Source organism: Myotis yumanensis, unplaced genomic scaffold (assembly GCF_028538775.1).
Source record: "Myotis yumanensis isolate MYYU_CA2020_CCGP unplaced genomic scaffold, mMyoYum1.0.hap1 SCAF_2, whole genome shotgun sequence".
Taxonomy (NCBI): Eukaryota; Metazoa; Chordata; class Mammalia; order Chiroptera; family Vespertilionidae; genus Myotis; species Myotis yumanensis.
The window spans coordinates 159263454-159371489 of NW_027223753.1; the positions used below are offsets into that span (position 1 = coordinate 159263454).

At 41.5% G+C, this 108036-nt stretch overlaps 4 protein-coding genes and 1 non-coding gene across 9 annotated transcripts in view; 3 read left to right on the forward strand and 2 right to left on the reverse strand.

Annotated features, from left to right (window-relative positions):
• CSTA (cystatin A) overlaps nucleotides 1-15670 on the forward strand; it is a 16064-nt gene extending 394 nt beyond the window's left edge. The window contains exons 2-3 of the mRNA XM_070403575.1: nucleotides 11747-11848; nucleotides 15430-15670. Of these exons, the coding sequence (XP_070259676.1) occupies nucleotides 11747-11848; nucleotides 15430-15558 (231 nt within the window). The 3' untranslated portion in view covers nucleotides 15559-15670. The remainder of the gene's footprint in view (nucleotides 1-11746; nucleotides 11849-15429) is intronic.
• LOC139004492 (U6 spliceosomal RNA) lies at nucleotides 1582-1688 on the forward strand. Its single transcript, XR_011470374.1, has one exon. It is a non-coding gene; the product is annotated as a U6 spliceosomal RNA (small nuclear RNA).
• A 17818-nt stretch (nucleotides 15671-33488) lies between the features above and the next one.
• MIX23 (mitochondrial matrix import factor 23) lies at nucleotides 33489-58323 on the reverse strand. 3 transcript variants are annotated; one of them, XM_070403577.1, is made up of 6 exons: nucleotides 58270-58307; nucleotides 54409-54458; nucleotides 45265-45390; nucleotides 39273-39419; nucleotides 34533-34592; nucleotides 33489-33791 (listed from the first exon to the last, which is right to left on the reverse strand). In XM_070403577.1, the coding sequence occupies exons 3-6, from the start codon at nucleotides 45373-45375 to the stop codon at nucleotides 33741-33743; spliced, it is 369 nt and encodes a 122-aa protein (XP_070259678.1). In that variant the 5' UTR covers nucleotides 45376-45390; nucleotides 54409-54458; nucleotides 58270-58307; the 3' UTR covers nucleotides 33489-33740. The 3 variants fall into 3 exon arrangements, with proteins under 3 accessions (XP_070259678.1, XP_070259677.1, XP_070259679.1); XM_070403576.1 differs by lacking the exon at nucleotides 54409-54458 and having other exon boundaries at nucleotides 58270-58323; XM_070403578.1 differs by lacking the exon at nucleotides 54409-54458 and having other exon boundaries at nucleotides 58245-58281.
• A 1000-nt stretch (nucleotides 58324-59323) lies between these two features.
• FAM162A (family with sequence similarity 162 member A) lies at nucleotides 59324-96301 on the forward strand. Of its 2 annotated transcripts, none has more exons than XM_070406313.1 (5): nucleotides 59324-59444; nucleotides 86658-86780; nucleotides 88529-88637; nucleotides 93270-93378; nucleotides 94613-94804. In XM_070406313.1, exons 1-5 carry the CDS (start codon nucleotides 59411-59413, stop codon nucleotides 94655-94657), a joined length of 420 nt encoding a protein of 139 aa, XP_070262414.1. In that variant the 5' UTR covers nucleotides 59324-59410; the 3' UTR covers nucleotides 94658-94804. The 2 variants fall into 2 exon arrangements, with proteins under 2 accessions (XP_070262414.1, XP_070262413.1); XM_070406312.1 differs by lacking the exon at nucleotides 94613-94804 and adding an exon at nucleotides 96034-96301 and having other exon boundaries at nucleotides 59328-59444.
• Nucleotides 96302-97953: 1652 nt separating this feature from the next.
• Nucleotides 97954-100727, reverse strand: WDR5B (WD repeat domain 5B). 2 transcript variants are annotated; one of them, XM_070406310.1, is made up of 2 exons: nucleotides 100326-100727; nucleotides 97954-100234 (listed from the first exon to the last, which is right to left on the reverse strand). In XM_070406310.1, the coding sequence occupies exons 1-2, from the start codon at nucleotides 100326-100328 to the stop codon at nucleotides 99179-99181; spliced, it is 1059 nt and encodes a 352-aa protein (XP_070262411.1). In that variant the 5' UTR covers nucleotides 100329-100727; the 3' UTR covers nucleotides 97954-99178. The 2 variants fall into 2 exon arrangements, with proteins under 2 accessions (XP_070262411.1, XP_070262412.1); XM_070406311.1 differs by having other exon boundaries at nucleotides 97954-100727.
• Between the last annotated feature and the right edge of the window lie 7309 nt (nucleotides 100728-108036).

Below are 108036 nucleotides of genomic sequence, written 5' to 3' on the forward strand. Positions count from 1 at the left end.
TAGATGATCTCTAAAGCTTTTACAATGTATGATTCTAGGATTTCTAACTGATGAAACTTTTTTAATCTCACCAAGTGGAGTCAACGTGTAATTAAAGTCTGAGGTTATTAACAATTTGATAAACTAGACTTCAAACTCACTGCAGAGAAATATTTTTAAATGGTTGAATGGAGAACAACATTGTAAAGGCAATCCACTTACAAATTTCCTACAAACTTGGCCAAGTAGACAATGTCTTAGTCTTTTAGTATTTAGAAGATGGAAAACTAGTAGAAAAGAGAAGTGGAATAGTCTATGGCGATTCTGAAATTGATCATGGTGAAAACAGAACTCTAAATGCTTTTTAGCAAGTTGATATGTTTTTTTCTAAGTGTTTGATTAGCTATCCCCCATATAATAAAAGTGATTATATTGCATATTTTATGAAAAGGAAAATATATAAATTACTATTTTAGGATTGTATCATTTTCTATTTTCTTGTATCATTCTTTCTTTCTTTGCCTCTTTGATGCTTCATTCTATGACACTGTCGGGCCAACAAGATCAGCTTCTTGTGTAAGTGGAAGAGATGGGGTCCCCTATGTTAGAGCCCTGAAAAGCTCTCTAAGAGATCCAATGCCTGGAATTCTACCATTCATTGTTTGGAGCTCAATATTTCTCTTCGAAGAGTCCTTTTGAAAAATACATGCCTTGGAGCTTTCTTTTTCTTGGAGATGATAATATTAAGTCATTGATACTTTCACTTGAATCCCTGTATAGGATCAGTATTCTCAAACTTGAATGAGCACATGAATCACCTTGGGGGCTTGTTAAAATGCAGATTCTGGCTCAAGTAATTCTGGGATGAGCCTGATAGTCTGCATTTACAACCAGCTCCCAGGTGAGGCCCATGCTGCCCAGGCTTCACTGGCCTGCAGGACCAGAGATCCACAGTATCCTAAGAGAACTATGAGAGATGGGCTTTCTAAACTCAAAGTGCTGCCAATAGCTTCTCAATTTCATTTGTGAGATGAAGGTAACATCTCTTGCCCTGCTGATCTCAGAGCTGGAAGGACTAAATGAGATAACTTGCATAAAAATTACTTGAAAACAAGAAATAAATAGCATAGGTGAGGCGTCACAGTTTCTTACTTCAAATTTTTGCCTGAAATCAGCCCTGACCCTTGAAAATCCCTATGAGACTCTTCAAAAATTAGAACTGTAAGGGGTTGGGGGATAACAGAGATTTAAAATATAGAGGATGCATTTTTAATGATTTTTAAAATTTTATTTATTTTTAATTTTTAAATATATTTTTCTTGATTTTAGAGAGGAAAGGAGAGGGAGAGAGAGATAGAAACATTAATGCTGACAGGAAATCATTGATTGGCTGCTTCCTGCACGCCCCACACTGGGGACTGAGCCCACAGCCTGGGCATGTGCCCTAACAGGGAATCAAACCATGACCTCCTGGTTCATAGGTCTATGCCGAACCACTAGGCAATTTTAACGATTTTTAAAAGCCTGTCTTGGTTAGCAGCATTTTTTTTTTTTTTAAAGAAGAAGCTATCAGAAGGCTTTATGGTTAATAACACCCATCTGGTGCTCGCTTCAGCAGCACATATACTAAAATTGGAACGATACAGAGATGATTAGCATGGCCCCTGCACAAGGATGACACCCAAAGTCATGAAGCGTTCCATATTTTTTTTTAAGAAAAAAAAAATAACACCCATCTGTGAGCCAGGTCTTAAATGATAAATTTAATTTGAAAGTGTGTTTCTTGCTGCACATCTCAGGCTCCAATCTTGTCAGAGAGTAGAATGAGAGAGAGATATTTACAGTAGCTACATCACCCCAGAAAGGTACTTTGCAGTTTTTTTGTTTTGTTTTGCTGCTGTTTTTTAATATATTTTTATTGATTTCAAAGAGAGAGAGAGAGAGACATCAATGATGAGACAGAATCACTGGTGAGCTGCCTCCTGCACGCCCCCCCACTGGGGACCGAGCCCGCAACCCAGGCATGTGCCCTAGACCAGAATTGAACCCAGGACCCTTCAGTCCCCAGGCCGACGCTTTATCCACTGAGCCAAACCAGCCAGGGTAGTACTTTGCGTTTTAAAAGCTTTTTCCTCCATTCAACTTCTCATTTGATCTTTAAAACCTCTGGGGCAGGAAGAAAAGGCATCGTGTCCATTTTTCAGAAGAGAAAACTGAGATTCAAAAATGTTAATAACCACCTTGTGAAGAAGCTAGCCTACCTCCAGATATTTGACTGCCTGCCTTTTCTATCCTACAGTGGCAGAAACACGGAGAAGTACACGGGGTGAGGGAGATGCCCTGGGGAGATAGCATGTGGCAAATTTGCTTCTCTGTGCAAGCAGCAGGCCTCAGATTTAAATCAATATGAGATATGGATATCAATGACTCTTTTCTTTAATATCTCTCCTGTGTCAGTGCTGTATTTTAGATTATAGAAGGTACAGAAGGACTGTAAGACATAGCTCCTGCCCTCAAGGAGTTTCCAGTCCATTTAGGGAAATCAAGATATCTGGAACATATAAAACAATCTCCAGTTAAGTACTTTTTTTTTTTTTTTTTTTTTTTTTTTTTTTTTATAATTTTTATTTCTTAAAGTATTACAAAGAGTATTACATATGTCTCCTTTTTCCCCCCCATGACATTCCCCCAGCCCCTACCCCCCGCCCCCCCCCCGCCCCGTGTCTTGTGTCCATTGGTTAATCTTATATGCATGCATATAAGTCCTTCAGTTGGTCTCTTAATCCCCCCCCCCCAACCCTCCCCAGGCTCCCCATTGTAGTTTAACATTCTGTTCAATGTTGCTCTGCTTCTGTATCTACACCTGTTCATCAGTCCATACTGGTCCCCTTTATTTGTCCCAACCTCACTGGAGTAGTCTCAACCTCACCAGGGCCGTCTGAGCCTCACCAGGGCCATTTCAACCTCACCGGGGTCGTCCCTACCTCACGGGGGCCGTTTCAACCTCACCGGGGTCGTCCCTACCACGCCGGGGCCGTTTCGACCTGACGAGTCGTCCCTACCTCACGGGGGCCGTGTCAACCTGACCGGGGTTGTCCCTACCACGCCGGGGCCGTTTCGACCTGACTGGGGTCGTCCCTACCTCACGGGGGCTGTTTCAACCTCACCGGGGCCGTCCCTACCTCACGGGGGCCGTTTCAACCTGACCGGGGTTGTCCCTACCACGCCGGGGCCGTTTCGACCTGACTGGGGTCGTCCCTACCTCACGGGGGCCGATTCAACCTCACCGGGGTTGTCCCTACCACACCGGGGCTGTTTCAACCTGACCGGAGTTGTCCCTACCACACCGGGGCCGTTTCGACCTGACTGGGGTCGTCCCTACCTCACGGGGGCCGTTTCAACCTGACCGGGGTTGTCCCTACCACGCCGGGGCCGTTTCGACCTCACCGGGGTCGTCCCTACCTCACGGGGGCCGTTTCAACCTGACCGGGGTTGTCCCTACCACGCCGGGGCCGTTTCGACCTGACTGGGGTCGTCCCTACCTCACGGGGGCTGTTTCAACCTCACCGGGGTCGTCCCTACCTCACGGGGGCCGTTTCAACCTGACCGGGGTTGTCCCTACCACGCCGGGGCCGTTTCGACCTGACTGGGGTCGTCCCTACCTCACGGGGGCCGTTTCAACCTGACCGGGGTTGTCCCTACCACGCCGGGGCCGTTTCGACCTGACTGGGGTCGTCCCTACCTCACGGGGGCTGTTTCAACCTCACCGGGGTCGTCCCTACCACACCGGGGCCGTTTCGACCTGACTGGGGTCGTCCCTACCTCACGGGGGCCGTTTCAACCTGACCGGGGTTGTCCCTACCACGCCGGGGCCGTTTCGACCTCACCGGGGTCGTCCCTACCTCACGGGGGCCGTTTCAACCTGACCGGGGTTGTCCCTACCACGCCGGGGCCGTTTCGACCTGACTGGGGTCGTCCCTACCTCACGGGGGCTGTTTCAACCTCACCGGGGTCGTCCCTAACTCACGGGGGCCATTTCAACCTGACCGGGGTTGTCCCTACCACGCCGGGGCCGTTTCAACCTGACTGGGGTCGTCCCTACCTCACGGGGGCTGTTTCAACCTCACCGGGGTCGTCCCTACCACACCGGGGCCGTTTCGACCTGACTGGGGTCGTCCCTACCACACCGGGGCTGTTTCAACCTTACCGGGGTCGTCCCTACCACACCGGGGCCGTTTCGACCTGACTGGGGTCGTCCCTACCTCACGGGGGCTGTTTCAACCTCACCGGGGTCGTCCCTACCACACCGGGGCCGTTTCGACCTGACTGGGGTCGTCCCTACCTCACGGGGGCTGTTTCAACCTCACCGGGGTCGTCCCTACCTCACGGGGGCCGTTTCAACCTGACCGGGGTTGTCCCTACCACGCCGGGGCCGTTTCGACCTGACTGGGGTCGTCCCTACCTCACGGGGGCCGTTTCAACCTGACCGGGGTTGTCCCTACCACGCCGGGGCCGTTTCGACCTGACTGGGGTCGTCCCTACCTCACGGGGGCTGTTTCAACCTCACCGGGGTCGTCCCTACCACACCGGGGCCGTTTCGACCTGACTGGGGTCGTCCCTACCTCACGGGGGCTGTTTCAACCTCACTGGGGTCGTCCCTACCACACCGGGGCCGTTTCGACCTGACTGGGGTCGTCCCTACCTCACGGGGGCCGTTACAACCTGACCGGGGTTGTCCCTACCACGCCGGGGCCGTTTCGACCTGACTGGGGTCGTCCCTACCTCATGGGGGCCGTTTCAACCTCACCGGGGTTGTCCCTACCACACCGGGGCTGTTTCAACCTGACCGGAGTTGTCCCTACCACACCGGGGCCGTTTCGACCTGACTGGGGTCGTCCCTACCTCACGGGGGCCGTTTCAACCTCACCGGGGTTGTCCCTACCACACCGGGGCCGTTTCAACCTGACTGGGGTCGTCCCAACCTCACGGGGGCTGTTTCAACCTCACCGGGGTCGTCCCTACCACACCGGGGCCGTTTCGACCTGACTGGGGTCGTCCCTACCTCACGGGGGCCGTTTCAACCTCACCGGGGTTGTCCCTACCACACCAGGGCTGTTTCGACCTGACTGGGGTCGTCCCTACCTCACGGGGGCTGTTTCAACCTCGCCGGGGTTGTCCCTACCACACCGGGGCCGTTTCGACCTGACCGGGGTCGTCCCTACCACACCGGGACCGTTTCAACCTCACCGGGGCCATCCCAGCCTTACCGGGGAAACAGGATGTTTGGCCCTCTGTCCCCTGCCGGCGGCTCCCCACTAGACAAAATCTCCAGGCATTCCTGGTGGTTGCACATCCAGCGCTCCTGCCCTCCACCAAGTGCACAGACTGCCTGTCTGCTGTCCCGCAGTGCCCCACCAGAGACTGGGACCAGTGGGCATGTCTGTGCGCTTGCTGGTACAGCAGTTCCACAGTGCCGGCCGAGTCAGGCCCAGCCCTGGCCGGCCCCGGACCCGACTCTGCCCCCCGATTGCGTCCCTCCCAGATGCAAGGAGCTGAAATCTGCAGCCTGCTGGGATGGGCTCTGTACTTGGTGCTTCAGCACATCCTACTCAGTCTCTATGCGCTTCTTTCTATGCGAGGAGTTGAAATCTGCAGTTTGTTGGGTTGGGCTCTGTACTTGGTGTCACATCCTACTCAGTCTCAATGTTCTTTCTCTCCTTCCAGTTGTAGAGCTTCCACTGGGCCAACTTTCCCATGGTTCTGTATGATAGGTGTTTGTCTGATATTTGGTAGTTTCGATGTTGTTGTGTGAGGTAGCACGCACAGGTCTCTTCCTTATGCCGCCATCCTGGTTCTCCTGGGTCTGCTTCTTGAGTGTGTCTCTCATGGCTGCGAGCAGTTGAAGTCTGCAATTTGTTGGGATAGGCTGCAAAAGCGCAGGTGGGTCTTTTTGTGCACCTGGCACAGCTTGGATGGGGATGTAAATTGATTAAGGCTGAGACTCAGGGAGTCGCCATGGCGGAGCAAATAGCACTGGCTGAGTCTCCGCGGCCCCTTGACTCTCTGCCAGGGCTTTGTGTCCCCCAGTGCCGGCGAGCAGCTGTGCAACAGAGTCTCCCTCGCTTTCTGATGGCTGCAAGGCCGTGCTGCCTCTCCCCGTAGGGTCTGGTGCTTCATGATCCCGCCTGAACCAGCTCAGTGGATTTGAAAGTTTGCAGAAGAAAAGGCGCTTCTACTTGTGGGTCTGGCACAGCCCAGATGGGAATGTAAATTGCGTAGGGCGGGGTCACAGGGAGTCGCCGGGGCGGAGACTCAGCGGCCCCTTGCCTATCCAGGACTCCAGGACTTTGTGTCCCCCAGTGCCGGCGAGCAGCCGAGCGCCAGAGCCTCCCTCGCTTCCTGACCGCTGGAAGGCCGTGCCGTCTCTCGCCTTGGGGCCTGGGGCCTCAGAGACCCGCCCGAACCAGCTCAGTGGATTTGAGAGTTTGTAAAAGCACAGTCATTCCCTCTTGTGCCTCTGGCACAGCCCTGAGGGTAGGGCGGGGTCACAGGGAGTCGCCAGCGTGGAGGAAATAGCGATGGCGGCGTCTCCGCGCCCCTTGCCTCCCCGGGACACCAGGACTTCTTGTCCCTCGGTGCCGGTGCCGGCGAGCAGCCGCGTATCAGAGCTTCCCTTGCTCTCCGACCACTGCAAGGCCGTGGCCGCCTCTCCCTGTGGGATCTGGGGCCTCAGAGACCCGCCCCGAGCAAGCCCAGAGGATTCGAGGGTTCGTAAAAAACCGAGAATCCATTTGCAGCCCGCGTGGCGTGTGACTGCGTACCTCTGGTTTTGGTGCCTCCGTAGCTCCCACTCAGTCTCACTGCGCTTCTTTCTTTTCCTCCAGTTGTAGATCTCCCACTGGGCCAACTTCCCCATGGTTCTGAGTGGCGGTTGTTTACTTCATAGTTGATAGTTTCAATGATGCTGTGAGAGAGCAGCACACACAGGTCCGCTCCCTACGCCGCCATCTTGGTTCTCCCAAGTACTTTTTTATAATCATAGGATTTGGACCAGGAACAGCATTAGAGATTGCTTGTCAAACCTCCTTACTTTCAGGTGCATAATTACTGTGTGGTAGTTCAGCTTCTCAGGTGTTAAACTCCCAATTACCCTTTATCTTCCCTCTCTCACAGGAGAGAGCCTTAGGGAACAATTTCTGATTAAGTGTTGGAAGATAGAGGAACAGTCCATTCGGAAGCACTTTATAGTTTAGGAAGCTCTTTCACACCAATTATATCATTTGTTCCCCCACAAACAACCCCAAGAGGCAGATATTACCAAAGCCACTTTTAAGTGAGTAAATACAATTAACACCTTCAAGATTATAGAATTTAGTTAGGTCCCCTGGCAGAGCCTGGCAAATCACATACCTAGTATGATTTGAGGGAGTCCCAGTCATTTACCTTATTGATTTGTTCCTTTGAAAAATCACTCGTTAAAATGCAGGTGTTTTGGGGGGAGCTGTTTATCAGCTTTCCCTGTTCTTATCAGAGAGCCTCTTAGTGGAATGCCAACTGAAAGAAGAACCCCATTTGTGCGGGTGGGGAAGGAAGGGGGAAGGTCATCTCATAGAGAGGGGAAAGCATCAAAAAATAAATGAGCCCTAGCCAGTTTGGCTCAGTGGATAGAGCGTCAGCCTGCGGACCAAAGGGTCTCAGGTTCAACTCCAGTCAAGACCACATACTTTGGTTGCAGTCTCCTTTTTGGCCCAGGCCCTGGTCCGGGCTCATTCAGGAGGCAACCAACCTATGTGTTTCTCTCACATCGATGTTTCTCTCTGTCTTTCCCTCTCTCTTACACTCTCCCTAAAAGTCAATGAAAAAATATCTTCAGGTGAGGATTAACAAAAAACAAAATTTAAATAAAAATAAAAAATAAATGATAACTGCCTATTCAAGGAATTTGATGTCAAAATGAAAGAGGGGTGTTAGATGAGGTCAGAAAAAGATCAAACAAAGAGGTTTGGGTTCAGAAGATGAGCATTTCTGAAGGGAGAAGAAAAGAGTTTCCTCATTCTGAAGATAGCAGAGACTGGATGGTAAGTGCAGAATCATTACCAAAGAGTTTTAAGGGTGCTTGGGACCAGAGTACACCTGAAAGGAACCTCCTCTTCCAAGATTCTCTATATCATTTGAGCATCTTGGCTACACTCTTCTTCTATCCTCTTTCCTATTTTGGGAGACAAGTTGTCACAAAATAACAAACCTAGTCTCTTCATTCAGAAAACATTGATTATGTACACAGTACTGTGTGAATTGCTATAGGGAGAGAAGGATTTTAGAGGATATAAAAATAGTCCCGCCCTCAGGGAAATTTATAAAATAGATTGGAGATAAGAGATACACACAAGGAAATAAAGAGTATATATATATATACCTCACCTATGAAAAGCCATAATACAGGGTGGGGCAAAAGTAGGTTTAGAGCTGCGAGTAGGCGAAAGAGTTTATTCTTGTATTATGATTTATGTACTATTATGTTTTTCACACAAACAACTGTACACCTACTTTTGCCTCACCCTGTATATGTAATTAAGGACCAAATGAATGACCTTTCTAGCAACAGCTTCTGCACCATTATCTTATCTTATTAAAACCATTGGGTAAAAAATCTGAAACTGTTTATGGGCAGGAAAAAAATGTTATTTCAATAATTATTTTTAGAAATAAGAGCTATTGTTACACAAGCATGGAAACATACACATAAACCACCCACACCAACGCACACACACATACCTAAGTCAAACCTGATTACTGAATACCATTCCTGGAATATACACTGATCGTGATTTTCATTTGCCAGGACTCCACACAAACACCCCATCTGCATACCATATGGACACACCCCAGGGCTTAGCATGTCATGGCACTCACTCACACACAAATGTGTGTTCTACTCTGACCATAGCCTCCTCATCAATCACCTCTCCCACTGCCCCACACCCAGAGAACATGCCGTTCAACCACCTACTTCAGAACACACATAGGCCCACCAGATCACTCACCCAGGCTGGACCTATGTGGGTGGTTCCATCCTCTCCTCCACCCCGATTTCCATGACCCGGTGAGCCAGTGGCATTCCAATCCTCAATTAGAGACCATGCCCACTGCCACCACTTCCTCCTCAGCTTCTACTCTGGGTCCAGGAAACTTTGCTCAAGGAAGATGCAAAACCACAAAAAACTCACCCATTATAAATCTATGAATTCATGCCAACAAACGACCACTACAGAACCTTGGGGCTGCCAGAACATCCTCTTTGTCATATCCTGTTGGCCCTTTTCTAGAAACCCCACAGAGATGGAGCTGGACCTTATGTCTCCTCAGTTCCTCAACCCCTCCCATCACCTTGGCCCCTCCAGCCAGTGTCTTGGTTCCTCCCTTAGAAGGTCGCAGTCATCCTGTGTAAGAACACCCCAATTTACTTATCCACTGCTGATCTCATTCCTCCCTCCAATCTCAGACTCTGTCCTCCTTTCTTCAGCCCTCCTCTCTTATGTCAGGTGCCATCACTTCTTGTACACCAGGTGCCTTGCCCCAAAATTCCCCCTTCCCTCAAAACATAGACAACAAATGCCCACGAGTCACCTCTCACCAGCCCTACCGTACTTTCACACTGCTACCCAAACGCCCCTTCCTTACTCTCTAAAACTTCCCAAAATATGGCCTATTCATGCTGCTACCATTACCGTTCAATCCACTCTTTCCTAAACTATGCATAATTCAAATGATTCTGCAGACTGGTTATAGATAAGATAAACTCCTGGGTGTTGGGTGCAGCGTGGCTGGAATCCTCAGATGCCAGAGAACTAACAAGGTGCCAAGGTTCATGCTCTGCAGCAATAAGAAATGCTGAACAGCCCTGGGGTAGATGTGTTTTACCAGGTGCTCCTCCCTGGCAGCATCCTTCCCCTAGCTGGGGCCCAAGCAGTACACCTACACTGTTTCTTCCAGCGCCTCAGCCACCACCAGGCGTGGCGGGCTGAGAAGGTGAACACCAGCTGTGTTCAGCTCAAGGTCTGTCAGTTTTTCACCAGGCTCCTGACCACCACTTCTGTTACCGGGAAACCCCCATGTGGGCTGGGGCTACCTGTAGCTGTGTCCAATAATGAAGGCAGGGTTGAATCATATAAGGCTTTTATTGAGGAGGCCAGCCAACCAAGGAGACAGGAAGCTTACAAGCATCCAAAACCTGTCTTACAGCAAGGTGCAGGGGACAGGATTATAAAGGGAAAGGAGCTAGGGTGAGGCTGGGAACGGATGCTGCTACATGCAGAATTCAGCTATTGTTCTTGGTCGCCAGACGATGAGATGATGGGGACGGCCTGACCATGCTTAATGGTTCTGCTTGCTTGCTGGGTACATTGGACATTGTCCGCAGCTGAGTCACCTCCTCAATCACTTTGCCCAGGATCAAAGGGAGTATGCAGGTGCACTGGCCTAAGAAATGAAACTTAGAAAAACTTAACCCGCTGTTCCCATATAAGAAACTTAACTCTCTGTTCACATAAGTATCTGTCTGAGGGGCAGTTAGATTCCTCTCTCACTGTCCTCCATCCTACAAGGCAAGCTACTTCCTGTCCTCCACCCCAGCCTCTGCCAGAACTCTACTGTTAGCAGACACTGAGTCAGAGAGACCATGGTGGACGCTAGTAGATGAGGCCCAACTGAGAGCAGGAATGAAGGACCTACACTGGAAACTTGAATTCGGTAAAAGGATTCGGTATAGGATTTGAGACTTTCTTGCTCCGTTCTCAGGCTTGGTTCAAGAATTCTTGCATCTAAGCTTATATTCCTCTATGGTAGGCAGAATGGTGGCCATCCACATTTCTGAATCTTATAAACATGTTACCTTACATGGCAAAGGGACTTGCAGGTGTGATTAAATTAAGGATCTTGAGATGCTATGTTTGCAATTTTGAGTCAGGATTTTTTTTAATGAAGTCGTAATTACTGCTCTCCCTTTTTTATTAATCAAAGGCTTATATAACTATTACAGCTTTGCCCGTCAAAACATTACTGTATTGCCTTACCATCGTATCTCCACATTGAGTTGATGTACATGCAGCCTAAAGCAACAAAATTTGACCTTTTTATTAGCCCATATAATCTTATTAAAGACTAGGGACCCGGTGCATAAAATTCTCACATACTCGGAGCCCTCAGGGGATGTCCTACTGACGACTTAGGCCCACTCCCTGCTCCCCTTGGAGCTAGCTCTGCCCCAGCCCCCTCTGATCACCAGCTCTGCCCCTGCCCAGGCCTAAAGCCTCTGGCCAAGGCTTTAGGCCTGGGCATGGGCCCCCTCGGCTCTGATCACAGGCTCGGCCCTGCCCAGGAGCCCCCTGGCTCAGGCCCTTCCTAGGCTGCTCAGGGCCCACACGGGGTCTACCTTGGAGTGACCTGGGTGCCCAATGATGTTCCCAGGACCCAGGCCGCTGGTCGCCTACTAATGCAAATTAACCACCCTCTTAGTTGGGTTAACTTGCATACTCGCTCCTGATTGGATGGTGGGTGTGGCTTGTGTGTGGTGGAGTGATGAAGTGATGGTTAATTTGCATGTTTCTCTTTTATTAGTGTAGATAGGTGTTTTCCTTTCTTGCAAATATGAAAATAGCTCATAGATCTCATTGTCATCATTTAGGAAATTGAGGTCCTAGATGTGTAAATCACATAAATGGAGCCCAACATAGTTTTGATAATGTGTTTCTTCTTTTCTTTTCTTAAGGTTAAGCCACAGCTTGAAGAACAAACAAATGAGACTTATGAAGAATTTGAAGCCATAGAATACAAAACCCAAGTGGTTGCTGGAATAAATTACTACATCAAGGTTAGAGTTTAACATCCACTTTGGCACTAAAAGATATTGTATTTCTCACTTTATGTGAAGTTTCCTGTCACCTCTAATGTATAACCTGTTCCTTCTCCTTGTCCCTAAATCAAGATGCCCACCTAGCATACTTCCTAAGTAGTAAACTCTCAAATTTAAAAGATGACGGTATATTTATACCTTTTTGTTCTTGTTGTTGTTAATTTAGAAAGCCTTCTTATATTGATTCTTAACTTAATTTCCCGAAGTCGTGTAGAAAAATATCTCATAAAAGTTCAGGTCCTGTTTAGCTTGTGGTGATGGCTGCTTCATATGTGAAGAGGGAGACTGGAGGCCTGGTGGGGCCAGATGCTCTGCTAAAGCTTGCTCCACCTCAAAGCATTGTGATTCTGTGTGTCCTCAATTAAGTGGGACTAAAGAATGCCTTGAATCATTAGCTGGGGAAATAATTTAAAGCATTTTTGCCCTGTTTGCATTTTGATTATTATAATTTAAATAATCTTCACAACTCAAATAAATAGACTAATTTAAATAATTTTTGCAACTTAAATGAATAGATTGAACTTGTGGCACTGACAGTTTAGTTTAAAGCAGTAGAACATTAAAATATATATATATTTTTTTAAAATTTATTTCAGAGAGGAAGGAAGAGGGAGAGGGAGATAGAAACATCAATGATAAGAGAGAAACATTGATCACTGCCTCCTGCACACCCCACACTGGGAATCAAGCCCACAACCTGGACATGTGCCCTGACCGGGAATCGAACTGTGACCTCCTGGTCACTCAACCACTGAGCCATGCCAGCTGGGCCATTAAAATAATTTTTTTATTAATTATATCTATATCATAAAGTAAATGATTTATTGATCTGGTTCTAACTGAAGAAAAAACTTGTGTAGTTACTGAAAGGGAACCAGTCCAACAAGTCAACCATAGATATTTGTGAGCCATTTTTGTCCTTTTGTATTGAGGAGATGGTAATTCTGATTTAATAAATAATGACAGCCCTAGCTGGTTTGGCTCAGTGGATAGAGCGTCAGCCTGCTGACTGAAGGGTCCCAGGTTAGATTCTGGTCAAGGGCACATGCCCAGGTTGTGGGCTCTATCCCCAGTGTGGTGTGTGCAGGAGGCAGCCAATCAATTTCTCTCTCATCATTGATGTTTCTATCTCTCTCTCCCTTTCCCTTCCTCTCTGAAATTAATAAAAATATATTTAAAAATAGAAAAATAATAACAGACATTCAAATGTATTTACTTAACCTTTACTAAATTATTTGACCAGGGCACAGTCTGGCTTATTTCTCTTTAACAAACAACTACTTAAAATATAAAATTTTAAAAAATATTTTTAGCAATGGAAATAGCATAAGTGGTGTTAACCAGCTCAGCATGAGAAAATCACAGAACTGGGTCATATAACTGGATTAGCCCAGTTCTACCAAATTTGAGCTCCTGAAATATGCCAGGCCCGGGGGTTGAGCACATGAATGAGAGACTGCTTTCTTCATAGCTGGAAAAGAATGCTTTCCAATGAAAAGATGATTTTATTCAATAAGAAACATTTCCTCCAAATTGGGATCATTAATACTTTTTAATTAATCTAAGTGCATAACTTTCACATATTAATTAGCTCATGTATTTCTTTAAAAACTCATCAGAAAACTATCATGAAATTTTCCTCCCTTAAGATCACCTGTCCCCGACCCCAACCCGCCCAAAAAAAAAACGAGAAAAAGAAAAAAGATCACCTGCCCAGTCTTAACCACAGTTTCTTCTCTTCCCTTCCCTTTTCTTTTCCTACCCTCTTTTCCCTCCCAACTCCTTCCTTCTGCTATCAAATTTCTCCTATTGGATTATAGCCACTGACCCCAATTCCCTCAGACTTCCTGTCAGTCTAGCTGTGAATCCCTTTGCTCTGAGCCACTCTCTTGATTTAAGGTCTTGCTGGTGATGTGACCTTCTCTGTTCTTCCTCAAGTACCCATCCAGAGGCAGGTGGTTTATACTTATTATTATTTTTATTTTATTTTATATTTTTTAATTTCTTTATTGATTAAGGTATTACATATGTGTCCTTATCCCCCCATACTTATTATTATTTTGCAGAGACTCAGCTACCAAGTTCAATAGGGCCAGTGATATCTGATATTCTTGTATGAATGCCCGTTATTGGGGATTGTAAAATTTTATCATTCAGTAAGATGTTTGAAGTAGAGTTTTAATTTAATCACATTTTCTAAATGTTACAATAATTGTTATATTTTATTAAATTCATTTTCTGTAAAAAAAAAAAAAAAAAAAAGGTGGGTGGTAAGAAGAAATTATTGTGATCTTTGGTCCTGGGTTTGAACTTTTGCTTAACTTGTCCTACTAATCAAAACCTGTGTGATTGCAGCTGCTCATCTTCTCTGAGCCTTCATTCCCTTATCTGCACAAAGCAGATAATAACCTACCTTTGCAGGGTTTTGTGTGGAATAAATGAACCAAAAATTTACTGAGCATGTAGAATGTACCAGGCACTGTTCTAAGAGCTAGGCTTGTATTATCTCATCTAATCCTCTCAACAAATATATTGGATAAGTATGATTATTTTTCTTGTGTTACTGATGAGACAATTGAACCCTGGGAAAGTGAAGTAACTAATAATAACTATAAAAGCAGAACCCAGCCCTAGCCAGTTTGGCTCAGTGGATAGTGCATCAACCTGCAGACTGAAGGGTCCCAGGTTCAATTCCAGTCAAGGGCACATGCCTGGGTTGCACACTTGATTTTCAGTAGGGGGTGTACAGGAGGCAGCCGATCAATGATTCTCTCTTACCTTTGATGTTTCTATTTCTCTCTTCTTCTCCCTTCCTCTCTGAAATCAATTAAAAAAGCATAACCCAGGGAGTCTGATGTTTAACTATTGGCTCTAATAGTATATGCGTAGGACAATTCTGCATTTCTTCTCCCTTCTTTATATATATATATATATATATATATATATATATATATATATATATATATTATTGATTTTTTACAGAGTGGAAGGGAGAGAGATAGAGAGTTAAAAACATCGATGAGAGAGAAACATCGATCAGCTGCCTCCTGCACATCTCCCACTGGGGATGTGCCCGCAACCAAGGTACATGCCCTTAACCGGAATCAAACCTGGGACCTTTCAGTCCGCAGGCCGACGCTCTATCCACTGAGCCAAATCGGTTTCGGCTCTTCTCCCTTCTTAAATCATGTGGCAAATAAAGTGTCTCAGTTTGGGAGTCAGAATCACCAAAAAGGCTGTCACTTGTTTTTTTGCTCTGCGCATCTTTGAAAATGAAATGCAACTTATCTGTGCCCAGATTATAGTCAAATATAAAATAAAACACTCCTTAGGGCCTGTGCCTCTTGCCATGCCTTTAACCTGCCCGTTCTCTCATAGAATGAGGTGACAGGCTTATGAACACCAGGGGTCTAAGAAGGCGTGTCTAAGAATGCTGTTCCAGAAAAGTCATTGCAGCAAGGTCTTCAGAGGTCTATAGATTCTCCCTTGTCATAGATCCATGCAAATAAACCTCCTTTCCCCCCTTTTTTATCTTTCAGGTGCGGGTAGGTCATGATAGTTATATTCACATAAAAATATTCAAACCTCTTCCTCAACAACAGCAGTCTTTGAAACTCACTGGTTACCAGACAGACAAAAGCAAGGACGATGAGCTGAAAGGCTTTTAGTGGAACGTTCAAAAAGCGACTGGATTCCTTCCATTAATGATGGAATTGCTAATAAATGCAACTATCAATAAAGAAACCTTCATTTTTAAATAAATTAATCCTTTCAACTATCTGTCTATTGCATTAAATAGTCATTACCTTTTCTTTCTCAAAATCAATGTTATTGCGTTAGAGCAGAAATTCCATACAAATTGATGTCAATTGGAAATCTTGTAAAAATTAGTCAGGCCTACGCAACTGGCTAAAGGATAATACTACCCCCACCATGAGCCATCACTGCCCTCTGGTTGCTGAGGATCTGACAAACCATCTCCACTCTCACATTTCAAATTTAAATCAGGTATTTTACAAAACATTTATATTTTGAAGCAATCTCAAACTTAGACAAGTTACAAAAACACTTTTTTCCTGGACATTTGAGAGTAAGTTACCTATAATGATGCCCCATCACCAAAACTACTTTATTTTGCATTTCCTACAAACTAATGTAGTCTCCTGAATAACTGAAATACAACCACCAAAATCAGGAAATTAACACTGATCCATTTACTTGCATCTTATCACCAGATAACATTCAAATTTCCCTAGTCATCCCCAAAGTGCCTTTTATTGCAAAACTAGAGGCCTGATGCATGAAATTCATGCAAGGGGCTTGGCCCTCTAAGCCCTGGCTTCGTCCAGAAGGTCATCTGAAAGGTTGTCTGGACGGTAGTTCTGCTGTTCGGCTGTCTGGTCTCATTAGCATATTATGCTTTTATTATTATAGAAGATCTAGTTCAAAGCCATGTGTTTCATTTAATTGCCATTTTCTCTTTTTTAACACCTTTATTGAGATACAATTTGCATACCATACAATTTGCCAATTCAATGATTTGGGTATATTCAAAATATGTACAACAATCATCACAGCCAATTTTAGGACATTCTCATCACCTCAAAAAGAAACTTCATACCCTTTAGCTCTCATCTCCCATCCTCTTCCATGCCCACAGCCTAAGTAGCCACTCATTTACTTTCTGCCTCTATAGATTTGCCTGTTTTAGACATTTCATATATATGGAATCATACAATATGTGATCTTTTGTAACTGGCTTCTTTCATTTAGCAGCATGTTTTCAAAACCCATATTGTAGCATGTGCCAATATGTTATTCTATTTCATGGACAAATAATATTCCATTTTGTGGGTATTCTACATTTTTATTATATATTGATCAGTTGGTGCATATTTGAGTTGCCTTCACCTTTTGACTATTATGGACAAGGCTGCTATATATATATTTATGTACAGGTTTTTGTGTACACATAAGTTTCCAGCTTTCTTAGTTCCTATGGTAACTCTATGTTCAATTGTTCAAGGGATTTATAGACTGTTTTCCAAAGCAGCTGCACCATTTTACATTCCCGCCAGCAGTGTATAAGGGTTTGGATTTCCTCACATCCATATCAACATTTGTTATTACCTGACTTTTATTGTTCTTGACACTATTAAAGATTTCCCATTCCCCCCCGCCCCCACCCTTTGCCCACCTCCACCCAGTCCCTGCCAACCCTCCCCCGTCCTTCACCACACTGTTGTTTGGGCTATGTATATATGTTCTCTGGCTACTCTCGTCACCTTCTTTTACATTACCTGACTTTTTTTTAGTCTAGTCATTCTAGTGGGTGTGGAGTGTTATTTAATTGTGGTTTTAATTTGCATTTCCCTAATAAGATATGATGTCAAGTATCTTGGCATGAGCTTATTATATATTTGCATATCTTCCTTTGAGAAATGTCTCTTAAGAGCCTTTGCCCATATTTTATTGGGCTATTTGTCTTTTTATTATTGAGTTGAGAGTTCTTTGCATATTTTAGGTACAAGTCCCTTAACAGATTTTTAATTTACAAATATTTTCTCATATTTTGTGATTGTCTTTCACTTCTTTTTTTTTTTTTAATATATTTTATTGATTTTTTACAGAGAGGAAGGGAGAGAGATAGAGAGTCAGAAACATCGATGAGAGAGAAACATCGACCAGCTGCCTCCTGCACATCTCCTGCTGGGGATGTGCCCACAACCAAGGTACATGCCCTTGACCGGAATCGAACCTGCGACCTTTCAATCCGCAGGCCGATGCTCTATCCACTGAGCCAAACCGGTTTTGGCTGTCTTTCACTTCTTAATAGTATCCTTTGAAAAACAAATATTTTTAATTTTAATGAAATCCAAATTATATATTTCCTCTTTTGTTGCTCATGCTTTTGGTATCAGGTCTAAGGATCCTCTGCCAAATCCAAGCTCATGATGGCTTATGCCTATATTTGCTACTATTAGTTGTGTAGTTTTAGCTTACATATATATGGAATATAGGTCTTTGGTCCTTTTTAAATTAATTTTTAAGTCAAGGTTTTTTTTTTTGTTTTTTGCTTTTGCCTATGGATGTCTAATTGCTGCAGCACAATTTGTGAAAAGGCTATCCTTCCTCCTTGAATAACTTATGTTCCATTATCAAAAATCTACTGGGCCTATTCGTGTGGATCTATTTCTCATTCCCTGTTCTGATCATTGATTTATGTATTTATCCTCCACCAGTACCACACAGTCTTGATTACTGTAGCTATATAGTAAGTCTCAGCTTGTAGAATGACTTCTCCCACTTTTTTTCAGAATTATTTTAGCTATTGCATGCCCTTTGCCTTTCCATGCAAATTTAGAATAAGCTTATCTATATTTACAAATAAATTGCTAGAATTTTTATAAGAATTTAAGTTGATCTTATAGATCAAGTTGGAGAAAATCTATATTGTTACTAGGTTAAGTTTTTCAATCCATGTACACAATATGTCTCTCATTTATTTAGGTTTTCTTTTATTCCTTTCACCAATATTTTGTAGTTGTTGGCATAGAAATCCTACACACATTTTGTTCATCTTTTTCAATAGTTAGAGGTAAGGATACAACATCATTCTTTTGCATGTGGCTATATAGTTGTTCCAGCACCATTTGCTGAAAAGACTTCTTTCCTACATTGAATGGTGTTGGCTCCCTTGTCAAAACCAGTTTATTACAGGCACATGAATTCATGTCTGGACTCTCAATGCTGTTCCATTAATCTACATATCTATCCTTATGCCAGTTACATTGGGACTGAATTGTGTATGAAGGAGAGGGGAAGTAGAAGTGGAAGAGAGGGGATAGAGAAAGGAGGGGTAAAGGGGAGGGAAAAGAAAAGAGGAAACTGTTTTAAAGATGCCCTAAAAACATCTCCCACCCAGCTGGCATGGATCAGTTGTTGAGCTTTGATCTATGAATCAGAAGGTCATGGATAAACCATAACATCATGGTTCAATTCCCCATCAAGGCACAGGCCTAGGTTGTGGGCTCTATCCCCAGTGTGGGGCATGCAGGAGGCAGCCTATCAATGATTTTCTCTCTCTCCCTCTCCCTTCCTCTCTGAAATCAAAAAAATATTGTAAAAAATAATAATCTACACTAATAAAAGACAAAGATGCTAATTGACCATACCTTCACTATGCACAAGCCACGCTCACCAGCCAATCAGAGCAACTATATGCAAATTAACCCAACCAAGATAGCAGCCGGCAGCCATGGAGCTGTAGCAAGCAGGAGGCTTGGTTGCCCCGTCGATGAAGAAAGCCAAGCTTCCCGCCTGCTCTGGCCAGCTGTGGCCTCCGCAACAGGCAACACAGTTTCAATTATAGAAGCTAAATAAATCCCAGATACCTGCTTCCAGCCAGCCTCCACTGGGATTTTGGGTGGCTGGGGGCTGTGGCCAGCCTGTAAACAGCCATTAGCCCCTCACCCAGGTTGGCCAGGCACCCCAGCGGGGACCCTCACCCTGAAGGGGCTGTGGCCAGCTTGTAAACAGCCATCAGCCCCTCACCCAGGTTGGCCAGGCACCCCAGCAGGGACCCCCATACTGAAGGGGCTGTGGCCAATCTGCAAACAGCTATCAGCCCCTCACCCAGGAAGGTCAGGCACCCCAGTGGGCACCCCCACCCTGAAGGGACTGTGGCCAGTTGCAAACAGCCATCAGCCACTCACCCAGGATGGCCACACCCTCATGGGGTGAGGGTCCCTGCTGGAGGGCTTGGCCAGCCTGCAAACAGCCATCAGCCGCTCACCCAGACTGGCCAGGGACCCCAGCAGGACCCTCCACCCTGAAGGGGCTGTGACCAGCCTGCAAACAGCCATCAGCCACTCACCCAGGCGGGCCAGGCACCTCAGCAGGACCCCCCGCCTCCCTGATCTGGCACCCTTCAGGGCAAACCAACCAGCCCCCACCCATGTACCAGGCCTCTATCCTATATAATAAAAGGGTAATATGCAAATTGACCCTAACAGCTGAAAGACTGGGAATCACTGGTCACTATGACACACAATGATCACTAGGGGGCAGATGCTCAATGCAGGAGCTGCCCCCTGGTGGTCAGTGTGCTCCCACAAGGGGAGCTCTGCTCAGCCACAAGCCTGGCTGACGGCTTCCACTACAGTGGTGGTGGTGGGAGCCTCTCCCGCCTCCTCAGCAGTGCTAAGGATATCCGACTGCAGCTTAGGCCTGCTCCCCACTTGCAAGTGGACATCCCCCAAGGGCTCCCAGGCTGCCAGAGGGATGTCTGACTGCCAGCTTAGGCCCAATCCCCCGGAGAGTGGGCCTAAGCCAGCAGGTGGTCATTCCCCGAGGAGTCCCAGACTGAGAGAGGGCACAGGCCGGGCTGAGGGACCCTCCTGAATGCACAAATTTTTGTGCACCGGGCCTCTAGTTAATCTAACAAGGAACATACAGAACCTATGCAAAGACAATGACAGCACCTCACTCTCAGAAATAAAAGGCTTGAATAAATGGATAAACATATATTGTTGCTGGTTAGGTAGAGTTCATATTAAAGCAAACACAATAATAAGTAACAATAAATAGGAAAGAAGATTTAATAATGTGTTCAGTGATTCTCAATCTTGCCTACATATTAGAATTACTTAATTAAAATTTTTTTAAAAAATCCAGGTTGAGGTCCCACTGCAGACAGATTAAATGAGAATCTCTGGGAAAGAGTTCAGGTGATCCTAGTGTCAGCTGGCTTGAGTACTACTGTTATTTAAAGGAAAAAAGAAAGCTTAATGGAAATATTTGCCCTTGTAATGAAATTGAAAATACATTTCAAAGTTAAAAGTTTAGTATAAAATATTCCACTGAGAGTAGGTAAAAACAGAATAGATAATGAGAACAGAAAAAAAAAAGAAAAGAAAAAGGGAAAAGGTCAGAAAATGTAACCCGAATCTGTTCAAGCCAGGTTAAAATAAAAACAGCACAAAAATAATTTTTTTATTTCCTAAATTCTGTTGAAAATTTACACTTTGAGGGAAACAATCATTTGGATCTATGTTTAACATATATCATGATAAATTACAAATTTTTTAAAAAGTGAAAAACTAAAATAGTTTAAAAACCATTTTAACCTAGGAGATGGCTTTTTAAAAGGGAGTGGCTTGTTTTAAAGAATAAGGTAATATTATTTGGACAATTACTAGACTTATTCTCCAAGAATTGTTGGGATTCCCAGAGTAAGAAAGAGAAAATAGGCCTACAACTGGATAAACTATTAATGAAAAAAGTGTTCAAAAATTAGTTGGCCATTTAGGGCTTATCCAAATAAAGGAGCAACTTTCTCCCCAAAAGACCTAACTTTCCTTAACTGTACCATTGCAACTAAAGAAAAAATTACATTGCTAAAACATTTTTACCATCAAATTTGAAGTTGAATCTGGGATTGAGAATTTTTACTCTGTTGCATAAATTATTTGGTCTAACCCAGAGGGAGAGAGAATGTGTTCTTGCCTCGCAAGTGAGGAACTAAACCCGGAATTCTCATCCACAGAGTCTGTGCTTAAATGACTGGAATTGGGCCAAATGAAAACTCAGAGGGCATAATTCTTCCCAGGGTTATAGGCAACTCCTGGGAAACGGGTTTCTTCACTTACGTAAGGAGTGAATCAATCATTTCTGCCTGTGTTCTTACTTAGGAAAAGGCCAGAGACTCTTCTGAGGCTTCCTTGGTTGGAACCTGAAGTTCAGACACAGTGAAGGTGCCTAGGAAGATAACCAAGCACATCCCTGGTGCTCTAAACACTATGATAAAGTGTTCTTAAGAGGCTCCTTTGGTTCAAGAGGACTTAATTTATTTTGTGTAATGCATGGATTGATCATCAAGATGCACCTGCTTGGGAATCTAGGAAATGACAGTCAGGCCTCATAGAGAAGAGGGACCTGTGCAGAACTGGGTCTCATAGCCAGAACCAGAACCCAAGGCCACTCTAGGAACCTGAGGAACTGTGCTGGTGGGTTTTCACCCCGGGCTCCATTATCAGTGTGTCTCAGCTATTCCCCAAACAGCTGTCTGCATCTCTGTCTCTGTCCACTTTCCCGCCAGCTCCAACTGGCATTGTCTCTTCTATTCTGCATGACTTTTCTCTGCCTTGTCGGGTGCATCCTCACAACTCCTGCTTTCTCAAAACATTGGGCTGTCATAGCCTCTATTGTACCTCATCACCACTTTCCTGCAAGCCTCACCTCTCACTGCTAACTACATCATTCTCTCCGTATTGCCCAGTTCAAAGCCTGGAAGATTTTTTTTCTTTATTGATTAAGGTATTACATATGTGTCCTTATTCCCCCACTGCTCCCCCTACCCCCCTCTGCTCGTGCCCTCACCCCCCTAGTGTCTGTGTCCATTGGTTATGCTTATATGCATGCATATAAGTCCTTTGGTTGATCTTTCCCCCTTACCCCCACCCTCTCCTGCCTTCCCTCTGAGGTTTGAGGATCTGATTGATGCTTCTCTGTTTCTGGATCTGTTTTTGTTCATCAGTTTATGTTGTTCATTGTATTCCACAAATGAGTGAGATCATGTGATATTTATCTTTCTCTGATTGACTTATTTCACTTAGCATAGTGCTCTCCAGTTCCATCCATGCTGTTGCAAATGGTAGGAGTTCCTTCCTTTTTACAGCAGTGTAGTATTCCATTGTGTAGATGTACCACAGTTTTTTAATCCACTCATCTGCTGATGGCACTTAGGCTGTTTCCAAATCTTAGCTATTGTAAATTGTGCTGCTATGAACATAGGGGTGCATATATCCTTTCTGATTGGTGTTTCTAGTTTCTTGGGATATGTTCCTAGAAGTGGGATCACTGGGTCAAATGGGAGTTCCATGTTTAGTTTTTTCAGAAAACTCTATACTGTTCCCCACAGTGGCTGCACCAGTCTGCATTCCCAACAGCAGTGCATGAGGATCCCTTTTTCTCTGCATCCTCACCAGCACTTGTCATTTGTTGATTTGTTAATGATAGCCATTCTGACAGGTATGAGATGGTACCTCATTGTCATTTTGATTTGCATCTCTCGGATAATTAGTGACTTTGAGCATGTTTTCATATGTCTCTCAGCCTTCTGTATGTCCTCTTTCAAAAAGTATCTATTTAGGTCCGTTGCCCATTTTTTGATTGGATTGTTTATCTTCCTTTTGTTAAGTTGCATGAGTTCCCTGTAAATGTTGGAGATTAAACCCTTATTGGAGATAACATTGAAAGCCTGGAAGATTTTTATTGCCTAGAGAACCTTTTTGCTCAGGACATGTCACAGGACACTGGCCAACTTAATCTTTGGCTGTCTTGGGCCAACTGCCCAACCCTGACCAATCAGCATAGTGTGAAATGGGCTTTCAGTGGCTGCTCTTTCAGTAGCAGCTGTGGGCCAAAGTTTGTCCTAAAAGAGGGCTCTGGGGTGGCAGGTATCTGATCCATGTGACAAGTATATGGATGGTTTGATGGATGGATGGACAGATAGTCAGGAATACTTTGTCCTCAGAAAAGTAAGGCATGATTGATCAGTGGGAGAGAGAGAGTCAATGTGGGTTGAACAATTGAGCAAAAAGAGAACTGCATTTGTATGTTAACATGTTTCACTGAGATCTGACCTCAGTCCTTAGGAACCAAGTAATGGACAGGTCCTGGATGAGCTGGCTATTAATGACAAGTCTTCCTTTTTAGGGAAATGATATGGCTTTCCTCCAAAATTCCTGCACATACTTCTGGCTGTTCCTTCATAGAAGTTCTGATCTTCTCTAGCCTTTCCCTATTAGAATCTTCCAAGGTTCATTTCCCATCCTATATAATAAAAGGGTAATATGAAAACTGACCCTAACAGCAGAAAGACTGAGAATGACTGGTCACTATGACACACACTGACCACCAGGGGGCAGACGCTCAATGCAGGAGCTGCCCCCTGGTGGTCAGTGCGCTCTCACAGGGGGAGCTCTGCTCAGCCACAAGCCAGGCTGATGGCTGCCAGTACAGCGGTGGTGGTGGGAGCCTCTCCTGCCTCCTCAGCAGCACTAAGGATGTCCGACTGCAGCTTAGGCCTGTTCCCCACTGGCAAGTGGACATCCCCCGAGGGCTCCTGGGCTGCCAGAGGGATGTCTGACTGCCAGCTTAGGCCTAATCCCCAGGGAGCAGGCCTAAACCAGCAGGTGGTCATCCCCCGAAGGGTCCCAGACTGCAAGAGGGCACAGGACAGGCTGACGGACCCCCCAGAGTGCACACATTTTTGTGCACCAGGCCTCTAGTCTATATATATAAATGGCTAATATGCTAAGTGTCCTTCCCAGTGTCCAACCTGTCGCTATGATGTGCACTGACCACCAACGGGCAGACGCTCAACGCAGGAGCTGCCGTGATGCACACTGGCCATTTACAGAGAAACGGCACCGCAGACCTGGCACCGACAAAGCAACACTCAACTCTCCCCAAGTGAAACACAGGCTGTGCCACCACCCTGGAGTGACAGCCCACCAAATTGCAGCCAATGCTGCCATGGCGCAAAATGCAGCCCACAGCCCAGCCCAGTCCAGCCTGCATACAGTGGCTGTGGGCACCGGGTAATGACGTCACATTTTTATTGACATTCTGAATACAAAAATGTCGACAGACTATGTCTGAAGACCAACTATTGGCACACCGTACCTCTGAAGCCAGAAGAAAGCAATGTCATTGACAGAATATGTCTGAAGAACAGTCATCAACAAGTGTGCCACGTCCAGCACGGGCAGGTTCGACGAGCCTGAGGAGGGGCAGTGAAGGATTAAAGAAGACAGACAAGAAAATACAGCTGGGGCTCGGTGGGATGCTGCTTCTCTGATGGAGAGACAGCACCACGGCCTGCAAACCAAGTCTTTATTTTATAGACAGAGCACACAAAGCAAAACAATAGTAGTGGTCAACATGATTACACTGTCCTTGTGAGTTTCACCTTGTTTTGGCAGCACTTGCTGCACCTCCCACAGCCCATTAGCTACCCAGGAAGGAGCAAGGGAGGACTATAAGGTCAAGCTTAATTATGCTAAGAGGCTCTGCCCTCCAAGCTGGGACTTGTTTGTGGCCCTGCCACAGGTCAGTCCGAGGCTTAACTCTCTAGCCACTCCCTACAAACAAGTACTACCAATACCGGTAGGAGCTGCCTTCATAGCGAAAATGAGGTAAATGAGGATGCAATTACCAAACGCAGTTGTGATGGAATGACTGTTACATGTCAATTTTGCCTATCCCTAAATTTCTCTAATGAAAAACCATCTAATGGAAAATTTGCTCAATGTTGTAGTAAAGGCAAAGTTTGTCCAAATGATATAAGTTTTCCAGAATATCTGGCATATTTTTAAAAATTAATGATAAATGAAGATTCTGACGGTAAAAGTTTCATGGAAAATATTCATTGCTATATCATGTTGTTATTGTTTTTTATTAATCAATTTATATATTATTTTCATGTACATTTTACTAATTTTCTTTCATCTCTGACACTTCTATTATAGAGAAAGGGCAAATAGCAATATTAAAATATTTCTTCTAATTAATTTTCCTTTCAATGTGCACTAATTCGTGCACTGGGCCACTAGTCTCATATAAAGTACTTAGAATGGTGCCTAATTTGTAGTAAGCACTGAGAAAACAAGTTATTAGTAACAGTATACTCTTCATTCATTGAATAAATATTTGAACAGCGCATCACCTATGGGGCTGTATTTAATAGAATTTTAAATATAGAGACTTAACCAAATAGGTCAACCACTCCTATTACATCCCTGAATGAACAGATAAAAACCCCTGCCCTTACTTAATAACAAGTTTGGTGACACAGTCTGGGGCTGGAAAGGCAACCCACAATGCTTTTTAGGATTCAGTCTCCCGGGCTCCGAAACAGCAAGATGTCTCCAAACAGATGGATTGTGAGGTCCAACAGCCTCCTGGTCCCTCTTCTTCTCCCTCCTCCCCTGTCCCCTCCTGCCTAAGCCCTGCCCCACCCCACCAGAATTTTCCTTTCTTTCCCTGTCTCATGGGCTGCATCCTCATATCTCCTGCTTCCTAATGGAGGGTACCCAGAAAGGCACTAATATTTGAAAGTGATATTTTAAATTAAAGTATGCCTAGCCTGCTAGCCCTGGCTGCAAATCAGCATTTAGGGACATCCCACTAACTCATGTGGAAAACAGTGATTCTAGAACAGCAATCCTCAACCTTTTTCAGAAAGGGCGCATCAGAAAATGCTGGAGCTTTAAAAACTCAGAGTGCAGAGCCCCACCCCCAGTTCTTCCCAGCAGGTCTGGAGGGGCCCCATTTCTGCACATTACCAAATGTTGCTGTTATAGACAGGGGCAGGGCTGCATTTTCTGTTTTGTCCTCTGGTTAAAGAAGTTTTGCATGTGAACAAGATGTCAGGAGGACCAGCCACCTTTCCAAGATCCTCTGGCACTTTAGAAGCACACGTTTACAAACAACAAACATGTTCATTCGAAATCCTGACATTCTTCATTTACCCTGTGCATGCCGAAACAGCTCCTCTTGAGCACCTCAACTTAGCAACCAAGGTTGACTCATTTCAGGAATTTGGAAATCTAGAATTTTATAGCAGGCGGTGACTTCAGAGAACTGGCCAGGCCCAAACCTCACCAAAAAAATAAAACAGCCCGGCTGGCATGGCTCAGTGGTTGAGCATCGACCTATGAACCAGGAGGTTGGTTGGATTTCCAGCCAGGGCACGTGCCCCGGTTGCAGGCACAATTCCCAGTAGGGGGCGTGCAGGAGGCAGCCAATCAATGGTTTGCTCTCATCATTGATGTTTCTATTTCTCTCTCCCTCTCCCTTCCTCTATGACAGTGGTTCTCAACCTCCTGGCCCTTTAAATACAGTTCCTCATGTTGTGACCCCAACCATAAAATTATTTTTGTTGCTACTTCATAACTGTAATTTTGCTGCTGTTATGAATCGTAATGTAAATATCTGATATTCAGGATGGTCTTAGGCGACCCCTGTAAAAGGGTCGTTTGACCACCAAAGGGGTCGCGACCCAAAGGTTGAGAACCGCTGGACTCTATGAAATCAATAAAAACATTTTTAAATAAATAAATTCTAAAAAGATCCAGGCTCTTTTTCTGTTCAGCATCCTTAATGTGTTATCTTTGAGTTTGTCACCCCACAGGCAAGTAGTCCCCACCCTTGTCAGTTCTAGCCACCCTAACCATAACCCAGGTAGAGAGGAGGAGGAAAGGACAATGCGTTTATCAGGAAAGTAAGTTTCTCAGAAATGCTCCAGCAGTCTTCTGCTCGTCTCTCATGAGCCAAAACTGCCTCACTGCTATCTGGAGCTGCAAAGGAAGCTGGGCACACTGCCACTCTAGACAAAATCAGGATTCTCTTTGGTCAGGAAGGGGAAAATGGATATAAAAGAACTAGCAGTATTTCAGGCTTATCCAGGCCAGGCACTGAGAATCACAGCGCCAGACCTCAAAAGTTGGCAGGGGAGAGGGAAAGCAGCCACGGAGAAGCAAGGTGAGGATTATGAAAGAGGTGTTGCTATTGGGAGCATTTAAAAGGGACACCTGCCCTAACCGGTTTGGCTCAGTGGATAGAGCGTCAGCCTGCGGACTCAAGGGTCCCAGGTTCGATTCCAGTCAAGGGCATATACCTTGGTTGCAGGCACATCCCAGTAGGGAGTGTGCAGGAGGCAGCTGATGGATGCTTCTCTCTCATCGATGTTTATAACTCTCTATCCCTCTCCCTTCCTCTCTGTAAAAAATCAATAAAATGTATTTTAAAAAAATAAAAATAAATAAAAGGGACACCTAATCCGTATTTGAGAGGTCAGGAAAGGCTTGCTGACAGAAGTGATAGTTGAGACATGAAGTAGGACAGGGAAGAGAGAGCATGTGCAGAAAAGTTCAGAGGGGAGAATGGGTCTTTTCTGGGAACAGAGAGTGATGCCCTATTGGTGTGGAGCAGAGTGTAGGCAGAGAGCTGTGAAGTTGGGGGTAAGCAGGGACCACAGCAACAAGGACTTTGCAAGCCATTTAAAGAAATTGATGCTAATCTTTAAGACAGTGAGAAGCCACTGAGGAATTTTAATTAGGAGACAGATTTTGCTTATTCGTTTTAAAAAATGAAATGGGAAAAGAAGAGCATCATCCCGGCCTCTACCCACAAGATGCTCATAGCACAGATCAATCGAAGATGGCGGCATAGGTAAACACCGGAGATTGCCGCCGTAAACAACCACTTCAAAAATACAACTAAAAGTCGGAACGGACATCAACCAGAACCACAGGAAGGCTGGCTGAGGAGAGACTCTTCAACTAGAAGCAAAAACAACAGCATTCCGACGCTCAGAGGAGGCGCAGTGTGGAAAATTTAAAGGTACGGTGGTGCGGTGGTGAGGTGGTGCGCACGCAAAGCGGGCTGGCGGCTGAGGGCGCGGTTGTCGTTTTCAATCAGGAGTGAGTCTCAGACTCTGGGCTACAGATCCCGGCGAGTCTCTAGGGACCCAGACTCAAACGGGAGAAGCGGGACTGTCTGGCTACGGCCCCTCCGAGGTTTGCAGCGGTTGTGGGGACAGAGAGGCAGAGCCCCTGGGGACGGACTGAGAGCGGCCATAGCGGCTCCCTCCCCCCGCCCTGTTGAGCCCGCCCCGCCCAGGCCCTGCGCACAGCCATTTGCCAATTGCCTCAGGCAAAGGCTGGATTAGCGCCTCCCCAGAAGACAGACGTTTTCCACTCAGCTGATTCCTACACCCAGTCGGCCTGGTGGTCAAATCCCTCTAGTGTTAACTACAACAATTAAGGCTTGGCTAGAACAAGACTGCACACAGAGACCACAAGGGGGTGCACCAAGAAAGCATAAAAGATGCGGACACACAAAAACATGACAGAAATGGAGGATATGGAGCTAAGAATCGCAATTTTGAGGGCTTGCCATAAATTTGTGCAGAGCCTCACGAAAACTAATGAGACCCTCGATGCTACGATAAAGAAATTAGAAAGTAAGCATACACGGACTGAAATAAAGAATATTATACCCAATAGCAGACCAGAGGAGCTCAAGAATCAAACCAAAGATTCGACAAAAAACACCCAATTGGAAAAGCAAAATGAAAAAAGAATCCGAAAGTGTGAAGATAGTGTAAGGAGCCTCTGGGACAGCTTTAAGCGGACTAATATCAGAATTATTGGAGTGCCAGAAGATGAGAGACAGCAAGATATTGAAAACCTATTTCAAGAAATAATGGCAGAAAACTTCCCCCACCTGGAGAAAGAAATGGACTTACAGGTTCAAGAAGCGCAGAGAACCCCAAACAAAAGGAATCCAAAGAGGACCACACCAAGACACATCATCATTAAAATGCCAAGAGCAAAAGACAAAGAGAAAATCTTAAAAGCAGCAAGAGAAAGAGGCTCAATTACCTACAAGGGAATACCCATACGACTGTCAGCTGATTTCTCAACAGAAACTTTGCAGGCCAGAAGGGAATGGCAAGAAATATTCAAAGTGCTGAATACCAAGAACCTACAACCAAGATTACTTTATCCAGCAAAGCTATCATTCAGAATTGAAGGTCAGATAAAGAGCTTCACAGACAAGGAAAAGCTAAAGGAGTTCACCACCGCCAAACCAGCATTATATGAAATGCTGAAAGGTATCCTTTAAGAAGAGGAAGAAGAAGAAAAAGGTAAAGATACAAATTATGAACAACAAATATGCATCTATCAACAAATGAATCTAAGAATCAAGTGAATAAATAACCTGATGTACAGAATTAACTGGTGATTATAATAGAATCAGGGACATAGAAAGGGAATGGACTGACTATTCTTGGGGGGAAAAGGGGTGTGGGAGATGCGGGAAGTGACTGGACAAAAATCATGCACCTATGGATGAACACAGTGGGTGGGGAGTGAGGGTGGAGGGTGGGGTGGGAGCTGGAAGGAGGGGAGTTATGGGGGGAAAAAAGAGGAACAAATGTAATAATCTGAACAATAAAGATTTAAAAAAAAAAAAAAGAAAAAAGAAATGGGAAAAGAAAATCAGTCAATCTACAGCAATTACCTTTAAGTGCCAGTGGATTTGCTATCCTGTCCTAGTGCCCCAGAAGACCCCCAAATTCTCCTAGACCAATCCTCTCCCCTTTCACAGGGTGGCCCTCAGCTGGCTGGCCACTGCATTTAGAAGCTGGGAACTCTTTGCTTAAACCTCTTACTAACATTTTGGGTTTCCTCCCCCACATAATGCTCTGGGGTAGTTTAGGCTTCTTCAGAAAATCCTGCCCCTATAAGGAGCAAGCACTTTTTTACTTCTTTATTCTTCAATGTTCATGTTCAACTATACAAGTTGTTTTTTAAAGAGTCAGTCAAGGCATAACTATAAGGCTAAGTACACATGGAAATCATGAGCTACCTAAGTAATCTCTAACATATTTGATCAGGTCACCTAGCTCTAGAGAGAATATTCAATTTTCTTGATTTGAAATGAGACCACACATTTGACTAATCTCCCAGTTTACAAGTTATTCCTGGATGGTCTAAAGTAAGCAGTGTGGCACAAGAGCAGGGTAGCACCTGGTACATTATTGTTCCACTTTCCAAAGTGGTATCTTTGGGGCACAACTTTAAAAAGAGAATGACTTAGGAAACTTCCTTTTTATTACTGAACTTATTTGGTACTAGAGGCCCAGTGCATGAAATTTGCACACTGGGGGGTAGGAGAGTGTCCCTCAGCTCAGCCTGCACCCTCTCCAATCTGGGACTCCTCGGACATCCCTCTCATAATCCGGGACTGCTGGCTCCCAACCGCTTGCCTGCCTGATTGCTCCTAACCCAGTGGTCGACAAACTGCAGCTTGCAAGCCACATGCAGCTCTTTGGCTCCTTGAGTGTGGCTCTTCCACAAAATACCACGTGCAGGCACGCACTTACAGTGCAATTGAAACTTCGTGGCCCATGCACAGAAGTCGGTATTTTGTGGAAGAGCCACACTCAAGGGGCCAAAGAGCCGCATGTGCCTCGCGAGCCGCAGTTTGCCTACCACTGTCCTAACCGCTTCTGCCTGCCAGCCTGATCACCTCTTAACCACTCCCCTGCCAGCCTGATTAATGCCTAACTGCTCCCCTGCCAGCACAGTTGCCCCCAACTGCCCTCCCCTGCAGGCCTGGTCACCCCTAATTGCTGGGCCATCTTGTGACCACATGGGGGTGGCCATCTGTGACCACATGGGGTGACCATCTTGTTCAAGGGCATGAGTCAACTTGCATATTACCTCTTTATTATATATTTCAGTCTCTACTTAAATCATCTTTTCAAAGACAAGGGCACCATGTCTAATCACCAGATAATAGTCACTTGCAACCTACTCTCCACTCCCCATTCCTAACCCTCCCTCCTTTTTGGGCATGGAACATCACTTTTAGCATACTATTTAATTTACTTCTTTACCATTGTCTGTCTTCCCTCACTACCTGTAAACTCATTAAGAGCAGGTAGTCTTATCTGTTCTTGCTGAGTGATCTATTAATAGTGCCTCAAATATGGAAGGCATTCAAGTGTTTGTTAAAGGAATTTGCAAATGAATTATCACGGGTGTTTCTTCTATGGCTATCTTCTGTCCTGCTCAGGAAGGGCCAAACTCATCTCTGAACTTTCACACATTCTGTTACCCCTCTTATTTTGGCTAAATCCTACCTATCCTCCAAGGGACAAGGCTTGTTGTTAAGGCAGCAATTACATGCCAGACTATCAGTAGGTAATCAACTTTCAAGAGCAATGCACCGTATTTGAGGCTTTCAATGCCATTCACCAGACAAAACATACTACTCATTTAGACTAAAAGTCACTCTACATTGCCAAAATTACACATTTTTCATGTTACACTGGAATGATTCAGACATCTTAACATTACTAGATAGTATTTTAGCAGACCTGGAATTCTGGAAAGGCTGTAATAAATCCTTCCCTAAGATTGTTTCTGAATTCCCACCTAAGCATCAGGAAGATCTTTGCTGAGTCTTATCTTTATTCTTGCAATTCACTCATACATCCAATAATTATTAAGCATTAACTTTCTGTCAGGCACCCTTCATTAATAGGTAAGTCCTGTACAAAAATTGTATTTATTGCTGTTGAAGACTAGGTTAGCCCTAGCTGGTTTGGCTCAGTGGATAAAGCATCAGCCTGTTGATTGAAGGGTTCCGGGTTTGATTCTGGTCAGGGGCACATGTCCAGATTGCAGGCTTGATCCCCAGTGGGGGGCGTGCAGGAGGCAGCCGGTCAATGATTCTCTCATCATTGATGTTTCTATGCCTCTCTGAAATCAATAAAAATATATATTTTTTAAAAAAGACTAGGTTACCATCTTCACAGAAGTAGGTCTTGTGTATCAATACCCCCAATAACTAAGATAGTGTCTGACACACAGTATGTGCTTAAAAGTTCTATTAAAAGAATGGCAAGCACTTAATACTTGTATTGCTCACTTCCAACTGCATAATCTGACCAAGATCAACATACTACATAGGCCTACTCATGACCCACTTGGTCAATCTCTCTGTGCCAGAGCCATGTGGCTTAACCTGTGGTAGGCAAAATCCTAAAATGGCTCTCCAAGATACCCCACTCTAATCCTTCAGACGGTGAATGTGAAACATTACATCTTTGATGTTACATTACCTGGTCAAAGGATTTGCAGATGTAATGAAGATGCAGATTATCATGGAGGCCTAAACTAGTCACACAAACCCTGTAAAAGCTGTTTGTGTAGCTTACACCAGAAAAGGAAGTCATACTCCAAGAGTGGAAAGGACTCAGCGCACTGTTGCTAGCTTGAAGAGGGAGGCAGCCATGTATCAAGAAATGTGGATAGTTTTCAAGAGGTTAGCCCATGCCAGCCGGCAAGGAAATGGGGATTTCAGTCCTAAAACAGAGGATCTAAATTCAGCTATCACACTGGAGAGGCAGGAAGATTCTGAGAATGCAGCCTGACTGACAACTTGGTCTCAGAGAACCCAGCCTAGCCTGCCTGGGCTCTTGACCTACAAAACTGCATGATATAGGCGGGATTTTAAGCTGCTACACTGTAGTAATTTGTTAGGCAGCAACAAAAACTAATACAATCATCCTGTACTAAAAAGTACTGTTTTTTGCAATGACCAAATCCTGACATTAGTTTTTTCACTGACTTACTTGATTACTATCATACAGCCCTCCTCTGTCTTTTCCTTTTCTGAATTTGTTTTACTGCTTTCCTTTTCATGTCCACAGAAGTACTGTCCAGGAAAAAGTTTCCATTGCATTTGAAAACAAGAAAAGTTAACATACTAAGAGAAAGTTTCTTTGGACAGGATCCAGCCTATAACACTGCCCTTTTACTTAAGAGCAATAAGCCTACAAACATAAAGGGATAAAATCATCAGCAACCAAAAAGGTCCATGTTCATCCCAATAAATTCATAAAAATCAAAAAGGTATTATACAAATAAAATCAGATACTAAAATTCTGTTCATATTCTCTTATAAGAACTTACTGCCTCAACCTGGAAAATCATCAAATAAATATATACACTGAGTCAGAAAATTATTTTAATAGTTATAAAACATCTTTTTTTTTTTTTAACAGAATCAGTATAAAATAGCAGTTGATTTCTCCATAATTATCAGAATTATTTATACTTGAGGTCTTGGCTAAGTGGGGCTGAAATCAACAAAAGGTCTTGGACTATTGGCTCAGAGATCGTCCTGGGAAGCCCGCCTTGCTGATATCTGTCATGCTTAGCTCTTATGAGATGACACGGTCCTTTTAAAAAAAAGTATCCTCTTATTCATTCTTTGGAGGTTTGAAGTGAATTCGGCAGCGTTCATTAAACACCTAAGATAGTTAAAGAGAAACAAGTCATCAAGTTATCATGTGTAAATCAGGCCTGGAGCTAAATTAAATTTTTCATGGTTCACGAGGACATAATCGTTTGTCCCAGGCCAGCAGTTTTAAGAAGCAGAGTTTTCTCACCAGTTCAAACTGACCGACCAAGTGCTTTGATATGCATTTATAAGGCAATTTTAGTATTTTAATAAAATTTAAATTATTCAAGGAAAAAAAATATCACAAACTAGCTTACTTAGTAACTAACAAACATTTCAGTTCCATATTCTGGACACTTAGACGAAAATACCTAAAATAAGTTTAAGGTTTCATCCTTTTTTTAAAAATAACATAAAAAGTATTTAAACATCGGTTGTGCTTTTCTAAATGAGTGCCAGATCCTACTTACAAGTAGGTATGCTTGAAGGGAAAGTCTTTTGTTAAACTGTGTAAATTTATATAATGCGTTGTTCTATTTACTTTGCTTCCTAAAAATCTAAACAAATTACATATCATAAATGTTAAAAGAACATTCTGTGACTGTCTGTCAATATAGGATTGTGTTAGGGCTAAAATTAGTTTTTATAAGACGATTCTATTTGGATGCTAACCACATCCTCTGCCCCGCCACGCCCCTCCCAAGTGAAAACCCTCGTTGCCTGTAAATGAAGGATCTCTATTCTTCTTAGGAGCCCTAGGGCTCTCCTTACTCCCCCTCCCAGTTCTCTCAGAGCTAAGATTATTTCATACCTTCCAGCTTCTGTCATTTACCACTTCTTCAACATTCAGTTCTGACTGCATCCATTTCAACTGCAAGAAAGGAAAAACAAACTTACTAATAAGTTATGAACATTTAAATTAAAATCTAAAACCAAACTCTATAATGTTTTCCCAACAAAACCAGCCACCACTCCTGCTTTCTTTGTTAGCTGTATTACCTGGGCTAGGTTTTGGAACCTTCTTTGACACACATTCTTTCTATAACTAGTCAATTGCTAAATCTTATAAAACCCATCGATCTCAAGCTTTTCTGTATATTATAATCACCTTGAGAGCTTTAAAAAAAATCTCAAATTCCCAAGTAGTTCACAGAAGAAATAAAAATAGCCTATAAAGATAAATGGATGCAACCTCTATAAAGGACAATTTGGAAAGATTTATCAAAAATCTATAAATTCACATGTCCTTAAACTAAAAAATCCCAGTTCTAGTTACTGATTCTACAGATTTGCAGACAGCACAGAGGAATAAAAAGGATAGTAAGGAGGTGGCAATCTGATTTAGATTAAGAAAAAGGACTGGGGGGGGGGGGGGGGGAGAGTGGGGGGTGGCAACAGGACAGAACCAAAGAGAGGAAGGGGACTATATAAGGCCCAAGTGATGAAAGGCATGAGTTTTCTACACCTTGACCATACAGCTCCAGAGGTCTAAGGCAAAAAATTCTGAAGTCTTCCTAATTTTCTTTATAACTGCCAACCTAATCATAAAAGTAGCCGAGTCCATTGCTAGGTCCAGATGTCAGGGCCCATCATATTCCTAGTCACCTCTAGTAAGAGAAACCTGAAAGGAAAGAACCTAACAATACCAGGAAAAGGGCTTGAAAACATTCAGAAAAATTAGGAGAAAAAAGCAAGAACTACAGGTTGTGACAGCCAAGAGGTCAAAACCAGGATGATTTCCTCAGGCCAAAGTCAAGACCCAGGCCATCTGGGCAACCATGAGTCGGAGCCCCACGCCAAAGAACCTGACTAACAGGATTGTAGCTCAGGCAGGAGGTTTGAGAATGTGCACATAATACAAATAAGACTGGAACTTTGTACTGACACAATGGCTCCTTGTAAATGCCCTTCCTTGACTCAGAGCTGGTGTCAGAGTGCAGGCCAGTACACAGGACTGAAACTGGGGAACACGGGGAAGGGCTGCATTTCCATGACTGGTGCTCTGCTGTCAAGGGGCAACAAGTCTGAAGAAGCTACCTGCACATACCAAAGCCACCTCAGTTTCGGATTTTAATCAGCTATACGGACCAGAAATTATTAAAGTGTCACTGCTCTCTCAAAGCCTGGACTATCCACCAGAGAAGTAAAAGCTTCAAACATGCCACTAAGACAATCTTCATAATTGCTCTCAAATATTTAAAGGGATACCATGTAGCAATGGCTTCAGACCTATCCTATATAGCTCCAAGGGAACGGTAAGGTGCAGTGATTTTACCCATTACAGGGAGGCAGGTTTTCACAATACGTAAGAAAACCTCTGAACAATTACGAAGAGAGAATGCACTGCCACAGAAGACAGTGAATTCCTACCCCCTTAAGTAGTGGTTAAACAGTATGTGGAAACCATTGGTTGGGAGATATTGTGAAGATGATTAATGTAACAAATATGGAGTCCCAGAGATCCCAAAAGGAAAGGAAAGGAGCTGCTAGTTTGTATCAGCCAACATGCTAGTTCTTACATACTTTATTTCATTTAACTCCCACCAAAAAAAAAAGGAAAGCATAAAGTTAGAGTATTAACTCCATTTTACAAATCGAAAATCAGAAGTTTCAGAGCAGTTATTTACAAGGTTACAAAGCCAAGTGGTAGATGGGATTTACTTCCTTAGAGCTGTCTGTCTGCCTTGGTAATCCATGTTTTTTCTATTCTTGAACACTGCACATATTACAGCCAACTACTAATACAATTTCAATGCCACCATCATAATGCTACCTTTGAGATGGTTGTTTCTGAAAATGCTCTGGGTCTTAAAAGAGGTAAATTTCTTCTCAAAGATCACTAATAGGTGACAGCAGTTATAGTTCCAGCAAGGGATGTTATTTTTCTGAGTTAAGGATTTAGGTAAAGAAGTGGGACTTTTAAGACTATCATCTCTGTATATAAGTTAAGTATGTCCACTACAGTAATCAGAATTTGACTATCAGTCACAACTAAATGTAAAAACATTGAATCCAGAGTCAGAAGAGATGGGTTCAAGTCCTGGTTCTAGCACTTACTAGCTTGTGCGTTGAGGGTGTGAGTTAGTATCTCTGAGTCTCAGTTTCCTATACAGAAAATGAAGAGGTAGAGCTGGAACAGCTCTGTACAGCTGTCTCTTTCTGCCTTGACCAGGTAGCTCAGTTGGTTAGAGCCTTGTTCCATTAGGGCACATACGAGAATCAGCCAATGAATGTATAAATAAGGGGAGCAACAAATTGATAGTTCCCTCTCTCTCTCCAAAAAATATTTTTTTTAAAAAAAGAGCTGTTTCTGATTCCATAATCTCCATAGCAAATAAAAAATTCAGGTTTCCTTATTTGCTTAAGTATTACTCATGGTTACCCTATTGTCCTATATGATATCAGGTAGAAAGCTTTCCTGACTCACTGAGTGGTTTCTAAAACTCCCCCTTTACAGTGCTCACCCTGGTGATTCTCTCTGGGTCCTAGAGGCAGAGGGCAGAACTGAGGGCAGGGTAAACTGTGTGACACATCCACTCACTCACTGGCTTCTGAACTTTGCTCTCCACTAACAGTCACTTTATTCTTTTGTTTGACTTAATTTGCAAATAGTGATTTTTCAGTTTCTGATTTACCAGCCTTGCCCTGCATTTTTGTTTAATACCTTCAAGAGTCTGTTAAAATACAAAACCCCAAAACAACTATACTTTAATGGGCGTTATATAAATTATCTCTAGGCCTTCCTAAACACTAATACTATAGCAAGATGACCATTAGAGAAGAAGTCCCCTATTGAGAAACCCACCCCTGATGAGTAAGCAGGTATGGAACACAGGGCTGAAGCAGTCTCATGACCAAAGAGAGCAGCGGAGACAGTGGGTGAATCCTGTATCCAGTGAGACATACAGCATCAGGGGGATGATGAGAAAGTGCACTCATCATGTGCAGCTCCAAGAACAAAGGCTTGAAAGAGATGACAAGGCCGCCTTTTCAAAGTTTGGCTACATCTACTAACAAAGGGCAAACTTCACAACTGTTCAGTATGAAAAACATGATTCCATCCCACAGTGGATTTTCACTCACCTGACATGCAAGGCTCAGTAAGTCACCTGTCATGGCATCTTCAAATATAGACATTATTTTGATAATTGTACAGTGGTCATATAAGAAAATGCCCGTCATTAGGAAATAACCAACATATGTAAGGCTAAAGGGGTACAACATGCCAAACATAATCTCAAAAAGGCTCAGGGAAAAAATGTGTATGTATGTATAGGTGGGAGGGAAAGGAAGACTGGGAAAGAGGGGGAGAAGGATAGAGGGAGAAGGGAGCATGAAGACAATGGACTGTGAAGCAGATGGAGCAAAATGTAAACAAATAGGTCAATATAGGTAAAGGGTACATGGGAGTCCCTTGTACTATTCTTGCAACTTTTCTGTAAGTTCGAAATTATATCAAAATAGAAAATTACCCCTCAAGAGACCCCCAGGAGACAGCCACGCATTTCACATAGAAAAATATGGTACATTTCACCTGTTTTCCTGACATGTCACATTTAAGAGCTAAAAGAAGTGTTCTGTTTCATTAACTATACTCTGACATCCACACCTTATCTACATTATAGCTGAGTTTGGAAAATAAGGCTTCCTCTGACATAGCACTCAGAGGGCACTTGCTATTTTCTTAACCACAAAAGCTACAGGAATGGGAGATTAAATGGAATGTCCAAAAAAGAGCCAAAGACCCACAGCAACTTCTCCATAGTAAGGAAATAAATTATAATGAGGTTCTAGTATATCTGGTTATATTAAATTATACTATATTTTAATGGATGAAGAGGTTAATGTCCTGAAATTAATTATCTGTATTTAATTACTGAAGCAGTTTTTATACTGAAGCAAATTTCTACAAATAACACCAGAGGTGAATGTTTTCAAAGTGTAAATACATTTAAGAAATGTTTCTTCTCGCCGAAACCGGTTTGGCTCAGTGGATAGAGCATCGGCCTGCGGACTGAAAGGTCCCAGGTTCGATTCTGGTCAAGGGCATGTACCTGGGTTGCGGGCACATCCACAGTAGGAGATGTGCAGGAGGCAGCTGATCGATGTTTCTCTCTCATCGATGTTCCTAACTCTCTATCTCTCTCCCTTCCTCTCTGTAAAAAATCAATAAAATATATTAAAAAAAAAAAAGAAATGTTTCTTCTCAAGTCAAGCCTCAGGACACAGATACAGATGTGATTTCCCTAGATTTTCTGGTGCAATATTGGTCTGAATTAATCCTTTTACTTTTAACAGCAGGAATTGAAATAAAATGTGATTACGTGTTTCTTTTAGCTAAACCTGCTACACTGCATACATTCATGAAATGCACATTAATTTACCAATTTACCATTGGATATTTCCACTGAAAATGAAGTTTTAATATCTTGGTAATTTTTTTAAAGTAATAATCATATCTTACTCTAAATTTTTCATGTTAAAAACTTTTATTTTGAAGGCTAAGTTTGGAAAAACTTTGCCTCAGAAATGTAAACCTTATTCAACTTACCTTTGTCTGTTCTTTTCTAAGTTGCTTTAATAACGTTAAATCGTCCAAATTCTTTTCTCTCTCTTCTCGGAGGTGTTTTACTACTGATGAAGTCTGAGCTATACAATTTTTTATAAATCTGTCCCTACTGGTATGAGCCTCCATCAACTAAAAGAACAAAGGAATGAAAAAAGAAAAAAAAAATCACACCAATTTATCACATTTTAGTGTTGTTTTTTAAGTCCTTATTTTTAGACTACAAAAATGTAATACTTTCTAAAACAGTGTTTAAAAATTACATCTATGGAAGAGAAGATTGTGCTAATTAGTTAAATCCCCTAAAAACAGATCAAAGGAAGCACCCCTGCCGTGCTCAGGTCCTGCTCTTCCTCAATAAGCTCCCAGGGCTTTCTGCTCTCTTCCTGAACCCCTCTTCCTGCACCCCCACACTGGACTCTTCGCCTCAGTCTCCTTTTCCCTACCACACCCTTCTCTCCTCTTCCATCCATATGTTCCTCTACCCCACACCCACTCTCACACATCTTCTGGGCCACTTTCTATTGGTATTCTTCCTCTCTTTTTTTGTCCTTTCATGCTTTCTTCAGCCTCATGTTGTCACCAAATACAAGGAATTATAAAGTAAGTGATGTAGAGCAGCTCTTAGTTACAATAAAAAAAAACAAAGGAAGTTACTTTACCTATGTAAGACGGAGCCCTTTTCAAGATTTTAAAGTTTAAGTATTAATAAGGAAAAATTATGTATAAAGTACAGATTATTGATTCCATCAATTGTGTGTGTTGATTGAAAGGACAACTGATAGAGCAACTTTTTACTAACCTTCATGTTGATATAGCAAATCCAATATAACAATTCACATCTATTTTCTGCCTTGATTCAATTCAAACACCTTCCTATGATCATAGCCAAATGTTTATGACATCCCCAAAATTTGGGGCACAGAAAAAGCAAAAGCGCTAAAATAATATATTATCACCATTATAAAGGTACATAAATAACAGTGGTTTACCTACAACTAAAATTTAAGTTTTAACTTGCTCCGTGTAATTATCATTTCTCCTTCTTTCTGAAGAGAGAATAACCTGTGATAATTATAACAGGGATAACCCAACCATTATATATTCAAAATACAGCACTAACTTAACCATTCTATAAGCATTCTTCATAAGTTATTTGAAATACATCTCCCAGATGATCATATTGGGACCCTATGGTTGAGAATGACTGGTGTATCTTTCGCCTGGAAAGAATAAAACTTTGCAGTTCTAGAGTGCAGTACTAAAAGTGCATTACTAGTAATTATAAACCATACCAATGGAAAGAGAAGGAAAGTACAAGTAAACTGCCTGATAGACATTAACCTCACCTATAGTAAATTTCTCTAATATGCTATTTTTTTTTCATTGTAACATTTGATTCACAAAGACAGCCTCAAGGCTCATATTCCATATTCCAATATGCTGCTTCTTTACTTGTTTACTCCTTCAGGTATAATTACAGGAAATTAAAGGAGCCATTGAGGGCAGGGAACTACTCTTCCTAAAAGAGAATAAAAAGAAAAGAACCATCCTGAGAGGTAAGAAGTTCTCCTGTTGCTGCGTAAGACTGACTAAGTAATTAGCATTTCCAGGCTTCAGTTTCCTCTTTTGTAAAATTATGAGAAAATAATCACTGATATCCTTTCTACTTCTAATATTTAGGGGCAACATGACTCAATACACTGCTCAGATACCAGATGTTATTTAATCACATTGATATTGTGTCTAACTCCCCAGCAACTGGTGAAATAACACTCACACCAACTAGAAGTATTAACAAAATAGTCTCACTTTTCTATCTGCATTTTAGTTTTTAGAATTTTAATATTTTTTCAACTCAGTTTTTCTTTAAATCCCTTTGGTTTCTGATATGATGGTCAGAAATCTCTCTCTTTAAAAAATATATTTATATATTTTTATTGATTTCAGAGAGGAAGGAAGAGGTAGAGAGAGATAGGAACATCAATGATGAGAGAGAACCACTGATTGGCTGCCTCCTACCTGCCCCCTACCTGCCCCTTAATGGGGACTAAGCCTGCAACGAAGACATGTGCCCTGACCAAGACTCGAACCGTGACCTCCTGGTTCATAAGTCAATGCTCAACCACTGAGACGGGCAAGCTGGGCTTATTTTAATATTTTTAATTTTTATTTTTCAATTACAGTTGACATTTTTCTATCTGCATTTAAAAATTAAATTCAAATTTTGTACCTTTCCTTTCAGTCTCTCTCACCACTAAGTTTCCTTCTTTGGTTGGACTTTCCTTTACTATTCCCCTCTTTAACTTGCCCCTTTCCTGTGGATAGACATCTAGCTGCAGATCACCCTCCTATCCTCACCTGCTTACTTCTCCTTCATATTAGCCTCCTGTGAACCCACTTGATGTAAAGAGAAATTACTGGGTAAATGTTCTTTTATTCTGTATAATCAATTGCTTTAATCTGGTTTCCATGACCATCCTTCAATAAAATTCAGAATTCAGAGCCCGTGCAAGAGGAATATGCCTGGACTTTTCTGTGCATCTATGTCAAAGAAATGAGGACACTTGATAATTAGTAACAGGTTATGTGACATGAGCCTAGCAGAGGAAAATATAGCACTAACCCAGGCTTGGCTCATTAGCAATTCAGATGCTTAGGATTTGGTCAGAGGAGAACTGTTTCTGATCTATATGAAGTGCTTATCAAAGGAACTGAAGTAAATTTATTAAGAAACTTGGTAAAATGCAAGGAAGGCCTTTGAATAAAGGGGGGGAAAATCCTGAACAATAAGTATATTATAACCATACTTTCTTTGAGTTGGGGTAAGCAATTTTGAAACGAAGACATTGGAGTGAGACAGGAGAATGATTCAAAACTAGTCTTAAGGGGGTTATATCTAGGACTTTCGGTTTTATTTTATCAAAACTTTAAAAACTTCATTTAATCTAAAATTTTCATGTCTTTTAATCATTATTTTAAAACAATGTTTTCTGTCTTTAAGGGAAATATGATGCCAACAGCTGTCCTAATTATAGTATGGGGGTTTTTTTTGGTGTTTTACTTTCTAGAGCAAAAGTTGATTCTAAGTAAACTTCAAATTAAATTCTAATTTCCTCAACATAATTTGTTTGTTTTAGAACCTTGAGAATGACCCTTGGTTAAGTATCATTCAAATCAAACAAAAGCCCTGGCCAGTATGGCTCAGTTGGTTGGGCATCGTTCCGTGCACGAAGGAAAAGGCTGCTGCTTAGATTCCCAGTCAGGGCACATGCCCTGTGGCAGCTGGATCCCTGATCCCCTGTTAGGGGTGTGCAGGAGGCAGCCGACCAATGTTTCACTCATATTGATGTTTCTCCCTCTTTCTCCCTTCCTCTCTCTATAAATCAATTTAAAAAAATAAATCAAACAAAAATTACGAAGTTTTTGTCATAGCATTTTTTGTGTGTTTTAAATCTTCCAGAACTTCTGACAAAATGATGTAAGGGGGAAGCATACCATTTAAGTATATATGAATCACCCTAAATCAATCACTATAACACCAATAATAGTTTGGAGCACTGTTCCAAGTTCATAGACGCTATATTGCTCAGGACTGATTTTTATGTTTACCTTGAGGACAATAAATATAGCTAGAAAAATTTCAGAGACTGAAGGGAATATGCTCTAATAAGGGGATCTCATAAAATTATTTTATTTTTACTACAAGTAATTGTTAAGATTTGGAATTTCTAAAACAGGTGCTTCATAATAACTTTGCTGATCACCTCCTATGAAAAAGCATTATCATTAGAGTGCAAATACTTTCTCAGCAGCTACAGAGGAAGGGTCAGGGACTAAAGTAAGTCAGGGTGACTACAGGCAGCTTAGCCATTTCATGGAGTTCCATTTCTTAGCTGAGACAATATCTGAAGGAACTCAGTGGTATTTATTAACACTGTGCTGCAGGGATCCCTGGCACAAAACTACTTGATAAACAATCTTTTGCATGATGTTCATGTTGCTGAATCCCTCTAGGACAGTGATTTTCAACCAGAGTGCTGTGGTACATTGGTATGCCACAAAAAATTTTAAAACATACAATACCTGACTACTTAGTCAGGGGCACTGACCTCTTTTCCCTTAGCTTATTAAATAAAAAACTGACAGCAGCTAACACAACAATAGCTGTTTGGTGTGAATCAAAATTATACCTATTTTTTTGTCAGATCAGCAAAAAATATATTTTTCGATATGCTGAAAAATTTTAGTAAGTAGTTTATGTGTGTCAAGGAGATAAAAAAAGGTTGAAAATTGCTGCTGTAGGATAACGACAGAAAAATATCCAAACACATACCTAAGAATATACAAAACAGAAAGGTTCCAAATTTCGTATGCAAGGTTATCTTGGCTCAACAAAAGGATAACAAGTAATAATAGCAATAACTAATAATAGAAGCATCAAGCATTCATATGTAAAACATTTAGTACAGTAAGCACTTTATATTAGCTCATTTAATCCTGTTAACAACTCTATGAACGAGATATTCTTATGATACTATTTTACAAATAAGGAAGCTAAAGCAGAGGTTATGTAACATGCTCAAGGTCATCTTCTTAGGAAGTAGCAGAGGTGGGATTTAATCTAGATCTGGAATCCATTTTGTTAATCACTACAATATAAACCTCTAAATCAGTGATGATGAACCTTTTGAGCTCGGCGTGTCAGCATTTTGAAAAACCCTAACTTAACTCTGGTGCCGTGTCACATATAGAAATTTTTTGATATCTGCAACCATAGTAAAACAAAGACTTATATTTTTGATATTTATTTTATATATTTAAATGCCATTTAACAAAGAAAAATCAACCAAGAAAATGAGTTCGTGTGTCACCTCTGACACGCGTGTCATAGGTTCGTCATCACTGCTCTAAATTAATAAAAACACTGGAAACAATTAAATAGGTTACAAAGATTATATGGGTAGTGGGGCGGGGTCACTAAAGTGATCATAATTTCTAGTTCTTTAGACAGCTACCCAAAGAAGCGAAGTGAACAGTCAAACAACCTCACAATAAATTAGGACTAGGTCGGTGCTCCCTACCTCCAAAACTGGGTTCTACTCATCGAAGCCCACAACCCTGTGAATTTCTCAAACCACTATAATGTACTTTCATATAAAAGCAGAACAAAAATAGCAGCAGTTAACTGCTTAAATTTAATTGATATGAATAAGCTCATGCAAAACTGATTTTTTTTCATAACTGAGAAATGGACTTTAGGTTTTAAGTAATACCTTCTTTATGAGACAATGAATCCAAATAATAATCTTGCAGTAGAGCCTAAAAAAGCAAGTGCCATTTGAACTTTAGCTTCCATGTTAAAGAAAAGATATAAGTAAACTATAAAAAATACTTAGCTACATCATTATTTCCTTCCGCTTTTAGAAAGTAAAGAGAAAAATAAAGGGCATCTTTAAGAGTCAATGAAAATACATACTTGAGAAACCAAAGTCTCAGGAAAAGACATTTATCTGTGACTTTCCTTCTCTCTCAACCGCCAAATGGTTCTATCCCCTTCCTAACGAGTAAGGGAAGAAAGAAGACATAGACGGTGTGACGGGTTTTTCCAGCTGTGTGGCTTCTCAGGACTGAGCCCTTCTCTTGTTTCACTATTTTACTTGACTGTTTTCACTCTCTCCTTCATTCCTTTGTATATAAGGTTTCCTTAGGTTAAAGGCTTCCCAAGAAGGAGCCAAAAATGACCACTCCCATTCCTTAGGACCATCTCTTCACAGACTGTGCCTACAATCACACATTTCTTCAGTTTGTAGAAACTAGGACAAAACTTATACACACCTTCAGGTATGAGCAAGAAGAAAACATACCGTCATTCTTTTATCCACAGTTTAATTATAACATTTATCAAATGAGTTCTTATTTTGCCTGCAAAGAAACGCAGAGAAGCACAAAAGAAAGACTCAAAAGATACACTTACAGACTCATAAAGTTGTTTACAGGTTTGGCTGGCATCAATTTTCCCTGCAAAGGAAGCTGTTGGAACCGTAGTGTTTAATTCATGTACTATTCTGTCATCGATCGTCCTCATCACCTTGAGTAATTCCTATATATTTTTAAAATAAAAGAAGAATAACCTGAATGGAAAGTTAAGTGATTTTTTTAAAAAGAAGCATTGAAACCAAAACATAAAGCTCTTGATTTTACAACCCTGTATGTTAGGAGTGGGGAAACCACGCCAAATATAGTGCAAATACAGGAAAACTTTCGTTACAAGAATTATATAATAGTAATTCTAATAATGGGCACCAGCTCTGTTTCCTTGGCTCCAATGTGATCATCTTAAGGGTAAAGATTAATTCATTCGTAAGCCCACAGTACTTAACAAATAGTGTGTGCTCTTTGCACCTCCAGGGTATAATCAAGTGTTCTACTGAGCTGGATTCCCACATTCTCCAAATCAATCCAGCATAATTGCTTATTCCATTCCCTCTCTATCACTCTAAAATGTGATGCTAGGTAGAAAACTTAGAAAGATAACACAAGATAACACAAGAAACTATCGGTAGTGGTTAACTTGCTGAAATTAAATTTATTCCCTTTTAGGCTTTTTGTTGTTAAGTTTTTGTTGTTGTTTTTACCATGGTGGTATAATTTTTGTGATAAAAATAAGTGAAACAAAATATGCTGCTAGAGAAGGAATCACATCTCTTCATGGCTCTCTTGTTTATAGAACAAGCAAGAATCAGTTTTACCTTTCTTAGGAACTCTAGCCTCACACTTCCCAAAGACCTCCTCCCCCTGAGAAAGGCTCCAACTCTCAAACCAACCAAAAGAAAAATGATAACAGGCAAGAGGACTTGGACTTTGGTGAGTAAGCCTGCATAGCATAGTCCCTTCTCCCAACATTTTGACTAGCGTACATCTGTCAGAGGAATTGGGAGTTAGCTACATCCTGTCTCCAAATAATATAAACACTAGAAAAGATGTAGTATACCTTTCTCTTTAAATTATTTCTTAAACCTGCCCCCCTCACCCATAAACAAACAAACATGATCTCTGCAAAATCATCAAGAAAACAGGAGCATATAATTCTAGGAAGAGATTTATTACTGACAACATCCAAGTTCACATTCAATATTAATGTGTATGAAAATCAGGGAAGTCCCTTCTATTTGCTAGATAGAATGCTGCCTGATTCATTAATCATTCAATAAAGCCAATTAGATCTTCTATTTCTCTCAGCATAACATTCTATTTCTTTCCTTTGCCAAACGTTAATCCAAACTGAAACCAACTCCTTTATTTCTTTTTTATCCATTTGTTAAATATTTTTACTAGCATTAAAGCATTACACAAATCAGAAAAAAATTTTAAAGTTAAAATCACTCAGTTAACCATTATCAGTATTTTAACATGTCCCTTCAGTTTTTTGCCTATAAATATCTATGAATATTTTTATAAAACTGAGATACTATGTAACAGTTTAAAGTCCAACTTCATGACATTATACCATGAGCATTTTGCCCTTGTTATTAATAATTATTTTATCCTGTGCAGGTAGCACAACTTTTCTGACCACTTCCCCATTAATGAACATTTAGGTTGTTCCCAATTATAATAACCACTTAGACCACTTATCTTTCATTAGTAATTTAACCATCTTTTCTAGTTTCAATCTAGAAATAAAACTGTTTTTAGAAGGCTCATAATCTCGACTAATAAAACACAGGCCAACACCAGGTCTAAAAACAACTTCACTATCTTATCCCCTCTTCTTGCATGTTTCTATTTTTGTCAATAGCATCATCATTCTCTGTACACTGGAATTCTTAGGGGTTAATTTCAACATATTCACTAAGCAACTTTAAATAATGCGTTATGTACAGTACAGGATGTATCATGTCAGTAAATGGCAAATTCCAAACAAATGATGGTTAGCACTATTTAGAGAGTCAAAAAATAGGTAAGTAGCAGAGAGGGACCTACCTTGTTAACTTTATCTCCTATAACTTGACTATTAAAAAAAAAAGCCTCTTTTAAAATCAAACCGATCTTCTGAGCCAACATTTAAGTTATACCCTTTAGATAAAGCTTTCCTTGACTGAGAGGCCTCAATAATCTTCTAAAAACATATGTAATTAGAGACAGTACCACAGAGTTCACTCATTTATTAACTCACTGTTCATTAAAAAGTATTCACTAATGTCTAATTTATGTCAGACATCATTCTAAACACCAGGGCTATCGTGGTAAATAAAACAGAAAAACTCCTTGCGTTTATGGAGAAAAATTCTCAGAGACAGGCAAGATAATTTCAATAAAGTAGTCCCCCATTATTCACTGGGGATATATTCCAAGACCCCCAGTGGGTGCCTGAAATCATGAACAGTACTAAACCCTATATATACTGTGTTTTCCCTTATACATGCGTACCTTTTCACTTAAAGAAAGCTATTTATGGCTTCTTCTTGACATATCTGAATTGCCAGCATCACTACTCTTATGTTCTGGGCCATTATTATTGAATACAAGCACTGCAATATCAAGATAGTAGATCTGATAACCAAGACAACTACTAAATGACTAATGAACAGGGAACAAAGAGATGATTCACTGATTCATGTCCTGGGTGGAATGGAGCAGGACAGCACGCTACTCAGAAAGTTGTGTAATTTAAAACTTATGAATTGTTTCTTTTCGGAATTTTCCATGTAATATTTTCAGACTGTTGTTGACCACAGGATGAAACCACAGATAAGGGGTTTCAGAAAACAAACTAAGGTAACAGGGATGAAGAGTAACTGGGTGGGGTGGAAGGGTCTACCTTAGATAGGGAGATCAAGGCCACTGTGAGGATGAAGCATTTGAGCTGAGACCTAAATATGAATGAGCCAACTATAAGAGCATCTGGGGGAATAATAAAAAATAATGAGTCAAGAACAAACTGGGGTGTTTGAAGAACTAAAAGAACATTAAGTGAGCTAGGAGTGAGTAAGGGAGAAAGTCATATAAGGTAAGGTCAGAGCACAACAAAATGAAGGACCAGAGACCACGGAAACAATAAAGGATTCTGTTTTAAAGGTAACAAAATTTTAGGCAAGGGGATGATATAAACAACTAATTTTTTAAAAGATAACTTTGGCTGCTATGTAGAGAATGCACTAGAGAGAGGAATGGAAACAAGGTGACCATTTAGCATACTATGGTGGTCCAGGGAAGATAAAGGTAGTTTGATAAAGTGGTAGCAGTAGACTTAGGAAGAGGAAGCTGGATTCAGGGTTTATTTTGAAACTAGAGCTGATAAAACTTGCTGCTGAATTGGTAAGGGTAGTGGGTGGGAAAAGAAAATGGGATAACTTTTAAGTTTGAGGCCTGAACAACTGAATGGATGTTGTAACATTAATTGACGATGAGGAAGAGGCTGAGGGAAGAAAAGATTTAGGAGTGGGCAGATCAATAGTTCTATTGTGGCTCACAGGGTATTTGATGATATTTAGGATTATTATTAATTGTATTACTTGTATTATGTTATACTTGTATTATGTTTAAAACTGTAACCTTTTAGCCTGGCCAGTGTGGCCCAGTAGTTGAGCAGTGATCTTTGAACCAAGAGGTCCTGGTTCGATTCCCAGTCAGGGCACATACCTGGGTTGTGGGCTTGATCGCCAGTGTAGGACATGCAGGAGGCAGCCAATCAGTGATTCTCTCTCATCATGGTTTCTCTCTCCCTCTCTGAAATTAATAAAAATATATTTAGGAAAAAAAACTATATATATATGGCTAATATGCAAAGTGTCCCCTTGGGAGTTCAACCAGGAGTTCAATAGCTCACTATGACGTGTGCTGACCACCAGGGGGCAGTGTGGAATGAAGGAAGGCCCCAGCCGGCAGCTGGAAGGCCCTGATTACTGGCCAGGCCTAGGGACCCTACCCATGCACAAATTTCGTGCACCAGGCCTCTAGTAATAAATAAAACTTGTAACCTTTTAGAGCTACAGACTGAAATATTTATAGAAAAATATCTATTTGGGATTTGTTTTAAAATAATCTGGTTAGGATGGGGGAGTGGTAGGAGTATAGTTGAAACAAGAGTGACCATGAATTAATTGTTGGAGCTAAGGAATGGGTACATGGAACTTTATGATACTCTTTCTCCTGTTGTGTATGTTGAAATTTTTTAGAATAAAAAGTTTTTAAGTTCTGTTTTGGATGCCTTTTTGATATCTGAGTAGAAAGTTGAATATACCATTCTGACACTGAGTAGGACTAGAGTTATAGTAACAAATTGATGTATTTAAAGCTATGGGATCAAAAGAGATCACTGAGAGACCATAGCAGTGAAGGGGACCAATGGACAAGAAGGAACTCCAGCATCTAAAACTACACAAGGAAGACTATGATGTCACAGAAGTCAGATGAAGAGAGGCTCCAAGAATGGTCAACTGTGTTGAACTTTACTAAGAAAGATATGAACAGAAATTAACTTTTAGATTCAGCAGGGTGAAAATCATGGGTAACCCGGGCAGTCATTTAAATAAAGTATTTAACGGACTCAAGTACAGATAGTATCTGTACTTAACGGCTTAAGTACAGATAGTAAGAGAAAACATGGTGTAAATGAGGACAAACCATTATAGGTCATATGATAGGATCTTAGTCTTTTTCCTGGGAGCAACGGAGAACCAATGAAGTATTTAGGTACAGTGGGACTACATGATCAGACTTATGTTCTGAAATGATTGCTTAAAGTTAAAGTATTAAATGACTAATGGGCAGGTGGCACAGGGATAATTCATTGTGTGTAGCTAGGGCTCCACATTAAAGTGGTTGGATCAGTGGACAGAGCATCAGCCTGTGGACCGAAGGGTCATGGGTTCTATTCTGGTCAAGGGCATGTACCTAGGTTGCAGGCTCAATCCCCAGCCTCAGTCAGGGCGTGTGCAGGAGGCAACTAATTGATGCCTGTTTCTCCCCCCACCCCCCACTCTCTCTAAAAATAATGGAAAAAATATTCTCAGGTGAGGATTAACACACACAAAAAAGTGTAGAAAATGGAATGCAGAAGAATAAGAGTAGATGTAGAGATACTAGTTAGGAGACTGATAAAGCAATCATGGTGGAAGATTACCTAACTTGATACTGCCTAGGGTTTTGATTTACCTGGAACTTTAACCAATTTTGAATTTGATGGTAGCTATACAGTCAAATTTCCTCCAATAAAACTATTTGGACAGACTGTTAAATTACTTATACAGCAGTAGGAATTCATCTGCATTACTAGGTGATGAATGAATCAATCAATAGAACCTACAAATGTGGATTATCAACTATAACAATTCTTCTCTGTGTGCTAGAAAATTATCAATATTTGACCTAGAAGAAATAAAAGATAAAGAAAAAAAAAAGACAAAAAAAAAATATTTGACCTAGAGCTTGGTTTCATATGGTACAGTCTAGCCACATGAGGTTCCTTTAATTAAAATTAAATAAAATTTAAAATTTAGTTCCTCAGTTGCACTAGCCATAATTGAAGTGCTCAAGAGCCACATGCTGCTAGTGCAGTGATGGCGAACCTATGAAACTCATTTTTTTGGTTGATTTTTCTTTGTTAAATGGCATTTAAATATATAAAATAAATATCAAAAATATAAGTCTTTGTTTTACTATGGTTGCAAATATCAAAAAATTTCTGTATGTGACATGGCACCAGAGTTAAGTTAGGGTTTTTCAAAGTGCTGACATGCCGAGCTCAAAAGGTTCGCCACCACTGTGCTAGTGGCTACTTATATTGGACAGCACAAATTCCACCATCACAGAAAGATCTAATGGATAGTGCTGAATTTAAGAAAATATGACAGTCTCTAAACCAGTGTTAGAGTTCACCAACACTGCTCTAAACTAATACTGTACTTGTTCAGGGATTGATGAGAACTATAAGCTATTCTTAAATATCACAGAAAAGATACTAGAAAAGCTAAAAGATAAGGAAAATTTTCCCCAAAATTCTAAAGGGAGAAGGAAAAGAACTATAAACCCACTAGGCACACATTTCATTATAGTGGGAAAAATGCTAGAGCTCTCAAGACAACTAGAGGTCTAGAGCAGTGATTTTCAACCCTTTCCATCTCATGGTACAAATAAACTAATTCTGAGACACACCAAAAAATAGATATTATGCCTATCTGACAAACAAACAAAAACAAAAAGAAATCACAAACAGGTGTAATTTTGATTCATTCACACCAAACAACTATTATTGTGTTAGCTGTTGTCATTTTTTTATTTGTCAACCTAAGGGAAAAGAGGTCAGTGCCCCTGACTAGTCAGGTATTGCATGTTTTAAAAATTCTTGCAGCACACCGGTTGTAAACTGTTGGTCCAGAAGAAAGCCTGGGCGGCCCTCACAGACTAACAGCAATGGAAGGTTAATGTAGATACAAAAGTACTGCCATTAAATGTGTCTCATTCATAAAGAATTACTACCTACCTGATGCCTAGCCCTAATCACATACCCTCTCTCACAAATTCAACCAAGAAAATGTCCTTGGTAGCTTATCTATACTAATAGAGGAATATGCAAATTGGCCGGGACGCTGGCACATAAGGACTAATCAGGATGGGGTGGGGGTGGGGCCAAGGTGGAGAGCTCTCAGTACGCCTGCGCCAGGGGTCCGAAGGGCACAGAGAGAAAGGGAGAGCAGTTAGGCAGTTAGGGGGATCAGGGCAGGAGGGGAGAGCAGATAGGCAGTTAGGGGGATCAGGCTGGCAGGAGAGAGCAGTTAGGCAGGGCGATCAGGTCAGAAGGGGAGGGCAGTTAGGGGGATCAGGCCAGCAGGGGGGAGCATTTAGGCAGTTAGGGGGATCAGGCAGGCAGGCAGGTGAGCGGTTAGGAGCCAGTGGTTCCAGATTGCGAGACGGATCCCGGATTGAAGAGGGTGCAGGCTGGGCTGAGGGTTCCCCCCCAACCAGCCCATGCATGAATTTCGTGCACCAAGCCTCTAGTATACAATAAACTGCAACTGAAGTTCACAGAAATACACACACTTCAGTGGTTCTCCATAGGCTACATCTTTGTGTAGAACCTGGAATCCTAATCAGCTTCAAAATGTCAAAGCATAACAAAAAGAACTCTTCAAATTTTATAGTGCTTCTACCTTCTCCTATCTTTCACCTTCCTCAAAACAAGAAGAGATTCTAATATATCATGAATCTCTAATTTTAGACTGACTCTTTAAAATTATTTACGTACTTTATCTTGGAATTTCATTTTCTGTCTTACCTGTAATTGTGGGATAAAATCTCAATTTCAGTACTGAAAGAGTAATCATATTTAGTAGTAGGGAAGAGTAAATGTGTATTGTCTCTCTATAATTATACTATATTTCTAAGGTTAACCCTTTGGTAAATTCCTTTTATTATTTTGGGCAGCTTTTAGGTTTTATGGGCAGTGGGGGTGGGAAAAGGTCTATTACAAGTCAGTAAAATACAAATGTACTCCAAAAAAATAATCTCAGATTTAACATTTCCTTTCCACACCCTCTGCCTGTAGGCACCCAGTAGATCCCATGTGCTCTTTTTAGACAGACCTAGTTCCTCAAACCCCATTTTTACAGCAGTACTCACTGTTCTCCCTAAGCCAGAAACAAAGACTTGCCTGCAACTGTCAGAGTCCTCTGACAACCAGCAACCCCAGGCACAGGGACAGAGAGCAGCTGGGCATGTTGCAAGAGGAACCATAACTAATGCTAGACAATAGTCTATTTAGTTTGTACCTTATTATCATATAACTCAAAATCAACTGTGTATAAACGAATAAGTATTCCTATCAGAAATACTAAGACTTAAACATTCTGGGAAGGGATACTGAGTTGGTTTTGTTCAGGTGATATATGAACTAGATCTCAGACAGGGTCAGGAAAAAAGGATTTCAAGGTAGCCACAATTGAAAAAAAGCATGGAAATAACAAAGAGCATAATGTGTTCAGAGAAAAGTAGGCCTATGTGGTTGGACAACAGAGATCAAATGTACATTGGAGGAGGTAAGGATTTGGGGGAGAGAAACATGCATGAGTAAGGACAGTGGTAAGAGATATAATTAAAGAGAGGCACTTTGGGACTGAATGCCATGTTAAGTATTTTAGACCTAGTAATATAAGCCTAAAATTAGATGCATGGTTCAGATTCTAAAATTTCGAAGATAACAGTATAAAGCCACAATATTATGGAGATTAGATTGAAGGAGGGATATATTAGAGAAAGGAATGACTGAAAATAAGGAGACCTATCACAAAGCTAGTTGCAAAAATAACAGAGCCTGAACAAAGACCATGGCACAAGTGATGAATTTTCCTAAAACACTTATTAGATCATCTCACACCCTCTGCTCAAAATTGGCTCCTTAATCTCTCCCTTGGCATCCAAGGCCTTCTACAATCTGGTTCTAATCTTTTGTGTAATCTCAATGTGCCACCTGAATTCCAGCAATACTGATTGGCTATTTCCCCAAATACATAAAATCGCCTTAATTACTGTTTTTTCTACCAAAAATAGCCCTGATCCTATTCACTTAAGGCCCAGTTCATTTATTTATTTTTAATTGATTTCAGAGAGAGGAAGGGAGGGATAGGAACATCAATGATGAGAATCATTGACCGGCTGCCTCCTGCACACCCTCTAGTGAGGATTGAGTCAGCAACCTGACTGGATATAGAACTATGACATCCTGGCTCATGGGTCAATGCTCAACCATTGGGACACACCAGCTGGGCAAGGCCCAACTAAATTATCATCTCTTGAGTTATTTCTCTCTGAACTGTTAAAGCATTTTATTCATATTCTCAATATTTTCTACATTTTATATCCAGTCCACTGGGTCTTCCCAAGTGCCTGGTAGCTAGCCGTAACTGTTTTGAATTGCATTGTGCCTTCCCAAAATTTCTATGTGACTGTATCTTGAGATAAGGCCTTTAGGGAAGTAAGTAAGATAGGGTCCTAATCCCATAGAACTGGTGTCCTGGTGAGAAAGAGAAACCAAAGATTTTTCTCCCTTCACAAGCCCAAAGAGGCCATGAGAGAATGCAGTGAGAAGGCAGCAATCTGCAAGTCAGGAAGAGAGGCTCACCAGAAACCAATCTTGACAGGACTTTGATCTTGGACTTCTAGCTTCCAGAACTGTGAAAAAATACATTTCTGTTGTATTTAAGCCACCATTTGTGGTATCTATCATGGCAGCCTTAGCAGACTAATACAATATTCAATAAATTGTTGCTGAATGTTAAAATGGGATTCCAGACATTCAATTTTAAACATTCTTTTCTGGACTTTTAAAAATATGTATTTTTAAATTATTTTAGAGAGGAAGGGAGAGGGAGAAAGAGATAGAAACAACAATGATGAATCATTGATTGGCTGCCTCCTGCATGCCCCACACTGAGGATCAAGCCTGCAACCCAGGCATATGTCCTGACTGGGAATGGAACTATGACCTCCTGGTTCATAGGTTGATGCCCAACCAGTGAGCTATGCCGGCCGGACTCTTTTCTGAATTTTATTTCATTTTGCAAATAAGATATTTTCCAGGAGTGCAAAGTCCAACTTTTATAATAGAAAAATAAGAATTGTAAAAATTTAAAACACTTTAAAAACTCTTAAACTTTACATCTATATCCTGGCCAGGTAGCTTAGCTGGTTAGAGTGTCAGCCCAATGAGCCAAGATTTTGGGTTCAATCCCTGGTCAGGGCACATATAAGAATCAAGCAATGAATGCATGAATAAGTAGAACAACAATCAATGTTTTTCTCTCTCTCAACTCAATGAAAATATATAAATACATAAAGCATGCACCTATACAGAAAAAAAAATCAGAACACTAGTTGTCAGAGGAAAGAAGGATGGGGCAAGGATTGACTGGAAGGGGCATGAAGAAACTTTCTGTCAAAACTCATTTAACAGCCTAGCTGGTTTGGCTCAGTGGCTAAAGCGTCGGCCTGCAGATTGAAGGGTCCTGGGTTCGATTCCAGTCAAGAGCACATGCCCGGGTTACAGACTTGATCTCCAGTAGGGGGCGTGCAGGAGGCAGCTGATCCATCAATGATTCTCTCTCATTGATGTTTCTATCTCCTTCTCCCTCTCTGAAATCAATAAAAATATATAATTTTTTTAAAAGGTGGATTGATGGGTAGAGATTGCTATTTGATAAATATAGCAAATCACTCGTTAAAGAATCTAGATGGTAGGTACCAGTGTTCACTGTACAATTCTTTCAACTTATTGTAGTATTTGAATATCTTCATAATAAAATTCTGAAAAAAATACAACCAATCTTTATAGTGGTTAGAGCATTACCCCCAAGAACCAAAAGGGTCTCGGGTTTGATTCGGGGCTTGTGAGAGAGGCAAACCAATCGCTGTATCTCTCTCACATGGATGTTTCTATCTCTCTCCCCCTCCTTCCCTTCCACTCTCTCTAAAAAAATCAATTAAAAAAATGATTTACAATTAACAAGAACAACAAAAATACATACAAGGAAATAAGAAAGAAAAAGTAAAGAAAAAATATCAAAAGAAACACACACAAAAAATATGTGTGACTTGTTTCTCTTTGAAAGTATTCAGTGCAGTGCTTTTCACATTTAGGATACTCACACAGAAAATGTAATGGTTCCACAGCTTTAAAAAATTTAAACTGCTTAATAATTTGTGAGTATGCCAGTTAAATTCACCTAAACCTCAATGCTATACTAAAGCTTTATAACTTCACAGCACCTTCCCTTATGTTATTGTGTGCCAAGGCAATAGGGACAAATGTTATTGTGTTAAGACCAGCTCTGGGAAAGCAGTTCTTCCGACTTTTAGCCCAGGATATTCTCCATTATAAACCATGCACTTGGAAAAGTCCTAGAGAAAGTATCTAGAAACTTCCCCTAGATATCGCTAATTAGACTTATTTTATGATTTTTTTTTCTCTGTGAATGGAATGGCTCTGCACGACAGTTTAGCTTTTGCCCCACTTACAACATTTTATCTGACCTCCCAAAAGGAAAATCAGTGTTTTTTTGGGGTTTTTTAAAAATATATTTTATTGATTTTTTACAGAGAGGAAGGGAGAGAGATAGAGAGTTAGAAACATCGATGAGAGAGAAACATCGATCAGCTGCCTCCTGCACATCTCCCACTGGGGATGTGCCTGCAACCCAGGTATATGCCTTTGACTGGAATCGAACCTGGGACCTTTCAGTCCGCAGGCCGACGCTCTATCCACCGAGCCAAACCGGTTCCTGCGGAAAATCAGTGTTTTAACAACAAAAAGAGATCCTCTGAAATTTGGTTTTAGAGATTCAAATAACACTATAGAGATGGAAATAAGTTTTAAATATTACTTAACATAATCTTATTTTACAGATTCTAAAGCTAATTCCCAAAGGAGTTAAGTGATTAGCTCATGGTCCCAAAGCTAATGGCAGAAGCAGTACTAGAACCCAGAACATCTAACTCACTAACCAAGACTCTTTCTCATAAACCTTAAAACTATCATTGCACAATTATCTGAGTGTATTGACTCGTTAAATCACAGTACTAATGTGACAAGACCACGGCGACAAATGGTGTAAACCTTAACACGTTAAGCGCCACGTCAGTCACCGATGACTGATACTATACTTTCCGACCGGACAGTCAGTCACTGGTGCCGCCAGCATATCGGTGAAATCGGAAAGGAAGACAAAACAGGCTTAGCGCTTAACGTGTTAAACGGTCCATATACTTTAGAATTCAAGTCTTTTTTTTTCCTACTTAAGGTTTTTACAAATGTTTGCATTTGTTGGGCACATGAATCATATTTGAAGTCAACTGCAGTGTTGAGCTAGTCTGAAAAGCAGCTGAAGTGGTGAAGAGGATGCAAGTAATGACTTCACATAAAAAAGACCCCATATAAAGTCCTTTGGCCAAATGGTTTGTCAAAGAATTCGGTCTGTTGAGGTTATCTTCAAGAATACCACTCCCTACAAAATGGCTCAAAGCACAAAGCTGACTACAGATAGGTCAATGACATGTGAAATAATTTTTCAAAACCTTTAGTTAAAAATACATTTGTAGCTCTAGCTGGTTTGGCTCAGTGGATAGGGCGTGGACCTGCAGACTGAGGGGTCCTGGGTTCCATTCTGGGAAGGGCACATGCCTGGGTGGCAGGCTTGATCCCCAGTGGGGGGCGTGCAGGAGGCAGCTGATCAATGATTCTAACATCATCGATATTTCCATTTTTCTCTCTCTGAAATCAAGAAAAAATATTTTTAAAAAAATACATTTGTAATCTAGACAGCAGCACATTTGTGCCTACAGTGGAACAGATAACTTTCATTGTAACTTGGTCAAAATCCAAACCCCTGTTAATTCACGGGTTAATATTTAACCCTAGACCTCTGGTGCTTGTATAAAAGATACAGCGTTTTTCTTAAATGTTACATTCTCTCTAATGCTTAGAAAGGCCAGGGCAGGTACTAGAATTAATCTCTCTTCTAAGATTCCAAATGTTATACCCCAACAAAACAATAAAACTTGCGCTAAGTTGATTTATCAAACGAGTAAGCTCTCGTTCACTTTTTTTTTTTCTTTTAATCTCCTACAAATGCTCAACTTACAATACGAAAATGGCACAGGCTAGGTACAGATTTCGGTGGATGGCTAAACGATTGTTACGATCGCTACCCACAGGGCCGAGCTCGGCTTTACCACCGCGCAGCCACCCGGAGTGTCCCGTGGGGTTACTCAGGGCCTGGGCGGCGCAGAGAGAACCATGACCCCCAAGGAGTAGCCTGGCTCTCTAAGGCCAACCCCGCGCCCCCATGACCTCCAATGGCTCGAAAAAGGAGCCTCGAATTGCCCGCTTCTTCCATAACTTGTCCGCATTCCCTCCTAGGCCAGAGGAGGGTACAGGGTCCGGGGATAAAAGAAAGGACACACCAGCCACTGGGAAAAACCCCATCACCTGGAACTCGGCGAACTCTTCACAGTTCACACCGCCACTGGGCGCCGCCATATTGGACAAACGCAAGGCCCCTGCCGGGAGCCAATCACCGCGGAGCAAAGGTGCCCGCGGCAGCGCCTGACAAAATATTTCGAGGGAAATCGGCGAGAAAAATAGCTCTTGTCTTTTCCCTGGTCCTCATTCACTTCGCAACTTCGCAGTCCCTTTCACTCCTGCCCCCTTGACAGCTGACTTTCATCGCAACTTGGCCATGTCCTCCTAGAAATGACCCCTATGCATGGATTGAAGAATATCAGAATTTGAAGGGATTGTTTTACCCTAATCCCATCTTCTTATAAAAAGGGAAACGATTTCCTAGTCTCACCAACCAGATCCTTAGAGGAAGAAACCTGGAGTAGAAGTGGTTTTTCTTAACCCTCCCACTCCAATATCTGTCTCCCGTCCCTAGAGATGAGGGGCCTTTGATTGTTAAGAATTGGGATCACTAAGAAATGTCAAGAAAAGACATTTCTGACAATGCATAAGGGTTGGACAGGTGTCAGGTGTGTAAATGTTTGATTTCATAAAAATAGGTAAATAAGTAGGAAATAAACATGCTAATTTTTCAATTAGCCTGATACTCCCAAAGCCAACAGGGTATGGGGGCCACTGAGCCCCGGCTACGTGTTTTTGGTAAAGGCTTGACTCAAATGTACTGAAATGCTGATTTACCGAGGCAGCGTGATGTCGGGAGTCTACAGTTCGCAAAAGTTCCTCAATGAATGAGCACAGTACTTTCCTTCTATTTTAAAAGAGTAATTTCTTAAGATGCAAAGAATAATATTGCCAAGTCCCGTTATGCCCATGCTCTACGAGAATATTTTAAGGACGCGTGGAGGACGCTACGCCAAGTGGGACCCGCCGGACGCGCCACTCACACATTCCACACGTCACCCACGTCCCGAGCGTCACCAAGGTCCCGCCCGTAAGCCCCGCCCATAGACCTGCTGCGTCACGCACGACCCGCTCGCTCCGCCCTTACGTCGCACACGCCCCGCCCGCCGTCGCCGCCTGCGTCCTCGTAGCGGCGCTCAGTGACATTGAGTGCTCCAGCGCCTCCGCCTTCCCCGAGGCCCCGTGCCGGTCAGCGGAGTAGGCGGCCATGGGGAGCCTCCGCGGCCTGCGCCTGGCGGCGGGTGAGACGCGGGACGGGCTGAGGGAGGGCGGGAAGCCAGCTTGGCCCCTGGGGTTGGAGGAATCCTGCAGCCGTCCCAGGCCTGGTGGTGGTTTGGTGCCATCACGCACTCCCCTCCGGTTGCTCGGAATTCTACCCGCACGGTAGTCACAGTGGGAGCAAGCCAGGGCTGAGCGAGCAAGGCTGAGCCGGCCCTGGGGGCTGGCCTGTGGGACGCTCACAGCCTGGCTCTCCATCTACAGCTCCAACCAACTTTATGAGCCCCGTTCCCTCTGTCTTGCCACCTCCTGTCACCAGCCTCCGCGGAGCTCAATTCACCCGCCACCCCTAGAACTCCCTGGTTGACTGACTCATTCCATGCTTCAACCTCTCCCTTCCCTCCGTTACTCTCCTTGAATCTTGAGTCTCCCCCACCCCCCATCCCGAGTGGATCCTTGCTGTCAGAGAAAACCTGTAGTCTGGAGTTTCCTACCCACTTAGTGTCTGATTAGGCAACGGAGTAAAGGTCTCACAGTTTTCTTAAAATGAGGGCTGCATTGTTTTTAAAAAAGCAATTCTACAATTAAGTGCTTTGAACTTCTACTGCTATGTAAATGCAGGATCTGCAGATTTTTTTACTAGTAGAAATTTGTAGAATGGGCATTTGGATTCAAAGCTTAATTTGCCTTCTTGGGGAACCAGTAGAACTTGTACTTATTAGGGGCCATTTTATAGCTGAATATATTCACATACGTTATTCTATTTGACTGATTTTTCATAGTCTTCTTAGGAGAGATTTATCATTCCCTCTACATTTTACAAATGAAGAAACGTAGGTCAGAGGGCTAATGACTTGTCCAAGATCACTTCACTTCACAATGTTAGAGCCAGGACAGGAGCCTGCTCTCTAATTCCAACTTGTGCTCTTTGCCTTGTTCAAGCTGCCTATTCACAATGTGTGTGTATGTATTTGTCATGGTTAATTGGATCTCTTTGATGTGCAATGAGTCATGAAATGCAAAATTACTTAAGAAAAGGAAGCACACATCCATATGCAATTGGGTTTTCAAGTAAGACTTATGTAACAAGCATCCTGAACCAAGTAATGTATACCATGTCCTCCTATCCAAGGATTCAACCAAGCACCAATCAAAAATACTTAAAAAAAAAAGTTACCTTATTGCTGATATGAATTATGCAATTTGGTCTATGATGGTTGCAACTCTACTGAACATATACACTTTTTTCCTTATCATTATTTCCTAAACAATACAGTATAATAGCTATTTGCATAGCATTTACCTTGCAATAGGTTTTATAAATATTCTAGAAGCTATAAAGCATTTGGGAAGATGTGCATAGGTTATATGCAGATACTATGCTAGCCTATATAATAAAAGGCTAATATGCAAATCGACCTAATGGCTGAATGACCGGTCACTATGACATGCACTGACCACCAGGGGGCAGACGCTCAATGCAGGAGCTGCCCCCTGGTTGTCAGTGCGCTCCCACATGGGGAGTGCCACTCAGCCAGAAGCCAGGCTCACGGCTGGTGAGCGCAGCTGTGGTGGCGGGAGCCACTCCCACCTCCGTGGCAGCACTAAGGATGTCTGACTGATGTCTGTGGGGAGCGGGCCTAAGCTGTCAGTCAGACATCCCCCTAGGGCTCCCGGACTGCAAGAGGGTGCAGGCTGGGCTGAGGAACACTCCCCACCCCCACCCCCAAGTGCACAAATCTCATGCACCGGGCCTCTAGTTTTATATAACTCCTTGGAGTTTGGTATCTGAGGGGGTCCTGGAACCAATGCCCCTCAGATACCAAGGGACAACTGTATACCTTACTTATCTGGAAAATTACTTGGAATAAGATACTCTAGGTGAGTGAAATTTCAATTAGCCAAAGCTTAATACTTTAAACAATGGCCCTTTATTTTTAATTGTTTCTGTTGGAAATCTTTGCTGTACTCCCTTATCAAACAGAATATGAGCTTTTATGAGCTTGAATTTATTTGTTGTTTTGAAGATATAGGTCAGGGTTAACTTGCAATTCTTGGACCACTTCACAGATGAGAGGTCCTGAGAACCTCTGGAATTATATAATATAATTTTATTCAAATGTTTATGTTTACATACCTATTTATGGAGAGTCCTTAGCTTGCATCCATTATTCAGATCAATTTGTACTCTTTAAAAGTATTGATACAGATGATTTGGAACTAAATAGCTACTGACCCACACTAGTATGGGTTTCATGATGGTAAAGACTGTTTTATTTTTACTAAATCTTCAGCACTTACCAGCGTCCAGCTCACAGTAGACAAGGTAATAGATATTTTTTTTGGATGAGAGACATTAGGAAGTATCATGGAACATGCTGCAGAAGTATCTCAGAACTTGCTGTCTCTTTTCCAGAAGTAGAATAAAATAGATATAACTTTTAGGACATTGTATCTTTCTACAGAATAATTACTAGGTCAGAGGAATGGAAGGGCCTTATAAGAATGTTTCTTCACACCTTAGAAAAGTTACTGTCCTAAACGCCTTTGACTTGTTAGTGGATTTTAAAATGAATTTATTATCACTTTTATACCAATGCAATGGACCATCGTCTGCCTCCTTGTCAGTTTAACCCACTTTACAGAGCATTTCAATCAAGTTAGAAGTCCTGTAGTCCAGTCCCCTAACTTTAAAGATGAAGGAACTTAAGGCCCGAGAAGTAAATTGACTTGCCAGGGGTCACATGAGTACAAAGGTAGGACATAACCAATATCTTCTGGGTCCCATTCTGATTTTATTTCCTACATTTATTGTTCTTTTTGTTTGTTCTTGCTAACTAACCCTAAATGAGTACATGCCCATTTTTCCAGCTCCCGTCTTCGGCTTTGCATATCTCTCCTCCAGGTCTTGCCAACAGGTTTTTAGTAAGCACACACTTTGTGCCCTGTACGCTATGAAAGCTCTAAAATGAGTGGACTGCCACGCCTAGGGCTGGAGTTTATTGTGATTAACAAATGTACTTACATAGTACACCTGGAGAGATTATACATGACATAAAGTTTTCGATTACAGAACAGGTTTTCAAGTCTGTGGTGCCCTGGAGCCATTTCCTAGTGGCTTTGTGCACATCTCTTCCCAATTTCACAATCAGTGATGTCACATTGGTAGCTTGAAGTCTGCTATGGTGAAGGTAATTGGCAAACACCTTAAATCAGGGCTTTTTTCTGCCAGCCCTCTCCCAAGAGCCTGCATTCCACTGGCTTTAAAAATTCAGAGAAAGGAAAAGCGGTGTAGGTTATGATTATTACTGAAGGCTTCATTGAAATGGAAAGGATGGGAGATTTCATAAGTAAAGATAGGGAGGGGTGTAATGAGTCTGGAGATGGGGGTGAGGGGACAAAAGGGCAGTAAGGAGAAAGGATGACGTTGGATTTTAGTCCGGAGGTAATAGGAGATAAAGTGTGGTCTTTTGAAGATTTTGAGCAGAAGTCATAAAAAACATTTTTCGAAAATTAACATGGCTGCTACATACAACACTAATAGCTGCTGCCTATGAAGGTAGTGCAGTAATCCATGTATGAAGTGATGATGGAAATGACACAAGACCAGTGTATCTGGGATATGTTTTGAAGAAATTATAAGTATGACTGAGACAGAGTGATTTCAGGAAATACTTGAAGACTTGACATTTTTCACATGGAGGACTAAAGGAGTGTTACCCCACCGTCAGAAATAAGAAAGTTGGGAAAGGGTCCTGATTTGGCAGAGAGGATGGTGTATTATTGAGTCGTGGGTGGCACTGAGCATGGGACCTCTCAGTCAAAGACCTGAAGACAAAGGAGGGGTACAGTTAGGGAAATATATGGGAGCCATCAGTGTGGAGCTGATTATTAAAATAGTATGGAGGAGTCCTCCCTGAGAGGAGTGTGAAACAGAGGCAAAAACTGAACCTTAGAGGCCTGACATAGTGTAAATAATAGGAAGTGGCAAAGAGGACATTAAAGAAGGTAGATCACAGGAAAAAAACCAAGATGGTGGCATAGGTTAACGCCAGAGTTTGCTGCCTCGAACAACTACTTCAAAAATACAACTAAAAGACGGAACGGACATCATCCAGAACCACAGGAAGGCTGGCTGAGTGGAAGTTCTACAACTAGGAGGAAAGAGGAAAGCACACCGAGACTCAGAGGAGGCGCAGTGCGGAGGTGCGCGCCGAGCAGGCTGGCGGCTGAGGGCGCGGTTGTCTGTTTCAATCGGGAGGGAGTCTCAGACTCTGAGCTCCAGACCCGGGCGAGTCTCTAGGGACCCAGACTCAAACGGGAGAAGCGGGACTGTCTGGCATCGGTTGGAACTCGAAGGCAGCTTTCTCTCCGAGGTTTGCAGCAGTTGCTGGGACTCTGAGAGGCAGAGCCCCTGGGGACAGACCAAGAGCAGCCATAACTGCTCGCTCTGCCCCCCCTATTGATCCCCTGGGACCCGCCCCACCCAAGCCCTGCACTGAGGCATTTGCCGGATTGCCTCAGGCAAAGGCTAGATTAGCACCTCCCTAGAGGACAGTTCTCCCACTGCAGACACGGCTGATTTGCACAGCCAGTTGGCCTGGAGGTCAAGTAGTAATTACCTACAACAATCAAGGCTTAACTACAACAAGACTGTGCACAAAGACCACTAAAAGGTGCACCAAGAAAGCATAAAAAATGCTGAGACAAAGAAACAGGACACAGATGTCAGAATTGGAGGACATGGAACTCAAAACCACACTTTTAAGGTCTTTCAATAATTTTCTAGAAACTGCCGATAAACTCAATGAGATCTACAAGAAATCTAATGAGACCCTCGATGTTGTGATAAAGAACCAACTAGAAATTAAGCATACACTGACTGAAATAAAGAATATTATACAGACACCCAACAGCAGACCAGAGGAGCGCAAGAATCAAGTCAAAGATTTGAAATGCGAAGAAGCAAAAAATACCCAACCGGAAAAGCAAAATGAAAAAAGAATCCAAAAGTGTGAAGATAGTGTAAGGAGCCTCTGGGACAGCTTCAAGCGTGCCAACATCAGAATTATAGGGGTGCCAGAAGAAGAGAGAGAGCAAGATATTGAAAACCTATTTGAAGAAATAATGACAGAAAACTTCCCCTACCTGGTGAAAGAAATAGACTTACAGGTCCAGGAAGCGTAGAGAACCCCAAACAAAAGGAATCCAAAGAGGACCACACCAAGACACATCATAATTAAAATGCCAAGAGCAAAAGACAAAGGGAGAATCCTAAAAGCAGCAAGAGAAAGAAACTCATTTACCTACAAGGAAATACCCATATGACTGTCAGCTGATTTCTCAACAGAAACTTTGCAGGCCAGAAGGGAGTGGCAAGAAATATTCAAAGTGATGAATACCAAGAACCTACAACCAAGATTACTTTATCCAGCAAAGCTATCATTCAGAATTGAAGGTCAGATAAAGAGCTTCACAGATAAGGAAAAGCTAAAGGAGTTCATCACCACCAAACCAGTATTATATGAAATGCTGAAAGGTATCCTTTAAGAAGAGGAAGAAGAAGAAAAAGGTAAAGATACAAATTATGAACAACAAATATGCATCTATCAACAAGTGAATCTAAAAATCAAGTGAATAAATAATCTGATGTACAGAATGAACTGGTGATTATAATAGAATCAGGGACATAGAAAGGGAATGGACTGACTATTCTTGGGGGGGAAAAGGGTGTGGGGGGGTGTGGGAAGAGACTGGACAAAAATCGTGCACCTATGGATGAGGACAGTGGGTGGGCAGTGAGGGCGGAGGGTGGGGTGGGAACTGGGAGGAGGGGAGTTATGGGGGGAAAAGAGGAACAAATGTAATAATCTGAACAATAAAGATTTAATTAAAAAGAAAAAAGAAATAAAAGAAAAAAGAGAAGGTAGATCATAGAGGTCATAGATGAAGGGAGAAAATGGTGTAGGATGTCAGGAGGGACCGAGTCCTGGTAGAAGGATGAGGTCAGTAGAGTCAAGTGGCTACAAAGATGGGAAGAGTGGGATCAAATGAGGTAATGATGAATCTAAAAAAAATATGATTAGAAGGAGATCACTAATGTTATTGGAACAATTTTAGTAACGAGTGGGGGAAGGAATGTTGTAGTAAAATGTGTGAGTGGTGAGGTTAAGGTAGGATGCATGCCACTTAATCATTTGAGCTATGAAAGGAAGCAGATTAGTATTTTATTTATAGGAGCTGTTGAGAGCAAATAAATGTTTTGTCCCAGTTAGTACACTCGCAGTGCCACTGCGGTGTGATGAAATAGGAATTCTCATCTACTGATAGAAGTGTAAATTGATTCGGCCTTTCTGGAAATCAGTTTATTATAAACATTAAGAATCTTAAAAGGGTTCATATCGTTTAGCCCTCTACTACCAGGATTCAGTATAAGAAAATAATCAGAAACGTCATCAGAGATTAATGTAGAAAACTGTTTGCTGAAACATATTTGTATAGTGAAAATGTGAGACAAATCCAGCTATAGGGAATGATTGAATATTATACAGCTATCAAAAGTACTTTTAATTAATATCTAGGAAAAGTGTGACATAAGTAAGATATGGTATTATGTTATTATGAAAAATGTATATAGTCCTGGCTGGGTAGCTCAGTTGGTTGGAATGCCATCCCAATACGCCCAAGGTTGTGGATTCAATCCCTGGTCAGGGCACATACAAGAATCAACCAATGAATACGTAAATAAGTGAAACAACAAATCAGTGTTTCTCTCTCTCTCTCTCTCCCTCCCTCCCTCCCTCCCTCCCTCTCACTAAAATCAATAAGCAAAAACATTTTTAAAATGTACATGTTGTGTGTAAGCATAGGGAAAAGTCTAGGAAGAAATACACCAAGTTATTCTGAAGAGTGTGATTCTGGGTGCTTTTATTTATTTATTTATCTTTTAGCGTCTAAATTTTTTTATAATGGGCAGGTGTTAACTTTTATGATTTCAAGTTTATTTTTTTTAAGAGTGGGGAGACAACATTTTGCATTAAAAGGGCCGTGGAAAGGAAGGATCTAGAGTAGTGGTTCTCAACCTTCCTAATCCCACAACCCTTTAATACAGTTCCTTATGTTGTGGTGACCCCCAACCATAAAATTATTTTCATTGCTACTTCATAACTGTGATTTTGCTGCTGTTATGAATCGTAATGTAAATATCTGATATGCAGGATGTATTTTCATTGTTACAAATTGAACATAATTAAAGCATAATAATTAATCACAAAAACAGTATGTAATTATATGTGTTTTCCGATGGTCTTAGGCGACCCCTGTGAAAGGGTTGCTCGATCCCCAAAGGGATCGCGACCCACAGGTTGGGAACCGCTGCTCTAGAGGTAGTGAGGTCAGTTTAATAAGAAGGATCACAGGTGGAAGGGTTCACTATTTCAGAGTGAAGGACTAGTGTTCTCCTGAGCCTGCAGGGAAGCCTGAGAAAACAGATGGCGAGATAAGGAATCTGTTTCTGTCACAAAGCCAATTTAGGTCAACAGCTAAGGCAAGAGAGTTTCAAATCACCCCTGTTGGGAGTGGGCTGGAATGTGGATGGGGGGAAATGATCACCAAGGCGTGGCCCCATCTCACTGAAGTTTGGCCATCAGATAGATGGAATTGCAAGACTTTTCCATAGAGTCCCCACTCCCCAGTTAAAAACTGGATAGATGCCAAAGATTTATTTATAAAATCTGGGGTTTTTTACAACTCTAAAAGATTTTTCCCATAGAACTATTGTTACAAATGGTGATTAGGGTTCTGGGCAGCCCACAAAAACTCATTATGTCGATCTGTCTTGCCAGTTTTCCCTCAGTATTTTACACATATGGTCCTTTAGCTACCCATTTTCTTTACACAGTCCCCTTGAATACAGTGTTGCAACATGACACCACCTAAAGGGAGGTTCTATGTTCACGAAGCTCCCCCCCTTTTCCTCTACTCCAGACCTGTCCTGCATTCTGCACTCAGATTTATCTTCCAGAAATATCATTGTTATTGTTTTCCTGCTCAAAACTGCTTTGCCTGTTTCCCAGATCCTTTTGGGGGTGTAGCAGACAAAAGGTCTCATTGTGGGGGAGCATGAGTAGCCACAATACCCCAGAGCCAGTGAGCTGGGCCAGTGCCATCACTTAGGTTCTGAGCCCTAGAACGTCAGTGTGGACCTCATTAACAAGGCAGAGATAGATTATGAGTGATGGTAGCCTGGCAGGCAGACCCAGAAGTCTATGCTACGTGCAAGAACAAGCAAATCAGATTTAAAGCCAGACAAAATCCATTCCTTGTCAGAATAGTTGCAGACGGAAAATCAAGCCATTCCGGTCTGATTTTTGAAAAGCTCAAAGCAAGTTAATACACGCTGTCCCCCAAAAATGTATACACTCTTTAATAGCTAATAGCTCAATTGATGTTTCTTTCTTTTCAGAATTAATCTATTGGAATTAATAATTATTCAAAGTGTATATACATTTTGAGGGGGAACATCCTGTATTTCAGGTTTGTTCATTTGTTTTGTTGTGGTTGGTCTTTAGTGCAATCGAGCTTTGTCTTTAATGTGGAAACTAAATCAACGGTTCTCTATTTTAAAAGAGCTCTGGGTGGCCCAGGCTGGGTGGCTCGGTTGACTGGAGCATTGTTCCGTTTGCCAAAAGGTTGTAGGTTCGAGTCCCGGTCAGGGTACATACCTAGGTTGTGGGTTCAATCCCCAGTCGGAGTGAGTAGTATGAGAGGCAACAAATCTCTCTCTCTCTCTCTCCCCCTCCCTCCCTCCCTCCCTCCCTCTCCCTCTCTCCTTTCTCTCTCTGAATATCAATTTAAAAACAACATATCCTTGGGTGAGGATAAAAAAAAATGTATATATGGGGGGTGGGGGGGCACCGGGGAGCAGTCAATGGGGGGAAAAGGAGACTTATGTAATACTTTAAACAAAGAATTTTTTAAAAATATATTTTATTGATTTTTTACAGAGAGGAAGGGAGAGAGATAGAGAGTTAGAAACATCGATGAGATAGAAACATCGATTCAGCTGCCTCCTGCACACTCCCCACTGGGGATGTGCCCGCAACCAAGGTACAAGCCCTTGACCAGAATCGAACCCGGGACCCTTCAGTTCGCAGGCTGATGTTCTATCCACTGAGCCAAACCGGTCAGGCGATAAAGAATTTTTTTTTTTAAAAAGTATATAAATGAGCTCTGGGTGGAAATAAGAGCTCTAACTTCTTTACATGACAGAATTATCCTAATTATTCTTCTTTCTACTAGGTCAATTAGAGCAGCTATAAACAAATGACATACAATTCATCAAAATTATAAAATAACATTTTAAAAAATATATTTATTTCAGAGAGGAAGAAAGAGATAGAAACATCAATGATGAGAGAGTCATTGATCGGCTGCTTCCTGCATGCCTGCAACCCAGGCATGTGCCTGACTGGGAATCAAACCGAGACCTCCTAGTTCACGGGTTGACACTCAACCACTTAGCCACACTGCGGACATAAAATACATTAGTGATGAGACAGTGTTTGTATATGAACTATGCTATACTCAGGATAGGCCTACATGTAGCTTTGTTCCTCCTGAGACTTATAGTTGACTGATTCACAAAACAAATTTTCAACATTCCTTAGTCTTGCGCTTTTCTATCATAGCAAACATTTTAGGACTAGCAATATCCTATTTCAATTCTGAAAGGATTAAAGAGGCATTTGTGGACTATTATGGGTACTGCGTATTTAGATTAGAAAAGCTTTCCATGGGACACGAAATGAGGAATATCATTTGCCCCAGGAACAAGCTTTTCCCAGTGGAAGTCATGGCAGCAGCCACTGGCCTGGAACACTAGGAAAAGAGAACCAGGTGGTTGGGCAAACAGTCTCACATCCCTGCTGTAGGATCAGCTCTGTGAGCTCTGGTCATTCACTGTGAGATCAGACAGTGACTGTGTTCCCCGCACGAGAGTGGCCAGCTGCTGTGGAGGAGGGATGTGAAATAAGCCTTTTCCAAGGGGATGAAGAAGGCAAGGCAACTATAGACCTGTTCACACTGCATGTTATTAAGGACTGAGTAGTGTATTACAGACTTTAGGGGATGCAGTAGGGGGAGGGAGAGGCTATAAAATCTGAAAGCTGGGCATATTCTACAGGGATTCTAAATTTACTGCTGATATACCAAACTTAGAAGTAAAGCTGAACGGGTCTGTAAATTAACTGTTGAAAAGAGGGATTTTGAGCCCAGATAGAGGAGACATAGTATTAAGCTCTGTAGGTGCACTCTGGCATTCATGAAGCTTACGTTCAACAGAGACTCTAGCTGATTGTATTGAATAGCAATGATTCTTAAATATGGCAGCTTGTTAGAATCCCAGGGGTGGGGAACCTTTTTTCTGTCAAGGGCCATTTGGATATTTATAACATCATTCGATGGCCATACAAAATTTTCAGCTTAAAAATTAGCCAGCTATATTTGGTCAAGCATTTAATTAACGCACCCCTAATGGGTTGGGAGGGCCAGACCAAATGAATTCGTAGGACTTACATGGCCCGAGGGCCTGACTTTCCCCACCCCTGCCTTAGATAATCTTTTAAAAAATATTAATGTCCAGGCCCTGCTCCCAGAAATTGGGATTTCATTGTTCTGTGTTGGCCCTGTGTATTTTTTTTTCAAGGTATCCTGGTGATTCCAATATGATGAGTCTGAAATCCAGGTTTCTAGAGCAGTGCTTCCCAAACTTTAGTATGCCTAAGCATCACTTGGAGGGCTTGTAAAAACAAGATTCAAGGTTTGGTGTGAGGGTCTGAGAATTTGTATTGCTGTGACACTCCCAGCTGAGGCTAAATAGCATTGCCTTAGACTTTGGAGAATGTGATATTGGTTCCCATGTGTCTGGCACACAGGAAGTACTCAGCAACTGTTGAATGAATACAAGTATAATTTTGATTCTCAAAATTTAATGTTCATATGAATCATTTGGATATCTTATTGAAAATTTTGTAGGTCTGGGGTGGGAGCTGAGATTCTGCCTTTCTCAAAGGCTCCCAGGTAATGTCAGCCACACTTGAGAATAGCAAGGTGTGACAAGATACATGCTATAATATGTAATTTTCTCATCTCATTTTCACCAGGATACACTTGTCAGATGACCTTCACCTGTGCATCTTTGGTCTACCAAATGTGAATTGGGCACATTCCCTATCCCATTCCTTTCTTTTTCTCCCCCATTCCAAAAGCATATTGGAGTGCAAGTGAGTGAGTGACATTTTTATAGTGAGAACATCAAATTCTAAGTTTTTAATATTGACTATCAAGTAAATATTCATAAAACATGTATAAAGTAAAAACAAGATACAGTTGCCCTAGCCAGTTTGGCTCAGTGGATAGAGCGTCAACCTGCAGACTGAAGGATCCCAAGTTCGATTCCGGTCAAGGGCACATGCCTGGGTTGTGGACTCGATCCCCAGTAGGGGGCGTGCAGGAGGCAGCTAATCAATGATCCTTTCTCATCATTGATGTTTCTATCTCTCTCTACCTCTTCCTTCCTCTCTGAAATCAATAAAAATATAAAAACAAGATACAGTTAATACCCAAGTACTCATGTTTTAAAAATATTTTTATTTTGGAATAATTTTAACTTACAGAAAAGTTGCAAAGGTAGTAGAGTTCTGTATAGCCCTCACCCAGTTTCCCCAGTGTCAAGATCTCACATAACCACAGTTCATCTGTTAAACTAAGAAATTAACATCAGTTCATTACTGTCAGTTAAAAGACAGACTTTATTCGGTTCTCCCGTTATTCTGTTGCCCATTTCCCGTTCCAGGGTTCAGTCCAGGACACTACGTTGCATTTAGTTGTCGGGTTCCTTAGTCTCTTCTGATATGTGACAGTGTCACACGCTTTGATTTTCATGATCTTGATAGTTTTGAAGAGCACTGGTCAGATATTTTCTAGAATGTCTCTCAATTTGGGTTTGTTTGATGCTTTCTCATGATGAGAGTAGGGTTATGGGTTTAGAGGAAGAATAAATAGCACAGAGGTAAAGTGTCCTCATCACATCATACTAGACAGTACATGCTATCCACATGATTTATGACTGGTGATTTTGGCCAGTTTGTTTCTTTCTTGTAAAGTCACCAAGTCACTAAGTCCAGCCCATCCTCAAGTGGAAATGAATCCAGGAGGGAAGAGAATCTACATGTATCTGGGATTTCTATTTAAGGAAGATTTGTCCCTTCTCCCCCATTTATTCATTCATCCAGATATCAGTATGGATGCATATATGTTACACCTTAAGTTATAATCTATAACTGCATTATTTATTTTGTTGGTCAAATTATTCCAGGGTAGGTTCTATCAACTCATCTCCTGTGTCCCTTTACATGCCCCCATCCTTTTGATTTTTGAACACTTTTTTCTTTCTGGTCCTATAGGATGTTCCAGATTCATCTTGTATTTTCTCTGCCTGAGCCTAGAATCAGCCATTTTTCTCCAAGGAACTCTAGTTCCTTTTATTGGGTAATGGTATTTAGAAACTAAGATCTGGGCACTGAGTGTTCCTGTTGCCACAGAAGTGTCACTGAGTCCAAGCCGACCCAGTGGGCAGAAATGGAAAATACATATATGTATACTAAGTCCTATACACATAATTATGTCTGTATCTGTCTATAAGTCTATCTTCTGTCATCTCTCTATATGTTTACAAATACATAATATATATAAGTATGTGAAGCTAAAATAGTTCATATACTGTTCTCTGGCCCTGATCCAGCACCACAGGGTTTATTCTAGCTTTCCACCCTTGCTTTTGGAACTTCTTTCTCTGACAGTGAGAAACCTGGCTCATTATCTACCACTTGTTTACTTATTTGTTCAACCCTGGTATACGTGTATAGAGTAGTTTTAGAATTGTTAACCCATGCTCATGTAAAAAAAAAATATCTGCCAGTTAGAATACAGTGTTTGTGTATAGTTCCTTTTGTATTTAGTCTTAGTTTTCAGTCAAAACAATGTTTTTCAAAGTTACTTAGGTAGCTCCTTTTTCCCCTACCTAGAAGGTTATGGGGTTAGGTCATTTCATACATTTTAGTACAGTTAGATACATTTGTCACATTCTGCATTACATCCTGGGATTCCTCCAGCATCCTGGTTGATAATTATTTGTTTGTTTATTTATTATTGATTCTAGACAGGGAGGAAGGGAGAAAGAGAAACATCCATGTAAGAGAGATACTAGTACATCAACCAGCTGCCTGCTATATGCGCCCCAACTGGAGATCAAACCTGAAACCTAGGTATGTGCCCTGACTGGGAATTGAACCCCCAACCTTCCAGTGCACAAGACAATGCTTCAACCAACTGAGCCTCACCAGCCAGGACCTGGTTGATTTTTTTTAAATATATTTTTATTTATTTCAGAGATGAAGGGAAAGGGAGAGCTAGAAACATCAATGATGAGAATCATTGATCAGCTGCCTCCTGCACACCCCACACTGGGGATCGAGCCCGCAACCCGGGCATGTGCCCTTGACTGGAATGGAACCTGGGACCCTTCAGTCCGCAGGCTGATGCTCTAGCCCAGCCGTGGGCAAACTATGGCCCACGGGCCGGATCCGGCCCGTTTGAAATGAATAAAACTAAAAAAAAAAAAAGACCGTACCCTTTTATGTAATGATGTTTACTTTGAATTTATATTAGTTCACACAAACACTCCATCCATGCTTTTGTTCCGCCCCTCCGGTCCAGTTTAAGAACCCATTGTGGCCCTCAAGTCAAAAAGTTTGCCCACCCCTGCTCTAGCCACTGAGCCAAACCAGCTAGGGCGATATTTTAAAATTTACATCTGTTAAAGCTCTTTGTGATGTACAGTATTAAGAGTTTTAACAAATGTCATGATTTTATTTTTAAGCAAATTAATGGCAAACTTCATAGCTAGCAACACATTTGCAACACACCTGACAACTGATCTTGACAAAGTTTAGGAAACACTAACTTAGATCATCTTCTAAAAGCCTCTTTGTCATCTAGCATTCATTGACCCTTCATTTATCATCACTGATTCCCAGAGAGTGGTCATATCTCAGGTCACATAACTGATGCTTCTCTCTAGGAGGGTCTTGAAAGATTCAGAGAAAAAAGGCATCCCTGCTCTCTGCACTGTCCATCATGAGGTTGGAAAGGCTTTTTATGGAAAGGAGGGGACAACAAGGTAGAAGCCAGTACTTGAACCAGCCTCATCCCAGCTGACCCATTACAACAGCGGTCGCCGACCGGTGGTCCGCGGATGACTGGTGCTCCGTGAGGTCTGAGAGGTTGGCAACTGCTGCATGACAGTGTCCAGCTAGCAACAGTACCTCTAAGGCACTGGTTTCCAAATTGTGAGCCCCAGGACCAACAGTATCAACATCACTTGGGAAATTGTTAGAAGTGCAAATTTTCAGGTTCCACCCCATACTCGCTGAATCAGAAAATCTGGAAATGGGGTCTAATAACATATTTGAAAGTTTGAGAACCTCTACTCTTCTTTTTTTTATTTTTTAAAAAGGATTTTAGAGAGAGGAAGTAGAAGGGAGAAGGAGAGAGAGAGAAAATCATCAGTTTGTTATTCTACTTATTTATGCATTCATTGGTTGCTTCTTGTATGTGCCCTGACTGGGGATCGAACCTACAATCTTGGCATATTGGGACCACACTCTAACCAACTAAGCTACCCGATCAGGGCAAGAACTTCTACTCTTAATATTAACCAGCCATTGCCAATCACAGCCTTAGAGGCAGCTGTGAGGCTTCATCTTGACTTCCTGCTAGGGCCCTAGGGATGCAGAACTGTCAGCCAGGGACAGTCTGCAAGTTCAACCAGAGAGCTAAAGGGCTATTTTCTTTTTAATTTGTATGTTTGTTTTTAATTGTAGTCCACCAGAGATGGAAAATTTTTGACTTGGATATCTGGGGCAAAATATTCTATCTCTTGGAGATAGAAAAAGAAAGCCTTAATAATACTAAAACTTTAATGCTTTCATTTTTTTTTTGTAATCGCAAAGTAAAAACTGAGAGCAAGTACTTCATTTTTTAGTGATGTCAGTTTTTAAAATTATTTTTTGCATTGGTTGGCATCTAATATGAAGCTGTAGTGAGAAAAATTTGGTAAATATTTTCTGATTTAGATAAATCCCTCATGCTTTCAAGTCCTTATCCCCACCGCCACCTCAGGTACCTCTGTGATCTCAAATCCTTTTCACATTATTTACTCTGTTCCAGAATCGCTCTAGGGCCCTTGCACTTACTGTTGTTTCTGTTTGAAATAGCATTCCACCAGATATCTGCATGTAGATACGTATAGCTAGCTCCTTCACTTCCTTCAACAGGGCATTCTCAAAGAGAACTTCCCTGGCTATCCTATCTAAAATTTCACCCACACACTCCACTCCAAGCACACAAGCACTTCATATCCCCTCTGTTCATGTTTTCGCTCTGGCACTTACTATCTAACTATATAGTTTTCCCCTCCAATAGAATGTAAGTTCTACTGGAATAGATTTTCATCTCTTTTTGTATATTGCCTGGACCATGGTAGGTACTCAGTTATTTGTTGAGTATCTCCAAACATGTGTTTATGTGACTGATTGTAAATAGGTGTAGATGTGAGCATTTTTGCTTTAAATTACTACCTAAATTGAGCTGAGAGGCAACTTCTGTTCTTAACTATCTATTCTTCTCTATTCTCCTAAACTGCCTGTATTCTTATTAAGTGGGATGGGGCACCCTAACCAGTTTGGCTCAGTGGGTAGAGCGTTGGCCTGCGGACTAAGAGTCCCAGGTTCGATTCCATTCAAGGGCACATGCCCGGGTTGCGGGCTGGATCCCCAGTGGGGGATGTGCAGGAGGCAGCCAATGAATGATTCTCTATCATCATTGATGTTTCTCTCTCTCCCTTCTCTCTGAAATCAATAAAAATGTTTTTTAAAAAAAAAAAAGAGGGATGGGGAAAGGCAGTTACCAAAGGAAATAATTACTGATGCTTTTTTTCTTTTTTAAATATATTTTTATTGATTTCAGAGAAGAGAGAAGAGAGAGAGAGAAACATCAATGATGATAGAGAATCATTGATCGGCTGCCTCCTGTACGTCCCCCACTGGGGATCCATCCCACAACCGGGGCATGTGCCCTGGACCGGAACCAAACCCGAGACCTTTCAGTTCACAGACCAATGTTCTATCCACTGAGCCAAACCAGCTAGGGCTGTTGATTATTTTTCTGTTTCCTACTTAGAGAGCAGAGTCCTAGCTCACTGCCAATTACCTGTGTTCCTTTCTGTCTCAGTGCCTGCCAGAAGGGAGTGGGACAGGACTTTGAGACGGGGCCTGTAGGTCTCATGAAACCAATGGTTCTCTGGGGAAGATGAAAAAGTCCTGGAGATGGATAGTGGTGACGGTGAATTCTGGTGATGGTGTCACAACAATGTGAATGTACTTAATACCACAGAACTGTACATTTAAAAATGGTAAAATGTGTGTTAAATATATTTTGCCGCAATTTGTTTAAAAAAACACAGTGGTTCTCAAAGTGTAGTTCCAAACCAGAAGCAGCAACATCACCTGGAAATTTGTTAGGAATGCAAATTCCCAGCCTCCACCTCATAACTATTGATTCTGAAACTGGAGGTAGGTGTGTCCAGTGATTTGTGTTTTAACAAGCCATTCCAGTTATTCTCATGCACACTAAAGTGTGAGAATACACCACTAAATAATTTTGTTGTAATCCTGAGAGCCATAAAAATCTTTTGAAGAGTGTTCATAGAATTTTCTCATGTCCTAGTAACTGCATGATTTCTCAGAAAAAGTGCTCTGGAAATGTTTTGAAGATTAATGTCTTAAGTAGTGTTTCAAAAAACAAACTTAACCTTTAAGAGTGCCTGCTGTGTTTCAAACATCTTGCCAAATGCTCCAACATTTGTTTTTTCCATTTAATCTTCAAAGCAGCCCTGGTGAAGTAAAGACTACATTAACTACATTTTAAAATGAGGAACAGGCATGCTTAATTGTAGCATGTACTTGCTGCCACAAGGTGGCACTGATGGTGTGGTTACCGGGACCCAGGCAACGCTTTCTGGAATAACAGCCTTAGAAAACAGGAATAACTGAGGCCTCTAATGAAGGAAATCAGACTGTAGGTAACCACAAATCCTTGCACAAATAGGGGTTCTAACTTCTGGTGTGTTAGAGTAAGGACCTCTGAAACTCCACTCCTATATAAAACAATGAAAAACTGCCAGAAATTCTTAGAATCAATTTTTGCAGAACTCTAGAAAATAACCAGAGGCTTGTGACAATCCAAGTAGCATTTATCCAAGAAAAATGGCTTAATCATGGTAAGAACAGCAAGCCTTGTGGAGTTTAACTGATTTGCTATCTCCTCTCAGCTTCACAGTAGCCTTGAAAACTAATAGCCCCACAATCACCGTAGCTATGGAAACCAGCATCTTAGCACTGAAGAAGGCAGAATAGATTTACAGTTCCCCCAGACCCTCAGCCTCAGGATTTTTACTGCTTGACCTGACACTTCTCTGGAAACTCCCATTCACAGAGCTAGCGTCTGTGTGTGTCTGTCTCAACTCCCATTCACAGAGCTAGCGTCTGTCTGTGTCTCTCTCTCTCTCTCATGCTCAGAGTTAATTCAGTGCCACCAGCTCCCCTGCCCCATAACCCCCACCCTGGAGCATGGCCCAGCATGCACACAGTTCTTCAGCAAAGATTCGCAAGCCTTATTGGTGGAACACATTTAATGAAGTCTCTGTCCAGTTATTGGCTGACCAACAGGCTAACATGGAACATAGACTTCTGTGGCAAAACACAACAAAGAACACGAGGGACTATAGATCAGTGCAATAGAATTGAGAGTCAGAATTAAACCCTCACATTTTTGGTCAATTGATTTTCTGAATTGTGCCAAAACATTCCAACAGAGAAAAGAATAGTCTTTTCAACAAATGATGCCCTGGTGAAGTAAAGATTACATTAACCACATTTTACAATGAGGAACAAGCGAGCTCAATTGTAGTGTGTACTTTCTGCCAAATATCACTTCATATCAAATACCACTTCAAAACCCACAGAATCCAGTGGAAGAACTAAATGTTGACATGCAAAAGAATACAGTTGGACCCCTCCTTTCCACACACAATATACGAATATTAACTCAAAATGAATCACAATCCTGCCCTGGCTGGTAGCTCAATTGATTAGAGCATCATCCTGATACACAAAGGTTGTGAGTTTGAATCCTGCTCAGGGAACATAGAAGAATCAACAAACGAATGCATAAATAAGTGGAACAAATCAATGTTTCTCAAAATCCTAAATAAAAGTATTTTTAAAAGATGAGTAAGTTAAAAAAAAAAGAATCACTATTTTAAATGTTAAAGCTAAAACTATAACATCCTTAGAGCAAACCTTTGTGACCCTGTATGACAAAAAAAAAGCTCAAGCAACAAAAAATAAAAGGATAAGTTGGACTTTATTAAAATTAGAAATTTCTTTACTCAAAGGACATCATCAAGATAGTGAAAAGACAGCGTATGAATGGGAGAATATATATGCAGCCATATCAGATAAGGAACTTTTATCCAGAATATATAAAGACTCTTTACAACTCGATAATAAAAGACAACCAGTTAAGAAATGAACATTTCTCCAGAAAAGATATATAAATAACTATAAGCATGTGAAAAGATCCTCAACATCATTACTCAGTAGAAAAATACAAATCAAGACTACAATGAGAGACCACTTCACACCTGCTAGAATGGCTTTAATTAAAAAATAAAAAAATACTCAGACATTGCTGATAGAAATGTAAAATGCTACAGCCACTTGGAAAACAGTATTGCAGTTCCTCAAATGATTAACTGTAGTTACCATATGACCCAGCAATTTCATCTCATAGTATATGCCTCAAAGAAATGAAAATAGATGTTCCTTCCTTATACACAAACGTCCATAGCAGCATTCTTCATAACAGCCCAAAAGTGGGAACCACCTAAAGGTCCATTGACTAATATTTAGACAAAATCTGGGATATCTATACAATGGAATAAAAGTTGTCCATGAAAAAATCAAGTACTGATAAATGCTACAACATGGATGAACCTTGAAAATTTGCTAGGTGAAAGAAGCCAGTCACAAAAGGCCACACATTATATTACTTGATTTATATAAAAAGTCCAGAATATACAAATCCATAGAGACAAAAAGTAGATTAGTAGTTTCCTAAGGCTGGGGAGAGGAAAAATGTGAATACTAATGGATTTGGGATTTCTTTCTGGGATGATGAAAATCTTCTGAAATTACATAGTAGTAATTAGTACATAAATTGTGACTATACTAAAAACCAGAGTCATATGCTTTAAAAGGATGAATTTTATGATATGGAGTCATGTAACAAAAATGTTCTTTCAAAAATCTTTACACAAATACATATGCCCATGAGAAGTCCACAGTAGTGTCTTTTATTTTATGGGTAAATGTCATGCTTTATTTTCTTTTTAAAACCCTGTCATTAATATCACTTCAAAGAAGTTGCCCTTTGGTTTTTCTGTTTCTGGATTTGCTGAGTAATTCCACATTCACCATGGTCAGTCCCCACTTATTCTGACTCTTACTTTCAGAGTAACACAGCCTCATTTAAATCTATATTAAAAAGTTGGCCCAGTATTTTGTTTTATTTTTGCTCTTCCCTCATGGGACAATGATTAGAATCTGGTGACATGCCCCAAGGTAATGGCACTGGAGGTTTTGTGAAGGGTCAGTGATAGAGGTTTCCCTGCCCTTCTTGATTCTGTGGTTAGGAACTGGGGCTGACGGTGTGGGGTCAAGGTCTTCCTGCCTCTGTGAAGCAATCCTTGGGTATAAAGGAATGCAATCACTCCCTGTGCTTTTGCCAGTCCCAGGAAGAAAATAAAACTCTGAAAATCCTTTCTGGATGTGATGCCTGAAATAAAAATAATAATAGAAACTAAAAATTAACTCAATTTCAATTACAGGAGAACCTCAATATTTCCATAGGCATCAAAGAAGGGATAGTGAGGATGCCCTAGGGTGGGAGAAATAACATTCAGGGGCAAATTGGGGTTACAACTGGTAAGCAATTTGATACATCATAGTTATTTTATATAACAATGCCAATTTTATAAAGCATGAGATTTCAAAAACATTTCTAGGTGTATTAGGCCATTGTGGCCTATGTCCCAGGTTCTCCTTTTATTATTATTTATTGGGGTGACATAGGCTAACAGGGTCATATAGGTTTCAAGTGTACATTTCTGTGATACACGATCTGTACGTTGCATTGTGTACCCACCACCGGAAGTCAAATCATCTTTCATCACCATATATTTATCCCTCTTTTACCCCTTACTGCCGTCCACCCCCTTCCCTCTGGTAACTACCATGCTGTTGTCTGTGTCTCTGAGATTTATGAGAAGAAATCATATGCTTCTTAGCTTTTTTCTGACTTATTTCACTTAGCATAATATTCTCAAAGTCCATCCATGTTGTCACAAATGGTAGTATTTCATCGTATGGTTGAGTAATATCCATTGGGCATACATCTTTATCCCATCTATGAAAGGACACCTTGGTTGTCTCTCTGCCTTGGCCACCAGGAATAATGCTGCAATCAGTATAGGAGTGCATATATCTTTATGTATAAACTAGAGGCCCGGTGCACAAAAATTTGTGCACTCGGTGGGGGGGGGGGGGGGGGAGAGGGGGGGGTCCCTCAGCCTGGCCTGTGCCCTCTCGCAGTCTGGGACCCCTCGGGAGATAATGACCTGCTGGCTTAGGCCTGCTCCCGGGTGGCAGAGGGCAGGCCCAATCCCTAGGTGCAGCGCCTGGTGGGGCTCAGAGCAGGGCCGATTGGGGAGTTGGGGCGCCGCCCCCTGTCATGCACAGAGCAGGGCGGATGGGGAGGTTGCGATGCCACCCCTAGTCACGTTCAGGGTAGGGCCTATTGGGGGGTTGGGGCACTGCCCCGTCACACTCAAGGCAGGGTCGATGGGGAGGTTGTGGCGCCACCCCCTGTCACACACAGAGCAGGGCCAATCAGGGGGTTGGGGCGCTGCCCCCTGTCACACACAGAGCAGGGACCATCAGGGGGGTTGGGGCTCCGTACCCTGTCACACACAGAGCAGGGACCATCAGGGGTTTGGGAAGCTCCCCCCTGTCACACACAGAGCAGGGCCCATCAGGGGTTTGGGGAGCTCCCCCCTGTCACGCACAGAGCAGGGCCAATAGGGGAGTTGGGGCACCACCCCCTGTCACACACAGAGCAGGGCCGATCAGGAGGTTGGGGCGCCGCCACTGTCACACTCAGGGCAGGGCCGATGGGGAGGTTATGGCTCTACTCCGTCTCACATAGAGCAGGGCCCGTGGGGGGGGTTGGGGCGCTGCCCTCTATCACCCACAGAGCAGGGCTGATCAGGGGGTTGGGGTGCTGCCCCCTGTCACACACAGAGCCGCAGGGCAATCAGGGGGTTTGGGCACTGCCGCCTGTCACGCTGATCCCGGTGCCGGGAGGCCTCGCGGCTCCGCTGATCCCACCCGGCAGGGTCACAGATCCGGGTCCCAGACCGCAGACAGCCTTGCCTGCTGCCGCCTGCCTTCAGTATGCAAATTAGCCGCCATCTTGTTGCTTCAGGGTGGGGGTCCCCACTGGGGTGCCTGGCCAGTCTGGGTGAGGGGCTGAGGGCTGTTTTCAGGCTGGCGGGCGACTGGAGCTCCAAACCTCTCCTTTTTTTCTTTTTTTTTTATTCTGGCATTTATTTACCTTCTATGGCTGTCACTGGAGCTGAGAGCCGGCTTTCTCTCTGAGGCTCGGCTGAAAGCAGGTTTCTGGCCTTTGTTTTCTGTATTCGAAACAATGTTGCAACTCCAGCTCTGAGATCCCGGCTGACTGACAGGAGCTTTCTGGGCTTTTGTTTATCTTCTATAAATGTTACTATGTTTCCAACTGAAGCTCAGAGGCCGGAGGGAAACGTTGGAGTCCACAGCAAGCAAGCCTCCTGTTAGCTTCCAGCTGCCTGGCTGCCGGCCGCCATCTTGGCTGACAGTTAATTTGCATATACTCCCTGATTAGCCAATGGGAAGGGTAGCGGTCGTACGCCAATTACCATGTTTCTCTTTTATTAGTGTAGATGTTTTTTAGTTTTTCAGGTAGATACCCAGAAGAGGGATTACTAGGTCATATGATAACTCTATTTTTAACTTTTTTGAGGAACCACCAGTCTGTCTGCCAAAGTGGCGGTACCAATTTACATTCCCATCAGCAGTGAATGGAGGTTCCTTTTTTAAAATATTGATTGATTGATTTTAGAGAGAAAGGGGGAGAGGGAGGGAGAGAAACTGATTTGTTGTTTCATTTACTTATGCATTAATTCACTGATTCTTATATGTACCCTGACCAGGGTTTGAACCCACAACCTTGGCGTATCAGACGACACTCTAACTGAGCTACCAGCTAGGGCCAAGGATTCTTTTTTTCTCCACAGCCTCTCCAACACTTGTTATTACCTGTCTTGTTGATAATAGCCATTTTAACAGGTGTGAGGTGGTATGTCATAGTTTTTACTTGCATTTCCCTAATAGCTAGTAAATTGAACATCTTTTCATATATCTGATGGCTTTTTGTATGTCCTCTTTTTTTCAATCCTCACCTGAGGATATATTTATTGATTTTAGAGAGAGAGGAAGTGAGAGAGAAACATTGATTGGTTGCCTCCAATATCAAACCTGAAACAGGTATGTGCCCTGATTAGGATTCAAACCTGTAACCTTTTGGTGTATAGGAGGATGCCCCAGCCAACTGAGCCACCCAGCCAGAGCTTTATGTCTTGGGAGAGGTGTCTGTTCACATCCTCTGCCCATCCTATGTAATAGAGAGGTAATATGCAAATTGACCATCACTCCAACACAAGATGGCCGGCAGCGGAGGGCAGTTGTGGGCAATCAGTCCTGCAGGGGAGGGCAGTTAGGGATGACCAGGCTAGCAGGGGAGGGCAGTTGGGGTTATTGGTATTTGCCAATTTAATTAAAATGTGCCTTGGCATTGGTCTTTTGTGGTGCAGCACCACTTATTGAAGAGACTCTCTTTTCTCCATTGTATGTTTTGGCTCCTTTGTTAAAATTTATTTTCCCATATGTGGTTTTATTTCTAGGTTCTCAATTCTGTTCCATTGGTATGTGTGTCTGTTCTTCTGCCAGTACCATGCTGTTTCGATTATCAGAGCTCTGTAGTGTATATAATTTGAAGTCAGATAGTGTGATACTCCAACTTCATTCTTTTTTACCTCAGGTTTGCTTTGCCTATTTGGGTACTTTTGTGGTTTCATACAAATCTATAAATTTTTAAAATTCTATTTCTTTAAAAAATGACATAGGGATTGTGATGGGTTATTGCATTAAATTTGTATGTTGTTTGGGGTAATTATGACTATTTTAACTATGTTGATTCTTCCGTTCATGAACATGGTATATCTTTCCATTTCATTGTATCTTTTTCATTCTTTTTAAATAATGCTTTGTAGTTTTCAGAATATAGGTCCTTCACATCTTTTGTTAAGTTTATTCCCAGGTGTTTTATTTATTGCTATTGCAAAAGGAATTTCTTTTTTATTTCTTTGTCTAAAGTTTCAATTTTAGTATATAGGAAAGCAGTGGATTTTTGTACATTAATTTGTATCCTGCAATTTTACTATATTCATTTATTGTTTCTAATAGGTTTTTTGGTGGAGTCTTTAGTATTTTCTATATACAGAATCATCATCTGCAAAAAGTGATAGTTTTCCTTCTTCTTTCCCAATTTGGATGCCTTTCATTCCTTTCTCTTGCCTGATTGCTCTGGCTAGGACTTCCAGAACTATGTTGAATAAGAGTGGTGAGAGTAGGTTTCTTGTTCCTGATTTTAGAGGAAAAGATTTCCATTTCTCACTGTTGAGTATGCTAATGGCTAAGGGTTTGTCATATATGGCCTTTATATTGTTGAGGTACTTTCCTTATATACCCATTTTATTGAGTGTTTTGACCATAAATAAATATTGTATCTTATAAAATGCTTTTTCTGCATCTATTGATAAAATCATATGCTTTTTATCCTTTCGTTTATTAATGTGGTATATTACATTGATCGATTTGCATATGCTGAACTATCTTTGTGTTCCTGGAATGAACCACACCTAATCGTGATGTATTATTTTTTAATATATTATTGTATTTGATTTGCTAGTGTTTTGTTTAGGATTTTTGCATCCTTATTCATCAGAGATTTTGGTCTGTCTAACCTTAATCTTAAAATCTGATCTTAAAATCAAAGTATGCCTCTTTTTTTAAAATATATTTTATTGATTTTTAACAGAGAGGAAGGGAGAGAGATAGAGAGTTAGAAACATCGATGAGAGAGAAACATCAATTCAGCTGCCTCCTGCACACCCCCTACTGGGGATGTGTCCACAACCAAGGTGCATGCCCTTGACCGGAATCGAACCTGGGACCCTTCAGTCTGCAGGCCAACGTTCTAACCACAAAGCCAAACCGGTTAGGGCCAAAGTATGCCTCTTGATGGCAGTGCAGTAGGAGCTACAATGCCACCTTTGACATTTTGCTAAAAATAAATTCTAACTTGAATCTGATCAAACCTCAAACATTTGTTTACAAGAAATAGGGGAGTTAGAATATGTTAAGCAACACTAAGGGAATGCAATTAACAAAATCTCAAATGAGGGAAATTCTATAGAACTAATTACCTAGTTTCTTCAACAAATAAATCACACCAAAAAAGGAGGGGGTGACCTACACAGGAAGCATCAACCATATTCAATGTGTGCACCTATTTAGAATAAACCAACTAAAAAAATTATGAGCCCAAACTGAATCATTTTTTGACCAAAATGTGATAATAAGGAATTATTTTAGAGTAATACAAAAAGTTATTATTTGAAAAGTTATTTGGGTTGAGATGCATACTGAAGTATTTCTGGAAGAACTGACATGATGTTTTGGATTTGCTTTAAAATAATTAAGTAGGGGAGAAGGAGAGGGTGGGGTTAGATGAAACTGTTTATTAGCCACGTATTAATTGTTGAAACTGTGTGGTGAGTACATGGAGATTTGTAATACTACTCTGTCAGTGCTTAGAACTTAGATTTAAAAAATTACCAACCTATATCTAGAGGCCCGGTGCACAAATTTGTGTACATTGAAAGGAAATTAATTAGAAAGAAATATTTTAGAGACCGGGGAGGGACCGTGGGAGGGCTCCAGGGCATGTCCAGCCCATCTCACCCAGTCCCTATTGGCCAGATCCCAGCAGCAAGCTAACCTACCTCTCAGAGTGTCTGCCACCTGGTGGTCAGTGCACATCATAGCAACTAGTCAAGCAGTCAACCGAACGGTTGGACACTTAGCATATTAGACTTTTATATATATAGATACAGTTTTATATATTTACTAGAGACCTGGTGCGTGGCCCGGTGCAAGCCTGGCCTATAGAGATCATGCCGAACTGGCAGTCCGACATCCTCCAAGGGAGGTAGCAGTGCCAAAGTGGCAGGTGGCCGGAGAGGGACCCAAACTAGGGCTGGGCGCCACACCATTCCTGCTCATCCCAGCCCTGCTGCACCTGCTGCTGCCGGTCGGTAGCACTGCTGTGGAGGCGGGAGAGGCTCCTGCCGCAGCTGCACTCGCCAGCTGTGAGCCCGGCATTTGGCTGAGCAGTGCTCTTTCTTTGGGAGTGCACTGACCACCAGGAGGCAGCTCCTGTCATAACGGGTCACTTAGGCTTTTATATATATGGGCTAGAGACCCTGTGCATGAAACACGTGCACTCGGGAGGGTCCCTCAGCCCAGCCTGTGCCCTCTCTCAGCCCAGGAGCCCTCGGGGGATGTCCAACTGATGGCTTAGCACTGCTGTGGAGGCGGGAGAGGCCCCTGCCACTGCTGTTGCGCTCGCCAGCCGTGAGCCCGGCTTCTGGCTGAGTGGCACTTCCCCTGTGGGAGTGCACTGACCACCAGAGGGCAGCTTCTGCATTGAGTGTCTGCCCCTGGTGGTCAGTGCATGTCATAGCAACCGGTCGTTCCGCCATTGGGCCGAAACCGGCTTTCCAACATCCCCTGAGGGCCCCGGATTGCAAAAGGGCACAGGCCAGGCAGAGGGACCCCACCAGTGCACAATCAGGGCCAGGGAGGGACACGAGAGGTTGGCCAGCCAGGGAGGGGCCATGGGAGGGCACCAGGGCATGTCCGGTCCGTCTCATGCAATCCCAGTCAGCTGGACCCCAGCAGCAAGCTAACCTACCGGTCGGAGCGTCTACCTCCTGGTGTTCAGTGCACGTCATAGCAAACGGTTGAGCAGCCTTAGCATATCATTAGCATATTATGCTTTGATTGGTTGAATGGCCGACTAAATGACTGGACACTTAGCATATTAGGCTTTTATTATATAGGATGGCTATGTGTATAGTTTTAAAATTACACATAACTCATGACTATATCCAAAGGTGATTTTTTTTTCCCCAAAGGTGATTTTTAACAATTGATTTCAGAGAGAGAGAGAGAGAGAGAGAGAGAGAGAAAGGGATGAGAAACATCCATCGATTGCCTCCCACATGGGGATCAAACCCGCCAATTTCCGGTGTATGGATGACACTCCAGTCAACTGAGCCAGACTGGCCAGAGCTAAAGTTGGTTTTTAATTGGAGAAATGTGACTTGGAAGGAGCAAGGCTTTACAGAGCCCCTTGCCATTGCAACTCCCTACCCAGAGCTGGCCACAAGAATATTGGCAACTTGGTGTCTTGGTTTATCATGTCTGTGGGGTTGCTAATCTTTACCTAAAAGCCAGGTGACATAAAACATAATATTTCCACCAGAACCTTTATTGTTATGAAAAGGCCTATGAGAAGTACTTTTATAAAACTTACAGCTGATAAATTGTTTATGTTATAAATTGCTAATTTTCTAATCAGCAACACATGTATATTTTAAGACAATACCAAGCATAGCATCCCTAAACATAGTATATGTAGCTTACATACAGAGTAGTCTATTCATTTTCTAAATGGGTTAATTTTATTAAATGAAATATATACTTTGTAGGCATTTCTCATTTGGAGACAACATAAAATTTTCCTTCTCTGAGACATTTTTCTCTCTTTTCTAGGAAATTGTTTTAGGTTATGTGAAAGAGATGCTTCCTCATCTGTAAGGCTTACCAGAAACTCTGATTGGAAGAGAATAAATGGATTTTGCACCAAACCCCAGGAAAGTCCAAAACCTCCGTCCCGTAAGTTTTTATTACTTTTTCAATTATGGACGAGGCATCTCCCAAAGAGTCAATTTAGAATAAAAAAACCTAAAAGAAGGTGGCCACTACATTATACCCTGTCATGTAGTTCAGACCTCCAAATTGTACTGACTTTGGCTGTGCTCACAGGTAGCAATTATTTCTTCATTTTCCTCATTTGTCATGTTTATTTCTTGCCTCAAAGATTGGACTGTCATTTTTTGTAGGAGAATAGATGCACCAAAGAATAGTAGTCTGGAAATTAAAATTATCTTTTAAGGAACCCCAAAGATGAACCAAATCAAGACATGATGTTTTGGGTAAAATACAACCTGGCCTAAGGTCTGGCGTGGGCTTTAACTTCAACCACGTTTAGTCCTACCCTAACTCACACCCTTCTCACTCACCACTATAGAAAGAAGGAGCATAATTTTCAAACTGTAGGGTCCTAAGAACAATTTGCTTGTTGCTTCTTCATGCTCGGGCCAGGCAGGTCTTGGTGAGTGGAAAGAAATCATACTCAAAATATATTTATCAAAGAGCTTAAAAATGTTTGTGCCCTTCGACCTGGTGTTTCACTTCTGGGCATGTATCCTAAGGAATAATCGCTACATATGGGAAAACCTTTGAGTATAAAGATGTTGCCATTTTTTATATGTAAAGGAAAATGAAAATAAATCTAAATGTCAAATACTCTGTGAATGATTAATTATGTATGTCAGATCTACTTGATGAGATTATGCATATGTTGGAAATGTTGCTTATAAATACCATGTACTAGCATGGGGAATGTTATAATGCTAATGAATAAGGCAGGATTAAAAATGTTACATTGTGTGTAGCAATGTAAAATTAGCATGATACAGATATAGCATTACACATACATATATCATTATGGGGATAAGCCTTAGGAAACACACCAAAATAAAAATATAGGGATTATGCTATGACAAGAAAATTAGGGATAATTTTTAACTTTTTCTTTTTCCACATCTATACTTTCTTTTTTCACATCTATGTTTTCTTTTTTCACATCTATACTTTCTGAATTATCTTTAATAGGTATATAGTGCTTAAAATGAGAAGGAAAAAATACTATAGTGACAGTTGTGCCAAATCCTGGAAGTTTTAGATAAAACTACAGCAGCACTATTTCTATACTTCTAAACCTCTTTTCTCGCCTTTGGTTCTTTGGATGTTTTCCTTATTAACTTTCCTGTTCTTTTGCTGTTGCCTTCTGATGAAGGGAAAGGAACAGCATAAACAAAGGTATGGAGGGGGGAGTGAGTGTGACTGGTAGTAACAGTCAAGGAGGTCTGTCTGCAGTAGAGATGTGGGAAGCATGCGGCATTTGGATGAGACTATCTCCAAGATCCCTTCTAACCTTGACATTCTGTCATTCCCTAAGCTTTTCTGCTCCTTATCTTCAATGACTTCCCGTTTCTTTAAAAGTCTTTTTCCTACGTCTGTGGTTTTCTACCCCTCTTACTCAACTGCCTCTTGGGCCACTCCATTTTCTCCTGTTCCTTTTCTTGGGCCATGCCTGAGGTTCAGCCCTTGGCCTCTTCTCATCTTTATCACCCTTGCTGATGGTTATCTCTACTCCAGAATAATTCATGAAACCTACACAGGTGGCAAAAAGTCAGACCCAATAGATCTAAAATGGCACAAATAGCATTTTTTTTGTTGCTAAATTTGAGAGTCATAATCTCACATGAGTAAGCTGTCTCGTCTTGTTTTTCTCACAGAGACTTACAGCCACAGAGTGCCATTACACAAACCCACGGACTGGGAGAGGAAGATACTGATATGGGCAGGTCGCTTCAAAAAGGAGGAGGAAATCCCAGAGACTATCTCGTGAGTGCTGACCCTCGGGTTATAAGCAGCTTTGTTTCTCACTGATCTGTTTTAAAGGAGAAGCAGTTCCTTTGAATCTACTTAAAACCCGTCAACCCAATTTTAAAAGTTTTCACTTCTTGCCTTGGTGGTGTTGCTCAGTGGCTGGAGCGTCATCCTGTGCACCAAAGGAGTCTCGGGTTCGATTCCCCGTCAAGGGAACATAGCTGTGTTGCAGGTTCAATCGCTAGCCCCAGTCAGGACGTGTGTGGCAGGCAGTCAGTGAATATCTCTCTCTCTTTCTCTCTCTCTTTCTCTCTTTCTCTCTCTCTGTTCCCCTCACTCCCTCCTTTCCACTCTCTCTAAAAAAGCAATGGTGAGGATTAAAAAAAATAAAAGTTTTCACTTCTCTAAATGTTTCCTCTTTATCAAGTACCTGGGATAAAAACATCTAGGATATCTCTCTTATCATTGATATGTCATGTAGTGCCTCCTGAACAGCATACTCTGAAGTCAACTGAGTTGATTTCTTCTTCTAGGTACAGGGACCAAACAGTGATGTTCACTCTTTTTAGGTTGTTTTAATCTGGGTGTATCTGTTAGGTACCAGTGACAATAATTATATTCTATACAATTCACTCAAGTCTTCAGACATAGGCATAAAAGTTTAAAAGCAGTGTATTCTTTCTCTGGGATCCAGGAAAGAGTGCCTTCTGCCACCAACTTTGGGATCTTGGGACTTTTTCATAGTCTGTAGATGATGGGTACAGATTCCTATAACCCAGGGTTTCTCAGGTGTAATCCTCACCTGAGGATATTTTTCCCATTGCTTTGTTAGAGAGAGTGGAAAGGAGGGAGTGAGGGGAACAGAGAGAGAGAGAGAGATTGAGATCCACTGGTTGTCTCCCACACACGTCCTCAGCACTGTTGACATTTTGTTGAGGGCTGTCTCGTGTATTATAGGATGTTTAAGCAGCATCATGTCCTCTTCACCCTGTATATGCCAGTAGCACTCATTAATGACAGTCAAAAATGTCTCCAGCCCGACCAGCATGGCTCAGTGGTTGAGCGTCAACCTGTGACCCAGGAGATCCAGGTTGGATTCCTGGTCAGGGCACATGCCCGGGTTGTGGGCTCGATGTCCAGTGGGGGGTCGTGTAGGAGGCAGCTGGTTCTCTCTCATCACTGATGTTTCTATCTCTCCCTCTCCCTTCTTCTCTGAAATAAATAAAAAATAAATAAATAAAAATGTCTATAGGCATTGCCAGTGTCCCCTGGGGGCAAAATCACCCCCCAGTTGAGAACCATTACTCCACTGATTGGTTGCATCTTGCCAACAGAGATTCCGAGAAATAGATGTCATCTCCCCCATGGGGCATCATCCTCTTCAGAGACAGGGACTTGGGACAAAGCTCCTAGACAGTCCCTTCTAGCCAGAAAACTATTCCTGCACCTTCTGGTCTCTGGTTTCAAGTTATGATTGTGAAAGATCTGGGTTCATTTAGGGTATCTTTTTCCAGGAAGATAAGTAGTATTTGCCTTCTCTTTACAGCAGCTTTGAAAAAGAGCCCTTCTGCTTCTGCATGTCAAATTAGCACATTCTTTTCAGCAGGAGAAAATTACTTCAGCAGGAAATCCCTGGTCCTTCTTTGCTCAAGTGACAGTGTGCTTTCCTGGGAAATATCAATGACTTTAGTTTCTTGCTTATCCCAATTTCTTCCTAAAAATCCCAGCAGAAAACAAGCTGGTATAAACCCGTGGCTCTAATAGGTGCTATATATATAGACTTTGCTATGGAACACCTTCTTTAGTTCCCTTGTAGGCCCCTGGCCCTCAGATCCCCTGAAGCCCCAAGTACCGCCTAGTGAGTCACCCTAGAAGGCCTTTCTCTGAGCCCAGGCAACCATTTATCCTTGTGCTCTTAGTTCTGAACAGGCACTGCTTAACTTGCCCATTGGGATTGGTCCCTGTAGAATGGAGGGCAATATCACAGCCTTATTTATGTGCATTTTACTTTTTAAATGTTTCCTCAAATGTAAACTATATCACTTTTCATGAGGATCACAGCACATCAGTTGGAAATACCAATTTACATAAAATATTGTCAACATGGGTTGGTGGGATCTTAGATGCTTTTTTTTTTCTTTATTGATTAAGGTATTACATATGTGTCCTTATCCTCTCACTGCCCCCCCACCCACCCCCACTCATGCCCTCACCCCCCTGGTGTCTGTGTCCATTGGTTAGGTTTATATGCATGCATACAAGTCCTTTGGTTGATCTCTCCCCCTTACCCCTACCCTCCCCTACCTTCCCTCTGAGGTTTGAGCATCTGATTGATGCTTCTCTGTCTCTGGATCTGTTTTTTTGTTTTGTTCGTGTTTTGTTTTTAATTTCTTTATTGATTAAGTTATTACATATGTGTCCTTATCCCCACATTACCCCCCACCCCATCCCCTCCACTCATGCCCTCACCCCCTGGTGTCTGTGTCCATTGGTTAGGCTTATATGCATGCATACAAGTCCTTTGGTTGATCTCTTCCCCTTACCCCCACCCTCCCCTACCTTCCCTCTGAGGTTTGACGGTCTGATCGATGCTTCTCTGTCTCTGCATCTGTTTTTGTCCATCAGTTTATGTTCATTATATTCCACAAATGAGTGAGATCATGTGATATTTATCTTTCTCCGACTGACTTATTTCGCTTAGCATAATGCACTCCAGGTCCATCCATGCTGTTGCAAATGGTAGGAGTTCCTTCTTAGATGCTCTTAATAGAGCAAGTCAGTGTCCTTAGCAGTTGTCCCTGGTTTCTCCCACCTGCAGGCCCAGCTTCAATGCCTGGAGACTCCATGGCCACCTCACTGGGTCCCAGTGTATATGCTTTCAGGGAACTCCTTCCAAGCATTTGTTGTTGTTAATCCTTACCCAAGGATATTTTTTCTATTGATTTTTAGGGAGAGTATAAGGGAGGGAGGGGGAGAGAGAGAAATATCGATGTAAGAGAGTCACATCGATTGGTTGCCTCCCACATGTGCCCCAACTGGGGCTGGGGAACAAACATGCAACCCAGATACATGCCTTGACCAGGAATCAAACCTGTCACCCTTCGGTGCATGAGCCAACATTTTACCACTGAGCCACACCAGCCAGGGCCCAGGCTTTTTTTTTAAAAGACCTTTTTTATTGATCTTTAGAGAGAGAGGAAGGGAAAGGGTGAGAGAGGCAGGAAGAGGGAGAGAAACATCAATGTGAAAAAACACTGATTGGCTGCCTCCTGCACGCTCCCATTGGGCATGTGTTTTGACCAGAAATTGAACTGGCGACCTCTTAGTTCATGGGTCGATGATCAACCGTTGAGCCACAACAGGCAGGTGGACCAAAGCATTTTTAAAGTACTTTTTGTCCTTTGATTTCAAATGTAATTTGTGTTAAAAACATGAGAAGGAAAAACAAAACAAAACATGAGTATGGGGGAGAAAATTAGCACTCCAATCCCATCAGCTAGAGATAGTCACTTACTATTTATACCCTACCGAGTAGCGAGGTTCTTTATTCTGGGACCACTAGGACTCCACATGCCCTATCCTGAAGCTCTACAAGACATTCAAGGTAATAGAACTTCAACCCACTGCCCACCTGCGGAATCACCAAGGTGAAAGGGCCTTTTCTTCAGACTTTCTTGTTTTGCCTCTCAGCTTTCACACAAGAATAATAATCTAATCCTCAACTTTCTGTTAAGGCACGTGGATCTGTATTCAGTGGACAGGTAAGAAGAGGCACTTGAGAAAGAGCTGAAGTTTACTGTCACTCAATTTTAGTAAAACATTAGTTAAAATATAAGCAAGGTTCAGCCAATATTGCTCAGTGGTTGAGTTTGAATCCATGAACCAGGAGGTCAGGGTTCCATTCCCAGTCAGGGCACATCGGGGTTTCCAGGCCCGATCCACAATCAGGGGGTGTGCAGAAGGCAGCCAACCACTGATTCTCTGTCATCATTGATGTTTCTATCTCTCCCTCTCTCTGAAATCAATGAAAATATATTTTTTTAAAAATATATAAAGGGGGTATTGCTTAAATGTCTTTCTTCTGATCTAGAGATATTCTTAAATCTGTTCCTGGTTCAAAGCAGAGAACATAAATCTGGGTATAAAAAGCACATTAACTCTCTCCTGTGGTTGTTTCCTTCTGAATTGTGCTTTGTGTTGAAACTTACGAGATTCATTATAGTATCTGTCAGGATGTTCAGCTAATCATTATATCAAATAATATCCTCTTGAGAACCTCAAGGAGAAATAGCTACTGATTCCAATTTTAGCACTGACTACTAATGTGAAACTTGAGAGCCAAAATCAGGGCCCACCATAGCAAGCATAGATTCATATACCTCACCTTTTTTGTTCTTGACTTCACTTCCTATCTTTATCCTTCTTTTTTTTCTACTGTAAATTTGTGCTATCTCACTGTATTTTATATATAAAGTGAGTTGTGAAAATGCCCAATCCTTCCTAAAGTCCTACAAGATTTCCGGGCCCTATCTCCTTTTTCATATTTATAGGCACCACTGCACTTCTGATTTGTGGTACACAAAGCTTTATATCCTGCTGGCAACTTCAGAAAGTTAACTTTGTCTCGTGATCTCATTGTATTATTAGGTTTGAGATGCTCGATGCGGCAAAGAACAAGCTCCGGGTGAAGATCAGCTATATAATGATTGCCCTGACAGTGGCAGGATGCATCTTAATGGTTATTGAGGGCAAGCAGGTGAGAATGGACTTCCTATCTCTGTTTGTTTTCCACAAAGGGCCTATAGGAAATCAGGGATTGACTCCCATATTTATTCTCTTGAGAAGAGGCTGCTTTTACACAAGAAATGATAAGAAACAAAGATATAATAGGGCCAAACCTAGGATCATGCCTGGGGATAAATAGGAAATCCTAACTTTGGCAGGGGAAGGACTAAGTTAGTTTTCTGTAAAGTAAAAAGTATTCATCAATCCCCAGATGTCATAAATAATGTGAAACAAGAAATATGACACTGGCAGATTTAATGATAGCTCTGTGCATGTCTATAAAGCACTCTTAGTACATGGGTTTATTTATCCTCCTTCTAACTGCCTTAATCCTGAAGAGCAATCTTATCACACTTCTCTACTTCAAGCTCAGCCAAGCTGGTCATATATCTGAAGACCATAGCTCCTAAGCAATACATAGGAATTCAAGCCCATAAATTTTTATTTTAACATAGATAATTATTAATAGCAATCACTAATTGAATACTTTGCTGTTGTCTCATTTGAACTTCACAACACTGCAAGATCGGTACTATCATTAGGACCTCATTTCCAGCTGAGAAAATATAGCTTAGGAAGGTCATGTATCTCCCTAATGGCAGAGCCACAATTTGAACCTAGACCTAATTGAGGTGATATTAAAATTGCTCCCACTGATATAATGATCAACATAATTTGATGAACGAGAATAGATCCAGAGACAAATGGTAGGGGAGTGGGGAGGGGGCGTTAGAGAACAATCAAAGGACTTGTATGCATGCATGTTAGCATAACCAAAGACACTGGGGCAGTGGGGGCTTGCCAGGGGTTGGAATGGCTGGGGGCGGGGGGGGGGGGGGGGGGGGTGTCAATTTGGGAAAAAGGAGACATGTAAAACTTCAGACAAATAATAAAAAAAAAATTTGCTCCCACTTATTGAGTGCTTATAATATCACAGGCATTGTTAAACTCATTTATTTACCACAATAACCCTGAGGTAGGTTCTCTTGCTATCTGTATTTTATAAAAGAACATGAAGCTTGAAAGGTGTTAAATAATTTTCCCAAAGTCACATAGCTAATACTACTAAGAAGATAAAAATTGAGAGCCAAGTATGCAAATCATCGAACTTTATACTATACTATCCTGTGATTAAAATATAGTTTTATATGCAGCAGCACTGGTTAAGCCCTTATTTTAATACTGTGTCTAATTCTGTTTCACAGTTTACATGTGGAAACGGATGTCTTGTATCTATTATCAGATATTAAATGAGTTTTTCTACAAACCCAGTGGTAACTGACCTCCTTCTCCCAAGAGTCTAGAGCAGGGGTGGGCAAACTTTTTGACTCGAGGGCCACAATGGGTTCTTAAACTGGACCGGAGGGCCGGAACAAAAGCATGGATGGAGTGTTTGTGTGAACTAATATAAATTCAAAATAAACATCATTACATAAAAGGGTATGGTCTTTTTTTTTTTTTTAGTTTTATTCATTTCAAACGGGCCGGATTCGGCCCGCGCCCGCGGGCCGTAGTTTGCCCATGGCTGCTCTAGAGCCATGGTTGGCAAACTGCAGCTCGCAAGCCACATGTGGCTCTTTGGCCCCTTGAGTGTGGCTCTTCCTAAGCCTTTAGGAGTACCCTAATTAAGTTAATAACAATGTATCTATCTATATAGTTTAAGTTTAAAAAAGTTGGCTCTCAAAAGAAATTTCAGTCGTTGTACTGTTGATATTTGGCTCTGTTGCCTAATGAGTTTGCCGACCACTGGCTAGAGTAAAAGGGAAAGGAACTTCCAGCTCTCTTTAGTCTTGGAATGTTAAATAATGTTAGGCTGACGTTCTGGGAGCAAGAAGGGCAGTGTGCAGACCTGGGTGAAGTTCTTTTGACAACTCTTCCTGCCCCACTTCAGTTTTTCTTGTCTCCCTCTTTGACCTCTCATTCTGACTGAAATCTGCAGAAGCAGGTAAACAGGACATAGGGGTTTCTAGAACTCTTTATATGTGAAATTACACAGGAAATACTACCTTATATGGTGGTAGTATCACTTGGTATAAAAATTTTGAAGCTGGTCTGTTCATATCAGCTTCACATATAATGTAACAGGTCACAAGGAGGGAAGCAAGGGAAGAGGATGGTTGCCTCTCCCCCACTGCTGTTTGCTCTTTAAGGATGGAGTTTTAGGATAGAAGCTGCTGGAAGTCATCAATGATAATATTTGGTAAAGTCTGGGATCCCCAAAGCTGAATGGTTTTTGGTATGAAAGAATACAAATGAGTTGGAGAAGGAAAAAATGGTAGCAACAACAAAAAAAAGTAAAAGGAGAAAAAAGGGATAAAAATGAGAACATATTTAATACTAAAGAGAGGGGAAAGGGAAAGACAAGGGAATAAATTGTAAGAGAAGAGAGACAAGAAGATTTAAAGAATGAGGCCAGAAAGGAAGAGAAGTGCTTGAATGAATGGACTGATGGACTGTGAAGCAGTAGAGGAAGCAGAAGTCACATGGATGGGACTGCTGTGCCCAGTGTGCATGCTCCAGACCATTCCGTTCTTGTACTCTTGTACCATCGCTAACCTGCTGCTATCAGTGACATCATTCACAAACGGGCATAAACAATTTCTTGTTCAAATTTGTTTCATTTTAGGCTGTCAAAAGACATGAGTCTTTAACAAGCCTGAACTTAGAAAAGAAAGCTCGTCTGAGAGAGGAAGCAGCTATGAAGGCCAAAACAGAGTGAGAGGTATTCATGTTGGCTAGATTTTGAAAACCCAGGAATAATGTGTCAGCAACAAGCCTGTCTTAAAAGAATGTGGTATGCGGATCCGTTTCATAAAAGTTATGGTTTGTACAAACATACCATTTCCCTATTTCTGCTCTAGAGGTACAAATAAATTTTCTTAAATGACGTCTAATTTCACGGCTTTGATCCAGGTTAAATGCGTCCTCTCAACTTTTTTGATTAAATGAAAAATGACACAACTTATTTTGACTTAAATATTAACTCTTTAGAGTCAGGTTCCATATCTTACTTTACTTCCCATTATCAAAGTGACCTCTCCCCAGAAGTCAAAATGCTTCTTTTTCTGCATCTCTCTCTCTCTCTCTCTCTTATTTGTATTCCTTTCTGGAGAGAGAAGGAAGGCCAGCTGAGAATACTGCCCAAGTGCATCTTAGAGAGCTAACCTCCTCAAGTGCCATGGTTCTTCTCAGAGCCCTGGAAAGCAGACAGAACACACTTTGCCATTCTGGGGTGTGCTGGCATAGAGGCTTTTAGCACAGCCCTTGAAAATGTCCTAGCAAGGTGATGATAATGATCTTGCCACAAGTTTCTGAGGACTTTGAAATCCCAGCATCATTGAATTGTTTGGGACCAGCAGTCACCTCTTCTGCTCCATGGCTTAGAATTCCTAACTGGTCCTTGTCCTGCTGCCTTTACACTAAACTTCTCAATTATGAAAGTCTATCAAATGCATTTTCTTATTAGTGTTGCATTTGCACCTGGTATATATCTCACTTTGACCGGTATGCCAAGCTGTCTCATATTTAGGTAAGGATGCTGGTTTCTATTTTAAATAACCATTTATTCTCTCACAAATAATAGTGGATGACAAGTCCTCACAGCCATCTCAATCTGCTATGTCTCCTAAGAGGGTTATAGCAGATTAAAATGCAGCTGTTTGGGAACTTGGCTTAATAAAATGTAATACATCAGTCTACCTAGAGCTTTATAACTATCTGATGTTAATGATGTTTGTCTATAAATTTTATTTTGTAGTAATTTGACCATAGCTTCTTTTTAGATACCAAATTCTTTGATTTTTATCACTTGAAAATTTACTATCAAAAAGCACTGTTCCTTACACATTTTAGATTAGTTTATTTTGGAACATTTATGTTACAACTTACCTAAACCAATGTTCTAAATATGGGTAAATTTTAATGTACTTCTTTTAAAAATAAGTAATCTTTCTTCATAAAACAATACCATTTTTAATTTCTAAAGTAGCATTTTAAAGTGTTGTATCTTGGAGTTTTATTGTAATAAAAATGTTTTCTTAAACCAAAGCTCACATATGCAGCAAGAATACACACAATCTTTTCTCATTTTGTGTCATTCTCCTGTTCAGTAACTTGTAGTGACTACCTCCTTATGGATTAAATACAAATTTCTCGGCCAGAATTTCAGATCTGCCCCTATCGAATCTCACTTCTCCCAATACCCTCACATGCTAACTTCTCAGCAGTCATACCCTACTAGTAACTTTTAATATCTTATGTTTTTCAGAACTTGTCAAGCAATTCAGATTTAGTGAGCACTAGTATAAAATATTGTAGAACACAAAAGACAGTTTTGCTCTTGATACTTTCAATTAAATTACTGTTGTACTATCTTTTGCTTAATTTCTAGATTTTTTTTTCATGTTTACCATGTCTCTAGATAGTGGGCAGAAACCATTTTCCACTTTATATTTTATATAAGCCTTGTGTGAGATTATACTCAGATATAACAAAAATAATAGTATGGGGAATTGATTCCAAAAATTTAGTGAAAGCAGGCAAGTAATGAAGTGCTGGTGATATAATTCATTGTCATTCATCAAACATCACTTGAGTCCTTTCTATATACAAAAACTGAGAATACAAAGTCCAATAGCATAACATATTTCTTGTCTCCACAGAACACATAATATATGGGAAACATGGCCTATGAAACCATTACAATACAAATTGATAAGTGATATATTTTGAACTTTAATAACAGAAACGATAGAAATAGCAATAGCCCTAGCTGGCTTAGCTCAGTGGATAAAGCATCAGCTTTGAACTGAAGGGTCCTGGGGTTCAATTCTGGTCAAGGGCACATGACTCAGTTGCTCGATCCCCAGTAGGGGCTGTGCAGGAGGCAGCTGATCAGTAGTTATCTCTTATCATTGATGTTTCTATCTCTCCTCCCTTCCTCTCTGAAATCAAATATATTTTTTTTTTTTTAAATAAAAATGCTTTCTTTAAAAAAAAAAAAGAAATAGCAATAAAATCTAACTCAGCTGCCAACTGTGGTTGGAGTCAGGCAGGCAGTGATGGCTCCACAAAATACTGATTTCTGAACTAAGTTTGAAGCATGGATAGGAACTAGTGAGTCAGTCACATAATGAAAGAGAGCGGCCTCACCACTCCATCCTGACAAGCCATCTAGGGGTCCTTCAGTAAAATGCTATTTATAATGTTTTACACTCTCAGAACAAACCTAATCATGACTTATTTTTCCCAATTAAAGACTTGGTTCCATAGACTATTTCATGTCCCATTTGGTAGGCTATCACTATACAGGAATTGCACTTAGTGTGAGTGGTGCCTGACACACATCTCTAATCCACCACCATCCCAGGCCTAAGCTCTTATTCATCTGATCTCCCAAACCAAAAACCTTGGAGTTATTCCAAACTCCTCTGCTCTCCTCATTTAATTAATCATTCTGTCTTGTGAATCTTCTAAATATTCCTCAAATATACCAATCCTTTAAGTAGTCATTGAGAAGAATAGAATGGAAATCTATTCAATGACAGACACAAGAGATTAATAATAAATTCAAGATAAGAGTAAGAAGCCCTGGGTTCTAGACTTGCTATTCCATCTGTCTTCCTTTGAAAATGTAGGTTGTATGTCTTAAAATCTTATATAATTCAAGACAATGTTAAGAAATACAAAACCATGCCAAAATTAAGAGAAATCATCTTTTAAAATATACAACTTTTTGCCAACTTGGCTCTACTACTTGATTTCTAAAGGGTTTAGTAGTTACTTATCCACAGTTTAATTGTTTTGTCATTTCCTAACGCTGCTGATGCAATGATATTTTCTGTAGGATGACAAGCTGCTGAGATGACAACATCTGTGTGACCTTGTAATTTCTGTACAATCTCTTTAGTCTGAAGGTTCCAAATGTAAACTAGGTTATCCTCTGAACCAGACACAATCCACTTCCCACCAGTAACTGAAAAATTGGCAAATATGCAGTATTTCTCATTTTTATGACCAGTGTATGTCTTCAGGCATCTGCCTCTGCTATAATCCCATAGTTTAAGAGTATTATCCAAAGTTGCAATGAGAATATATTTACCATTTGGAGAAAATTTTACAAAAGAGATGGGAGGGTTATCATCATCAACAAGTGTTTTTAAACACTGACCTGATGCAGCATCCCAGATTCTACAGATGCCATCGTAACTACCTGATGCTATCAAGGACCCATTACAACTAAAATGAACAGCAGAAACTGGGTCAGAATGAGCAGACAAAGTCTTGAGGCACTTGCCTGTTTTCACCTCCCATATTTTCACACTCTCATCAAAAGATCCTGAAATTATGAGGTTGGATGGTGGATTAAAATTACAGCAAAAGACATAATTACTGTGCCCCTTCAGTGTTTTCAAACATTTTCCTGATCTCACATCCCAAATCTTGAGAGTTTTATCATCTGAGGCAGAAACAAGACGACTGGAATCTGATGACCAATCAACATCTGATATTTCCAGACTGTGACCATGAAGAATTTTCTCCTTTTTTCCATCATAGGCTCCCCAAATTATAATTACTTTGTCAGCAGAAGAACTTGCTAGCCACTCTCCATTAGGACTAAACTTAACTGATGATACTGCTTCCATATGTCCCACAAGAGTACATCTGAGAGCATAGTTTGGTTTTTCATACGCTTGTTTGCTCTGATTGGCTGATGAGGTGAGGGCTGATTCTGCTTTGGCATCTGATTCCTTTGTTGCCATGGCTTCGAAATCACTAGGTTGGCTCAGCGTCCGGCCCTGAACCAGACAGCCCAGTATTTTTATTTTCTGCCCAGCAAAATGAAGATTAAAACATTAGATTATTAGACTAAAAAATAAACGGTCTTTAATGATAATTTCTGGATCATCTTTAAATTACCATATACACCTGGCTTGCACCGCTTCAGTTTCTCCTCGCTTCCTTCTGTAAACAAACACTTGAGAAATATTAAAAAGTCCCATGCGCAGTCAGCAAGTAAGGTATTAATGTTGGGTATTTTGTGAACGTACTCAGGCGTCCAAAGCGGGGCGGGGCAGGGCGCAGGGAAATCTCTATACAAACTATTTTTCACGGCCCCTCCCCCAGTTCGACAGGTTTGAGAACAGAGAACCCTCACAGTCTGGCAGAGTTTAGGTACTTTAGCATGAATGCATCACCGCTTTAGACAGAGTTCAGAAGCTAAGAGAAAACCTGCGTAATCGCCGTTATTCGAGGCCAGGCCTGACGACTGCATTCTGCAGATACAAACGGGTCACCATCGCCGCGTCCATCGCTAAAACAGCCGGCCGGACGCTGAGCGCATGCGCAGAGGGAGCCATCTACTTCCGAGTCGAGGTGACCAATGGGGGAAGCCTTCGTGCGCTTGCGCAAAAAAGGAAGCGGTTTCCTTCCGGTCTTCTCCCCCCACCCCACCCCCCACCCCGCCTAGAGTGGGAAGCGGTGAATATGTCAGAAAAGATTTGTTTCTTTTTGCAAACCGTGTCACAAGAAAGGACTGCATTTTCCGCCTTTAGCCGCAGGGCTAAGCCCACAGTTGGGACGTGAGCTGCCCAGACAGTGCGCGTTTGGGAATGTAGCCAAGTCTTGTATACAGCAAGGCTGCAAACAGGCTAGGGGAGCGAAGCGACTTCTGGTTTTAAAGTTTTCCCTAAAAGCCATGGCCTTATTGCTCAGTCGGTTAGAGCGTCATCCCTATGCACCAAGGTGACAGGTCGAGCCCGGTCACGGCACATAACAGGAATGAACCCCTGGCCTGTGTGTCTGGTGGATGAGCGTGGACCTAGGAACTAGGAGGTCCCCGTTGGATTCCCGGTCAGGGCGGGCTGTGGGATCAATACCCAGTTAGGGGCGCGGGGGGCGGGGGGGGGGGGGGCAGCCAATCAATGAATGACTCTCTCTGATCTTGGATGTTTCTGGCCCTTACTCTCTGAAATTAATAAAAATATATTTTAAAAATAATAAAAAAGAAAAAAACCAATGTAAGTGGAACAACAAATTGATGTCTCTCTCCTCCTCCCCCTCCCTCTTTCTCTAAAATCAATAAAAATAAGGAAGTTTTCCGTAAATGTTTAGAAAAGGATAGAAGAATATGTGTTAGGGGCCTTGAAACGCCAATGCTCAGAGAGCATGATCTGGTAGTGCTGGGGTAAACTTCCAAATAGTTTAAGCTTCCAAAGAAAATTAAGGAAAGTTCCTATCTGCATAGGTGCTTGAGACAGAAAAGCGTCAAAGAAGTTGATGGAATGGGGTAAGAAATGTGTGTGGTTTCTTCTAATTAGACTTTAGAGAGTTTACCCAAGTTTTAAGAAATGAGTAATGGCTGTGAAAGTATTACCTGAACGATACATGTTTTTCAGATGTAATTACTCTCTTTAAACAAAAATAGGTTTACCAAGAAAAAAAAAATTGGTAATTTCTCCAATCCTTGAATTGCTCAATAAAGAGTGCCCCCGAGAGTCAGCAAGTGTTCTGTTTTAAATGGTTTTCCCCACAGATAAGTTGAAGTCAGGAGGCAAATATCCTTCATGTTTTCTGTCAATCAAGAATTAAAACATTTGCCCTAGCTGGCTTGGCTTGGTGGATGGAGCATCAGCCTGTGGACTGAAGGGTCCCAGGTTCGATTCCAGCCAGGGGCACATGCCTGGGTTGGGAGCTAGATCCCCAGTGGATAGAGTGTCGGCCTGCGGACTGAAGGGTCCCAGGTTTGATTCCGGTCAAGGGCATGTGCCTTGGTTGCGGGCACATCTCCAGTGGGGAGTGTGCAGGAGGCAGCTGATCGATGTTTCTAACTCTCTATCTCTCTCTCTTCCTCTCTGTAAAAAGTCAATAAAATATATTTAAAAATATATATATATTTACAAATTTTTAAAAATACAATAAAGAATTAAAACACTTAAAAACAAAGGGTTTCCTATCTTTTAAGAGATAATTGGTACAACCGCACAATTATATCACCTATAATTAGGTAACTATAGTAAAAACCTCATTACTTTAAGACCCTACTACTTTAGTTTGGAAATTATACAGGAATTGCACAAATGCTTTAGTCTTAGCTAGTCCAAATCAATGAGATAAACATCTTTTTTTTTTTTTAAGATAAACATCTTTTAAAAGGTTTGGAGCTTCCATTTATACACATTGATTCCTCTTAACTACCATGGACCTCCCCTCTGTAACACTTTCAATACAAGACACACTTTTTCACTGTACTGTATCTTAAAGTTCAATTCTGATTAAACTGTGCCTTCTCCCTCTCCTATCCTCCTCCCATTAGCCTAGATTAGTGTGATTGTTGCTGGGAAACATAGAACCATTTTTAAATTCTGCATCAATTGAAATTATTTCCACTGGAATTAATTCATTAAAAATAAATTTAAAAGTACTTAAGAAAAAAAAGTGTAGGCTTTGTTCCAAAGAATTTAAGCAGATTTATTTTTCCAATAACTGTTCTATGTGCTGGGAGAGTAATGAAAGAGGAATTTAGACAAGGTAAACACATGGCATGAGGACTAGGTTGGGGTGTTAGTGCTGGAGTGTAGTTAGCCCACTAGAAATACCACAAGCATGAGGGAAAAGGGGCACATGAGAATGTGTTAATAGGAAAATCCAGAAAAATAATTTTCCCAGAGTTTGACTGAAAAAATGTCCAGTATTAAAATTCATTTCTTGATTTCTGGATTTTCTTTTGTCAGGAATTCATGTAAAGGAAATTAAAGCTATGACTATAACTAGTTAAACCATTATCCACTAGTCATGTTCTAATACTAACATGTAGTCACAATATTATAGTCCTTGTGAACTAAGACTAAGAATTTAATAGTTTACTTCCTGGGGGGCACAGGAGCATCAGCAAGTATGGAGTAAGAGCAGGGTAAAAGGGACAGGAACCATAATTACAGATTTGCTTTGGGGCTCTCAAAGTATCTTACACAGTCCCGTATTTAACAATTTCTATAATTTGCAGCCTTTAATTGCCACCAAATAAGTGATTTGGAAGTTTTCCTTCCTGTAGAAATCAAGTTATTTTCTTTAAATTTCCCATAACATTTTTTAAAGTTTTTATTTTTGTTAATGCTCAAAGATATTTTTCCATTAATTTTCAGAGAGTGGAAGGGAAAGAGAAGACAAAGAAACATTGATGTGAGAGAGGCACATTGATCGGCTGCCTCCTGCACACACCTCGACCAACCGAGGTACGTGCCCTTGACCACAATTGAACCTGGGACCCTTCAGTCCTCAGGCCCACGCTCTAACCCAGTGATGGCGAACCTTTTGAGCTCGGCGTGTCAGCATTTTGAAAACCCCTAACTTAACTCTGGTGCTGTGTCACATATAGAAATTTTTTGATATTTGCAACCATAGTAAAACAAAGACTTATATTTTTGATATTTATTTTATATATTCAAATGCCATTTAACAAAGAAAAATCAACCAAACAAATGAGTTCGCATGTCACCTCTGACACGCGTGTCATAGGTTCGCCATCACTGCTCTATCCACTGAGCCAAACCTGCTAGGGCCCATACATTTTTTTTTTTTTTAAAGAGAGAAACATCCATCAGTTGCCTCTGCACCCCCAACTGGGGATTGAACCCACAACCTGGATATGTGCACTGACCGGGAATTGAGCCCACTACCTTTTGGTGTAGGGGATGACACTCAAACCAGCTAAGCCACACAGGGCTTCCATAGAAGTTTTGTTTTTTGTTTTGTTTTAAATATATTTTATTGATTTCAGAGAGGAAGGGTGAGGGATAGAGAAAAACATAAATGATGAGAGAATCATTGATTGGCTGCCTCCTGCACACCTCACACTGGGGATCAAGCCCACAACCTGGGCACATGTCCTGACCGGGAATCGAACTGTGACCTCCTGGTTCATAGGTCAATGCTCAACTGATCCACGCTGGCCAGGCTTCCATAGTTTTAAAATGGAAAGTCTCATCTGTGGTTGAAAAGTTTATTCTCCTTGCCCCTCAAATGTGTAAAATTTGCAAATATTCTAAATAGAAATGTTGCCACAAATGAATCATTTTAAGATTTATGAAAAATGTTATTGATTTTAGAGGGGAAGAGAGAGAAACATTGATTGGTTGCCTCCCCCATGCGCCCTGACCAGGGATGGAACATACAACCCAGGTATGTGCCCTGACTGGGAATCAAACAGGACTATGCTCAACCAACTGAGCCACACCAGGCAGGACATTTAATTTATTGACTTTAGAGGGAGGAGGGAAAGAGAAACATCGATTTAATTGTTTCACTTATTTATACATCCATTAGTTGATTCTAGAATTTTCCCTACCCAGGGATTGAACCCCCAACCTTGACATATGAAGACAACACTCCAACCGAGCTACCCGGTCAGGGCAGTTGGTTTTTGTGTTTTTATTTTTAATTATTTAATAAATATATTTTTATTGATTTCAGAGAGGAAGGAGAGGGAGAGATAGAAACATCAATGATGAGAATCATTGATCACTATTGCCTGCATGCCTCCCTAATGGGAATCGAGCCCACAAGCCGGGCATGTGCCCTTGACCGGAATTGAACCCGGGACCCTTCAGTATGCAGGTCGAAGCTCTATCCACTGAGCCAAACCGGCTAGGGCTGTTTTGTTTTTTAAAATGTTTTTATTGCTTTTTAGAGAGAGGAGAGAAATAGAGATAGAAACATAGATGGACTGCCTCTTGCATGCCACCTACTGGGGATTGAGTTTATAACCCTGGCATGTGCCCTGACCAGGAATCAAACCAGTGACCTCTTGGTTCCTGGGTTGATGCTCAACAGCGGGCTGGTTTCTTTTTCTTTTTTTTTTTAATTAAAAGAATTTTTTATATGTGTCAGACCTAAACATGGCCTGGGAGTGATTTCCTACATGAAGGGTCATCTTGACTGACTTGCTTTGTAGTAACTCTGATTACCCAATTCAATCTCAAAAAAGCAAACTGAATAGGACCGTGTACATATAGTTGCTTTAGACCACCAGCAATTTAAACATATGAAAATCTACTTGAGTTTAAATATGGGCTGGCCATATAACTTATCTAAACTGAGACTTTTTTTAAAGCGAAAGGAGACACTAAAATAATGAACGGGTGTTGATCTAAAAACTGGGACTGCCCCCAGAAAACCAGTACAGCCACTGCTGACTTCTCAAGAGGGCTCTCTCCTCATAACCACAATTTAATCTTGGAAAGTTCCGCACTCTTCACATGATATTTTTACACCCCATCCTGCCAAGATCTCTCTCTGGTAGTGTTCTGTTCCCACCACTGTGGTCTTCTGAGTTTCTATTTTCTCCCTCCCCATCACTCTAAATAATGCTGGGCCCAAGTGGTTTTGGTAAGGAAGTGAACCACATTGTGGACACCCACCTGCTGGACTCCTTTGGCTTCCTTAGGGTAAGTGGGAAAGAAAAAGGAATTTAAGAGTAATTTTATTCTTTGCAAAAACATTCAATATCACAGAAATGACCACTTATTTTTTTCTCAAACAAGGCTCTTTCAAAATGGCAAATGAAATAGGGAAAACAATCATCTAAGCTGACTACAATAAACTTGTAAACCCAAGAATTTTGTACTAAAGATGATAGTGTAGTCTGCAGGAGTTAAGGCTATCTTTTAAGGTTTTGTTTTGTTTTCAGAAAAAGAAAAACAAAACACCTGGTCAGTGGAATCTCTCAAAAATAGTAGAGAAGCAATCATGGGATGAAGAAACATACCATCTTTCTGTTTCTGATCTGTCATTTAAATTGGAGGAATGGATAATGTTCTCATGCAGCAATACATATAATATGTAACAATAAAAAATTCCTATTTAATAGTGTAGGGCAGTGGTCGGTCGGCAAACTCATTAGTCAACAGAGCCAAATATCAACAGTACAACGATTGAAATTTCTTTTGAGAGCCAACTTTTTTAAACTTAAACTATATAGGTAGGTACATTGTTATTAACTTAATTAGGTTACTCCTAAGGCTTAGGAAGAGCCACACTTAAGGGGCCAAAGAGCCACATGTGGCTCGCGAGCCGCAGTTTGCCGACCGTGGGTGTAGGGTAACCATCAATTTCCACATCAATTGGATATAATTGGCCAAAAGTTCTAACCCTAGACTATGCCAGAAAAGACGGGAGAGCTATTTTTAGTATACATAAACACATGGGGTTGATTTTATAATTAGCTATCCTGTAAAATAAAGCATTAACTTCTCTCAAAAGGCATGGGTTGTTTTTATATAACAAACCTCTGCTACAACATTTGCTTTTGTAAACTTCAGATCAAATTGTCTCTTGAAAGGTTACTACATTTAAAATACATTTTAAGACAGTAGCTTTACGAGTTGTTAATCCTGATTTCAGACAGCAGCATAAAAGGAATTCCTTTGAACTTTTTGGTAACCAAATGCCCTTTACTAATATCATACAGTTGCATATTCCTTCAGTCATTTAGTGTTTATTAAAGATCTTCTAGGTGCAAGGTGCTCACCCATAGCCTGACATACTGTATTCAAGTACAAAGAATTAGTAGAACCATTCCAAAGTGCAAGAACACTTTGAAAAAGGACATAGACAAGGTAAGCTGAACATAACAGCATACATTAAAAAGTGATCTTTTTGACATTCCTTGGGACGATACTCCCTTAGGAAGTTAGCTGTGTTAAATTCACATCCATACGTGGCACTGCTTTCTAAGGCAGGATTCTTCATTCCAAAACCTTACTTCTGTATTAATACCTTCTACATTTGTTTGTTGAATGGAAACATGCTTGAGTTTAGCCACTATGCTACTAAACTCAAAATCATTTGCATATTATTTTTAAATTTCTGTTGTTTTATTGGTCGGATTATACACAATTTTAGCACCACAGAAGGGGAAAGATGTTTGGGCTGAGAACCTACATACTAGAATATGTAATCTTAAAATAACTTATACTGATGTAGTCAGTTTAAGGATGCTGCTGCTAAGGAAGATTCAGAAAGAATGGTCCAACAAAAAAAGCTGGCCCAGCTGTGGCTGACATGTGTAGTTCTGGGAGTTCCTGGCACAGAACACCTCCATGACTGCTTTCTTTGACATAAAACCTGCAAGACACTGCCCCATCTTTGGACAAACAGTATCTAATAGTTGTGACCTTGGGCAAAGTAAATTCTCCTAAGCCTTGATTTTGGTATTTATAACATAGTGACAATTACCCACATCAAAGAGCAGTTGGAGGATTAAAAGAGAACAAGTGAAATGCCTTAGCCAAGCACCTGGGAAACAACAGAAGCTAAAATAGTAGTCTTTATTTGACCTATAGGAAAACACACTGGGACTCATCTCTCCTTAGCTGAGAAAGGATGGAACTTCAGCTACTTGTAATGTTCTTCTTATCCCAAATTTCCAGATACATTTTTTCCCAGTAGCAATTTGATGTTAAAATTAGCATTTAATATTTGTTGCATTTTATCACACATTATTCTGTCCTGGTACCGTTATTGCCCATCCTTTTTGGATTGGCTGCCTACTGCATGTCCCACATAGGGGATCGAGCCTGCAACCCAGGCATATGCTCTAACCAGGAATTGAACTATGATCTCCTGGTTCATA

What these genes read in the sequence shown, in the direction of transcription:
- MIX23 (XM_070403576.1), bottom strand. Translation starts at nt 58,320, where the DNA reads ATGGCGGCGCCCAGTGGCGGTGTGAACTGTGAAGAGTTCGCCGAGTTC. An exon ending in GTAAACAACTTTATGAGTCT is followed by an intron (nt 39,420 to 45,264) that starts GTAAGTGTATCT and finishes TTGTTCTTTTAG; the next exon opens with TTGATGGAGGCTCATACCAG. An exon ending in TAAATGACAGAAGCTGGAAG is followed by an intron (nt 33,792 to 34,532) that starts GTATGAAATAAT and finishes TAACTATCTTAG; the next exon opens with GTGTTTAATGAACGCTGCCG.
- FAM162A (XM_070406312.1), top strand. Translation starts at nt 59,411, where the DNA reads ATGGGGAGCCTCCGCGGCCTGCGCCTGGCGGCGG. An exon ending in CGGCCTGCGCCTGGCGGCGG is followed by an intron (nt 59,445 to 86,657) that starts GTGAGACGCGGG and finishes TCTCTTTTCTAG; the next exon opens with GAAATTGTTTTAGGTTATGT. An exon ending in GAAATCCCAGAGACTATCTC is followed by an intron (nt 88,638 to 93,269) that starts GTGAGTGCTGAC and finishes TTGTATTATTAG; the next exon opens with GTTTGAGATGCTCGATGCGG.